This window comes from Alligator mississippiensis, chromosome 4 (assembly GCF_030867095.1).
Source record: "Alligator mississippiensis isolate rAllMis1 chromosome 4, rAllMis1, whole genome shotgun sequence".
Taxonomy (NCBI): Eukaryota; Metazoa; Chordata; order Crocodylia; family Alligatoridae; genus Alligator; species Alligator mississippiensis.
The window spans coordinates 3,117,812-3,261,139 of NC_081827.1; the positions used below are offsets into that span (position 1 = coordinate 3,117,812).

Below are 143,328 nucleotides of genomic sequence, written 5' to 3' on the forward strand. Positions count from 1 at the left end.
AGAAAAGGTCCCAGAGAAGAGGGCAGCATTTTAGGAAGCCCAAGGTGGGCACGGCGAGCCCTGAAGAGGGGAGTGCCTTATGAGAGAAGGCCCCAGAGAAGGGGGGCAGCAACAGAAAAGGCCCCAGAGAAGGGGGCAGTGTATGTATAGCGAGACACACCAAAGTCTATCACATCTGCGAGTCTTGGGGCATGGTATTAGGGGTTGGTAGGAGCCACGTGTAGCCCATAAGGCTAGGGTGCCTGGGGAGCACCATCATACCGGGAGACCCCCAGGGGGTCCGGGAACACACTGGGACAGAGCTCCCAGCTATCCGTGCCCAGGGAGTCCTAAGGCAGCCTCCCAACATATATTAAACAGCAAAGACGTGGCGGGCAAGAATCGAGGGTGCCCTTGGGCCGAATTGGCATGGAGAGAGGGCCTTAAGGAGATCACGGCCCTCCTATAGGACCCCGCCGTGACAGGGGTCATCATTGACCACAAGATCAACATGGGCCTTCAATGTGATGCTGCGGCTAGTAAAGCAAGCTAAACCCTGGCTTGCATCTATAGATGCTTCTCAAGCTAATCCCAGGACATCATTTTCCTGTTGTACTCAGGTTTGGTGAGGCCGCAGCTGGAGGACTGCATCCAGTTTTGGGCTCCACAATTCAAAAAGGATGTGGAGAAGCTTGAGAGAATGCAGAGAAGAGCCACGCGCATGATCAGAGGTCAGGAAAACAGACCTTACAATGACAGGCTGAGATCTATGGGGCTCTTTAGCCTGGAAAAGCACAGGCTCAGGGGTGATCTGGTGGCCACTTATAAGTTTATCAGAGGTGACCACCAGTATCTGGGGGAATATTTGTTCACCAGAGCGCCCCCAGGGATGACAAGTTCAAATGGTTATAAATTACTGTGAGACCATTTCAGGCTGTACATAAGAATGAAAATCTTTACTGTCCGAGCCCCTAAGGTCTGGAATAGCTTGCCATCAGAGGTGGTTCAAGCACCTACATTGAACACCTTCAGAAGAAAATTAGATGCTTATCTTTCTGGGATTCTATGACCCCAGCTGACTTCCTGCCCCCTGGGCAGGGGGCTGGACTTGATGATCTTCTGAGGTCTCTTCTAGCCCTAATGTCTATGAAATCAATGAACAGTCCACCCATGATCACCAGTCCCTCCTGTACTAAGGCTGGGAGTAGCAAATGAACGAGAGCACAGGCACCCCAAGCACATGGAAACATTGATGGACAGGGCAGGGCAGGGCAGGGCAGGGCAGGGCAGGGCAAAGGAATTATCAACTGAGACGTCTGATCTCCGTCCTGACTTAAACTGAGCCTGTTTAGGAGAGCACATGACACGATAGTCCCAGGGGCTAGGAATGAGGTCCTATGGAGTCTGCTGTCTTTTCTGTACTCCCTGCCTAGAACTTAGGCATGAGACAAGAGTCAGTATACGTAAAGGGATGGTTTATTAGATCCTTGGAACAAGTTCAAGAGCAGGTGGGACACTCATGCTCCTGCTGCTTCTCACCATCAGGCAATGAGCAGTACATGGCTCCTCCAGGACTTTGAAACAGAAGGCACCCAGACAAGGTGAGTGACCTGGTCAGACCTCCATGGTAAGCACAGTCAGAAGGAGAAGGTAGCTCAAGGGCTAAGGCACAATGCCACCTTGTGTGGACTCATGGGTCCTGTGCCCAGCTGTGCTCTCACGCAGGGAAAGAAAGGAAGGAGAGAGAGAAGCCTTTCCTTTGGCACTGAGTTCCTTTGATGCTTTTGAGTGCTGCCCCTGCTGCACTGGACAGCGTGGCATGGCAGACAGAAACACGTCCCAGGGACAGTCAAGACTGGAGCACACTACAACAGTCAGGTTAAGGTCCAATAAAAGCCATGGCCAGGAAGGAAGATGTGGGAACTTCTCCAGGCACTCATGTGGTGGCCTCCTCCAGCTGCCTGGCCAGCTCTCGCTGGTTGATTTCCTTCAGACCCTTAATGGTCATCTCCACAGCCCCGTCTGTGGTGTAGTACCCTATCAGCAGCTCACACATGCGCAGGCTGTCTGCCTCCTCCATCCTCCCCCTGGAGATCTTATCATACCCATCTGGTGGGGTCATGTTGTTAAGAGTAGACTTGAATCTTTTCAAATCATCCTTCTGCAACTCATCCAAGGCTTTCTGCAAATGTTCCTGTCGGCTTCTTGTCTTTTCACGTCCGATGACCACTGCAAATGGAACCCAGTTTATCAGCAAATCTCTTTGTCTCATCTGGACTCCTTCCTGCATTAAGGTCCAGGAAGTTCTCATTCAGAGCCTGTACCCCCAGCTCCCAAGTTCAATAGCTACTAATGCTCCTTTTCTCCACAAATGTGTCCAATCCCTTTCTGGAGGGTTTGATTTTTTGTTTTATTTAATGGGCTTGGGTAGAAAAATAAAAGCTGCAAAATACATCCAAGTCATAGCTGGGGAGGGGAGGTTGGCAAGAGTGTGCAGACAGCTCGAACAATAGGTGTGCTGTGGGGTGAGCTGCCTTCATTCTCTTCAAGTCCATGGTAATGTGGGACATGGGAGGATAAAGCACGATCACACCACAGCACTCTCCGCTATCTCACTTGGTTCCTTTAGCACAGACCTAGCTCTCAGGTACATGGGACTAAGTGCCAGGCTGGAGCTATTTAAGTAAGGCAATGCTGAATGACCACCCAATAGGAATTCCTTTCTCAGCATAAAGGGATATGTGACTCATTATAGCTGCTAAAGAAGAAAGGATTGGGGAATGTTTCGAGAGGTAATTGCCCAGTGGCAGATGATTGAGTATCATGAAGTATAGACACCGCAGGGAAAGACAAGGAAAATAAAATAAAGATGTGGCTCTGCCAGGGAGTGCCTGTGGAGACACTCTGCACCAAGAAAAGGTGGTTCCTGCCAGTGTCATCATCTCATTCCCTAGACGGGCAAAATCTCAATGTCAGTGCAGCTATGCTGGCAAAGCCCCATGGTGTGTGCGTGCTGTATAAGAGGAGCTGGCTTTGGGATAGGGACCAGGAGTTCAAAGCTCTGAATTCCTACTTACTTGTCAGCATGTGTGTGGAGGATACAGCGAGTGCTACTTCTTCTGCAGGAGAGAGGGAAACAGGGAGTCAGACCCTTGATACATGGCCTGTCTGGCCTTGCTCTGCTCCTAGGACATCCCACCCCAGGCTGCTGTCATTCTGGTGATGGGTCTCCTACCTTGTCTCACAATGCCCTTCCACACCAATTCCTTGCTACTTTCGTCTTTCACCTGGAGCTCCAGCTTCTCCTCCATGCTACTGGTGTGGATTTGTACAAATGGCTGCACCTCCTCTGGGCCCCAGTAGCGAAGCTGGAGATCCTGTTGAGAAGATGAGAATTTCCAGCAGGGGTGAGAGCAGAGAATGGGGACCCGTGAATGCAGAGATTTTCAGCCCAGATGCTGTGGCGCCCAGGGATGCCACAATATTCTTTCAAGAATCTCATGCTGCCCACACTGCCAGGTTAAAATGCCCCGCTGCAATTCTCTGTTTCCATCTGACAGTGTGCAGGGTCAAAGCAGAAAGGGGGTGGGCATTCCTGGAGGAAAAGGCCATCAGTAGCTTTTGAGAATGGGAGTGAATCAGAACTTCCTAAATCTGATGCAGGTTGCAAGTGGGAGAGGAACAGCAGAGAAAACCCTGGTCAGACCCAGGTCACGCTCCCCTTCATCATCCACTCTCTGCCACATTGTGACACAGGACGACTGAGCAGATGGACCTATGGTCTGACTCAATAAATGGCAGTTCTTATGTTCATAAACCAGTGCACTTCTAAAAACAGGCTCCCACTCTCTTTAGGTCCCATGGGTGGGACACACCTCAATCCCCTTCCCATGTTCATACCCCATGGTGACAAGAGCCACTATAGGATCTTTCTATAGCAGAGATTTTCAGCTGCAGAAATGCCAGAAAACCAGGAAATATGCCAGTGAGGTCACTCTGGGACCCCACTGCACACACCCCTGAGGCAGTGGCCTCTAGCACAGCTGGAAGAGGATGCTGAAGGTTGCTAGCGCAAGCTCAAACTACCAGGCCTGGAACATGGTTTGAGGCTTAGGTGGGAAGGGTGTGCTCATGGTGTGGTGCCAACATTCACTGCTGCAACCACCCAGACACTGAGTAAACCTTGGTGGCAACCATTAAGATAAACCTTCTTACCTCAGGTGTTATCTCAAGGCCAAAGGGGCTAGACACAGCATAATGGGAGCCAATATGCAAGGGCTTTCTGGTTTGAGAGGGTTTATGCAGTTTTATTGAGGAGTGCTCCTTTTCACACTTGTCAATGCCCTGAAAAATACAAATACATTCAACACTGTTCATCTAGCTGGAACTTTTCTAGTGACACCCACCACTACTGCCCACAAGCCCTTTCCACACAATATCCACAGTCAGGCCAGAGGCTCTGGTGAGTGATGAAGAGAATCCTGGCACATTATCCATTTCTCAGCCAATGGTCCACCTGGCTCAGGGGTTTTGTGATTTCATCTATATGCTCTTGAATATCTATTTTTGTTTTACAGACTAGTATTTTTCATGTATAGTCAGTGTGGGATTTTGTTACATGAGAAGGAGATTTATTGTGGTAAGTCTCTCATGTTGGAACAGGTTTGAAGAGGACAGTTCTGCAGGGCTTTCTTGGGAGAGTGTCATAATATTCCTTATCTCCTTTGCAAGGTGGCTAACAGCTGGATACCCATTCCCCATATCAGCAGTGCTCAACCTTTGGCACCATGGGGCAGATGAGTGGCACAGAGCCAGTCCTTGGGCTGAACTGGGTGCTGCATGCTAGGATCAGGGCCTTGGCCACTTTCCTTAGCCACACACCTCCAGACTGTGCGATCCAGTGCCTCTGTCTGGCCCCATACACTCAGATCAAGCCTAGTGCGACCATGGCCACTGCAGAGGGCAGGCACCTCTGACCCTAAGTTGTAACCTGAGCTGGATACACTCCAGAGGGAGGGGGAAACCCGCTCCCTCTGCCTCCCTGACTGGCATCACATACCTGGGTGGGGCTTAAACTCCCTATTGTTCTAAACAATGTCATCATGACTGGGAGGGGACCAGAGACCCTGCCAGTCTACCTGGCAACAAGTGATGCATTTCAAATTGGTTGGCTGGCAGCCAACAGTTGCTGGCCTTCATTGGACCAGGTAAATGAGGTTGTAAGGTCTATATAAGTTAAAGACTGCCCAGGAGGAGGAGCAGCAGCCATGATGGAAACTCTCGGAGAAGCTGAACCATCTGAAACTCACTCTCTCTCAAAACCCATGGTCAGTGAATTGTTTGCCTCCAGCGGGAATCTCCACCTGCCTCTGGATGATACACGTGAGTAAGCTACCTGAGATCTAACTAGATACACAGCTTGCAATAACACATACACATGATCAAAGGCTACCCAGCAAGCCCATTTACTCTATGGGCTTTTTCTGATATTGCTCTACCCTGTACCCTATTCCAAACCTACTCCTTGTAACCAATACAGTTCTCCTTTGGACCTCGCATGGGGAACTTATTGGGAGATGGGCTAGATTATGCCTTGGGGTCCCCTTGGTTCAGCTGACTGAGGGAGACCACTATTTGTGCTTCAGACTAAGGGAAGCACCCTAAATTCTTGAAGTGAGTCGAGTACCCTTAAGGGCTAATAGGCCTGTGTTTCCCAGAGGGCCCAGGTCCAGGATGAGCCCAGACTCTGGGTGATGGCAGTGCTACCCCCAGGCTAGCGGGTGTGCTCCAGGAAGGGGGTCGGCGAGACGTGAGGTGCCCCCAGGGAGGCACTCAGATCCTGGAAGGCGGTCGGGTGCAGTGAGGTGGATGGCTCAACACAGCAGCACCCTCTACTGACCTGCCACACAGGGTGGCCTGGGGTCAAGGCTGTGTGCCAGGTACCAGTTGCTCCAGAGCTGGTCTGCTGCAGCTGGAGCAAGTCCAGGGCAGATGCTGAGCCAGACGAAGCCAGGGATGTGGCCAGGGCTGTGTGCTCTGCTGCTGGGCAGTTGTGGCTGTGGCAGGGAGGAGCTGCAGGGTGCACAGGCTCTGGGCTTTTGTTGGGGAAGGGTTGTGTTGACCAGCCTGCAACAGTTCCCCAGAATTGCCTATGTGGGCTGTGGGCCCAAATAATTGACCACCCCTGTATAAATGGGATCTGCTACTAGCAGCAGCAGTGGTGGCTGTAGGGTTCAAGACCGCAGATATTTTCTCATATTTCTGTCTCCATACGCACAGAAGTATCTGCTGCAGCTTCCCCCAATCTTTACTTGGTTGAATGGATGTAACCTGGCCACAACTGACGCAGGATTTTGGCATAGGTGGTGTTTGCATGTTATATTTTGGTGCCATCCAGGGTGTGTTCTGCTCTTAGAACTGCCTTGACCCTCCTCTAATCCCTTCTCCTACTTTTCCACACTGGTCCACATTCAGCAAGACAGCCCTCCCCAAGGCAGAGCTCAGGCTGTAGGTGGCTTGGGCAGTGCCGGTGTCTGAAAGCTACAGTACATTTGGGAGATCTCTTCTGGCCAGGCACCAGCTCTTTTGATGTGTGTAGGTAGCCTGGCTAGAGTTGTCATTAGGGCTATGAATGTTAGTGGGTTTTTCAGTTGATGTTTGTTTTTCTTTCTAAATGTTCAGGGACTGAACAAAGACCTAGAGGGAGAGACAGGACATAGCAGTTTATTGCGGTGTCTCACCACACAAGAACTAGGGCTCACTAAATGAAACTAGCAGGTTGGACATTTAAAGCTAACCAAAGGAAATTCTTTTCCACTGAACGTGAAATGAAAGGGCGGAACTTGTTGCCACCATTTGTGTTGGAAGCTGACAGTTTAGCCAGATTCAGAAAGGGCTTAGACACCTTGCTGGAAGAAAGGGATCACCAGCGATTGAGTATGGGAGTGGGAAGCACAGCCTCTGGACCATAACTTCCCAGTCCTTAAATGCTGGAAGCGGCCAGTGAGAGAGGAACAGTGGAGAAAACCCTGGTCAGCCCCAGTTCACGCTCTCTTTCAGCATCTGCTCTCTGCCTCCCGTGACACCAATCTATTTGATGTGCCGAAACATCATGAGCGTAGGCCCATTACAAACTACTATAAGCCTCTTTCAATAATGGAGGCCAAAGTGGACACAACAACTAATTCCAAGGGACAAATAAAGAGAAAACAGGAAGGGGAGTGAGGTCATAGGCTAATAACATGAGATGCACAAGGGGACACAGAGCAGAGCACACCAGCCAGTGCCACTGCCCGCTGAGCAAGTTGAAGGAGCCTGTGGGCACTAACCAACAAAACTGCCAGGAGATGTGAGTGGGGGAGAGATAGGAACACAGCCCCACACTCAGCCGGGTTCCTGCCAGCCAGAGCCTCCTTCTGGTCCTGTAGACAGCCACCTGGGCCAGATCCAGTATAAGGCTGGCCAGGAGGTTCTGGGGCTTGATGGGGCCATGGATGGGAGAGAATAGCAAAAAAAAGGTGAGGGGAGAAGTGCAGCCAGAAACTCAGCAGGGGGTTCTGGAGGAGTGGAAGAGGGGCCTGTGTGACATAGGATAAGGAGAAAGATGGACTTAAGGTCTGACCCACAAATGGCAATGCTTATGTTCTTATGAGAAAAGGATCATCAGCTTGCACTGGGCCCCTACAATCCAGTCAATTCAGCTGAATCAGCTTGAGCATGGGGGTCCCTGCCTGGTGTCTCTCCCTGAAATGCCGGGAAAACAGAAAAAAGTGAAGCGTAGGAGTGAACGTGACAAATTAGGACCTACCATTTAGGCACTGGGCAGATGTATCTCACACAGTAATTAATGGTAAAGATTCAGGAGGCTTTACTACAAAAGAGAAGTTGGGAATGTCTACGTTTGGTCCTCTGGCAATATCTGAGAAGAGCATTTCTGACTGCCCATGTGTGGAATAATCATAAAAGCTGTCACTCCCTCCTTTTTTACTTAGTCACGCAAATCATTTTCTGGACTTAACCTAAGTTCTTGACGTTAAGAAATTCCCCAAAACTACAAGAGCACATCAGAGCCCAGCTTTGGACCCATATCTATCAAGCTACATCAAAGAAGACTTTAATTTCCAGAGTGGGGACCACCAAATGGCAGGCTCAAGGAAGTCAGGTCATGTACAGAGTCTCCTATGAGGTCATGCACAAGCCTGAAACTAGCCACCAACATTCAGACATCCTGGCCTTGATCCTTGCCAACAGGCTTCCTTGTGCCCCTGTCTCTGCTGCTGCCCACACCATGCTCCGCGATATTCGGGTAATGTGCTCACCCGTATTCCATGTCACTCTCAGTGCTCATTTACCTGTACAATGGAAGTATCCTTGGGGATCAGGTAGAGGTTCAGGGTGGTCTGGGGAGCTATCTGTGCCCAATACAGCAGCACCAAAGCATGGATTCGAGGTACCATCTTAGACAAAAGCCAGTTCCAAAGCACTCCAAATACAGAGAAGCTGGGGTTCTCCAGCATGGCATGGGATGACCCCACCCTTGTCGGCTTCTCCAGGGTCATGCCCCCATCAATAAAGTGTGCGATCTGCACCTGGGTCCTGTCGATCTGTCCCCCTGTCAAAGGAGAGGCCCAAAAATGAACTGCTGTGCAATTGCTTGCTGCTCCTCCTGCAATTTGTGGCTGGAGAAGAGGCCTAGGAGCCAGCACTTCTGTGTTACCTCCCCAGATTGGACAGTCATAGGGCCTGGTTTGTCAGAGTTGGGGGCTCTTGACTGTTATTGTCTGCTGTAGGAACTCTATTGCTAAAAGCAAGTGTTTCTGGCTAATTGCTGAATAATAAGAGTCACTGCATGGTGGGAGTGTTAGGCATCTGGTATGGCTGTTCCTTTCTGACTCACATGGGGTTAAACTCTGTCTGGAGTATCAGACCAGAAAGACTGAGGCAAAGCTCTCAGCCAAAACCAGCCAGGATGTCAGAGACTCATTGTGCAGATACCAGAGCCTGTGAGCACAAGGTCCCCCGGCAATGCTGTTTGTCAGCTTCACCCCAGAGTGGAGACCTGGCCTGGAGAGAGCTGAGCCTTCCCTGCAATATCACCCTTGCCTTCTAGATACACACAACTGCTTCCGGGATGGCCCAGTCATGCACGCCCCCCTGGAAGCGGAGCACAGCTTATATCATTCCCTGCACTTGGGCCCAAATCCTGGCTCTGAACCCATTATTCCCTGGACAGTGAACTCCCCAGGGAGTGGCTCAGCCTTGAGGCTGCACCACCCTGTTTCTGACCCCAAGAGAGTGAGGCCACAGCCTTGGCTCTCTCAATAGCAGCCTGTGCTTGTGGTACCAAAGGATGTTCATTCAGCCCCTGTTAATGGCCTAGTGTCTATAGGGGATTGCAGCCACACCTGGGCCTCCCTGACTGCTAATGTTATCACAGGCATTTCCCTTTTGTACCTCCAAGACACAGGAAATGTGGAAGGTAAATGGCTGCCACAGCTCCAGGGGTTTCCACTTGGATGCTGAACAAAGGACCGGCGACCATCCATCGCTGCTGATCCACGTCTGCCAGGCACTGACGCCAGGAATTGTACTTGTATGTGATGGTCACTTCTGCTCTCACCTTGAACCAGAGCTTGGTTTCAGAGCAACAGAATAATCCTGAGTGGGAGAGATGAACTCTGTGGGGCACAGGGAGAAAAGGAGAGGGGGTGAAGGATTAAATTGAGTTAGATGAAAACTTCCCATCAGAGTTATTATTTCCCCTAAGAAAACAAGGTACAGAATGGCAGCACAAAGGGGGGAGGGGGAGGTTTCTGTCTCTCTTTCATCCCCACCCCACAAAGTGTTTGCCATCACCCCATCACTGTCACAGGAGTCTAGCATGGAAACCTCTCCAGCACTCTTCCATGTTGATCTGGTGACTGACTTAAACATAGAGGGGAGTCTGGGCAGCAGTGACCATGAATCTGTTGTGTTCACAGTCCGTCACAAGGCAGACAAACTAGAAAGCAGGATTGAAGTTCTGGATTTCAGAACTGCAAACCTCAACAAGCTCAGGTCACTAGTAGGGGAAGTGCTGCGGGACCAGGGACTGAAGGTGAAAGGAATACATGAAGAGTGGCTGTTCCTTAAGGACATGATCCTTGAAGAGTGAAGGAAGCCCATTCCAATGCAAAGGAAAGGTAACAAAAGGGCTGCAAAGCCCTCTTTGCTAAACAGGGAAATCATGGTCCTATTAAGGGAAAAGAAAGAGGCGTTCAAACAATGGGAGCTTGGACATGCCCCAAGGAAGACTATCCAACAACAACCCAATCTTACTGGGAACAGATTAAAAAGCCTAAGGCAGCTACTGAACTAAAATTAGCAACGGAGATCGAGGGCAACAAGAAGTCCTTCTATAGGTATGTAGGGAAGAGGAGGAAAACAAATGGGAGTGTGGGGCCACTGCTCAGCAACTCAGGACAGCTGGTCACCAGCACTCAGGAGAAAACAACTCTTAAATGACTAGCTTGCTTTGGTCTTTCACAGGACCAAGGGGGAAAACATGCCAGATCGGGTACAGAATGAGGAGGTCAGGAGTGACTGCCTTCCTACTATTGCCATAGAACTGGTGTGTCATCAATTAGAAAAATGAGACATATATAAATCAGCAGACCTGGATGAACTTCATCCAAGGGCGATGAAGGAGCTGGCAGAAGTCATTGTGGGACCCCTAGTAAAACTTTTCCAAAACTCATGGTGCTCTGGAGAGGTGTCTGAGAACAGGAAGAGGGCCAATGTTGTGGTTATCTTCAAGAAGGGGAGGAGGGAGGACGCAGGGAACTATAGGCCAGTTAGCCTAAGTTGTATCCCAGGAAAATCCTGGAAAAATTCATCATGGAGTCCATGTTCTACTCCTTTCTTACCAACATTGCTGAATTTGCCCCTTCTGATCATCTTCAGGCAGACCATTATGCAGTGCAGTTGCCCTCAGCATAGAGCAGGGAGGGCCGGGGAGCAGCAGGCATTGTGGGAGAAAGGAGATGTGCAGGCCAGGGTGAGATGCAGGCCAGCTGCCAGAGGGGAGTATTAGGAGATGTGACAGCACTCACCAGACTTAGGACACCTCCTCCCAGGGTGCAGATCTTACTAGTTACACCTCTGAGTAGGAGATCTGAAATGTGTCCTAGCACTGTACAGGGTGCACAACCAGCCAGGTCTTCAAGGCAGAGCAGCTGCCTTCTCAGGGCAGGCATGGGGGCCGGCCAGCTTTCCTCTGTCCAGATGCAGAGCAGGAGGGAGAGCTGCCTGGGCAGCGGGCAGGCTGGAAGCACCCAGCTGCCTGATCTCCCACTTTATGAAAGTGAATGTCGTTTTTGTTCGACACCATCTGTTACTCTGCAAGTCTGGCACACACACGGGGAGAAGGAGAATTGCTCCAGGCCTCACCTGTATGTCTCCAGGTCCCCAGCTGCTCCCTGCATGGCTTCTGGTTTGATTTCCTCTGGGGTTGCCTAAAATGCAGGAAGGGGCATTAACTTGGTTGCAGTGAGGATTTCTTATGGGCAGAGTTCAACTCCCTCAGCAGAACTGCACATAGTGCTGCACCGAGCTGCATCCCCGTGAACATATGACTTCAACAGTCAGCCCCATGCACAGCCCCAGCTCACAGACAGCTCCACCCTGAGAGCTTCTGATCTTATACTGGAGCCACCAGCACATATCAGGCTCAGCTCCAAAAAGGGAGAACAAGAATTTGTTATCTTCATAATCAAACAAGGAATTTGTTTTGTTTGCAATAAAACCCTCTAAATAGACTTAAGGGCACTCTTGTCTAACACCATTTGAAATTCCAGGGTAGGACTCCTAACCTCCAGGCTCATTAGTGAACCAGGAACTGCTAATGAACATCTCTATCCCCTTTGCCCCAGAAAACATCAGTACTGTCACAAGCACAGATAATCCCACAGCAGGCAACAGAGCAAGAACACAACACGCCCTTGGAGCCACAGCTCAGTCCCTATGGAGAATCCAAGCACCTCATTCAGCTCTCATGAGGCGACTGGGCCCTATTAAGAGGGAAGCTGGTCAAAGCTCAGAACAACTGGTCATAGTTGTTGCCTGGTTGGGCCTGATCTGTGCCTGAAGAAACAGCTGGCCCAGCCTGATCTGTGCCTGAAGAAACAGCTGGCCCAGCCTGATCAGTGCCTGAAGGAGTTCCAGTGAACAGCTGGGCAGTTTGTGAGATCCTCCTGGGGTAATCTGGAGAGGGTGAGACCAGGTAGGAAGGGAAGGAGCTTAAAAGGTAGAGCTCAGGAGAGCAGGGCAGGTGTAACACTGTCTCTCCCGAGCTGGGATGTCTGGGGAAGTGCCAGAGTGGAAGTGGACTCCACGGTGCAGAAGCTGCCTCTGGGAGCAGTGTGTGACGATGCTCAGTGCAGCACTGACAGACAGATTGCCTCGCACACGTGGTTGAACCGGTGTATTCCTTCTGAAAGTCAGTGCAGCTGCTGAGATGTCAGACCGAGGTCTGCACCGTGAATCCTGGTCTTGGGTCCTGGCTCAGCTGCTCTTGGTAGATTCTGCACGGCAAGTGGCTCCCTCACCCAGGCACACCCAAGGTCTGCAGGGGACGTTCAATAGACCTGACAGCTAATGCCTGTATGCCTTCTCCCCCTGCTGTGGCTGAGCCCCAGTATCTTCATTTGTCACCACACACAGCAGACACACACCAGGGCACACGGGGATTGGAGATTAGAGTCGGAAGGGACTGTTGTCTCCTACTCAGATCCTGGGTAGATCGTCACATTCATACATTTCTAGCATCTTCCCCCATCCTGTGTTTCCCCATCCTCTGATCTGACTGCACAGATATGCTCCCACGCCATTTCACTGGGGCTGAACAGTGCCCAGCTCTGTACCCACATCGCCTTGGGGTATGAGGCAAGATCTGGAGAGCACCATGAGAGAGTCACACTGATCGATATCCCTACCTCCTCTTCCCCGGCACACAGGTTACAGCTTTCTTGTCCCCAGGTTTCCACATGGGCCTCTTCTCCTTTGCTCTTGTCTCCTGTTAAAGAAGGAAAATATTCCATCAGGTAAAACACATCCAGAGGGGTTAAGCACCCACAGGAGCCACTGCAATGTCACCTAAGTTATGAACTCAGAGCACAGCAGCTGCCTCCTGGGGACGGCAAGTGTGCATGCTCCTAGCCCGAGATGAAGGCAAGGTAGCTTAGCCCTTAATGAGAGAGTGGCAAGGAAACACCCACTTACCGTGGGGCAGGAAGGGGCCAAACATGCACACAAGAATTTACTGTTGAGGAACAGATGGACTGGGTGTGACAGGGTGGCTAACATGCCTTGTCACAAGGATGCAAGGGAAAGAAAAGAGGTCAAAACTTACCGGGGAAAATATGGTCAGAAGACAAGATGTGGTGAGAGCACCCAGGCTAATTAAAGGAATTAGCTGGGGAACCCAGAGCCGCAGCAGATCAAAGGCTGCCACAGTGAATCCAGGTGCTCCAGGATGAACCCAGAGGGGAGAAAGAACCATAGCCAGCCCAGGCAAGAAGAAAGCTGCACCGGAGACCCAAAAGGTGTCAGCTGGGAGAGCTCAGGGGGCAGTGAATAACATGCTGCTATGGTTGGCACATCTGGCTGGTGCAGGAGATTTAAGGGACACTGAGAAAGTGTCCCAGCATTGATCCTGAATAAAGAAGACAGGAGGAGAAGAGAAGAGGAGAGAGGAAGTCAGGACACCAAAGAAAGGGGATTGACCCCAGGACTCAGAGGAGAGTCCCGGCAAACCACTTACCTGGGGAGATGTGGGGACAAGGCAACCATGATGTCCCAGCTGGTGAGTCCCATTCATCAGGGTGAATTAAACCACTCAGGGGACCTAGGAGAGAAGAGAGATGAGGAGCAGATTACAGTCTGGCAGGACCTTACTTACAGCCCCAGCCCTAAGTGTTAAGGGTGGGATGGGACCCGTGCAGAGCAGTCCTTAGTAGTTTCTGAGACTTGTATATGAGGTTGCTCTGTAGCAGTCTCATGTGCTTGTGGGCTTCAGTAAGAACGACAACGAACAACCAGAAAGACAATACAATTTGACACACTTGCAAAATGCCCAATTGAAGTAGACAAAAAGTCAGTGCTACCCACTTGCTGCCAACTCTGCTACTTCAGGACTTTTGGACCTGAACAGATGGTGAAGCTTGTCTCTTACTGAAAGGAGAAAGAGAATAATATGCTGAGGCACAGACAGACAAGAGCCACCCTCCTAGCCTCCTGGAGGTGCAATGTAAAAGTGATAATGATGCTCCATATCTTAGAGAGTGGGGACTGGGAGATGGTCCTGTAGTTAGGGGGAAATTAGACTAAAGCAAAGGAGCAGATGGTCTGGCTTCTTGTCCACAATTAAAGTTAGGTGTCATTTCTTCTCTTTCATGTATGTTTGCCTTTCTTCAATCTTTGACCACTATGTAACACCAAAAGTGGCAGATAAAAAGGATATTAAAAAAAAAAAATTGGGATTCAAACAGTAGAAGTTGAAAAATGAGATCTCTGGGAGTAAAATGGCCATATGGAAGAATAAAGACCCCTGAAAGTGTTCTCCCTTAAAACACCATTTTTCATCTCAGTGGTTCTCAATATTTTGAGACTCAAGGCACCCCTCACTAGACTCCAGGAGCCCCCTTGAAAATGTCAGATCCTAGCTTTCACTCATCTTTTGACTATGGGAAAATAATAGACGATTCTTCTGTTGCAAAGACCTCAGAAGAAGCACTATAGTTCAGAATGTTTTGGACATTATAGATTTGTATCTGAAAGTTCTGGATTTGCCTCGTGAATCGTGCAGTTACTCGCACATGTAACAGTGCTAATATTCAATAGCACAGCCCCCTACAGTACACTTGAGTATCTGACATCCTTAGGCATCTGTAGAGGTGAGAAGGATATAGTGATATGTACTGAGAGCTGGCAGGAGCCGGCAGAGGAAAAAAGAGCTCCTTGGCAGCTGCATTTCCAGAGCAGCTGCTCCATAACACTAGAGCAGCCCTCGGAAGAAGGGAGAGAGGGGAGAGGACCTGGGTGAAAAGAGGATGGAGGCCACATGTCCTGAAACCCAGAAGGATGGGAGGGATGGCAGCGGTGGTGGCAAGTCAGCAGCCAGCTGGATGAGGAGCTCAGAGGAGACCCTGTTAGCTGGGAGCACCACTAGGAACACAGTGTACAAGATGGAAAAACATTCCGGAGAGGAAGGGTTAGCCAATAGAAGGTGGCTCAGTCCCTATGGAAACAAGTAAAACTCTTCTTTTCGTCTTCCCTTGTTTGAGGCTTATGCCGAGCTGGCGTCTACTCAGGATGGCAAAGTTGGGAGTCAGAATACCTGATGCAGTTTGCTGGGTTTAAAGGGGAAGGACACTCTTTATCGGATTTATATATCCCGAAGAAAAAAAGAAATGTAGAGACTACAGCCCAGAGGGGCTTTGTTTCATTTTGTTTGCCCAGTATTAAGGAATTCTTAATTAACCCTTTACTTACTTGATACAAGTGAGGCAGAGTGAAAGGTCTCGAGTACTGAAGTCCTTTGCTCTGATCCCTGAGACACGGAAGACCCTAGAACATAGGAAAATAAATTTAATAAATAAAAAAGAATTACTGAAAATAATGACCATTATAAATTTCAGTTTATGAAAGTCAGTTACATCTCTAGGTGTTACTAATCTGGATTATAGGAGAAGCTGAAGCCCCAGGAGAAACTGGCCCTAGATACTGGTGTCAAGTGGTGATTAAAAATAACTCCTCCAGAAAGAGATCGTCTTCCAACATCAAGACATGGCAGACGAGAGTAGTGGTCACCATTTAGACATCCCTGCAAGTGATCACTATATGTACAGGTGGGGAAGCCTCCCATTAGCTCCACCCTTTATTAAGTAATCCAACGCCCTCACAGAGTGGTGCACTGGTCAGGAAGTTAGCGATGGCCTCAGAGATTTTCATCATGGATCTCTCAGGAGCCACAATGGAAAAATCTGAACAGCTCCAGCAATCCTTACACTTGGTTGTCCATCTGTTGCAAAATAGCTACAGCAACAGACCTGGGTTCAGAGGACCCAAGTAGAACTCAAAGTCCCCAGGACGATGCCCTAAAATTATACAAAAACTTTCCTGGAAATCTTTGAATGAGCGGTGCTACCATCATGGTTGAACCAGAGCCATTGAGCAGGGAAATTGGACATGCTCCTAATCAGGAGGGCCTAAACAGCATATCATGCAATGAATAGGGGAGAAGCCTTAAACTACAATAAAGTAAAGAAAGAAATATTATATTGTCTGGACATCAACCTGGAAAGGTACCGCCAGGCGTTCTGGGAGAAGAAAGAGGGCAAGTCCTCAAGATTATTGCTTTAAAACCTGGCTGACTTACTAGACAAATAGCTCAGACATCAGGAGCTGTCTAAAGTTGATATATGATCAGATCCTATTAGAACAGTTTCTCCTAGACCTTGACAAAAACACCCAAAGGTGGGTGTGATGCCATCGACCAAAACCATCAGCAGAAGCTTTGTGACCGGCAGAGAATTTCAACAAATCCCAAGGAGAAAACATCAGGGAAAAGACATCAACCTCAAAAGCTGGTCTGAATAACCTTCAATGAGAACTGGAATGCAAAGTAACCCGTGAAGCTTGTTGGCCCCAGGAAAGTCACTTGGTGTGTCTTCAGTGTGGAAAGTTGGGACTCATGGCAAGGGAGTGCAACAGCATGCCTCAAGCAGGACTTCATTCAGGAAACTCACACTTTGAAGTGGAGTCACATAGGAATGACCCAAAGGATAACGATCATGCAGAGATGATGGATGGTAGCATATGAAAGCATACCTGGGAAGGGAAGAAGGAGAAGCCCACCGTTAGGTCCAAAGTAGATGGTAAGAGAATTGAAGCCATTACTGATACTAGACGTGCACAGACTCTAATACGGGCTGATCTGGCTCCAGACTGCTGAGCCCCAAATGTAAAGTCAGTCAAGGTGTTGTGCATGCATGGGCAAATCTCCACGTAGCTGAGAAAAAGGTAGCGGGTAGAACTATTCAAAGTTGGCCAGGAGATGCTGAAGATAGTGCTTACATGGAAGGACTGGACCTCGAGAGTTTCTCCAGCAATCACCATTTCCCAGAGGCACAAGAAGGAGAAGATGCTTTTACAGCCATTATCCAGATCAAGCTGGCCAAGAATGACAAAGAGGTAATGTGCCCCAAACAGTGTTGTATGTTACCCCTATCCGAAGTTAGAAAAGGCCTACTTTATAGAATTAAAGCCAGTCCACAAGAAGGGCAAGAGGTACCTCAACTCTTGACTCCCCAACCCTTTTGAGTCCTGTTATTGAGGCTGGCTCATGAAAACCCACTGGCAGATGTGGTGGACACAGGGCCCTGGAGAGAAACTTACCTGGAGAAAGACAGGAATGGAGCCGATGGGACACTGCGCCAGGCCGGAAGTACAGCAAGAGCAAAGCCATGGCAGGAAAAAATGCCATAGCAGGAAAAGAAGAAAAAAAAGAGCAACAAGGAGCCAGAACTGGCTCCCATGTTGGCATGGGTGCACTTTATGGTGGTGTGCCAATGCAAATTCACTGGCCGGCCCTTGGAAAAGGAAATAAAAACTCTGATGGACCAGGAACAGGAGGAACATGAAATGGGTTCTCTGGTGGGCCCAGAGTGGCCTGGAGAGGAGCAGAGGCCCACTGAGCAAAAGTGGTGGCAGCCCCAGGAAGGGGCCTCCGAAAATAGGCTAAGCCTAGAAGGGCTAAAGTATGTAACTGACATGAGGCCGTGGATCTCAGAAGTCACTGGATCAGAGTGACTCAACCAGGAACCTGGAAAGAGAAAGAGAAATGGGCACTTGGAGTGTGGCAAGTACAACTCTGAGAGAGGGGAAAATACGTTGGGAAGCAAGGTAACTTGGTGTTAGGAAGGAGTCTAGGCCAGTTCCACTATGGCCTACAACCAGCTGGATGAAGTGACATCTGAATGAGATTATTATAATCTGGAAGGTCAAGATAGAAAAACCTATACCATGACTGGACCGAGCTAATTGGAATTAACATCCTAGGTTGGCATTAGGTGGTGTGTAGGGGAGGCAGAGCCCCAAAATGGAGAGATGGATGGGAAGATTAAAGGAGGGTGTCACGGGGCACTAGGGTGCCCTGTTCCTTTAAAGGACTGAAGCTGCCAGGGGAAGAGCCCTAGTAGTGAGCTGGAGGTCCCAGCTGTGGGTTACTGTGGCAGCCAGAACAGGCTAGCGGCCCACACATGCCAGTGGTCAGCTGACCGGAAAGGGCAGAGCCTGGTCCATATATAAAGCCCAGGGCTGAGGCCAGGAAAGCAGTTCCCTGCCAGCAGCCAAGGGGGAAGGAGCTCTCCCAGAGCAAGTGAAGGGGAGAGGCCTGACTGCAGGAGCAACTTCTGACACTGTTGAGGGACGGAGAATCCCCCAGTATGGTTTGAATGATGTCATAGTTGGATGGCTTGAATTTATGTTACAGCCCAGGGACTTGTGTTTTGTTTACCATTGTATAACACCGCAGGTTTGGGTGAGGCTGTTAGGAGATGGAGGAGGCCTCATAGGGGACCCACAGCAGTGTGGGGACCCCAGCACCAGAGAGAGCGCAGAGCGCCCGATAGGGCACAGCATTTGGGCTGCACAGACCCAAGCACCGGAGAGTGCACAGCATTCGGGGTGCACAGACCCCAGTGCCAGAGAGTGCACAGCATTTGGGGCGCACTGACTTGAGTGCCAGAGAGTGCGCAGCATTCAGGGTGCAAAGACCCCAGTGCCAGAGAGTGCACAGCATTTGGGGTTGCACACACCCAAGCGCCAGTGAGGCACAGAGTGAGACAGGGCTGCAGGGAGCCTGAGTGCCAGTGAGGTGCAGAGTAAGGCCCAGACCAAAACAATGTCAGCACCATCTGCGAGGCTTGGGCCATGGTAAAGGGGTGGTTGGTGCAACGCATAACCCATAAGGTGAGGGTGCCCCAAAACACCCACTGTTACATCCATCCTGGAGTGGGACCCACCAGGTGGGGACCCATGGGGTCCTGAGAACCAATCTCAATCATGTCCAAGAGGACTTAGAGGCAGCCTCCCTAACAATCATTCGATCAAAGACGTGGCAGGTGAGAATCAAGGGTGCCCATTGGGCCAACTTGGCACAGTACGGGGGCCTTGGGGAGATCACAGCTATCCAGGACCCTGTCCCATGACAGAGGGTGCCAGGAAGGAGGGATGTACCATCTTTCTTCCAATTAAACAAGTTTATTCCAGCAAGATGTGGTAGGTGAGAACCCCTGTGACCTTCCAAGAAATCTGACTGTCATAGGGAGGAGCAAGGAGGAGACACCATAAAACAAAGGAAGGAAATAAATGGAAAACACTCACCTGCAGCAGGATCAGCAGCAGAGCAGGAACAAGAAGAACCCGTGCGGTTCGTCAGCCACATCTTTATTCAATTAAGACCAGCTGATGATGTCAGCAACAAACGCTGGCTGGTGAAGATAAAGATGGCGGCCAACAGTGAGGAGGGGAGGAGAGAGAGAGAGAGAAGTGTGCAGGAAGTAAACAATCCCATGGAGAAGCCCAGGGAGCATGGGGCTTCAGAGAGGGAGTCAGAAGAGGCTCCTGAAGAGGAGTGTGCTGACAACGGGGAATCATGCATCAGCAGGGACAGAAGAAAATGAGAACAGCCTCTGGAGAGAGCAGAGGCACTACAAAAAGGGAAAGAGGAGCAAGCCCACAGGGACAGGATACCAGGTGGGAGCTGGGGAGGAACGACAGGGAGGAGGAAGAGCTGGCCCTGTGGAGAAAACTCTGAGGGGAACAACAGGAAAAACCTGTGTAGAAGGGGGCAGGGTCCCTGAAGTTAGAAGAGGAATAAAAACCAGTGGGGAATACCCGAGGCAATCGGCTCAGGACAACCCAGAGAGAGGAGACGGTGGGGAATGATGGTGAATCTGGGTTTAAAAGGAGGAGCTTCAAGGGCATGAGAGTCCCAGAATATATATAGGGGACTACTAGGGATCCCCAAGTGGGCCTATAAGATAATTATCTTTTTTTTTGTGAGTTTAATTTTGATTTTCCCTGAGCCAAGGGGTGGAGAGTGGGAGAATAAGTATAAGGAAGGGAGGAGCTTGAGGCCTCAGGATAGTGGTTTCATTATTTTTCCCTGAAGGAAGGGGTGGTTTCATTATTTTTCCCCGAAGGAAGGGGTTGGAGAAGTTAAGGAGAGAGCATTAATCGCTCAGGATAATCGGACAGGCGTAAAAGAATAGATCCTGACCAGGGATTGTACTGGTATCTTCGACACCACCAAGAAGGAGCAACATGGTCCATCCAGCCAGAAAGGAGGAGTAAGGATAGGGTGTAGGGGTGGCGGAGCCCCGTAAGTGACCATCGAGTAGACCGCACCCAACTGAATGACCCTGAGGAGGCAGCCCCCACTGGCAATATTAAAAGTCATGGCAGGTAAGATATGGGTGGTCCACCTTGGGAGAGAACAGCTACTCAAGCAGCAACCAGAGTGGGCAAGGAGAACATCACCCAGCATACAGGGTAAAGCCGCTTGAGACCGGGTGTTCAAGTCCCAGTGGTCACACTGACTCTGCAACATGTCTACTCCACCAATGATGGCAAAGCCCATATGAACAAAGTGTACTGGTGAACGGCATGGGAAATTACAGGAGGACACATGGGTAAGGCCAAAACTGAGGCCCAGTTATCCAAGTGGTGTTTTTGGCCCCAGTTCTATGAGCAAGTCAAGGACTTTTATAAAGCATGCCTAAATTGACAATGAGTCAGCCAAAACAAATCTGCAAGGGCCCCATTAAAACCGATGCCAGTAATATCGGAACTTTTTCAGAAATAGTATTAGATATAGTAGGGACGCTGCCAGACAGCACTACAGGACACCAATTTATATTAGTCTTGATTGATTACTCAAGCCGGTTCCCCAAGACAATACCATTATGGTCTGTTATGGGCCAGAAAGTGGCAAAGGAACTAATGAAATGGATATCAAGGGTCAGCATCCCTAAAGAAATAAACACTGACCAGGGGACTAGTTTTATGTCCCATGTCATCTGCAGTCTTTGCAGTTTACTTAAATTAGTCACCTGAGGACCACTGTATACTACCCACAGACAAATGGGTTAGTGGAGAGGTTCAATGGCACTCAAGGGCATGTTATGCTGGTGCGCACAAGAAGAACCCTGTCAGTGGGACCTGTTAGTACCTCCTCTGTTGTTTGCAGTGTGAGAAGCCCCACGATCTTCATTGTGGTTTGCCCCATTTGAACTGGTATATGGACGCCAACCTAGGGGAATCCTAGATATGGTGAGGAGGGGTTGGTAGAAAGAGGAACCCACAGGCCGTGAACTATCAGTGAATGCAAGAGAGCTAAGAGGCTGGTTACAAAAAGACAGAGAGGTCACTCAAGACCATCTCCTTCAAACTCAATTGAAACAAAAAGAATCTTATGACAAAGGTGCACAACAGAGAGCGTTCTAGGTGGGACAGAAAGTATTAGTACTCCTTTTGAGCTCCACTAGTAAATTCCTGATGAATTGGCAAGGAGGCTTTAAAATTATAAGAAGACTTGGCCCCATAAATATGAATAAAGAGGGGTGGAGGTAACAAAAGATGCCTCCCTAGGATCACAGCTAATTGAGGGACAGAAGGCACAATTAGCACAACTAGTAAGAGAGTTTTGGGATGTATTCAGTGAAATTCCCAGATGTGCAAAAGGAATATATCACAGCATTATCACTCCAGAGGACAAAGTGTGAGAGAGAAATGGTGGAGAATCCCTTACCATCACTATGACCTCATACAAAAAGGGATAGACAAAATGTTATCACAGGGTGTGATCACCAAATCATGAAGCCCTTGGAGGAGCCCCTTAGTAGCTGTGCCAAAACCCGATGACTCACTATGGCTATGTGTAGATTTTCACAAACTAAATGCCATTTCAAGATTCAATGCTTTTCCTATGCCCCAAATTAATGAATTATTAGAGAGGGTAGGGCAGGCTAAATTCATATCCACACTGGACTTAACCAAGGGATATCGGCAAGTGCAAAAACTGAAAACAGCCTTTGGCACACCTTGGGGCCTCTATGAGTTGAAATGTATGCTGTTTGGCCTATATGGTGCAGCAGGAAAGTTTCAAAGGGAACAACATCTATGAGCCCTCTGGTTAGTCCTTCAGGAGCTCTGCATAGCTGGCCTCACTGCCAATCCCAGGAAGTGCATGTTGGGAAAGGCAGAAACCAAGTATCTGGGATTTTCAGTCGGGCAGGTTAGGATCCGATCGCTAATGGAGAAGATAGAGGCGATAGGAGACTATTCTCCTCCACAAACCTGAAAACAGATGAAGGCCTTTCTTGGATTAGATGATTATTACTGGTAGTTCATCCCACATTTTGCTGAGATGACGACACCCTGAAAGGAAAAGGGGCAGGTCCAATATAAAATGGGATGAGACCTGTTTCAGAGCTTCCACAAAATGAAAAGAGCACTGTGTAGAGATGAAGTACTTAAAACCCCCGGTTTCAAATGACCTTTTTTCCTCTAGACAGATATCTCAAATCAAGCCCTGGGAGCTGTGTTATCAAGAGAATTGATGGAATGGACTGGCCCATAGCCTAAACCAGTCCCGAGCTAAACCCCCAAGAGCAAAGGTACACAACTATTGAATGAGAAAGTCTAGCTATCAAATGCAGGGGTGGAATATTTTTGTTATTACCTTCTTGGCTGAGAGTTTACATTAATCACAGGCCACGCTCCTCTAATATGGCTACAAACCACATGGATCCATAATGGTAGGATAACTAAATGGGCCTTAAATCCTTTTCATTTTCGTATTGTCTATAGGTCCAGCTGGACCAATGTGGTGGCAGATTTTCTAACTTGATGCCACCCGGACAAAACTTCCATGGAAAACAATGGACTCTGCCAGTGAGGTAGGAGCTGTCCGGAGATGGGATGTACTGGGGCAATGGCAGAGATGGCAAGAGGTACAGGCAGAAGAAGAAAAAGTGGTGCAGGTGCTGGGGTTGTCATTGCTGGTATAGATACATCTAGTTAGTGCACGCCGGCAGTGATTCACTGGCTGGAACCTGAACAACAACATAAGCACCCAGAGCCTTACTGAGGTGGAACAGGAAGTGAGTTCCCCAAAACAACTAAAACCACATGGCAGGACAGTTTGCCCTAGGAGGGGTGAATGGTGGATGCCCAGCAAAGAAAGGCGATTCCACAAAGCTGACTCAGAGGAGTCAAATTACTCATCTGCAGAGTTGTTGAATCTCATCTGGGATGTTGAAGCCCAGAACTCTTGGAGTGACAGTGAACCTAAAGGAGGAAAAAAATAAAGGACATTACAACTGTGAATGAGAGCGAGTTGGAGCATCCTTTTAGCTGAGTGCCTCAGGCCTGATGAAAGTAAGAGACTATGGACTTTGGTAGCTGAATAGAGAGGCTGCAAGCAGTGAGGCTTACCTGATAGAAAGGAGCCAGACAGAACTGCTGAAAAGTCACACCTGATGAAAGAAATTGTATACCATCTGGTTGGTGTTAGGCGGGGTGTAGAGGAGGTGAAGCTCCAGGACTAGTAATGCTATGTGAGACATAAAACACCAGAAGGGGACATAGATATTAGGCCTGTGCGAGTAAGCAACTATTTGATCTGGCTTTAGATCCAGCCGCTTCAGATGCCAGGGATCTGATCCAGTGCACCAGACCAGTTTCTGCTTTGATTCGGCCAGAGATCAGGCCATAGGGTATAATGGGGAATCAATGAAATATCTATAACTTTGTTGATTTTTGTCTGATTTAGATGAAGCTTTTAGATCCAGTAGCTTCTGCAGAGATCATGAAAACTGCCAAGTTTCAGAAAGATTGGTGCAGGGGTTTGGGGGAAACTGCACCCCAAATTCTTGACAGCAAAACTCATGTCACGTGTATGTGTTACAACACAGGAGGGTCAAAACTGCAGGGTGGTGGCCCCTGGTAAGGCCACAAAGCATGCCCAGTTTCAAGAAGATTGGTGCAGGGGTTTGGGGGGAACTGCACTTCAAGCTGCTGACAGGTAAGGTAAGTGGGGCAGAGGGTAGAGCGCAGCTGAGGTGGATCCGAAGGGGAAGCCCTTCAGAGCCCTCTTAGCTCACCCGACAGGGAGCCGTGCTCCAGAGCTACGTGCGGAAAGACAGACAATCGGGGGGGGGAGGGGGCTAGTGAGGACCTTTCCCCCAAGCGAGGGACAGCTCCAGCTAGTCCCTTGGGGGTGGTATTGCCAGCCACCCTGGGATCCCAGCGGGAGGGTCAGTAGGGGGTGGGGCTCCCAGCATGCACTTCTGGTCTAGCTGGAACACGTGATTGGCTGTAGGGCCAAGGGTGGGAATTTCAAACCGCGGGCTTTAAAACCCGTGGTTGGAAAGAACCACCGGCAGTTGGGGATCGGGAGCAGAGGGAGCAGGGCACATGTGTGTCACACACACACACGTGTGCCCCCTTACCTCGGCAGTGGAGGCAGCAGCAGCAGCAGGCGGCGAACGGCGGTGGCAGTAGCCGAAGAGAAAGCAGAGGGGGCAGCAACAGCTGATTCCCCCTAAGGTAAGTGGGGCAGAGAGTAGAGCTCAGCTGAGGCGGATCCAAAGGGGAAGCCCTTCAGAGCTGTCTTAGCTCGCCCGACAGGGAGCCGCACTCCCGAGCCACGCACGGGCAGCGTGTGCAAACAGGACGCGCAAACAGGGGCGCTCTGTAAGGGCGCGCCAGCATTTGCACCGGCGTTTGCTTAAGGCAGGCACAAGGTAGCAGCCAAGAAGGGCACCTCCAGCAAGCGAGAGAGCAGTAGACGCAGCTCTGCAGACATGGTGCAGATGTGGAGTACTGCTGCCAGGGGCCTCACCCTGGCGCTGTCATCTGCCATGGGCTCTTCTAAGGCCTCCTCCCAGATGGAGTTCATGGCGGGGTCGGCGGCCCCTTGCCCCCCTGTCTGTGTGGGGGGCTCGGTGGGGTCCTGGGGGGGTTGGAGCCTGGTGGTACCCCTGCCTGTCCCTCCTGTGCCCGACTTAGGGCCCTGGAGGAGCAGATGAGGGAGCTCCAGGCTGAGGTGAGAAGGCTGAGGGGGATCAGGGAGTCAGAGGACGAAACTGATGCCTATCTGTGTTCTCTGCAGGCCCGTTCGCCCACTGTACAGCCCCTACAGGAGATGCGTCCAACGCAGGAGTGGCAGAAGGTGTCCAGATCCAGAGCTGCTTGGCCTAGAGTGGTGGAAGCTCCCCAGGTACACCTGGGGAACAGGTTTGAGGCCCTGGCACCTGTGATGGAGGAAGACAGAGAAAATGCCTCCGGCAGGGACAATGCTACTCCCCACACGACATGGAACGGGCAGAGATCGAACACCAGCAGGAAGAAATGCCGAGTCCTAGTCATTGGAGATTCCATCCTACAAGGGCTGGAAGCTCCCATCTGCTGGCCTGACCCCATGACGCAGGAGGTCTCCTTCATGCCTGGGGCTCGGGTTTGAGACATCACGGAGAGGATCCCAGCCTACATCTGACCTGCAGACCAATACCCCATGGTTGTCATCCACATGGGAATGAATGACATGGCCAGGGGAAACCCTAACCACATTATGAAGGACTTCGAGGCTCTGGGGGCCAAGCTGAAGGAGACGGGGGCATAGGTGGTATTCTCTCTTCTTCCAGTGAGTAGGTGGGGACGACAACACGAGGCCTGCATTGGCGAGGTCAACTGGCGCTTATGGAGTTGGTAACGCCAGGCGGGCCTTGGGTTCCTAGATAATGACCTATGCTTTTGAGTGGGGGACTTGCTGGGGTGGCATGGGCTTCACCTCTCTCCTAAAGTCAAGCATGTCTTCTCTTCCAGGTTGGCTGATCTCGTATGGCAAGCTTTAAACTAGCCTTGCCGGTGGAGGGGGCCTCAGGAAGACATGGAGACACCACCTGAGAAAGACAGGTGACACATGCAAGGAGTGCCCAGGTAAGACACAGAGGTCCAGATAGTCTTCCTAATCGGGGTGGCACGCGTAGCTACGCAAGGCCTTAAATGCCTGTATACCAGTGCTTGAAGTATGGGGAACAAACAGAAGGAACTTGCCGTCAGAATAGCCAGTTCAAACCCAGACATAGTAGGGATCACAGAAACGTGGTGGGATTCATCCCACGACTGGACAGTTAGCATTAGGGGCTATAGGGTCTACAGGTGGGATAGAAAAGGAAGGAAGGGCAGGGAACAGCTGCAAGCAGACCTGGACAGGTTGGACAAGTGGGCAGAAAACAACAGGATGCAGTTCAACAAGGAGAAATGCAAAGTGCTGCACCTAGGGAGGAAAAATGTACAGCATGTGGCAGAAATGCCACCGTCGGTGCCCCTCTCCAGAAACCTGTCTCCACCAGCCTGAGAGGCTGGTGTTGAATCCCTCAGGGTGGGGAACTCCCACCTTGTCTGCATGACAAAAGCCTGGGGCCTGAATGCTCTGGTCACCTGGGCAGGGGGAAAGCCCGGCCCTGCGAACGGGCCCAGGTAGCCAGGGATGCTTGAGAGATTGGTCGGCTTGTGGCCAGTATTAGCAGCTTCGATTGGACCGGGCTGCTGAGGTCAGAGAGGTTATTTAAGGGCCCAGGCCAGGAAGAAGACAGCCATTAGCCATGCGGTCATCCAGGTGAATCTGAACCTGGCTCTCTCCTCATCACCGCATGCTCCAAGAGTGCCTGCCTCCAGAGGAAACAACAACCACCTCTGGACGATGAGAGTGAGTAAGCTACTCAAGATCCGATTAGATATTTAGCTTCAGTAACTCAGATGCGTGTTTAAACGGCTACCTCAGCCACCCTGGTTTGCTCTATGGGATTCCTTTGATATTCCTGTAATATTTCTATGACACTGCTCTACCTTTTACCCTGTTTCCGCCCTACCCCCTGTCATCAATAAAGTTCTCCTTTGTGACCGGTGTGGGAGACTTATTGAGGAGTGGGTCTAAATTATGCTGAGGAGGCCCCTTAGGTCTGTGGACTAAGGGAGACTTTCCTAAATAGCCCCTGACTTGGGAAGTGCCCCGAGTGCTGGTATTGGGTCTAGTACCATTGGACGATCAGGCCTGTGTTCTCCAAGGTGTGCAGAGCCAGAAGTGAGTCCAGAGCCTTGGATGGTGGCAGCGGAACCTCAGGCTAGCGGGGGTGCTCCAGGGAAGGGGTCGGCCGGATGGGAGGCACCCCAAGGGAGGCACTCGGAGACTGGAAGGTGGTCAGGCGCAGGGAGCTGGGCGGCTCAATGCAGGAGCGCCCCCTACTGGCCCGCCACACAGCACACCTACAGCCTAGGGAATGACCTGCTGGGGGGCACAGAGGTGGAAAGGGATCTTGGAGTCCTAGTGGACTCTAAGATGAACATGAGTCGGCAGTGTGACGAAGCCATCAGAAAAACCAATGGCACTTTATTGTGCATCAGCAGATGCATGACAAATAGGTCCAAGGAGGTGATACTTCCCCTCTATCGGGCGCTGGTCAGACCGCAGTTGGAGTACTGTGTGCAATTCTGGGCGCCGCAATTCTAGAGGGATGCGGATAACCTGGAGAGGGTCCAGAGAAGGGCCACTCGTATGGTTAAGGGCCTGCAGACCAAGCCCTACAAGGAGAGACTAGAGAACCTGGACCTCTTCAGCCCCCGCAAGAGAAGGTTGAGAAGCGACCTTGTGGCTGCCTATAAGTTCATCACGGGGGCACAGAAGGGAATTGGTGAGGTTTTATTCATCAAGGCGCCCCCAGGGGTTACAAGAAAAAATGGCCACAAGCTAGCAGAGAGCAGATTTAGATTGGACATTAGGAAGAACTTCTTCAGTTAGAGTGGCCAAGGTCTGGACCGGGCTCCCAAGGGAGGTGGTGCTCTCCCCTACCCTGGGGGTCTTCAAGAGGAGGTTAGATAAACATCTAGCTGGGGTCATCTAGACCCAGCACTCTTTCCTGCATATGCAGGGGGTCGGACTCGATGATCTATTGAGGTCCCTTCCGACCCTAACATCTATGAATCTATGAAGGGAGCGGGGGTGGTGCTCTATGTTAAAGAGCAATACACATCCTCTGCCAGCAAAATGGGGTTGGAGGAGGGGCAAGCTGAAGTGCTCTGGGTCAAGATACAAGGGGGTCATGGGGAGAGGGATTTAACAGTGGGGGTCTACTACAGGTCCCCCAACCAAGGGGAGGAGCTGGACCGGGAATTTTCGGGCCAGCTTGCAGAGGCACTTAAGGCAAGGGATGTAGTTGTCATGGGTGATCTAAATTACTCTGACATCTGCTGGGAGGAGCAGTCAGCCAGGTCAGACCATTCCAGGAGGTTCCTGGCCAAGATACAAGACCTTCACTTGACCCAGGAGGTGCACAGTCCCACCAGAGGAAGTGCCCTCTTGGACCTTGTCCTGGCCACAGGCGATGATCTGGTAAGGGGGATCCAGGCCCTTGACCACCTGGGTGATGGCGATCATCACTTTCTGGAATTCATCATCCAACACAGGGTGACAAGGGCCTCCAGCAAGGCGGTAGCCCTAGACTTCAAGAGGGCCAACTTCAACGAGTTGAGGAGATTGGTGCGAGAGGCGCTGGGGTTCTCAAGGGCAGGGGAACTCAGTGCCCAAGATGAGTGGTCATTCCTTAAGGAGACAATATTCAGGGCCCAAGGGGTGATGATCCCAACAAGAAGCAAGGGGAACAAGATTGCCCAAAAGTCTCCCTGGCTCACCAAGGATGTCTGGGAATGCCTGGTTGCCAAAAAGGTGGCGTACACCTGGTGGAAGGCGGGGGCTATCTCCAAAGAAGAGTATACCTCTGCTGCTCGGGCCTGTAGGGCGGCTGTTAGGAAAGCTAAGGCAGACATAGAGCTAGGACTAGTGTCCAAGATCAAAGATAATAAAAAGTCTTTTTTCAAATATATAGAGAGGATGAAGAAGGCGCCGGGAAATGTGGGGCCCCTGCAAGATACACTGGGCAAGCTGATGGTTGCGCCAGAGGAGAAGGCAGACATCTTTAACAAATTCTTCACCTCTGTTTTCTTGTGCAGGGCCCGGGACTCCCCCACCGTGATTCAAGACGGACTCGAAGCGAACACCTCAAGACCTAAGGTTGAGGAGGACTGGGTTAGAGTGCTTCTGGGGGGCTGGATGTGTTCAAGTCAGCAGGTCCAGATGCTCTCCACCCCACAGTGTTGATGGAGCTAGCCGGGGTTACTGCAGGGCCCTTGGCATGGCTTTACAAGTGCTCGTGGTGCTCGGCCAGGTGCCAGATGATTGGAAGATAGCCAATGTGGTCCCCATCTTTAAAAAAGGGAGGAGGGAGGACCCGGGCATCTATAGGCCTATCAGTCTTACTTCAATCCTGGGGAAACTTTTTGAGAAGATCATCAAGGAGCACTTCTGTGATGGGCCGGTATCAGGGACGATGCTCAAGGGCAACCAGCACGGTTTCATTAGGGACAGGTCATGTCAGACCAACCTGATTGCCTTTTACGTTCAAGTTACAAAAGCATTGGACTCAGGTGTCGCCGTGGATGTAGTCTTTCTGGACTTCAGCAAGGCCTTTGATACTGTCTCCCACCCCATCCTCATTTAAAAACTAGGTGACTGTGGCATCGATGCCTACACGGTCAGATGGATTGCGAATTGGCTGAAGGGTTGTACTCAGAGGGTGGTGGAGGACGGGTCATATTTGACCTGGGGGGAAGTGGGCAGCGGAGTCCCCCAGGGCTCAGTCCTTGGGCCCGCGCTGTTCAATTTCTTTATCAGCGATTTGGATGACGGGGTGAAAAGCATCCTGTTCCAATTTGCTGATGATACCAAAATTTGGGGTGAGGTGGGCACGCTAGTGGGGAGGGAAGGACTTCAGCAAGATCTGGATAGGTTGCAAGGGTGGGCTAACAAAAACAGGATGAGTTTCAATACTGAGTTTCAGTACTGAGGGTGCTGCACTCGGGCAGTAGTAACCGGCAGCACACTTATAAGATGGGAAACCCCCTTCTTGAGAGCACGGAGGCAGAAAGGGATCTTGGAGTCATCATTGACTCCAAGATGAACATGGGCCGACAATGCAAGGTCACATTCGGCAGGGCTAACCGGACCCTATCGTGCATCCACAGGTGCATCTCAAGTAGGTCCAAGGAGGTGATCCTCCCCCTTTATGCGACACTGGTCAGACCACAGCTGGAGTACTGTGTCCAGTTCTGGTCACCCCACTTCAAGAGGGATGTGGACAACATCAAAAGGGTCCAGAGGAGGCCACCCACATGATCTGGGGACAGCAGGGCAAACCCCACAGTGAGAGGCTATGGGACCTGAACCTGTTCAGCCTTCACAAGAGAAGGCTGAGGGAGGACCTGGTGACCATCTATAAACTCACTACGGGGGACCAGAAGGGTTTGGGGGAGACCTTGTTTCCCCTAGCGCCCCCCGGGATAACAAGGAATAATGGCCACAAGTTGTTGGAGAGCAGGTTTAGATTAGACATCTGTAAGAACTACTTCACAGTAAGGGTGGCTAGGATCTGGAACCAACTTCCAAGGGACGTGGTTTTGGCTCCTACCCTGGGGGTCTTTAAGAAGCGGCTTGATGCCTACCTGGCTGGGGTCAATTGAGCTCAGTTTCCCTCCTTTGCAGGCAGGGGGTTCATAGATTCATAGATGTTAGGGTCAGAAGGGACCTCAATAGATCATCGAGTCCGACCCCTGCATATGCAGGAAAGAGTGCTGGGTCTAGATGACCCCAGCCAGATGCTTATCTAACCTCCTCTTGAAGACCCCCAGGGTAGGGGAGAGCACCACCTCCCTTGGGAGCCCATTCCAGACCTTGGCCACTCGAACTGTGAAGAAGTTCTTCCTAATGTCCAATATAAATCTGCTCTCTGCTAGCTTGTGGCCATTATTTCTTGTAACCCCTGGGGGTGCCTTGCTGAATAAAACCTCACCAATTCCCTTCTGTGCCCCCGTGATGAACTTATAGGCAGCCACAAGGTCACCTCTCAACCTCCTCTTGCGGAGGCTGAAAAGGTCCAGGTTCTCTAGTCTCTCCTCGTAGGGCTTGGTCTGCAGGCCCTTAACCATACGAGTGGCCCTTCTCTGGACCCTCTCCAGGTTATCCACATCCCTCTTGAAGTGAGGTGCCCAGAATGAGATTCCTGACTGTGTGCCATCAGGGACTGGGAGTAGAGAGAGATTGACTCCTACTGCCAGGCCCTTCTCCCCCCTGGGAGGTGGAGGGTCGACCATGGTTGCCTTCCAGAAAAATGGTGGGCACCAGGACCTCCCATCCTGTCCAGCCAAGGGGATGGACCAAGGTGGTCAAGGGCCCCAAGGCCTGCCACACCAAAGTCCCCACCCCCCTACCCCCCTTGCTGGAGCTTTGCAACAGGTATGAACCTCTTGCAGCCTCAGCAGTGCCTGCTAAGTTGGCAGCTCCTGCAGGCAACACAGGCTCAACTGCAGCTAACACCCCTGCTCTCCCTAAGACAAACACAAAGTGTTTGTTGTGAGAAAGTTCATCCTGAGGAGGACAGAGGAGGCAGTCTGCCTCCTCAGCCCCTTGCCCTGGGAAGTCTGCTGCTTCCCGGGAGTCCGTATCCGAGACATGGCGGAGAAGATCCCTAAACTCCAGCTCACTGACCACTATCCTATGATCCTTATTCATGTGGGCACCAATGACATGGCTCGGAACCCTCCCAGCTGGGTCATGAAGTGCTACAGAGATTTTGGAGCAGGCTTAAGGGGTTGGGGACACAGGTGGTGTTTTCCTTGATCCTTCCAGTTTCAGGCTATAGGCTGAGGAGGGAGAGGAGGATCCAGGTAGTGAACCAAAGCCTGCAGTGCTGGTGTCATCAGGAAGGCTTTGGCTTCCACAGCTACAGTCCACTCTTTGGTGAGAGAAGCAGGAAACTGCTGAGAATGGACAGCTTCCATCTATGTCCTCTGGGGAGGAGGCTCTTTTCAGCCACACTGGCTGACCTGCTCCACCAGGTTTTAAATTAAGGCCACTGGGGAATGGGGGACTATTACCAGTGCTGGCCCAGTGAGCAACCCTTGCAAAGCCAGCAGGCCAAGGCACTTAATGGAAGCCCAGCCCTACCTCAGCCCTGGAACAACAGGTAGGCAAGGCAAGGCCCCCCAAGGGGATACTGGCATGCCTATACACAAATGCCAGGAGCTTGGGGAATAAACAGGAGGAACTTGTTCTCCTGCTAAATGCAAACAATTACGATGTCATAGGGATAATGGTGACCTGGTGGGACTCCACCCATGACTGGACCATGGGTATAGATGGCTATACCCTGTACAGGAGGGATCAAGTGGACAAAAAGGGCAAGGGTGTAGCTCTCTATGTCAAGTAAAGCTACGCATCCCTACAAGCCAATATCAGTGCCCAGGATGGATGACTGGAAACCCTCTGGGTTAAAATCCATGGGGAATATGGCAGAGGGGACACAATGGTGGGAGTCTAATACAGACCTCCCTCCCAGAATCAAGAGATTGACAAGAAGTTCACCAGGGAATTGGCTGAGGCTGCATGTGAAGGGGAACAGAACGGAGTCAATCGCCATTATGTGTAAGCGAGCAGGTCACGTACACAGCTGAAACTATGAGGAAGTCAAAGGGCATGACCCCAAACTCCTAGGCTAAGCACAAACTGGAACAATTCTAGTTTAGTAAAAACAGGATACTAGTATAGAAAGAGTGTGGCTATTAAATAGATTGATGTATCTGTTACTATGCATATGATGTCATACTTCCTATATCATACTTGCTATATATTCAAGCTGCGCGCGAAGTAGAAGAACAGACAGTTTCCTCTCGGGGCAGTTGTCTGTTCAGAATGCATTCTTTAATAAATCAAGTCTTTAAATTTATGTTGTTGTTCATCTGAGCCTTCGCCTAACGAACCTGGGGACAAGTTTTTGCCAACAGTTTCTGGTGTTAGTAGTGGGATGCGACGGAACACCGAGCTGATGGCTTGAACAGTCTGGGGACACAGCTGACACCTGTCGTGCCAAACACAGAGGTAAGAGATCCTAATTAAAAAATCTCACTTAATGGGTCTCAGTGCTCCCTGGCCTGAACGAGTTATGTCTCTCAGTGGTAAGCACTCCCTACGTTATTAATGTAGAGTTTAAGACTTGCTTTATCTGACTGACTGAAATTTGTAACAGGATACTTCATCTAAAACTGAATATATGGGATCCCTGACAGGTAGACTGCTCTGACTTGGTCTGGGGACGCCCGGACTCTTCTCTGCCTATCCCTTTGCCTACTGGCTTTAGCAGTCCCTGTCCTGAGGCTAAACTTTGATTTGACAAACTTGTTAACTTTCTACAAGTGTAGTGGGGGAACCGGGTTTATCTTAGATTACTATAGACTAAGGGATATTGAAACCTTGAAAGTACTATGAACATTTTCCATACCCTCGCTGACCAAGCCTGGGACTAAAGAAAAGTTTCTTGAACCCCGTGCCTCAGCGCTATCCTTTAAAATAATAATGAGCCGCTGACCAGATCTGAGACTAAGGCTGAGCCTAGCTGCCCCAAGGCTGCCCGCAAAGCAGACTTGAAAGCAAGGGGACTCAGCTCGAACCTCGTGATCCAGCGGACAGGTACTCCTCCCTTTCCTTTCTCCTCATTCACGAACGGGCTGTCTGACTAATCAGCAGGTAAACATGAAACGCCACTTTGTGTACTACCCTTGGTTACAATTATTATATTTAAGTTCCCGTTCTCTTCCTTAACTGAAGACAAAAGAAATAGGTCAGGGATCCTCTTGCCCAGACCCAAAAACACCCTTGGGTTATATGTGTAAGACTTATGGAACTCAATTGGGTTCCAAGAAGCAAAAGCGCTTAGTTAAGTTGGCACATGCTTGGAATGGGTATGACTATGAAAACCCCGAGTTACAGTTCCCTGATGAAGTAAACTTTGACCCTGACAAATTAAATTACCTGAGGGGATTCCTAGAAATACCCAAGCCCAAGCAAATGGAATATTGGTACCTATGGGATAATGAAGCTTCTAAAAGAAAAGAAAAATCAATTGAGGCTAGTCTTAGAGATTCAAAAAAAAATTGAAAAAAAAAAACTGGCTACTTTAAAAGAGGCAAAATCCAGCCCTAGAGCTCCCCCACCTGATCCTCCTACCTATAAAAAACTGTACCCCAGTATTGCGGCGCCCAACAATACCACCACTCTGGAAGACACAGACAATTTGCTAGACTCCTGGGTACCCAGTCAAGCTTCTCCACCTCCACCTCCAGTTTCTGCAGAGGGGTCTGTTACCTCTGAAAGCAGTGCCAGACAAAATTCTGCTAAAACACCAACCGCTCCCCTCTCTCCCCCACCTTCTACTGACTCAAGTTCAGATGAGGATGACCTGCCCACTGTCCATGATGTTAAGAAAAATTTTAAGTCCGAATTAGGACCATTTTATGACATTAAAAATATCAAAAGGGGTCCAAATGGGCAGACTGTAATAACCCTATATGCTCAAGAGGGAGGAAGATTGATTGTAACCACCTTTGGAGACCCTCAGTATTTTAAATACATACTGGCATTGATCCTGGTGCAGAAAATATGCGAGGGTTAATAGTTACCACTTATGTAAAGAATTTACAGCCGAAGCTACAAGATAAACTACAGAAATTAGTCCTGGGCTGGAAGGGTAAACCCATGGCCGAGATTATTCAGGCTTGTGTAGATTTATGGGAACAACAGCAGGCAGAAAAGGAAAAAAGAAAAGAACTTAAAAGTAGCCTTATGGCTTTGCAAATCCAAGACTTAGAACAAAAACAGCGTACAGATACTCGCCCATACTTCCAACCTCACAAAAACTTTTATCATGGGGCCTCAGCGTCTGATCAAAACCCTCATTCACAAGTTAACTCAAGACCAAATGTACCTCCTTTTCAGTTGCATTTCCAACGTGGGCCGCGTCCTGATGATGTTTGTAATTACTGTAAACAAAAGGGACACTGGAAAACCAATTGCCCAAACCGGCCGCAGCGTAATGGCCCATCTGTTTCCTGCCCCTCAAGCCCTACTCAATGACGGTTTAGCACGGCCTCTGTGTCTCCGGGATGTGCTGCACAGCATTCTCTCATCAAAACCTCTAAAGATGCCAGTGTAACTGTGATTGTTAATGACAAATTTCATAGTTTCCTCGTAGATACAGGGGTCTCTATGTCTACTATAAAATATGAGGAAGCTGGAAGACTAATACCCACCAATGAAACAGTCAATGCAATTGGAGTAGGGGGACAAATCATTCCGCATAAATATTCTAGTCCAGCTACAGTCAAATTTGGGCCATTGTCTGCTGACCATGCTTTCTTGTTAAGTCCTACTGCTCCAGTAAATCTATTAGGAAGAGATTCGTTGTGTAAATTGGGTGCCACAATCTACTGTTCCCCTGAGGGTGTGTATTTAGATCTGCCCTCTGATCAGACGCAAAATTTGAATGCTCTTGTTCTCTACAGCCCCTGAGAATAACCAAATAGATGGTGACTTTTCCAACTCTCCATCTCTTTCCGATGCCAGAGTCCTTGTGGGCTTCCCACCTCAATGAAATGGGGAAGCTCTTGAACATTGAGCCAGTTCAATTGATTTATAATACACGCAAATCTTTTCCTGCTGTAGATCAGTATCCCCTTTCCCGAGAAGCTGAGTGTGGAGCTTATGCCCTTGCTCTGCGCCGCCTATCGGGGTGTTGCCCCGCCCCTCAACTCGCCTGCCACGACTTGGATGTTAAAATGCACATTAAGAGGGGTCTACAGCGGAGATCTTTGTCCTGGATGGGCCTCCCGATAGACGGTGGTACTCACGGTTGTCCGACACAGTGTTCCACGGGGCTCCGCTTCCCCTACACCCCGTCCACGCGCCAGCCGCTGGGTGATGCGTTCTAGATGTTTCCAGGCCTCGTATGATGGCCTCAGACCGGTTCTCTGGTTCCCGGTCACTCTCCCTTCTACTTGGAGAGATTTTTTTCCCCCTTTTTTACAGAAAATACTCCTCCGAGTTCGGAGTTGCAAGATGATCCCCCTGATTCCAGCTCCCTCTTGGATCCTCCGCTGTCTCCTCTCCCCTACCAACAGCAGGGAGCTCCCTTGCCTCCTGAGCATCAGCCACTTTAGGAGACTGAGAGAGTGCCTCTGCTTGCACTCTCTGTCTGCCTTCTGCTCTGCCTCCCGTAGAAGGCTTAAAGCTCTTCCCTAAGCTGCCTGCTTGAGACCCGTAGGCTGGGTCCTCTCCTCTCTGTGCCAGAGTTTGCCGCATGAGCTGCCTGCCTGTACTCTCTCTCTCCGGCTCTCTCCCTCTCCCTGCTCTACTGGTGTTCTCAAGTTTTCTTGCCGCGGCCGATATGGCCGCTGGGATTGGCTCAGCTGTTCCCCACGCCAGGAACAGCTGATGCCACAGCCGGCGTAATGCCAGTTTGCGTGGCTGCAGCCGCGAACGCAGCTCCTGCTCCTGCTGCTCTTCGGCAGGTACGTACACCCCTCTGGGGGCTTGCTCTTGGGGTCTGGGGTCCGCGGGTTCTCTTTTCTCTCCCTCAAGAGCCTGTGGGGGCACCTTGCCGCCATACTGAGGAAGGAATTGCCCCGGTCATAGATGCACTGTTGCAACAGGGTGTTTTAATTCCAGTTCTCTCTCCCTGTAATACCCCTGTCCTACCTGTAAAGAAACCTGGGAAATTAGACAAGCATGGAAAACCTGTTTATCGCTTTGTACAAGATTTAAGAAAAAATAATCAATTTGTTATTCCTTCTCATCCTGTTGTGCCAAACCCTTCCACTATCCTCAGCATGATTCCTGCCTCTGCTGCTTTCTTTTCTGTTGTTGAATTATGTTCTGCTTTTTTCTCTATCCCAATACACCCTAACTCCTAACTTCTGTTTGCATTCACTTACAAAGGAAGGCAATATACATGGACACGATTGCCTCAAGAGTTCACTGAAAGTCCTTCCATATTTTCTCAAGCGCTAAAGAAAGATTTAGATACTCTTACATTACCTTGTAACTCAGTACTCATTCAATATATTGATGATCTTATGATTGCTTCAGAAACTGAAATTGCTTGTGTTACAGATACAATTCACCTTCTAAAATGTTTCGCCCAACAAGGTCATAAAGCTTCCAAAGCTAAGTTGCAGTTTTGCCAGCCAAAAGTTATATATTTGGGGCACGAAATCTCCAAGGGGCATAGACATTTAACTACAGATCGCATTTCTGCTGTTCTTTCTCCCCCCAAACCCACTACCAAGAAACAACTCAGAGGGTTTCTAGGCTCTGCTTCATATTGTCAACAATGGATACTCAAATTTTCCTTACTGGCAAAACCCTTAAACGAGCTTACTAGAGATGATTCCACTGATAACCCTCTCTCGTGGACCGAACACCATGAACAGGCATTTGTTGATTTAAAGGCAGCCCTAGCCTCTGCACCAGCATTGGGATGCCCTGACTACGATAAGCCCTTTACTTTGTACTGTCATGGAAGAGAAGGTGTTGCTTTTGGAGTTCTGACTCAACATTTTGGTTCTTTTCACAAACCAATTGCTTATTTTTCTTACTTGCTTGATCCTGTTGCACAAGGAGTTCCACCCTGCCTGCGTGCCATAGCTGCCGCTGCATTGCTTTTGGACAAGTCAGCAGCTATAGTGTTAGGATCTCCCCTTACCCTTGCTGTTCCCCATGCTGTATCTGCCTTGTTAAACTGTGGAAAAACTCAACACTTGTCCTCTCAAAGGTTATCTTCTTATAAGTGCACTATTTTAGCTGCTGATAACATTACTATTGTTTGTTGTAATGTTTTAAATCCTGCTTCTCTTTTACCTTTACCGCACGATGGAGATACTCACTTGTTAGATAATGACTGCATTACTCAGACAGATCAGGTATTTACCCCACATCCAGATCTCACAGATACACCTCTAGTTAACCCTGATTGTATTTTTTTCATAGATGGCTCATGCAAAAGAGACATGACTGGGCAACTTTGTGCGGGATTCGCCGTATATTCACCACATGCAGTCATTGAAGCTCACAGTCTCCCTGGTATCCATAGTGCGCAACCTGCTGAACTAATAGCCTTAACCCGTGCTTGTATTCTAGCTAAAAATAAGTCTGCTAATATTTACACTGATTCTCACTATGCCTTCAAAGTGTGCCATTCCACAGGTCAGATTTGGAAGCATCGCAGATTCCTTACCTCTGCAGGGTCCTCAATTTCTCATGCTCCGCTAATTAACGCCTTGTTAGATGCTATTTTACTCCCTAAACAGATTTCTGTTATACACTGCAAAGCTCATACAGGAGGCTCTGATCCAATAAGCCAAGGAAATGCTTGTGTGGATCAGCACGTGCAGCGTGCCACCCTCGAAGGCACCCCACTTGTTATATCCTTATGTGCAACTCTTAATCTTTCACTATCTAATATCTCTCTCCTCCAAGATGCAGCTCCAGAATCCAAAAGGCGTGTGTGGCTTGCAGCAGGCTGTACTTTACATTCTGATACCCTACGGAAGTCTCTGGATGGGCGCATTATTGCCCCAAAAACCCTTGTCCCTCAGCTTGCCCGCGCGTCCCATGAAATGAGACATGCGTGCAAAAGGGGATGAGCTGAGAACATTTTAAGGTACTGGTATGCACCCACCATTCATGCAGAAGTGAAAAAGGTATCGGAAACCTGTGCTATATGCCTACAACATGGAATTAGTAAACCAACACATGTCCAGGCCAGTGCTACTCCATGGTCCCATGGACCATTTCAGAACTTGCACATAGACCTCATTGATCTCCCACCTAGCAAAGGGTTTAAGCATGTTCTGGTTGTAATATGCCATTTCAGTGGCTGGATAGAAGCCTACCCTGCCAGAAGGGCAGACGCAGTCTCTGTAGCAAAGAAATTAATGACTGAATTAATTTCAAGATTCAGCATACCCCTTACGGTAGACTTAGATCAAGGGCCACGTTTTATCTTGCAAATTCAGAAAGAATTAAGTAAGGCATTGAGGTTTACATGGAAATTCCACACACCTTATCACCCAGCAAGCTCAGGAAAGGTTGAACATCTTAACCGAGATATTAAATCCAAATTACCCATACTTTGTAAGCAAACTGGACTTTCTTGGCCTGACATTCTTCCAATTACACTGATGCACCTCAGGAACATGCCAGAGAGAAAACATGGGTTGACGCCATATGAAAGTTTGTTTGGTAGACCGATGAATGTAGGCCTACACCCTATCAATGAACAAAAAGCAGCAAGCCTGTTGGAAGGCCATGAGAATGTGTTAAATTATTGCAGAGGACTCATGAAAACTGCTAAAGCTTTGTTCCCACAGGTCAGTGCAGCCTTACCTGTGCCTACTGATGTTCCTTGCCATTCTCTAAGCCCTGGAGACTGGATCCTTGTAAAAGAATTTCCCCGGAAAAACTGTCTGCAGCCTAGATGGAATGGACCTTATCAAGTCTTACTAACCACCAATACGGCTGTAGAGATTGATGGAAAGTTTGCCTGGATCCATGCATCTCATTGCAGAAGAACCTTAACGCCAAAAGAAGCAGAACAAATTGATCAGGAACTGACCCAGCTGGATTTAAATCCCACTCCAATGGGAACTGGATTTAATGAGGAAGAAGGTCTCCCGATGTAAGCGCTGAAGCAGCTCACTGGGTTGAGCCCCCTCATACCTACAACCTGCGTCCGAAGAAAAATAAACCAAATACAGTGATTTCAGTAAAAGAAATCTTCCATGCGGTGAAGCAAGTGACAATGTGATCCAGAAGAATTGCCTGCAGAGGCAAGCCAAACAATACCTGCCAACAGAATTCAACATAATGAAGCTGTTCATGTTAATGTTAGTGGTACTAGTTACGGCAAATGCAAATGTGTATTTACAGTTCCTGAAAAGGGTTACTTTGGCCTTAAATGTTTCTGATTGTTGGGTCTGTGGACTTATCCCCAGAACTAATGATGAAGGATTTCTAATGATACCGCGACCTTTAACCCTTCCAGTTTTAACTGTGCGGTGGGCAGACCCAAACAATGCCACCTGGAATGATGCCAAGTACCTTAAGGTGACACCTCAACAGGGAGAAATGTGTTGGGTACGCAACTACTCCCAACAGCAAAATTATTCAGTGGGGCATAGTAAGTGTAACCACTATGATATGGGTAATGGAGTTTGGATGAATAATCACACCAAAGACAGAACATGGTGCAAACGTTTCAAAAGTTGGTATAACCCATATGATCAATCAACCACTGATGGCTCAATAACCTGTAAATCAATAGAGCTACCAAATACTACCGTGTGGGATTGCTCTCTAATAGGAGGACATTGTCATAAAAATGGTACACCCATACCAACAACAAATGATGGTAGAAATTAAGGAAAATGAGATAAAACAGGAGAAACTATGGACAGACCTGCACCAGACAGAAATAGAGTGATCCTTCTTTTGAAGGATCAAAGGGGGAAATGAAGGGGAACAGAACGGAGTCAATCGCCATTATATGTAAGCGAGCAGGTCACGTACACAGCTGAAACTATGAGGAAGTCAAAGGGCATGACCCCAAACTGCTAGGCTAAGCACAAACTGGAACAATTCTAGTTTAGTAAAAACAGGATACTAGTATAGAAAGAGTGTGGCTATTAAATAGATTGATGTATCTGTTACTATGCATATGATGTCATACTTCCCATATCATACTTGCTATATAATCAAGCTGCACGCGAAGTAGAACAACAGACAGTTTCCTCTCGGGGCAGTTGTCTGTTCAGAATGCATTCTTTAATAAATCAAGTCTTTAAACTTATGTTGTTGTTCGTCTGAGCCTCCACCTAATGAACCCAGGGACAAGTTTTCCCCAACACATGCTTCCAGTCCATGTTTGTCATGGGAGACTACAACTACCTGGACATCTCGTGGGAAGAGCACTCAGCCAAATCTGAGTGGTCACAAAGCTTCCTCACCTACATGGATGAGTTCTATCTGACTCAAGAAGTCTACGGGCCATTGAGAGGTAAACTGCTGCTCGACCTGGCTACTGGCAACTGAATAACCTAATCAGTGACCTAACTATTGAAATGAAGCTGTGTGGCAGTGACCACAAGCTGATCACCTTCACCATCCACCAAAGAGCTGGCAAGTCAGTCACCAGTACAGAGGTCCACGACTTCAGGAGGACTGAATTTGACAAGCTCAGGAGAATTGTTGGTGAAGCCCTAAGGGACCATGACCCCAAGGAGTGTGGAGTGGAGGAAGAGTGGTTGTTCCTCAAGGGAGTGATCCTAGATGCACAAGCTAAGGCTATTCTGTCTTGGAGGAAGGGCAGCAAAAGGGCACAGCAGCCCCCTTGGCTCTCCAGGGATCTAGCAGACCTCCTGTGTCTAAAAAGACAGACCGACAAAGGATGAAGGACTGGATCCACCTCCAAGGAGGAATATTCTGCACTGGTCCAGACCTTCAGGGAGTGAACCAGGAAAGCCAAGGCTGTGATGGGACTCCAACTGGCTACAAGCATCAAGGATAATAAAAAGTCCTTTTTTAGATATGTGGGGAGCCCGAGAAAAAGCAAGGGCAACATTGGACCCTTGCTAAACCAGAAGGGACAATTGATGACCGACGCCCAGGAAAAAGCCAACTTACCAAATGGTACTTTGCATTGGTCTTTCAAAAGTCCCATGGGACACCCCTGCCCATTATGGGACAGGGATGCCTGGGTGAGGGTGATTACTTGCCCTCCATCAATGCTGACCTCAAGAAGGAACACCTGGAGAGGCTGGACAGCTTCAAGTCAGCTGGCCCTCACAGTTTACACCTGAAGGTATTCAAGGAGTTGGCCATCATCATAGTTCAGCCCTTGACATGGATCTTTGAGAACTCCTGGCGCTCTGGTGAAGAGCCTGATGATTGGAAGAAGGCCAATGTGGTGCCTATCTTCAAGAAAGGGAGGAAAGTGGATCTAGCAAACTATAGGCCCACCAGCCTGGGGAAAGTCTTAGAAAAAATTATCAAAGAGGCCATTCTTAATGGACTGGCTGATGGCAACATCCTGAGGTATAGCCATCATGGGTTTGTTGCGGGTAGGTCGTGCTTGACCAAACTCATTTCCTTTTATGACCAGGTGACCTATCATCTGGACAAGGGGAAGAAATTGATGTCATATATCTTGACTTTTAAAAAGCCTTCAATCTGGTATCCCATGATCACCTCTTGGCAAAACTGGCCAACTGTGGCCTTGGGTCCACCATGATCTGCTGGCTGGGAAATTGGCTCCGTGGTTGGACCCAGAGGGTGGTGGTTGATGGAAGCCAATCATCATGGTGCCCTATAACCAGTGGGGTCCCTCCAGGCTCTGTTCTTGGACCTATTTTGTTCAACATCTTCATTAATGATGTGGACACTGGAGTCAGAAGTGGACTGGCCAAGTTTGCTGATGATACCAAACTCCGGGGTAAAGCATCCACACCTGAGGACAGGAGGGTGATCCAGGCTGACCTGGACAGGCTCAGCAAATAGGAAGATGAGAACCTGATGGTGTTTAACACTGAAAAATGCAAGGTCCTCCACCTTGGGTGGAAAAACCCACAACATGTTTATAGGCTTGGCAGTGGTACACTGACTAGCACTACGGACGAGAGGGACTTGGGGGTCAAAATTAACCACAAGATGAATATGAGCCTTCAATGTGATGCTGCAGCTAGTAAAGTGAGCAAAACCCTGGATTGCATCCATAGATGCTTCTCAAACAAACCCCAGGATGTCATTCTCCCCCTGTATTCAGCCTTGGTGAGGCTGCAGCTGGAGTATTGTGTTCAGTTTTGGGCTCCACAATTCACAAAGGAAATGGAGAAACTTGAGAGAGTCCAGAGAAGAGCCACATTCATGATCAAAGATCAGGGAAACAGACCTTATGACGAGAGGCTGATAGCTATGGGACTCTTCAGCCAGGAAAAGTTCAGGCTCCAGGGTGATCTGATGGCCACCTATAAGTTTATAAGGGGTGTTCACCAGTGCCGGGGGGAACATTTGATCACCAGAGCACCCCAAGGGATGACAAGGTTGAATGGTTATAAACTCCTGCAAGACCATTCCAGGCTGGACATAAGGAAGAACTTGTTTACTGTCTGAGACCCCAAGGACTGGAATGGCCTGCCACTGGACGTGGTTCAAGCACCCACTTTGAATGCCTTCAAGAGAAATCTGGATGTTTTTCTTGCTGGGATCCTATGACTCCAGCTGACTTCCTGCCCCTGGGGCAGGGGGCTGGACTTGATGAACTTCCGAGGTCCCTTCCAGCCCTAATGTCTATGAAATCTATGAAATAAACTGTTGACTAAATGGAAGGAGACTTTTGAAATAGTGAGAAGGGCCGGACCTGTCAGTTATGAAGTGTACTGTCCAAGGCATAAGAAGGAGCACTAAATATATCATGTGAACTTATTGAAAGTGTGGCAGGAGCCAGAAGGCTGGTTGATCAATCTTGAAGAAGATAAAGACAAACCCAGACCAGAAATAGAGGAGATATTTGGGAGGGGGAGAATAAGAGAAATCATATAGCAAGGGCTGAAGTTGACTGAGGAACAACAAAATGAACTAAGGATTATTATTGCTAGTTTTGAAGGTGTGTTTAATGAAAAGCCAGGGCGAGTGAGAAGGGTGATGCATAAAATAGTTGGGGAATGATTGTTAGGGAAAGGTGGCAACCAGTGCCACATCACCTGCAATCACAATTGTATAGCGAGATAAAGAAAATGTTGGAACAAGGGGTTATTGTACCATCAAGAAGCCCCTGGCATAGCCCAATGGTTATAATACCCAAAACAGATGGGTCATTTAGAATATGCATTGATTTTAGAAAAGTAAATAGCATTGCCCATTTTGATGCATTTTCTATGCCACATACACTAGAGCATTATACTGGAATTACTAGAGCAAATAGGTCAAACAAAGTATATATCTACAATAGACCTATCAAAAGGGTATTGGCCGTTCTCCATGTCTGAGGAAGATCAGCCTAAAAAGGCTTTTGGTATGCCTTGGGGATTATTTGAATTTACAAGGAGGTTGTTCGGCCTGCATGGAGTAGCGGCAATTTTCCAAAGGCTAATGGATTATATCCTGACCCCGCACATGATGTATGCCACGGCATACATTGATGGTATTGTAATTTATTCCCAGTCATGGGCTCAACACATATAACATCTTAAAGCAGTACTACAGGAATTACGTAAGTATTGGTATGACAGTCAACCCAAAGAAGTTTTTTTAGGTGTGCCTTCAATGTGTCCTTGTAGCATTTCATCTGGTCACCATGACATCTCAGGCCACTGCTAAACTGGGAGTAAAGCATTTGTTTTGGGAGTCAGGCATCCTCACATAATGCACAGTCCAGAGAAGTTGGTGCTTGAGGAACAATGACTTCATGCTGGTAACCCTGGATTCAGCAAAGATGCTGGCATTTGTGCAGTGATCTTCCCATTTGACAAGGAGGATTTTCCAGTGATATCATTGGTGTCATCTCTTCAGGCTCTTGAAATGTTGGCAGTAGATCACTCGCATGTAACATTTATAGATGAGAGGGGATGATGACAGTTGTGTAGACCTGGATTTTGGTGTCTTCCTGGAGATTTCAACCAAGAAAACACACCAAAGTAATTTCCCAAAAGAAGTAGTTGTACACCAGATCCTGTGCTAAATCTCCTCATCAAGGTTCTCTCTGAAAGAAGTGGCTACTAAGGCAAGGGAAGTCCTCACCTACCATCTGGATCTTTCCTTCAAGGGTAATTTGTGAAGTGGGGTCACATTCATGGCCAGGAGCAGACTGATACAGCACTTTAGTCTTCTTGATACAAAGAGATCCATCATGGCCTGGAGATTTTCCTCATTGTGCACATGGATGTCATAACCATCATCCTATTGAAGGTCAGGAATGGCGGTTATGAATACTTGAGTCTTTGAACAAAAATGCCCCATACTGAAAAGCCTTCCATCTATTCAGCGTTCAAAGTCAATTCCAGAAGGAAGGCAGTTCTTAACTAGAACAAAGATGATGGTCAAAAAAGACGGATAGCAGAGTTAGAGCCATGATGCATCCTTGCTTGACACCAGTTTGGATAACAAATGGAACTGTCCCTTATCCACTGCAAAGAATGATCTGACAGTAGACCTTGATTTTTTTTCAGAATATCCAAATCTGGCTAGTGCTTTCCACAAGACTTCATGATTGATTGAATAAAAGGCCTTTTTAAGGTCAATGAAGATCAGATACTGGCCCTAATGTTATTTCTGACATTGTTCTTGGACCTGACAGGGAGCAAAAATCATGTCAATTGCTGCATGGGGTAGGTTGAAATAACACTGAGATTCTGGCAGCACTTCCTCAGCATGAGATAGAAAATGATCCAGAAGGAGGTGGGCGAGGATTTTCCCTGCTGTGGAAAGAAAGGTGATTCCTCAATAGCCTTGTTGGCTTCCTTCATGGTTTCCTTAATGGCATGCTAGACTTCCTCTAGGATAGAAGGGTTGGTGAAAGTTCCCCTTTTGGGGTGTTGGGGAATGGACTCGATGGTGGCATCTGCCATATATAACTTATAATTCAGGAGTGCCTCAAAGTGCTCTTTCCATTTATCTTAGATAGATTTGTTATCTTTGAGGAGCATAAAACCATTGTACGATTCCAGAAAAGTAGTACTGCACCATGAAAGGTTGGAATCATAGATGGCTTTTGTTTCCTGGAAGAAACTATGCTTGTCAGCATATAAATGGCTCTCTTGGGCTTTATCTTTCTACCCCATGTAGTAGGGAGTTGGAGCTCCAGCTACCTTAAGGGAAGACAGGCTGCAGGAGAAGCAGGCTGCAGGTGAGGCAGGAGGCAATCAAAAGAGCCACATGACCCAAAACAGGCTGGGCTTGCAGGATATAAACCCAGGGGCTGAGCTGGGTGAACAGTCTGACCTGGAAGTCATGGAGTGAAGAGCTTCTGAGCAGAAGGGCTGCAGCAAGGCTCCTGACTAACACCTGAACTGGAGTAGGCAAGATCAGTGGTTTAGGGATGGAGATTGCAGGGATGGTGGAGGTCTAAACTGGCCCAGGAGTGAGGCCAGGGGCTGAGGGATAGGGGGACGGGCCAGAGCAGCAGTGATGAGAGCAGGCAGGGTCGGGGCCCATGGCCCATTGAGGGGTAAAAAACAGGGTCAAGGATCTGAAGCCCATAAGGGGTGAGAACTGGGGTCAGGGGGCCCAAAGCCCAGGAGGGCAGAGTCTGTTGGAAGTAATCAGACCAGAGCCCAGGAGAGGCAGAGAACAGAAGCCTGAGCACTGGAGGGGTTCAGAAGAGTTGAAGGGGAGATTGCTCAAAGAAAATAAAGGTGAAAGGGGCGGGGTGGAAAAGGAGGTCCAGGGGCCAGGGCCGGCCTGCCCAATCATGTGAAACCTGAAGCCACAGTGGGTCCCACAGCTAAAGGGCCCCCTGTGTCCAGCCACTAGCCACCCCCTCCCCTCCATTGCCAATGCTGCCGGCTTCATGTCTGGCCACTCACTGCTCCCCCCACCACCGACGCCAGCTTCATGTCTGGCTGCTCACCACTGCCCCTCCTAGCACACCCGCTACCCCTGAAGCCACTGCTGCCAGATTTTCGGCCATGCTGCTATAATCTCAGCCATGTAGCAAACAGATTATATATCAGAAGAACTCCATGGTGGTGCAGTCAAACCTGCACTTCTCCAATTTGAAGCACTGATTTTAGAACAAGGCAGACATGTCAGTCATGTTGTTCCTGGGACCCAGAGAATAAAAAGCTTCCATGACAAACCCAGATGATCCAGGGCAAACGCAGACAAAGGACAGAGATATGGCCAGCCTGGGTGGGAGAAATGCTGTGCCGGAGGTAATAAGGAGTGTTAGGGTGACAATAGTTTTGATTTTTGGGAAGCACTAGATTTGCAGTTGAATACAAAGGCTTTTTCCTATGTTTCAGCAGAGCTGCTGGTCACAAGGTAGGATGATATATTAAGACTGACTTTGCAAATGCTTGGGCAAGCAGTTTTCTAAACAAAGTCATAGTGTTAGAGCACATTGTGTAAGAAGAACAAGATGCAGCCCACTAGCTATCATCAGGAGATAAAGCAGAAGCAAGGCCATGGAGATGGTGCTGAAGTCAGCCAAGAACTAGAAAGAACCAGTGATTGACTGATAGTACCCAAGTTCATGGCCTTATGCATGCACTTTTAGCAGACAGGTATGTAAACGAAGGAAACGCATAGGCAATTCCACGCTAATGAAGTAAACAGTAAACCGAGGAGGAGCTTGAGATGGGAGGAGACATGGGTGGAACCCAAGGAGGGACATAGGTAGAGTGAATGTTAATAAACCTGAACTAAAGTATATAAATATAGGAATGAACTATTTTTTGGGGCAGCTTCCCAGTTTGTTGGTTTTTTGGGAGCTAGTCCAAAGCAGTCTCCATTCTGAATAAAGCTGTTGCGAGTAATGTGTGCTGGTGTTTGCTCCCTGCTTGCTCTGGTTAATGAGTAACAGGACCCATGAGCAGCTGGATCATCATCTCCCTAGTCATTGGGCACTGTACAGTCAGGGTCAGGCACAGAGGATCAGCTGGGGGAGCTGGGGAAGCAGCGAATTGTGAACTGGCACAGCAAACCCACCTAATTAGCATGGGGAATTTAAGGGACACCGGCAAAGCAGTCAGCATCCATCCTGAAGAGAGAAGTCTGAGAAGGAAACGGGGAGAGCATGGAGAGATGCTGGCAAAAGGGGATTGACCCCAGGACTTGAGAAGGTGTCCCGGCAGCCCAATTACCTTTGAGGAACAGGGGAAGAAGAAACATCATCTCATCTTGTGGATTCAATATGGAAGAGTGTGATGAACCAGTCCAGGAACCTAGAAAAGAGGAAAGGCAAAGAAGGGATTGTAGTCAGGTGGGATGGTACCCCCAGAACGAGTCCTGAAAGTCAAGGGTGGGATTTGAACTGGGGAGCGGCCAGCTTGGGACCCATGTGGGGAAATACAGGGCAAGCAGGCAGGGCAAAGAGGGGACTTGTGGAACTGGGACAGGATAACCATGGAGCCGAAACTCCTGGAGACAAAGAATAGCAAGTGCAGAACACCTGGTGCGGATAGGGCAGGGGATGGGGATGGAGGAGCCCTGTGAGGAGGAGCCAGTATCCTGAGTCACTAACAGCCACCTTGTCTCCTAGAATCATTTCTATCCTGTATCCTCCTTTTCATCGAAGTCATAGCAGGTAAGCTCTAAAGCTAACACTCGATCCTAATGGGGGACGACAACTCGACTCCAGGAAGACTCGGCATAAATCCTCACAATTGATGATGGAGGAGTGCCTTCCGTTCCTTTTTCTAATGGATACATATTAAATTGCATGTCCCCTGGATCCAACTTTCTGAAGACATACATTTTCCCAGTTCCAGATTATGACCCTATTCACGGTTTGATACTTCATGCACAGGTGTAAGGAACCATCCTTTTTCTTCACAAAGAGGATAGGGTACTGTCAAAGCTGCTGCCCAATGGCAACTGACAGCTTAGGTCAGCTTGAAAAATCAAAGCATCTGGTAAAGAACAGGCATGGAAAGTTACATCAACCACAGCAGCCAAACACATCCACTACCCCAGAGAGAGCAAAAAAAGGTGCTTAGTGGCATCTTAAGGAGGAGTATGTGTAGAGACAAGGAGAATTTGGTGATACCTGCCGAGAGCTGGCAGGAGCCAGCGAAGGAAAAAAAATCTCCCCGGCAGCTGCGGTTCCAGAGCAACTGCTCTGTAATGCTAGAGCATCCCCAGAAGGAGGGAGAGAGGGGAGAAACCTGGATGAAAAGAGGAGGAAGAATACATGTCCCGAAACCTAGCAGGGTGAGTGGGATGGCCATAGCAGTGGTGATCCAGCAGCCAGCTGGCTTAGGAGCTCAGAGGAGCTACAGCAAGCTGGGAGCCACCGGCTGGAGAAGCACCACCAGGAACACAGTGCAAAAGATGGAACTACATCCCAGAGAGGAAGGGCTAGCCGATAGAAGGTGGCTCAGCCCCTACAGAACCACGTAAACCTTTTCCTTTTGTTTTCTGACACCCTCACAGCATCCTAGTTGAGAATCACCAATTTATGATTGGATAAACCCCTTAGTCAGGTTTTCTTGGAGGTAATCCCTTAAAACCCCCAGCTTTAGTTCAGAAAGGGGGTGGAGGTGACCGAAGGAAGGCTTTGCTCCTGCTTACAACTTCATGGGGTAAATATATGGGCTGTGGGGCAGTAGGGTGTCTGCGTTTTTTTATAAAGATGTCAGCAAATGCCCAGTATTTGGCAGGGAGTGTGGGAGCAGATTTAGGGACATTTGCATTGGTAATCCAGGGTTTATCTCCTGAGAGGTTAATGGCTGTACTATGGACAGCCCAGAGTTCATAGGCATGTAGGCTTTCCCTGTGAAGGGTCTTCACACAGCCTCGGTGTGGTCTTTGCCAGATGTAGACAGGTTCCCAATTGCCAGTGGATCTCTAGATTGCGGATGGCCAGCAAGATCCCCAGCACGTGAGAACAGGGGTGGCTTAATCAGGTGAAACTGCAGCAACTCCCTTGGCATTTGGGTGTTACTTGGAGGGCAATAGTTTCCAGAGTAATTTTGCCTGAACAGACTGGCAAACCAGCATTTTTTTTTTCTATTGCCATTGCTTGGTGTTGGATTGGCAACATGAATAGCTGGGAAAGGTAAAGGAGCAGTGAAGGGCAAAAGCCATCAATGGCCCCTGCCCTTCATGGGAAACCAGCAGAACCTAACAGAATCCACTTACACTGAGGACTTATGGGCCACACAACTCCTCCCTTACTAAGCCATCAACAACATGTTTAGACTCTTCTCCTTTTACGTGGAAGAGAGGACCAGTGTCTGATTAAAAGGAAAGTACTGTTTAGCCTTCTGTTCCATCCCAATAGCAGACACTATGGCCAGGATGGTGATTTTCTGTCATTTGGGCATGCACCAAAGCTGAAATTTCTCTCCTTTGGGAATGCACCTTCCCCCACCACAACAGGCACAGGGCTCCTAAAATCAAAACAAGGTTGTAAACAGCCCCAGCCTCAATTATCAGTGTTGTCAAGTTAGAAAGGGTCTAGTGGCAGGTGGCACAAATGATAAAGGGGTTGAACTTCTCAAGTCCTATGAGAAGAGGTTCAAGGAAATAGATATGGTCAGCTTGCAGAAAAGGTTGTTAAAAGGTGACATGATAGCAGTCTTCAAACGTCTGAAGAGCTGCCATACAAAAAATGGGGAAAACCTTTTTTCTTATGTTGCAGAGAGCAGGACATGCAGTAGTGGCTTGAAACTACAGCAGTATAAGTTTAGATCAGATACCAGGAAAAACTTTTTTTTCTGACAGAACAGTGAGGCAATGATATTCATACATTCATAGATGTTAGGGTCAGAAGGGACCTCAACAGAGCATCGAGTCCGACTCCCTGCATAGGCAGGAAAGAGTGTTGGGTTCAGATGACCCCAGCCAGATGCCCATCTAACCTTCTCTTGAAGACCCCCAGGGTAGGGGAGAGCACCACCTCCCTTGGGAGCCCGTTCCAGACCTTGGCCACTCGAACTGTGACGAAGTTCTTCCTAATGTCCAATCTAAATCTGCTCTCTGCTAGCTTGTGGCCATTGTTTCTTGTAACCCCCAGGGGCGCCTTGGTGAATAAATCCTCACCAATTCCCTTCTGTGCCCCCGTGATGAACGTATAGGCAGCCACAAGGTCGCCTCTCAACCTTCTCTTGCGGAGGCTGAAGAGGTCCAGGTTCACTAATATCTCCTCAGGGCTTGGCCTGCAATCCCTTTACCGTATGAGTGGCCCTTCTCTGGACCCTCTCCAGGTTATCCACATCCCTCTTGAAGTGCAGCGCCCAGAATTGCACGCAGTACTCCAACTGCGGTCTGACCAGTGCCCGATAGAGGAGAAGTATCACCTCCTTGGATCTGTTTGTCATGAATCTGCTGATGCACGATAAAGTGCCATTGGCTTTTCTGATGGCTTCGTCACACTGCCGACTCATGTTCATCTTGGAGTCCACTAGGACTCCAAGATCCCTTTCCACTTCTGTGCCACCCAGCAGGTCATTCCCTAGGCTGTAGGTGTGCTGGACATTTTTCCTCCCTAGGTGCAGCACTTTGCATTTCTCCTTGTTGAACTGCATCCTGTTGTTTTCTGCCCACTTGTCCAACCTGTCCAGGTCTGCTTGCAGCTGTTCCCTGCCCTCCGGCGTGTCCACTTCTCCCCACAGTCTGTGTCATCCGCAAACTTGGACAGACTATACTTCACTCCCTTGTCCAAGTCACTGATGAAGGCATTGAAGAATATCGGTCCAGGGACCGAGCCCTGCGGGACCCCACTGCTCACTGCCCCCGCCCTTCCAGGTGGATACCAACTCATCCACCACGACTCTCTGGGTGCGACCCTCTAGCCAATTTGCCACCCACTGGACTGTGTAGTCATCCAAGTCACAGCCTCTTAACTTGTTCACCAGTATGGGGTGGGATACCGTATCGAAGGTGTTCCTGAAGTCTAAGTAAACTGGCTAGGAGACAGACTGGCTAGGAAATTTGTGGAGTCTCCATCATCAGAGGTGTTAAAGAAGAGTTAGAAAAAGCATTTCTTTGATTCTGTGAATATTTCATGCTTGATGCCAACTTCCTCTTGAAGTCAACAGGCACTGCCCACTATGGTAGGGGCAACAGAGACTTGGCCCACTGAGATCAGTGAGGCCCAGCTCTGGATGGTGGAGATGGAGCAACCTCTGTTTTGAATGTCCCTGGGGCTCTAGATACCAAAATCATCTCCAGGGAGAAAGCTGTTGTACACACTCATGGCCAGGGCTTAAAAATCCTTTCCCCTGCCCCCACAGTACTGCCCTCTGTGACAGGCCTGCCTCCTCATGCACAGTGGCTGAATATTACCCAGCAGTTCTGTGATGAGATCCTGGTTGGTTTGCTTCAGGGCCCAGTACAGCTGGTCCTTGCCCATTGTGCCCCAGGTTGGCACCAGCTCGTACAGCTTCCGCATCCTGTCCTGGTCAGATCCCTCTGCCATGATGCTCTGGTACTGCTCAGGGTGCAGCACATCCATAGAGAGCAGACCCAGGGCTCCGGCCAACAAGGAGACTCGCTGAATCAGCTCCTCTTGGTGCCTCCTGATGAAATGTTCAAATCGACCCTCTGGAAAAGCTGGATTAAAGACAGACAAGCCAGCTGAGAACCTGGGCTTGGTGGCCAGGTTATTTGGGGGTGTACCCTTGGACCACTTCTCCAGACTCCCGACCAGGTGCAGACCTGCACTCCCCAGAGGGTTCTTGGATAGACCCTGCCCCATTCCTAGCACTCAGGAGCAATGCTGGCTGCCTGGTGCTGTGGGGCAGAGCAGCCCACTCTTCCCTCCCACCCAGCCCCTCCATGTGGCTACAGGATGCTGGGGAACAGCCCTACCTCCCTGCCTTTTCCAAGGAGTTCATCCCAGGAAAAGCTGGATCTGTCTTCCAAGCATGCATATGGGGCATAGCACCTTCCATCCCATGAAGCCCGGACAGACTGTTTCTTGTTAACAAATCTTCCTTATATCCAACCCCTTGAGTGCTGTGGAGTCCTATCAGCATTCCCCTGTCCCACCCCACAAGGCTCTGGGTTCCCCCTTTGGTGGTGGATAAAGACCCCTCACCCCCAGTGTGTTGGGCCCCAAACATGAGGGCTCTGGAAATCTCCTCTGTGGGTTAGAGGGGTGAGGAGTTTGGGAGGGGGGTGGCCTCAGTCCAAGCCCAGGACTGTGAGGCTCTGTTCCCTGGTCAAACCCCGCAGCTGCTTCCTCCTGCGTATCCTTTAACCCCCTTTTCACCATCTCTCAAAAGAGCATGAGGCTCTGTGGTCCCAGGCTTTCACTGTCGCTTCCGGCTGTACTTGCCTCTTCCTTGGAGCTTTTGCAAAGTTGCCACTGTTAGCATCCAAGTTTCAATAAGCTCCCAACAGCCATTTCCCTGCTGGAGGGAGAGGCTTACAGAGCCCAGGTCTGCTTAGAAAGCACCTGATGCATCAAAATATGCAAATATGCACCCTCTTTTCTGGGATGTAGTCCAGCTTTAATAGGCCCATGGAGGAGCTGCCTGCATGCACACAGCAGCACAGTGAGTCCACCTACCCCCAGCCTCTGCACAGGGCATGCAAGGGGGAGCATCCTTTTGTCCTCCACACCATAGGTGCAAGCTGGCCCCATAAACATCTTTCCCTCGCTAGGGCAAGCTCAATGTGGTTCGCTGGCAGAGACAGGGCATCTCTCTGAACAAGGAACTGCATATGCTTCCCTCACGTAACACAGCGGATGCTTAACAGTGACACAAAAATGCTTGGGAAAGGAAATGGTGGGTGGGAAATGGAGACAGTTCCTGAAGAGACTTCCTGGCTCTCAGGGAGACCTTTTTTGACCTTTCATGTTATTTCATCTACAGCAGGGAGCTGGCGTATAAATTCTGTCCCTGGCCCCATGAGAGTGGTAATGAGCAGGGCTTAACTGCAAGGAGCTGAGACACTGTGCCCTCTGGGAAAGGCTCAGAGTGCAGACTCCAATAGGCACAAGGGCTGGTGAATCTTACCCTGAAGATCTTCCATGAGGAAAGGGTTTGTGTCCCAGAAAATCGAATACAGACGATGCTGTTGTTCTGTGTCCCATGTTGGCACCAGCTTGAACAGCTTCCGGAGTCTCTCCTGGTTGTTTCTCTCAGCTTGGATGCTCTGGAGTTGTGCTGGGTCCAGACCTTGCCTGGAGAGCAGATGCAGGACGTCGTCCACTGAGGAGACTCGGTGTAGTAGCTGCTCTTGGTACTCGTCAATAAAATGTTTCCCTGAGAGGAAGAGAGAAAAGACAACTCCAATCCAGTCTCTCCCACAGTGACTGGATTTAGTGGCCCAGAGTCCTGAGCTGTTCCCCTCAGCCCTGGAGCCAAAGCCCTGAGCAGGGCCTGGGACAGAGCTGCCTGCCACAGGGGAGGTCCAGGATGCACCCTGACTCTACAGACAGGTGCTGTGGATCTGAACAGTCACCTTGTATAGAAATACTGCTGACTCTGGTGTGCAAACCACAGTGTAGCGGTTGAGGACAGGACATGACATGGGACGCTTTTGGCTGCAAGCGGGTGGGATGAGACCTGTGTTGAATTTCCTGGTGGAATCAGCTGAGGGGGAAGCCCATGTGTGACCACTGCTGAACAAGTCCTTTCTAGCATGAAGGGTGGGAGGAAAAGGAGGGACACAGGGCAGAGCTGGAGGCTGACAGAGGGAATAGCATTTCAGGGCCTTTGCCTACTCCTGCCATTCACTGGGCAGCACCTTTCAAAAGGGCTGAGCCACAAGGCACAGTGAGAGGGGTGGGCACCTTTGGATGATTGTGCAGGTGGAAGTGAAAGATGGCAGCTGGGAGCACCTGGCTCGTTTGCCAACAGCACCATGCCAGAGTTGAGAAACTGAGCATTTCTGTGAATAGCATATGTCCCTTACTGCAGCTAAATAAAAGTGCATGCCGGTGGGATGTTCATAGCTCACCTGAAGCGCTTGCTGTGGAACTATACAGCCATGACAAGGAGAAAGTTGATTCTACAGGACAGAGAAGAGAAAACATGAGGCGGTAACAATGGATCTGCCTCTTGCTGGGCAGATCCCAGCACCTGTATCGCAGCATGAGCCACAAGGGACACTGGGAGGGATGGTTTTATCAGCAGCTGGAAGGGAAGGGAGGAAGCTGGGAGCAGCGGCCATTTCTTAGGAATGCCTTTGCCTCCAGTGAGAGGGAACGAGGATGGGAGAGGGCTGGGGAAGGATCCCTCTTTCTTTGGGCTCTTCCCAGCCTCCCCCATCTCTGCTCACCATCACTTCCAGGGTCAGAATTTCTCACTTCAAACTGCAGTGCCTCTTCCAGAATAGAGGGCTTGTATTTGGCAGGAGGGTGAGGTGGGGAGGGTATGTTATTTTTAGCTTCTCTGCTTACCAAACACCAGACACCACTGTGATGAAGCATAATTATCCCCTAAACTGGAAAGCACTGAAATCCAACAGAGTATTGCAAACAGCAGGCCTGGGGAGGTTGTCAATGCCTCCCAGACCCCATCTATCTCTAGCTCCTGCCAGTGCAGCAGTACTGGAATGAATAGGACTTGCTTGCAGCTGCTGGGCACTGGAGTCCTGCCCTTGGGGTTGTGTGAAGCCCGGCGCTGAAGGGAGCGGCTGGGACCAGCTCCATCTGGAATGGACCTGATGGCACCAACTACTGCAGTAATCTCCATTCAGAGAGGAAACGCTCCAGTATGTTTGTGCACATCAGGGTATAGTGCTTTATGCTTTGACTTAAAATCCATACCCAGGGCCCACTACCAGGGTTAGTCAGGCAATAACCCTCAGGGAGATAAGCTCATGTCTCTCCAAGGATGTACTTGGCACAGCCCCTGGGGGTGCAAGGGAAAGCACTTCTCAGACTGATGGTTATTACCCTTTAGGTCTGGGAAGAGAAACCGGTTAGTTGCCTTCAGAGCCCAGTACAGCCGGTCCTTGCTTCGTGTGTCCCAGCGTGGGACCAATGCATACAGCCTTCGCATTCTCTCCTGGTCGGTCCCCTCGGCCATGATGCTGTGGTATTGTGCAGGGTCCAGCACATCCTGGTAGAGCAGGTCCATGACTGTGTCCACTGAGGAGACTCGCTGAATCAGCTCCTCACGGTTCCAATCAAGAAAAAATTCCCTTGTTTGATCTGGATAAGAAAGAACGAAACAAGCCAATAGCCAGAGTGAGTGGGATTGGTGGCCAAGCTACTTGGGGGTGTTCGTTGGGGCATTTTCCCAGAGCAGGGCTTGGGACACAGCTGCCCTGCCTCACAAGGAGCTCAAAAGTGGATCATGCTGGAGGGGTCACCTTCCCTGCCTCCAACCCTAGCACTCAAGGGCACACTGGATGAGTTTTGTCAGTGGGTTTTGCAGTCTCTCCTTCCCATGCTTCCAGCCATGTCCACATGGGAAGGGGAAGCAGTTCACTGCTCCACTCTCTTCATCTTCTTCCATTCTGCCCCTGGATCACACCCATGGGCAGCCCTTTGGTTCCCATAGTCCTACGGGCAGAGTTGTTCTGGGCACAGATGTCCTCCTACCTCCTCTCCAGCAATCCCAACCAGACTTGGCTCAATCTGGTCCTGATTACAAATGCTCCTTTATTTCCCTGAAGGCCTTCAGTGCCCTCAAAACACCCAGCTCAACACTGACCACCTGGAGTCAGGGCAGTGTGAAACCAGCACAGGGGGGTTAGAGGTAGAAGAGGCAGGGGCAGAGACGGGCGCTGCCTGAGATAACTGCACGTCAGGGTCAGTGCCACCTCCTGCCCAGTGCTGGGCAGCTCCCAACAAGTGTCAGAGGTTGAGCCAGAAGGAACAGCGAGGGGGTGCATGATTGTGGGGAAGGGGAGGAGACATGGGAGGTGTTTGGGGTCAGCCAGCTCAATTCTCAGGGCAATAAAGCTAGGGTGTAGAAGTTGCTTTTCTTAGTGAATAGCTCAAATATCTTCATGCAGTAAGTAAAGGGTAATCTCTCAGGACTCTGCACATCTCACCTTCATTTCCTTCCCAGGGGTAAAGGTCCAATAACTCAGAAAGATCTGGAAACACAAGAGAGAGGAGGGTGAAAGGATAATGGAGAGAAACAGCCTGAGTCTGCCTTCCCTGTGAGAGAGACAGACACTGATTTGTGCCAAGTGTACTTTACTGGAAGGGCCCTGGCCTCCAGTGTGAAATGGGGAGAGGATAGGAGCACTTCCATTTTCCTGGACATGCTTCTGGACTCCCTCCCCCGCTCACAACCATCCAGAGGCCCATGACTCCTACCTCAGTGTCTCTGCTTCATCAGGAAGGGGCTTTCTATTCCTCCGTGCCATTTGGACACCAGACACCACTGTCAGGGTGCATAATGTGCCCTCCGTGCGGGACCAGGAAGGGACAGAAAGCCTATGACTCAAATCCCCTTCCCTAAAGTTGAAGCTCAGCCTTCTCTTGGGACTGCATCATTTCTACTGATGGGAGCAGCAGTCATATACAATATGGGAGGGACCAGCCTGTTGATGGGTGTAAGGACCAGTTCTGGTGCTGCTGCTGTCTGGAATGGACCTGATGGCACTGAGGGTTGAATTATTTTTTCCACAGAGAGAAAGCACTCCCACAAGTTCACAAGGTGTTTCTTTATAGGGCTGTGCAAGACAGAAGCATTCCATTTCAACCAGCATTTCGATGCTTCGATAGAACAGTGTTTCATTTCAACTTCTGTTTTGAGTCAAAACGGCTGTTCCATTTCGTTCTGTCGAAACGTTTTGCTGTTTTGACCCTGTTTCGACATTTCACCCATAGAATATAATGGGGAAGGACAAAACAGGCTATGACTTTACCATTTCTGGCCAGAATTGAATAAAACTTTCAAGTGTGCTAGCACCTTCTGAGGGCATGATGCACGCCAAGCTTCAAGAAGATCGGTGCAGTGGGTTTGGAGAAACTGCACCCCAAATCTTGAGAGAAAAACTCATGTCACATGTATGTGTTAAGGGGTGGTAGCCCACCCCTGCTGAGGCCACACCGCCTGTCACATTTCAAGGAGATCGGTGCAGGGGTTTGGGGGAAACTGCACCTCAAGCTGTGGACAAGCAAAACTCGTGACATGGGTGACACTGTTTGTGTTAAGGCACAGTGGGATGAAAACTGCAGGGATGGTGGCCCCTGCTGTGGCCATGATGCCTGCCAGCTGTCGAGGAGATTGGTGCAGGGGGAATCTGGGGCCCTGCACCTATGGCTGCTGATAGGCAAAACTCATGTCATGGGTGCTTGTGCAACTGCTGCCTCTCATCAGGCAGCAGGACTGAAGATCCCCCGTCACTTGCCACCACAGATCTGGGGGTAATAATTGACCAGAGTATGAACATGAGTTGGTGGTGAGATGCTGTAGGCAGCAGGGCCAACAATATGCTGACATACATCAATCGATGCATCTCCAGCAAAACCAATGCAAAGAAGTGATTCTTCTGCTCTACTCAGCTCTTCTCAGCACTGGTGAGATGGCAGCTGGAGGACTGCGTCCAGTTCTGGGCTCCTCACCTTAACAAGGATGTGGTAAAGCTTGAGAGAGTCCAGAGAAGGGCCACTGGTATGATCAGAGATTTGCATGGCAAGCCATATGAGGAAAGGGTGAGGGACCTGGGACTCTTCAGCCTGAAATAGGGAAGGCTGCGAGGGGACTTGGTAGCAGCTCACTGCTACATCAGAAGTGTACATCTAGGGCTCGGTGAACAACTGTTCACCAGGGCACCTTTGAGGAAAACCAGGAGTAATGGTCACAAACTCCTGGAAGATTGTTTCAGGCTCATTTCAGGATCAACATTAGGAAAAACTACTTCACAACTAGGGTGTCCAGACTGTGACCCTGCTGTGGCTTAACACATACGCATGACACAAGTTTTGCTCTCAGGATTTTGGAGTGCAGTTTCTCCAAATCCCCTGCACCTATCTTCTTGAAACATGGCACACTTTATGCCTTCAGAAGGGGCTACCATTTCTGCAAGTTTATCTAAATCTAGAAATGACAAAGTTATAGGATGTTTCAACCTTTCCCATTATAGCTTTTGGGTGAAACATCGAAACAGCGTTGAAACGGGGAAATGTTTTGATTTGCCTCGTTTTGTTTCGAGGCTGTTTCGACCAGATCTGTTTCATTTTGATTTTGCTGTTTCGACCTCAGAACAGGTCAAAAAAGCATCAAAACAAAACTGGTGGGGAAATTTTGTACAGCGCTTACTACTTTGTCACATGGAATATGGTGAAAAATCCTATCCCTGGATCTAACAGTGCAGTGATAAACAAGGGGTTAACTCCCTGCTGCCTCTGAGATGGGACTGGGGGGATCACCTGGGACTGCCCTCTAAAATGGTCTTGTTCCAAATTCTGCGCATTACCACAACGCCTTCGTAGGAAAGGTCCAGCTGCCTTCACTGCCCAGAAGAGTTCATCCTTGTGCCTTGTGTCCCAGAGAGGTACCAGCTCATACAGCTTATACATTTTTTCCTGGTCACTTCTGCTTGCCATGATGCTCCAGTATTGCTCAGGGTTCAGCACATCTGCAGACAGCAGGGCCACAACTTTCTCCACAGCATGAGTGCTTGCAATCAGCTTCCATTGATACTCCTCAACAATGTGTTTCCCTGAGGGGGAGAGAGTGAAAACATCCAAAGAAACCCTCACTCAGAATGACTGAGATGAGGAGCAGAGCTTTCCAGTCCTAAGGGAAAATCTGAGATGGATCTTGACTTCAGAGTCAGAGCCCCTGACCAGAGCCCCGGCACTCAGGGATCATGGTTGGTGCACTGTGCTAGGGGGTGATTCAGTCTGCTCCATTACCTCCACTTCAGAGCAATGGCAGGCAGGATAATGACCTGGAGCTATGCATCCCTGGGCAACATGGTGGGGGCAGCCCTCCTGCTCTCCCTCAGTATAGGGACTGCAATAGGAATGGGAAAGGCCTGTTCCTGCCTCCTTCCCCTGCATGCTAGGCACACCAGGCTCAAACTGATCCTTATTAACAAATCTTCCTTATTATTCGCTATTCCCTGAACACTACGGAGTCTCAAGGCACTTTACAGACTGCCACAAAACACTGCACCACCCTGGTGTTGGATCAGAATTGGCTGGGAGCCACTATACATCCACGCTTTGCTATCGGGGTGGAGGTGAAGTGAGGAGGCAGGTGAATGCTGTGAACACCTTTGGGCAAATGACTGGATGCCTCACCAGGAAAAGACTGATAGGTAACTTGCTGAGACTCAATAACACTAGCAATATCCAAGCAAAGGGGAGAGAGAATAAGAGTTACTCACCTCCTGCCACCAATGTGTCTTGGCTGAGACTGGAACCAGATAACTCAGATGGCTTGGAGGTTCCTAAGGGGAGAAGCCAAGGAAAATGAGATGCTCAGTTATCTATATAAACTGGGTGTTACAATCTGGGGTGTTGCAATAAGAAACAGAAATATTCTGAAAAACGTCATGCACTTGAGTTCTGCAATATTGGGCCTGACACTACCGTGCAGTGTGAGTCCCTCTTACTCTTCCTCACTCTGCATCCCAGGCACAAAGGGTGACACGCACTTTCTTTTCCCCACTTTCCTGTCACCTGCAGATTTCCAGAATGTGATGGCACTAAGGGAGCAAGAGCAGAGCACAGGATGTGGCATGTGCATATGGACAGCACAGCTCAAAAAACTCTGGTCATTGGTGAGGTAGAAGTTGATCCCATGGGTAGATTTGGAGCTCAGTCCAATACTCTCATCTTGTCCAGAAAGCAAAGGCTTTTCAGACAGACTCTGTCCCAGGACCAGTACACTCCCACAGGTAATAGGGACACACCACATGTCCCTCGTGAATGGAGGATACAGCTAAAATTCTGAGGACCTGAGAGAAGCCAGGATGACTGGAACAAAAAAGGAACAGGAAAAAGGAAAAATACAGGTTTTGGGGACATGACACCAAAAGAAGAGGGCTTCAGCACTTGGAGCAGTGCATGATACAGATTTCAGTGAAGGGGCCTGGGGGAACTTGCCTACCCACATACACAGAAATATGAGAATGAAAAGAGGGAAAAAATGAACAGGGAAGAGCACTTAGAGAGGTACTATGGGTAGCAAATGACATAGCATGAAGTGGAGCCAACAGACTTTGAAGAACTGGAGGCTGCAGGAGATTGTAGCTGAACAGCAAAGCATCCCATTTGAACCAAGATGGTTGAAAGGAAATGAGGGCCAGAAAGGGAACACCACCATATATGCCCAATGCGGAGAACGAGAGGTAAAGCCTGGATATATACAGGCAAAAAATAGGTTTTGAGCTAGAGGTGCATAGCAAAAAGGATGCAAGGGAGAACCAAAAGTGCAGACAGAAGTGACAATTTTCACCCAATCTGGCCACACAAAGCAGTTTATAGCTATGACCAAACACATGCACAGCTGCAGACAGCTTCAAAAACAGCCGATAGGATGAAAATCTGACCCCTCATTTAATGCGGTATGAGATAAAGATATTTCAAAATGGAGTGTCTTATGTATTGTGTCTGTGGAGCTCCCAGCCTGTGGGGAAAGGGAGTTTAGCCTGGGGGTTTTTCAGCCCTCTGGAAGGCTGGGGAAGGTATACTGGAGCCCATCCCCCCTAAAGTGTGGGGGGTCCAGTTAACCCACCCCACTCTTCAGGACCAGCTGGGCAGCCCCAAGAATGAGCTCCCTCCACTGCCTCCCCTCTTCCCCGTCTGAAAACAGGGAGCACTGGCAGACAGCAGCGGCTGCTGCTATGGGCAGCTGGCTGCAGGCTCCCCGCCCACAGCTCGATTCCCCTCCTCCCTGCAACCCACAGTGAACTTCTGTTTGGTTTGGGGTACTGTTGTAACTCAGAACGCTTTGCAGAAATCCTTCTGAGTTACAGCTGGGAGCTGCAGTTGTGTCAGCACCCCAAGTGTTACCCCAGGGGGCTGCTTAGCGTTCACTTGCAAATCCTTCCCTGGCACCAAGGGACAGTGGCTCCCAGGTAGGTAGACCTGCAGGGGAGAACAAGGAAAAAGAGGGCAAGGGGCACATACCGAGACCATTGTTATAGAATCAGACAGACAGAGGCCAGGGTCTCTCACTTTCCCAACTGCAAGTGCCCAGGCCTCCAGTATAAAATGGTGAGAGGTCTAAAGAGTTAGGGAGGCTGTTCCTCCATCTCTCTCCAAACAAAACTCCTATCCATCTTCCTACGCCATAACCACCCCAGTGCCATGACTTCCTCCTTTAGAATGAGGAATCCCTGCTGGAAGGAAGGGCCTGAATTTGGACAGAAAGGTCTATTATCTCCTCTCCTTATTCTGTACTTACTTTCCCCACTATGGGATAAGGGATCTGCCAGATGCCCTCTCAGCAAACCCACCTCAAAAAGTGGGGAGTGTGGCAGAATACCATCTCTGTGTCTCCCCAAACCCTGCTACCGGACAATTTGGTTCCCATGGTCATTGCAAAGGGCAGGCTCCTCTGGTCCCACCTGCTTCAGGTAACCCTGAGTTGTAACCTGCACTGGATACATTCCTGAGGGGGGGAACCTGCTCCCTCTGCCTACATGACTGGCATCACATACCTGGGTGAGGGGCTTAAGCTCCCTATTGTTCTGAGCAATGCCAACCGGACTGGGAGGCAGCTAAAGATCCTGCCAGTCTGCCTGGCAACCAGTGATGCACTTCAAATTGGTTGGCTGGCAGCCAATAGTTGCTGGCCTTCATTGGATCAGGTAAATGGGGGTCATAAGGTCTATATAAGTTAAGGACTGCCCAGGAGGAGGTGCAGTATCCATGATGAAAATTCAAAGAGAAGCTGGATCATCTGAAACTTGCTCTCCCTCTTGAAATTCATGATCAATGAACTGCCTGCCTCCGGAGGGAATCTCCAACAGTCTCTGGATGATACTTGTGAGTAAGTTAGCTGAGATCTAACTAGATATACAGCTCGCAGTAACTCAGATGTGTGATCAAAGGCTACCATGCCACTTTGCTCTAAGGGATTTCTCTGATATTGCTCTAACCTGTTCCCTATTCCAAACCTACTCCTTGTAACCAATACAGTTTTCTTTTGGACCTAGCTTGGAAGACTTATTGGGAGAGGGGCTAGATTATGCCGTGGGGTCTCCTTGGTTTGGCTAGGGGAGACCACAAATCCTGGAGTAATCAATCCCCAGCCTGTGGAGGTGTGTGAAGAGCAATGTGCATTGGAGACAGCTCTGTGTGGAATAGACCAGATGGTACCAATCACAGAAGTCATCTCCTGTAAGACAGAGAAATAATCTCTCATGCTCATGATGTTATTGGTCATAACACCTCCATGAGACCTAAGAGGGTGGTTATAGGCAAGGGACAAATATCCAGAAAAACAAGCGAAAATTAGCTTGGAACGATGAACCTCCCTGGAGTTGGGGACCCCAAAGGTACCATTATTACTTAGGTCTGATTGTTACCCTGCAGTTCTGTGATGAGGTTTTGGTTGGTTTTCTTCAGGGCCCAGTACAGCTGGTCCTTGCTCACTGTGTTCCACCTCAGCACCATCTTGTACAGCTTCTGCATCCTCTCCCTGTCAGTCCCCTCTGCCATGATGAACTGGTATTCGTCAGGGCTCAGCACATCAATGGACAGCAGACCCAGGACTTTGTCTACTGAGGACACTTGCTGGATCAGTTGTTCTTTGTGCTGATCAACAAAATGTTTCTTTGATAAAACTGAATTTAAAAACAAACAAACAAAATCAGATGTTGGACGCTTCAGAGACATCTGAGTCGGTGTTGCGGCAAAGCCACCCTTCCCCACAGGGTTTCAGGACAGATCGTGTCTCAGGGTCACAGGCCTGGCCTTAACCTCAGCACTCAGGGGGACACATTGACTGCACTGTGACATTGGAGGTTGCAACCTGCTCTTCCTGTGCACCCACCTGCTTCCACAGGGCAACAGGAGACCAGGTCATAGTCCCACCTCTTCCTTGTCTGTCCCCAGAATATGACATGCAGGCACACGGAGGAGCAGCCCTTCTGCTGCATCTCAGTATAGGGGCAGAAGGAGGTCAGGGCTCCTGCCTCCGTGCTGCCATGGTTCTCCAGATGTGTTAGGTACAACCAGATCCTTGATAAGCAAACTCTTTTTTTTTCTCCACACATGCATGCGGTGGATCCCCGAGCATTTAGGCCTTAGAACACATGTTAGTTTGGGAAGGACCCATAGGCACACCTTAATACAAAGCTCAGACCACAACCACATTGCATATCACATATTCCAGTGTGCAAGCTGCTTCAGGGCGTGTCCTGAAGGAGGCCACCCCTCTCAGCCCTTAGCACAAGGACTGCAACCAAGTCCAGACCTTGTACCAAGTGCATCAGAGAGAGGCCTTCTTTGTGCCAGCCATGCCTAGCATCCTAAAGCATTTTGCAGACAATCATAGGGAGCCCCCACACTAAGCACGGATATGCTGCTGGCTTTGGTACCCAAGACAAGAGGTGCTGAACAGCTGCACAAAAACCCTGCACAGGAATTTAGGGCAGGAAGTGACAACGGAAGGAAGGAAATGTGCAAGGAAATGGGGAGGAGCTTGGGGGCACAGCTGGAGACTGACTGAGAGAACCAGACTTCAGGTCAGTGCCCACTGCTGCCTTCCATGGGGCATCCCCCAGCACCAGTGTCACAGCATGAGCCTCAAATGATGCTAACAAGGGCAGACACTTTGGTGTGGCTCACAGGGTGTTGAGAAGTGGGGCACCTGGGAGCAGCTCCTTCATTTTCAGGAGTGTAATGCAAAAGTGAAGAGTCTGTTTAGTTTAGTGAACAAGACAGATCTCTTGGTGCAGTAACTTGAGGTTTATCCCTACTGGACTTATTCTTACCCACCTTTAATTCTTGATGTAGGAACCTTTGGCCACTGCCTAATGGTACAGGATCCTATGGGAGAGAGGAAGGGAGTGTGAGATAGACAGAATGAAAGAGGGAGCCGCTGCCATTTCACAGTTCCTCAGTGAGAAATGGAGTGAAGATGGGAGAAGATGGGGTGAGGGAGGGGAAGCCTTCATTTTCTTTGCCTCCTCCCTACTCCCCAGCATCTCCACATCAGTAGTTTGGACCTTAAAGAGTGATGCCCCTTCCAGAATGGAGGGCCGGGGTTGGCAGAGGTAAGTGCCTTCAACCCTTCTACTTAGGACAGCAGACATCAGAGTGATGAAGTGTATTATCCCCTGTGGGACCCAGATCTCATCACTCTCCTCCCAAAGCCCAGAGAGCTCTGAAATCCAAGGGAATTTTACAAACAGACTGAATCACTGGTGTGGGTTTTGCCAGTTGCTCAGGGTCCATGACTGCTTGTCCCTCCCACCAAGGCAGCTTCTGCTGGAGTGAGTGGGAGTTGTTGGGGCCATGTGCAGCCCAGTTCTGGGGTCTTCTGGTGGAGTCGGCTCCATCTGGAACGGACCTGTTGGCACCAAGTACTGCATCCATGTCAGCCCAGACAGGAATCACACCCACAATTGGGGCATGGAATGCTCTAGTTTAGGAATGGGCAATTATTTTGGGTGGAGGGCCATTTAACAAGTTTTGGTGAGCTGTCAAGAACCACACGGGTAGCCCCCTCCCTTGACAGTTGCCCCATCTTGGGCAGAAGTCCCACCACTGACTTTAACCACTGGAATTCTCTCCTTTTGCCCTCCAAAAATACTCATTTTGGGAGGGGGGGTTGCCATCATAGAACCGGAGAAAAAAACTAATCATATAACTGAATTCAAATACCAACTGTAACATATTTTAATTGTATTACGAATAACATTTTCGTCATGATTTGTGTCTGTAGTGTATATAGAGAGGATTGCATAAAAAATTCAGAAGTAAATTCTTATTCTTATGTACGGTGGGATGGGGGTGTGTATGGTGGGGTGCGGCTGTGGGTGGATGTGTGGTAGAGTGTGGGTGGTGGGGTGTGGTGGAGGTGGGGGTGCACGTGGGTGTGGCAGGATGAGGGGCTGGGTGGGTATGTAGATATATGTGTGGTCTATGTGAGGGAACGTTTGGTAGGGTGTGGGAATGTGTGTGCAGGGGTTTTTGAGGGTGTGTGGGTGTGTGGTGGGGAATAGGGTATGTTGGGCAGTTATGTATATGTGGGAGGTTGTGGGGGCAGGGTGTGGGCATGTGGGTTTTGTGGGGAGTGAGGGAGGGTGTGGGGTGTCCTCCCCTACACTCCCCCCATGGTGCAGCAGCAGCAGGTAGGGTGCTCAGGGTGCAGGCTGCCATTGGGGCACAGCTCTAGCCAGCACTGCACATTGCAGAGACAGGCTCAGCCTCCACCAGGCCATCTGTATCCCCGGGCAAAGGAGGGAAGCCCTGCAAGCTGGATCTGGCTGCTTTCTGCCCCAGGCCCCTCAGGTGTAAGTCCCATCCCCCTGTACTCCCCCTATAGAACAGCAGCCGCAGATGGGGTGCTCAGAGTGCAGGTGCCTAGTGGGACACAGCTCCAGCCAGTGCTGCACAAGGATCTCAGCCTCCTCCAGGCTATCTGTATCACCGGGCAGAGAAGGGATGCTCCGTGCACTGGAGATGGCTGTCTCCCACCTCCCCCACAGGCTGCACTGCAAGGGAGGGAAGCCCCAGGAGCTTTCCCCTAGGGGCCAATGAAGGCAGCTGGCTCTAGCACGTGGGGCTTCCCTCCCAAGCTGTGTGAGTGCAAGGGCTGTGCGTGTGTGCTGGGGAGTGCTGGTGATACAGATGGCCTGGGGGAGGCTGTGCCCCTCACAATGATGTGCAGCGCTGGCTGAAGCTGTGACCCACCAGGCACCTACACACTGAGTGTCCTGCCTGCAGGTCCCGGGAGTTTCAGCAGTGGTAGCAGCAGCCCTGTGTGGAAACTGCATGCTGGCTCAGCTGGACCCTTCCATCCATGAAGCAATAGGTTATGTTGGGGGGATGGGGGCGGGGGGCACCTTGCTCCCACCTGTGTGGGTGGAAGGGTTAGGCAGAGCACAATTTGTTTGTTGGTGATTGCTGCCGGCTGGATGGAAGTGTTTGGCAGGCCTGCTTTAGTTTGGTATTGTTTCCATAAAAATTCTTTCCCATGGCCCAATGCCACAAGGACGTGTTAGGCACTAATCCTCAAGGCAATGAACTCATGTCCCCTCCGAGCGGGCTCAAAAGCATGCCCCTGAAATGCAAAGGTAGGGCCTTTTCCCATTGCTAGTATTACCTTTGAGTTCTTCAGTGAAGAACCGGTTAGTTGCTTTCAGAGTGTAGTACAGCCGGACCTTGCTCCATATGTCCCAGTTTGGCACCAGCTGGTACAACCTGCACAGTCTCTCCTGGTCGGTCTTCTCAGCCATGATGCTCTCATATTGCTCAGTGGGAAGCCCATCCTGGTAGAGCAGGTCCAGGACCGTGTCCATGGAGGACACTCGCTGAATCAGCTCCTCACGGTTCCAATCGATAAAAAGTTCTGCTGGGTGAACTGGATGAGACAAAAAGAAAGAAGCCAATTGCCACAGTGGTTGGACTATTGAAGACTGTTAGGGTTAGTATAGACTGCTTAGGGCTAATATGTGTTTAGGGCTGTATAGATCAAAATGGTCATAGATTTATAGATGTAGGGTCAGAAAGGACCTTGTAGATCTTCTAGTCTGACCTCCTGCCCTGGGCAGGAGAGAAAACTGGGCTCAAATGATCCCAGCCAGGTAAATGTCGAGCCTCCTCTTAAAGCTCCCCAGGGTAGAAGCCAGCACTGCTTCCCTTGGAAGTTGGTTCCAGGTCCTAGCCGCCCTGACTGTGAAGTAGTGCCTTGTAATGTCTAGTCTGATCCTGCTCTCTAGCAACTTATGGCTGTTATTCCTAGTTACCCTGGGAAGCGCTTGGGGGAACAAGGTCTCTCCCTAACCCCACTGGTCCCCCCTACTAAGTTTATAGATGGCCACCAGATCCCCCCTCAGCCTTCTCTTGCAAAGGCTGCACAGGTTCAGGTCCCATAGCCTCTCTTTGTAGGGTCTGCCCTGCTCTCCCCTGATCATGTGGGTGGCCCTCCTCTGAACCCTCTCCATGCTGGCCACATCCCTCCTGAAGTGCGGCGCCCAGAACTGGACACAGTACTCCAGCTGTGGCCTGACCAGTGCTTCATAGAGGGGGAGGATCACCTCCTTGGCCCTGCTTGAGATGCATCTGTGGATGCACGACAAGGTACGGTTAGCCCAACTGACCGCGACCTCGCATTGTTGGCCCATGTTCATCTTGGAGTCAACAATGACTCCAAGATCTCTTTCTGCCCTCTCCTCATAGGGTCTGCCCTGCTGTCCCCAGATCATGTGAGTGGCCTCCTCTGGACCCTCTACACGCTGTCCACATCCCTCCTGAAGTGCAGCGTCCAGAACTGGATGCAATACTCCCTCTGTGGCCTGACCAGTGTCGCACATGGTGGGAGGATCACCTCCTTGGCTCTGCTTGCGATGCATCTGTGGATGCATGAAAAGATACGGTTCATCATAGGATAAATAATCAGTAGCCTGGAAAGGTAGAATCAAATCTGTTAGTAAAAACCACCAGTTTAGACACCGGTTGTCCAGAATTGCCATTTGGAAAGCATTAATAGGGGGTGAAGGCAACAGCTTAATACCTTATTATTTGGTGATAGTATTTTCTTGTTCAATGAATATAGGAAGCAGCCACATCTAACACTCTCCTCTCAGCCTTGTCCTTTTCTAGGGACCACAGTTCCAAATGTGTGAGTGAAGTGGAGGGTTATTTGTGGGGGCACCACAGAGTGAACCTTTGCAGATCTGACAACATTCCTGCTCATCAGCAAAGGTTAGCTTGTTAGCAGAATAGAATAATAGAGACTGGAGGAAAAGTTGGAGAACCTCACACATTCAAGGAGACCTGCTGCAAGCCTGCATACTGTCTTCCTCCTGCATCTTCCCAGCTGGTACAGCTGAGAATCTGGACTGTACCACTGTGGGTAGATAGCCAGGCATTGGAATAAGTGTTAATTATTCTGTTTTGAGGCTGGGAATAGTAAAAGCCCAGGCTCCACATCTGTCACCTGCCTCTTTTCTGACCTGAGCGGTAATCAATATGGGAATGGTAACTGTACTTTAGGTTTATGCCTAAGCTTGAAAAACAGGTCTTCAGTATCAATGGACTGTAATCTTGCCCCTCTAAAGCAGGGTGTCAAAGATATGGTCTGGTCATCAGGTCTGCAGGGCTAGAAATTTGCTGGTGAGACAAGCAGTGCCAATATTAATTGTCATGGATCCTGAAACTGCAACAATTAAGGCTAATGCTTCTTGTTCCACAGCTAATTTTTTCTGGATCCATGGACAGCCCCACAGTCTGGGTGCAGAGTGCAGGGCCATGTCATCTGGCCTTAGGGATCCCACAGGTCAGAAATCTGGAAATGGGATGAGAAGTGGCTGCCATAGTTCCAGAAGATGTGGCAATTAATGGTGCCCTGTGAACACATTTCAAGTCCTCAGGGCCAAATGGCACAGTCCTGTGCTCTGGATCTGGTCTGCAAAGCAGCCCTGCAGGACTCATCTGGCCCACTTTATCATGTGTTCACAAAGCCTCTAAGCGCCACCTGTCCATCTCTTGGCACTGCACAGCTCCTGCTGAAGAGAACAAGACATGTGCAGCTGCTGGCATGATAGGAACCCAGCTCACTGAAGACATGAAGCCAAGTTTTGTATGATGCACCTGGATCCAGCACTGTATGGATTGGACCTGATGGCACCAACGATAGTCCAGTGATTCCCCACTTCTCCCCAGGAAGAAGACACTCCCAGAAGCCCACGGCATATTACTCTATTGCATGGATTTTGATGACAATTTCTAGCCCTAAAGCCAATTCTGCAGTGATGAGCAAGGGGATTACTCCCAGGGGGATGAGCTCCTGCCCCCTCTGCATTTGGCATGAACACCTCTGTGCTTCACCACTGGGTGCTCATTTTCAGACTTTTGGAGATTACCTGTAATGTCTGAGCAGTTTAAGAATTGAGTTGCTTTTATTGCCCAGAGGAGCTCGTCTTTGTATCTTGTGTTCTTCCACTGAGGCACCAAATCAAACAGCTTCTCCATTCTTCCTCTGTCAGTTTTCTCTGCCATGATGCTCTGGTATTGCTCAATGTCCAGCACAGCTACAGAGAGCAGGCCTAGGACTCTATCCACTTTGCGAGTTTTTGCGATCAGCATCTTTCTGTACTTCTCAACAGTGTGTTCTCCTGATGGGGAGAGAGTAAAGACATCCAAAAAAATTCTTACCCAGAGTGAGTGGGATTAGAGGCTAGGCTATTAGGGGCTCTTCCTTTGGGACATCTAGCCAGACTTGTGAGCAAGTCTTGATCCCTGTATCGAGAGTCACACTCCCTGTCCCTGCTTCCCAGCACTCAGGGGATGCAGATCCTGCACAGTGCTGTGGGATGAGGCAGCCTGCTCTCCTCATGCATTCAGCCCCTGAAAGGGGAGTTGGGTTTTGGCCTGGAATAATCCCTTCCGGAGCAGAAACTCCGCGCCCCCCCACCCCGCCACTGCCTTCCCCTCTTTTCCCCAATGGCTATTAAATGTAAGGGGAAATGTTTCATCTTCCAAAGGAAGTCCAGAAAGTGACTGGAACAATGGCTGCCCTGCGATGGTGTGGTGAGAGTGCTCTTCTACAAAGTTGTCAGGATGCTAGTTCAAATCCTTTCTGTGCAAGGAGGGGCCTACAACCTGGGGCCCAAACTTTCTAGATAAGTACCATACACCCCTGCTTTTGCTCCCAATCTTATTCCACCTCTGTAGCTGCTAAAGGGTGCTCTGGAGCCTAAGCATGATCCTTTTTTCACTGCTTATATGCTGATGCTGGAATCAGCTTCTTCACTTAAGACCCACACCCCACTTTTAAAAGGCAGTGCTTAAAATACTCTGGGATGAGTTTTCTCATAGCAAGCAACCTCCTACCTCTGATAACGTAACTTCCACCATGGCATCTTCAGCCATGTGTAGATTAAATGAGGGGGATGTGTGCATAACACTTTGAAGCGGGTTAAATGCTTTTGTACTGCTTTACTGGTGTTGTGTCTGCATGCGTCAGAGGTGTATCATGCAGTAATGCTAGCCGCTGTAGCAAATTTGGTGGTGTAATGTGCCTTAAATGACTTGGGGTGCAGCAAACTAAATTTCCTCTGATCTTTTCTTTTTCCCCCCGCGGAACCTGCTTGCCTGCCTGAGCTGCACCAGGGCCCAATGCTTCCCTCCATGGCTGCGGTGTCCCCCAGACTGCCCAAGCCAAGTGCCTGCGGGAGGGTGTCGCCTGAGGGGGAGGCTGCCACTGCCATGGAGGGATGTAACAGTCCCCTACCCCCCACAGCCCAGAGACCACTCTGCCTGCCGGCAACTCACCTTCCCCTCCCCCCCACCGGAGAGGCAGGTAAGTTTGGGTGTGTGAATGACCTGGCCATTTAAAGGACCCTAAATTGAAGCGGTGTTTTTAAAACCCCACTGCTTCAATATAGGTCCCCATTTCAACTACACATGTCCTTCATTTCCATTTGATATCCTATTATTGCCTTCAATTACATCTTCATTTTCTTGAAGACAGGCAAAATATTTATTAAGCAGATGACCCACACTGAAATTACCCTCACCCTCCATCCTACATTCAAGGGGAAATAACCCCATTTCCTCACTCTGAGACCTCTTCGTATGACTGAGGAACTCTTTATTGTTTCCTTTCTTTCTTTCTTTTGCAAGGCTAATTGAACTGAATCCATCACAATTCCCATTTTAGTTCTGCCCTTTCAGACTTGACCAAGATCCCTCTCCTTTCTCAACAATCTCTTTTTCCATTCCATGTAGATCTTCTGCTTACTCTGAACTAAGAGTGAAGGGCAGAATGGGGCAAGGAGGACCAACGCTGTTGCTGGGAGCCCTGTTTCGCCATGATGAGGTGCCCCAGACTGCTTGGCACCAGTGGAGGTGGAGATGGAGAGTTGTGCCCCTTGCTGATGCCAGGAGGGCAAGGGGAACCAAACCATGGTGCATAGGCAAGGTTTAGGGGATGCACATGGGGGGCACATGTCCTCCCAAGAGTGCTAGTGCCCCCCCCCCCGTGTGATGGCCAGAACCAAAGAAATTAATAAGCAATGAATATGTGCTTCTTGGAGGCATTTGGAATTTTTGTCTAATATAAAGCTTGTATTTTTGTAACCCACAAATGTAACTTGTAACTGTTTGTGGAACTGCCTAGGCCTCAAAGACAAAGCTAAAGCTGTGAGATTAGCTGACCTAACAGTTTTTTGCTCAGAGTCCAGCATTGATGATAAAAACTGGATTCAACCGCCTGGCCCACCCAGCACATTCCAGGAAAGCACATCTTAAAAAAGCATAGTCAAAGACATCTAAAGGGGTTGAGTAATGTTAATTTCAAACCTGAAGATGCTGCATTGTAATTTGCTTATTGGATAAACCCGAGTCTGGGCAGTAACCTTTTATAATATTTTTTCATACCTTTTAATCCAATAGGGTAACAACTATAGGGCAAGATTGTGAGTGGCTCTAAAGCCAACAGATTAGCATAAGACTAGGTATAAAAAGTCAGGTGACCAGCAGGAAGGAGGTAACAGAATGGTCATCGCTGTTCCAAGCCCAGACCCCGGACTCCCGGTGTGAGTGAGGCTTGGATCCCGATCAAGGGAACTTCCCTGGTAATCCCTCCGACGGCATCGATCGGGGATGCCTGACTTCACTGAAATCACCTGGCAAGCATCTGGCATCGAGGGACTATCGATAAGTTGCCAATCCATGTCTGTCTATTTGTTGTGTCAAACAGCCCAGTGGCTGATACCCTTGCAGTGCCCAGCTGGCCTGCGACAGATTGATCTATCTGTTGTTATTATCTGTTGTTATTATTTGCTATTAGCTCTTTAATACTGCATTCTCTGCTTATCACATTTATCTTTCTGTTAACTGTTGTGTGTGTGTAAGCTATAATAAATTTGCCATTGCTTTACTCCCAACTCTGCCTCCTCGATCCCGAGCCAAACAGTCCAGTGGCTGATACAGTTGCAGCATCCAGTCAGTGTGTGACTAAATTGATATACTCACAGTGCCCAGCTGCCCTGTGACAAAATTGGCATCATGAACAGGATCGAGGATGGAGAGTTTGGAGGGGAGGAATGGTTCAGAGGGGTGGACCCCACTGATTGCTTTAATAGATGAAGTTATGAGTATTAAGAATCCGGGGTGGGATAAAGAGAGGTTAAGACCCACCTGGAGCAATCCCACCACAGTACCCTGTCACTGGACTGTGTTCACTGCTGTGCAGAAGGGCAGACCTAAGAAAGGATGCCTGTCCTGGCTGCTGACAACTTGCCTAAGACTGGGAGCAGAGGAAGCCACTCAGCTCCATCAAGAGAACCAATCCCTAAAAGACCCAGTAACCCAGCTTGAGAGGGAATTAAGAAAAGAAAAGGATTTTAACAGTGTGGTGTGCAAGGCTTTGCAAGCTACACAGAGCCATTTAGAGACTTTAAAATGGAGGGAAGAAAAAATTATGATTGCGCACGTGGCCGCTTCCCTCCAGAAGGGAGTGCAGTTAGCACAGGCTGTGGAGCCATCCTTCTACAAGTATCTGTATAGAGATAAACCAGAAGCTGAGCTCTGGAAAGATCAAAGGGATAAGATTGATAACAAGCCTGGTGCTGAAACACTCCCGTATGTTCCTGCCCAGAGGGAAGAACCTAGCCAGGCCTTCCCCACCCCAAGGGAGAAACTCAGCCAAGTTTTTCCCATGGTGATAACTCGTTCAAGGCTGCAAAAAGAGAATCCCCGAACAGAGCTGAATTCCTTTACCTGTGCAGAGATTAAAAATATTCAAAAGCAGCATGAATTCAGGCCAGAAAAGCCAGTAATAAACTGGCTAATTTACATGTACAGTGAAGGGGCATTTGCAATTTCAGTGAATAGAGCTGAGGCCACAAAAATGGTTCTGCACCCTGAGCTCCAGTTAAATCAGTTTGCAGAAGGTGATAAAAATGTTATTTTGTTTTCTGCTGCACTCCAAGCCACTATAGCCAGTTATATGGAAATATGGAAGAAGAGCTTAACACTGCCCCTCAGGCATGGGCTAATTTAGGGAAGGCTGTCTGCTGCTTGTATCACTTAGCACTAACGAAAGTCATTTGTGCAGCAGTTTGGACTCGCACGCCAGATGCAGAAATCGTGACAGCACTGTTGTGGAGGAGTTTTTGCCAACAAGCACCCACAAAGTACACCTCAACCCTGTTGGCCTTGGAGCCGAAGGCATTGAATCACCTGGTAAGAGATGCAATCTGGCAATTTACCATTTTGCAGAAGCCAAGGCTTACCAAACCGACAAAAACTGCCAAGGCCATGGCAGTGGCCTCAGTAAAAGATAAACCCCCTGACCCACCTGAATTGTTAAGAAAAGCTGAGAAAGACCAACCCAAGACTTCGCAAGCAAAAATATGGAAAGACTTGTTAGCTGCCTGTTTCAATAAGGTGCAAATAGATAGACTGCCCACCAATGTCTTGAAAGGGCTGTGGGCTAAACATTGTACCAAGAGGGCAAGCCCAAAAACGAAGCCTTCTGTGCCACCAACAGTGTCACCAGAGAGTTTCTCTGCCCTGAGGTCAAAACTGTCAACATTTTCCCAGGCACACACAGGGCCATCAGCACTTTCTCTGCCTAATCAAGTGGCCTAGGGAGTCTGGCCAGCCCAAACCCAAAGAAAGGGGCCACAATGGGGGCAGTAGCAAGCTGGAGACTGGTATATAACGTTAATATTAGCCCCTTAATTCAGATACCTGTACAGATTCAATTAAGTAAAAATGAAAAGTCAGTTAAGATGCTACTAGACACTGGTGCCCAGCTATGTGTTTTGGACTATGTGAAATAGAAAGGGGCACGGGGAACCCCTTACTAGGTAGTAGGAGTTGAAGGCACCAGACGACCAGAACATCTGGTCCAACCCACATTTACCTTGCCTAATGGTTCTGTAGTAACAGCAGTCGCTGTAATGCTCCGGGGAGGGCCGAATTTTCCAGGTCTGAATGTGTTGCAGGGGCAGCAGTTTATCCTTAAGCACGAAACCTGGCAGTTTGGCTGCACCATGGCCCAGGAGAGTAAGCAGGATGATGTAATGACGGCAGTAGCCCGATGTTCTATGACCTCGTTTGCCTTGCCAGCCATGAAGAAGGTACACTGACCTCAATACTGCACACCCCCTGAAGCAATGCTACCCATTCAAGACATTGTCAACTGGCAGCTAGAGGATGGAACCATCATTCAAACTCATTCCCTGTACAACAATTTGGTGTGGCTGGTATGTAAACCAAATGGTGATTAGCGATTGACTATTGATTTTAGGGCTTTGAATGCCAACACCAACCATCTGACGGCCACGGTCCCACCCATGCCTGCACTGACAGAAAGCATTAGGTGCTATGGCCCCCAGTGGATGGGATCCGTAGACATTAAGGACATGTTCTTTGCTATCCCCATCCATGAAAATCACTGGCCTTTGTTTGCCTTCACATGGCCGGGACAGCAGTACACCTGCACAGTCCTACCCCAGGGCTGGGTGCACAGCCCCACCTGGGCCCCTGGAGTGCTAGCCACAGAATGCCTGCATTGGCAGCATGGGCACCCTGGCTGCAATGGCACTGCTCACCTAGCAACCACCTGGGGCATTCATTTAACTAAAGGGGAAGCGCAGGAATTAATCAACTCCTGCATCACCTGCCAGGAGGTCAAAGCTTGACTAACCCCTGCCTCGACTACCCCTTCATCGCTGCATGATGGAAAGGTAATATAGAAAGTTTAGCAATGTGACTTTATAAGTCCACTTCCCAACAACCCCAGAAAGTGACAGTATGTGTTTGTAGCAGTAGAAGCAGTCACCGGAATGATGTTCGTCCGGGCCTCCACCAATGCCACTCCCATGGAAAACTTGTTAGCTCCTGTAGAGCTGCAAAGTGATAACGGTTCACATTTTTGCAACCATCTTGTCTATGAGCGGGCCACAAAACATCATGTGCTGTGGACCTATCACATTCCCTATCACCCGCAATCTAATGTACTGGGAGAATGAGCCAATGGTATCTTAAAGTGCAACTGCAAATAGCCACTGGTCCGGCCCTCAAGGACTGGGACCTGCACCTGAATCGCTCAGTCAACTAAGCCAACAATCACCCCACTCTGGAGGAAGCCTCATGCAGCAAGCTTTTGGTTAAAGCAGGCCCCACGAGCCAGCAGTGGAATAGCCAAGGGGTGGTTGGGGGAAACTTCAGGCAGGAGACCAGGTAGTAGTTAGGCATCCACAGGGGGACAAATGGGAAGGGGTGCTAATGGCACAGGACACACATAACTCGTGGTGGATGTCAGGGTCAGATCCATCTAATGGGAGCCAGACTAAATTTTTCCTTGTTTCTGCAGATTGGGTCCATCTGTGGGCACAGCTGTAGCAGCCTTGGGGCACTCTGGAGTCAACATCCTGCTCCAAAGCAATGCCACCACTCTCATCCAGCAACGAAGGGGTGAAATGCCATCATGATAGGACTGCTAGTCATTTGTTGTTGTTTGGCTAATGTGGGGCATTCCCATGCTCCCACACCACAGATCGCACCCACTGCCAAGGCCTCAGGTGCACTGGAATACTGGGAGCACCCAGTTGCAAACGAAAAAGTGTGAAACTAGCCTCTCAATCGTCAGTGATGGATTGTGGACTGACAAGGGGGAATTGGTCAATGTTACTGTGGGACAGGGTGGTTGCTCGGTTTCCTCCCATATGCCAGAATTGGGAAAAATGAGTGTGGGACAGGGGGAGAGTGCTGTGATTTCTTCCAATGGCCCTGGTGCTGTTATATTCTGCCTGCAGGTACGCTGCCCACCCTGGGTCCCGACGTGACCACTGCCACAACCTCTCCTACAGCTTGAAATTCTACAACCACCTGGAGCCCAAGGAGGTGACCAAAACCTCCAACCCCACCTCCATGGGAGACAATAGCTCCAGCTGTTCCCCTGCCCGATGACACTTTGGCACAATGGTGCACAGCACACCAAATACACCAGTCCTCCAAGTACAGCAAGGTACTATAGTGGTTTAAAAACAGGTCTTATGCTGTCAAGTAGTGGTCCATGGAATGGGAAGCCAACACGTCCCATGTTCTGGGTATTCTGTGGTTCTGCCATATGGATGAAGGAAGCACACTCACGGAATTGAATATACCATAGCCTCATATCACCAAACAGTCTGGGAAAGTCTGCAAGGCACAGCCCTGGTCAACCCAGAACAACTAGCCCAACCCATGGGGGGCACTGTGTCAGAATCATTTTTGTAAGATACCTATGCCATAGTCGTACCTGGACAGTGAGTGTTCTAGTACGCAGATGGAGATTCACTCCAGCAAATAAACCAACCCCATTGGGAAGTTTACCAATCCCAGAGACAAGAAGGGAAATGGTTAAGTACCCAAACAGGAGAACCCCTGTCCGTTTTTTTGCATTAAGCAGGGATGCACACTGCTAATCCAAAAAGAGACACCACAAGTGTATCTGCTACCTCGCTTGTCTAATGGCACCCCATGGTGGAGGTCCCAGATCAGAGCTCCAGATCTCCTTAATGCCTCCTTGTTCAATACCCGTATCACATTTAACCCCAAGCAATGGTTTGTCAGAACAGCATTTCCTAACTGCTTTGCCGGGGCTTAGTTGGCCAAAAAATATGCTGTGTTGGGCCTGGCCAACTGTTTTCTAACCCCCAGCCCAGCCTCCCATCACCTGGAAAATGAGGAATACCCTAGACCATGTGTGGAATGGACTTAATTCAGCCATGGGAGTTTGGAACATAGATAAATCTCAGAAAAACACCCAAGGAATCATGTATATATGACAAGCCATAGGTTTTCTCACTGGAGGGGGTATGATTGATAACATGGCCCTAGAATACACTGATGAATTAGTAGCATTTATTGGCTGAGAAGCAGCACAGATAAGTTACCTGTTAATGCATGCAGCCTTTCAAGCTGATGCTAATCAAACTTGGAGCATTGCGTGTGCACAAGTGCAGCTTTCACTTAACTTTCACTTCTCCCAGGTGATGCGAGATCTCAAACACAAAGAATGGCCTGCTGGCTTAAAGCACCATGGACTACCTCCAGTTTTAATCCAATGGTTAGTTTACCGAGACATGTGGAGCACACGGTGGGAGGGGGCGTAGCAAGACAAAATGCTTTTTTGTTGTACATGGGGTAGCAAACGACACATGGTCCATTGCCCATCTCTTAACAACAGGACTGGGGGGAGGATGTATGTGGGACTGGGACTTACATTGTCCCATTTGGGAAATTATAATCCCAGAAGGCCCCAAGTATTTAGCTCAATCTCCAGTGTACCCTGTAAATGGCATTCTAATAGGCTTGGGAACTTTATGGAGGGGGTCGCCCGATAGTCCCCCCAACATGGTTTGTGTAACACCCCTACCAGCAACTCCCTATGTTACTCTACTTCAGTGAGTTTGCTGAGAAAGTTTTAGCCACTTGTACTATCCCAACAGTACATTTTGGACCACCTGCACCAAATGCTGTGCAGAAGCTTAAGATTTTCAAGGAGCATAAGGTATCTTAAATGTCCAAGGCCAGGAAGTTATTTTTAATGTGGCCGAAAACCCAGTTAGAAAGCATCACCCTTAACCTAAGTCTTCCAAAATCCTGGGTTAAGGATGTAGACATGTCCCAGCTAAAAGGATGGGGTGAAGTAGCGATCCACATTAAAAGTTTGTTTGAAGATGCCCAAAAAGGAAAACAACTTGCCCTCATGGCTCAAAAGGGAGGGTGAATTATTAAATGTGCTACTATTATTCTCCTGCTGTGTAAGTGGTATGAAGTGGCCTGTACTGTACAAATGTATACCTTTACTAAAGGTGCTCCTTTTCCTTGGTTTGTAGTAGTATTAAGTTTAGTCATATGAATAATATAATTGAATATAATCTTTAAATGTTGTTGTTATAAAATTAAGTCTAATACCTATGCCAAAGTAAATGTTCTTGCTTCTGCCAACCATGTATACACCACCTGGCAGAAATCATATTTGTAGGCCTTACCAAATGCTCCAAAGAAGAAAGGGGTGGATTGTGATGGCCAGAACCAAAGAAATTAATAAGCAATGAATATGTGCTTCTTGGAGGCGTTTCAAATTTTTGTCTAATATAAAGCTTGTATTTTTGTAACCCACAAATGTAACTTGTAACTGTTTGTGGAACTGCCTAGGCCTCAAAGACAAAGCTAAAGCTGTGAGATTAGCTGACCTAACGGTTTTTTGCTCAGAGTTCAGCCTTGATGATGAACAAGTGGATTCAACCGCCTGGCCTACCCAGCACATTCCAGGAAAGCAAGTCTCAAAAAAGCATAGTCAAAGACATCTAAAGGGGTTGAGTAATGTTAATTTCAAACCTGAAGATGCTGCGTTGTAATTTGCTTATTGGATAAACTTGAGTCTGGGTACTAACCTTTTATAATAATTTTTAACACATTTTAATCCTATAGGGTAACAACTATAGTGCAAGATAGTGAGTGGCTCTAAAGCCAACAGATTAGCATAAGACTAGGTATAAAAAGTCAGGTGACCAGCAGGAAGCAGGGAACACAATGGTCATCACTGTTCCAAGCCCATACCCCGGACTCCTGGTGTGAGTGAGGATTGGATCCCGATCAAGGGATCTTCCCTGGTAATCCCTTTGACCGTGTCAATCGGGGATGCCTGACTTCACTAGAATCACCTGGCACGCACCTGGCATCGAGGGACTATCAATAAGTTGCCAACCCATGTCTGTGTATTTGTTGTTTCAAACAGCCAGTGACTGATACCCTAGCAGCGCCCACCTGGCCTGCAACAGATTGATCTATCTATTTGTTGTTATTATTTACTATTACCTCTTTACTACTGCATTATCTGCGTATCGCATTTATCTTTCTGTTAACTGTTGTGTGTGTAAGCTATAATAAATGCTTTACTCCCAACTCTGCCTCCTCAATCCTGAACCTAACAGCCCAGTGGCTGATACAGTTGCAGCACCCAGTCAGTCTGTGACTAAACCGATACACTCACAATACCCAGCTGCCCTGTGACAACCCTGACAGCGAGTGCTTCAGCTGGTAGCAGGGCCCAGAGAAGTTCCCCCCTGTAATTGGCTCCACTGGAGGCACAGCAGTTGCAGAAGTGCCAACATTCCCATGCCACATGTGGAAATGCTGTCATTTCCATTGTCGCTGTGCTTGGTGACCAGCTGATGGGGGACCCCACCAGTCATGCCCTGCTGGTGCCCACCCAAACTCAAGAGGTACCAGTCCCTCATGCCAGAGTGGTGTGGGGCTCCCATGACTGGCACTGAGCTGCCCTGCCACACCAGGTCCCACCTGTTAGGGTGCAGAGGGCATTGGGGAAGGGCAGCAGCGGGAGAAGTCTGAGCCTGCATCAGACAGCCTGCATCCACACCCCTCCATGGGCTCTGCTCTGACTGTGCCACCTGTGGGGGAGTGGGAGTGGGCCCTGCATTCTGTTCCACCTCCCATGGGCAGCAGCCAGGCTGCAGGGGGGCAAAGGGTTGCAGATCTGAGTCCCTGACTCTGTCACCCTGGCAGTTGGGGGTCCCATCCAGCAGGGCTTGGGGGGAGGGTGCAAGGGGCTGTGGTTGGCAAGTGAAGGGCTCCAGCAGGGCTGGGGAGCTGTGGGTGGGGAGTGAGGGGCAATGGCATGGACAGGGCACTGGCATATCTTAACTGCTCAGTGATACAAAGCAGCAGGGAGAACAGCCACCGCTGGATCTGCATTCAGGTGAGCAAATAGGGCAGGGAGAACTCTGATTATCCATGATAAGAAACCCAAAATCAAAAGCCAAAATATACAGGTATTTAGCATTTATGTTACTATAGTGATTGAGGCACTGGTAGGCTTTCGAATTGCTTTTGAATTGTAAACATAACAATAAGCTATTGTGTTGAATTGATACTTAAACATGTAGTGGTGTTTCATTTTAATTGTGGAAAAGCATGGATTGGGGGGGGTTAATCAGAGAATTTGCTTTTTTTATCAGAGAATTTGTGACTTTAAAACAGAGGAAACCAGGATCCCTGATCTTCAGGGGTCAGACTCACTGATCTACTCAAGTCCCTTCTCACTCTAACATCTATGAATCTATGAATCAGGTTAAGATCAGATGAATACAAACTGGTAACAAACCCATATGATGGAAAGTTAGAAGGTTTCAAACAATTGGGTTATAACAAGAAACCCAAACACCTGTGCACAATGGAGGAAGAGGAATGGGGAACAGACCCCTTGTAGCAGCCAGACTATGGTGACTCACAGGGAAAAGAGGAACAGGCAAAAAGAACATCAGAACATCCAACGCAGCAACGCAGTGCCTATCCCTCCTGGAAACACCTATCCTCACTGTGGCAAGACATGTGGGTCTAGAATTGGGCCATGGAGCCACCTGCAAACTCACTATTAAGATCCTTGGAAGACAATCCAGGGCCTGAATAAGTGGACCTGGGCTGAAGGGTCTCAGCTAGAAATAGAGCTGAGGATAAGAAAGCTGAAGCCTGAACAAGGTTTGGGCACAGAAAGAGAAAGAGAAGGGGAGTCCCAAAAAGGGGAAGATCAGAACCGCCAGTGAGGTGTGGGTGTAGGTAAGGGGGCAGAAATGAGGCTGTAAGAACCTCCCAAAAGCACACTAGAAAGGACTACCCTGATCCCAAAAGCAGCCTCCCTCCAAATACACTGGTTACCAGCAAACTGTGGCAAGCGAAAAGAAGGAAGAACTTCTTCACAGTTCGAGTGGCCAAGGTCTGGAACGGGCTCCCAAGGGAGGTGGTGCTCTCCCCTACCCTGGGGGTCTTCAAGAGGAGGTTGGATAGGCATCTGGCTGGGGTCATCTAGACCCAGCACTCTTTCCTGCCTATGCAGGGGGTCGGACTCGATGATCTATTGAGGTCCCTTCTGACCCTAACATCTATGAATCTACGAATCTATGAAGGAGGAGGAGATGGCCGGGGTACTACTGAGGAGAAGGGGCAGGGGTGGAAGCCCAGACCTGTCACACAGGGGATGAGTTGTGAATGGTCTTCTGAACTAAGAAATAGGGGCAAGGAGCTGGAATCATTTCACAATGGAACTGAACTAGTTCCGGGCCCAGTGACCATGAGATGATTGAGTTCAGGATCCTGAGAAAAGGAAGGAGGGAGAACAGCAGAGTAAGGACCCTAGACTTCAGAAAAGCAGACTTTGACTTGCTCAGGGAACTCATGGGCAGGATCCCCTGGGAAGCCAGACTGAGGGGAAGGGGAATCCAGGAGAGTTGGCTCAATTTGAAAGAAGCCTTACTGAGAGTGCAGAAACAAACCATTCTGATGACTAGGAAGACTAGCAAGTGTGGCAGAAGACCAGCTAGGCTTAACAGGGAACTCTTTAGTAAATTACATCACAAAAATGGAAGCCTATAAGGGGAAACTTGGACAAATAACTAGGGACGAATATAAGAGCATTGCTTGGGCATGCAGGGGTGAAGCCAGGGAGGCCAAAGTGCAATTGGAGTTGCAGCTAGCAAAGGTAACAAGAAGGGTTTAGAAAACCAGCTGGAGAACTGGGCTCAGAGAGTCATAATCAATGGCTCAATGTCTAGTTGGCAGCCAGTTTCAAATGGAGTGTCCCAGGGGTGGGTCCTGGGACCAATTTTGTTCAATGTTTTCATTAGTGACCAGGAAGATGGCATAGAGTACACCCTCAGCAAGTTGCAGATGACACCCAAGCTGGGTGGAGTAGTAAATATGCGGGAGGATAGGGCTCAGATTCATAGATTTCATAGACATTAGGGCTGGAAGGGACCTCGGAAGATCATCGAGTCCAGCCCCCCACCTCAGGGGCAAGAAGTCAGCTGGGGTCATAGGATCCCAGCAAGATAAACATTTAATTTTCTCTTGAAGGCATTCAAAGTAGGTGCTTGAACCCCCTCCGATGGCAGGCTATTCCAGACCTTTGGGGCTTGGACAGCAAAGAAATTCTTCCTTATGTCCAGCCTAAAATGGTCTTGCATGAGTTTATAACCCTTAGACCTTGTCACCCCTTGGGGTGCTCTGGTGAACAAACATTCTTTTTAAATCTAGTCTTTTTAAATCATGACATTCTTGCTGAAACAAAGCTCTTGGTTTATCAAGCCATTGTCATTCCAACTCTGTTGTATGACTTGGAAATTTGGACCTCATACAGAAGACATCTTAAGAACTTGGAAATGTACAATCAATGGTGTCTTCGCAAGATCCTTCACATTAGGTGGGAGAATAGACGCACAGACATCAGCATCTTGGCTGAAGCAAATTCTAACAGCATCGAGGCCATGATCATCCAAAAACAGCTTCGCTGGACAGGTCATTTTGTTTGCATGCCTGACTCCCATCTTCCAAAGAGAATCTTTTTCTCACAGCTGAAAGAAGTAGTGGAGGGCGAAGAAAGGGCTTCGAAGACACCCTGAAGGCAAACATGAAGAGGTGTAACATCAACATCAATACTTGGGAGACCCTTGCTCAGGACTGACCAAAATGAGGAAGGCTCTTTGGGAGGGACCTCAACACTTTCAAGAAGGTCATCAACAGGTAGAAGAGGAAAAGAGGAACAGGTGAAAAAAACCATCAGAACATCCAACGCAGCTACACAGTGACTATCCCTCCTGGAAACACCTGTCCTCCCTGCGACAAGACACATGGGTCTGGAATTGGGCTATGGAGCCACCTGTGAACTCACTATTAAGTTCCTTAGAAGACAACCTTACTCATTCACAAGTAATTACCCATCATCATCATCAGGGTTTTCTCTCTATGCTAATTCGTGGAGGGGAGTCATATTCACGGTCCGGGGCAGGCTTACAGCACTCTTTAATCTTCTTGGTGTTGCGAGAAAGGTGCAAAATTCAGGATGTTTCTCCAAAGAGAACCAAAGGAGTCTGGAGGTTGTCCTCAGGGTGTGCAAGGGTGGATTAGTTGGTGTACTGAAGGTCCAGGGTGGTTGTTTTGAGTACTTTGGTCTTTGACTGAAAATGTCCCAGATTGAAGAGCCTTCCATCTGTCACAACCCAAGGGTGTGATTTTTTGTTTGTGTGCGCTTCGGCACTGCTGAATTATTTCCCGCCATTTGTAGCTTTCTTTGCAGGGTGCATTTCTGAGCTGCAGAAAGGAGATGCACGTTGCAAGGAGTTCCCGCCATTCGTATTCAAATTCGTGCCCCGCTATTGGCCAGTTCTAAATTATTCCTACGTGGCGGCTAGCGATTGGCTTGCTAGCCGTATAAGAGGCTTGAGTGGTTTCCGCCCAAGTTGGAGGACTCCACGAACATCAGGAGGAGGAGACTTCACGTCTCGTGAAGATCTCTAAGCGCTGCGGAGCCTATTGGACCCAGTGTGTATTTCAAGAAGGCTACAGGGGTCTGATCAGCCTCTAGCCTCTCCCCGTTGCTGAACGATCCCTCGACGTACCCTTCCCTGCACTCAAGTTCCACGGAGCCTAGCAAACTTCGTGTGAGTGAATCCAGAGCTCTGTCCGAGTCCTTAAACTGGGACTTAAGCGAAGTATTCGTGGAAGTTTTCCAGCCTGCACCGCGACCATCTATGGTGTAAGTAAATAATCTTAAATCAACCATTAAGCGTCCGTGCCTAATTCTAGCGTGCCGCCTGCCTTCCCCGACCCGGTGTGTCCGGGCTGCTGGCCACAGCCCGCCGCGCGGAAAAAGGACCTCGGACTGCTCCTGGCCCGCACATGGCGACAAGGATGGGATCAGGGGAAAGCACGCTGGAGCTAGAATTAGTTAAGAACTGCCCTTGGCGCAGTGGAAAACGCCAAGTAGAAAGCTTTATGGACCTGGAGGCGCATATCGCTTACCACCAGGTGGGCGGAATGGGTGAGAGGTTTATCAGCGGACGTCTTTCGCTGAAGGGAGAAGAGGGAGCCTCCGAAGACGGAGCCCCAAGAGAGAGGGAAGTGTATTTGCACCCTGCGGCATTCGGGTGTATGATGAGCGATGAGTGGGCCCTGTTCAGGCCCCTCGACACTGTGTCCCTCGCCAGAGTCAACCCGGCGGGCGAAGTGAACCCAACCCTCACCCGGGAGCGTGCCCGTTGCCTAAGATGTGCTCGGGAGAGTGAAGAACCGGTGCCGATCGACCGGTTCGCCCCCTTTATGCTGGCGTCTAGATTAAGGGGTCACGAGCTTCCATCCGAGCTCCGTGAAGATCTGGGGACGGAGGAACGCGCCGCGGATGAGAGGGTGGCCCTACAGTACGACAAGGGGGGAGTACTAACTGCAACTTTTCGTACTGTAACTGATCTAATGCAAAAGAATTTAAGTTTGAAAGCCCAGCTGCGTACGGCCGTTCGAGTGGTCAAAGAAACGGCTGCGAAAGAGAATCTGGAAATGCCACGACAAGATGGTGCCAAGCAAGAGGGAGACCGCGTGGAAGAACCGGAAGAGAAGGGTGGAGCTTCGGAGGAACCCGCGAGAGTTCGGTCAGCGACTCCGACCACCGACACAGCGTCGTTTCCGGCGATCCTGCCCACCGACGCAGCATCACTTCCGATGACCACACCTTCATGCCGACGGAAGGGAGAATCGAGCGGAGGAGTGAACCTGCCCCTCCTGCCTGAAGTAATAACAGCAGCAGTGACTCCCGCAGCAGTAGTTCAGCCTGTAACAACAACTAACCGAGTTGCTACTGCCTACTATGCTCGCACCAGAACTGAACTACAGGATTTGTGCAGAGAATCAAGAATCCAACCTGAAGAAACTCTAGCTGTGTGGTTGGGACGTTTGGTCATGGAACTTGGATCTGACCTGCTAGACCAGGAAGAAGCAAGCTTCTTGGTCAGACAAGCTTCATGGAGTAGAGGACATGTCACTGACATCGACATGGTAGCGGTTAACGTTCATTGGCCTATTCCACTGCCAGCGCTTGTTGCGGGACTGATCGGTCAGAAAGCCCATGCATGGCACGATGGACGGCCAGAACGTACTGGCACAGAACATCTTATGCTAGCAATCATTGGAGTCTCGTACTGTGCCTGGAACCCCAGAGCATGTGCGCTGGGACTAACATCACTTCAGCGAATAAGACCATGGCCTCACTGTCATCTACGAGACCCTGGAACTGTTCCAGTGACCGTTCACAGCATAGATAGTTGTCTTGAGGTTTATGGGCAAAAGAACATCGTCGTCCTCCGGATTCTGCTTAACCCAATGGTTAACCAGCCTGTGAGTAACCTGCTTCGTCAGTTGTCTCGACTGCGTATCCTAATGGAGCCAAGATTATCTGGTGATTGGGAACGTCGACACCCGACCGAGATTCAAGGCACCAGACACCGCAAATCTGATCTTCCATCATTGCCACAGAGAACACCAGAAGAGCGATACATGTTTGGATTTCTCCTACAGCATTCTGGACTCAGTAAGCGACAACTTCAGATTTTAGGGGACGCAGGCCAATGGCAACTGGCCTATGAGTTAGGTTTCCGTTACCTAGAAGAATTAGATGATGGCTCCTCGACGATTTCATCTAGTTGAGTGTGCAAGAGAGGATAGATTAAGGTAGCAAATACTTATATTATATGTTTTGAAATTAATAGTGTAGTTCCATAAGAATTTTTTATAAATATTTTGAGATACATTAACTTATTTTTTGAGAGTTTTTGTTTACAGATCTGGAATTCAGAGTGCGTGGTGAAGAGAAGCCCCAAGAAGGATAACATCATAGGAAGAAGTGAGGGCCTGACGCGCGACTTCGCCATGACGCCCACTGAAGCCCTGATTGTGCAGTTTTTTGTTATGAATCTGATTATGTGTATATGTATTTGTGTTGGTTATTATTTGGTTCGATCCCTTGAGGACGAACTTCTTATGTTGGTGGATTTTGTGTTTACCCGTTTAGTTCGACGACCCGTGATAAGAGCTCTTGATCACTCGAGTGACGAGCGTACAGCATAATTCAGCTATGCCTTCAGCAAGGGGGGATGTCACAACCCAAGGGTGTGATTTTTTGTTTGTGTGCGCTTCGGCACTGCTGAATTATTTCCCACCATTTGTAGCTTTCTTTGCAGGGTGCATTTCTGAGCTGCAGAAAGGAGATGCACGTTGCAAGGAGTTCCCGCCATTCGTATTTAAATTCGCGCCTCGCTATTGGCCAGTTCTAAATTATTCCTACGTGGCGGCTAGCGATTGGCTTGCTAGCCGTATAAGAGGCTTGAGTGGTTTCCGCCCAAGTTGGAGGACTCCATGAACATCAGGAGGAGGAGACTTCACGTCTCGTGAAGATCTCTAAGCGCTGCGGAGCCTATTGGACCCAGTGTGTATTTCAAGAAGGCTACAGGGGTCTGATCAGCCTCTAGCCTCTCCCCGTTGCTGAACGATCCCTCGACGTACCCTTCCCTGCGCGCAAGTTCCACGGAGCCTAGCAAACTTCGTGTGAGTGAATCCAGAGCTCTGTCCGAGTCCTTAAACTGGGACTTACACGAAGTTTTCCTGGAAGTTTTCCAGCCTGCACCGCGACCATCTATGGTGTAAGTAAACAATCTTAAATCAACCATTAAGCGTCCATGCCTAATTCTAGCATGCCACCTGCCTTCCCCGACCCGGCGTGTCCGGGCTGCTGGCCACAGCCCGCCACGTGGAAAAAGGGCCTCGGACTGCTCCCGGCCCGCACACCATCCATCCAGACTTCAATGTCAATTCTGGGAGGAAGGCAATACTTAACTAGGATAACTGAAAAAAAACGAGGAACCGATTTGGGATGATGAAACATCCTTACTCAACCCCAGTTTGGGTAAATGGATCCATCTCTGACGTGCAACAAACAATGGTCACAGTCATCCCTGGTTGTGGAGAAGACTCAAGACCTTGATGTATTTTTCACAACATCTAAATCTGGCCAGAACTTCTGACAAGACTTCACAATTAATGGACTCTGCATGAACGCAATAAATGCTATTTTGTTGTTGCTGTTTTTCACTTTCCTCTGCTTGATAACACCCAGTGGACCAGAAGAGCTGTGAGGGAAGGTATGGAAGCTATATGGAGCAGAACATTCAGCACCTTGTGCTTTCTTCTCCTTGGTTTTTCTTTGGTTTAACCCTTTCCTTGGTTTTCATGTGGTCCTTTCTGGGAAGGAAGTCAGCAGAAGCCTCAGACAGGCTGAGGCCAAGGAAGGGGGCCAAGCCCAGATAGACCAGGGACCTAGAACAAAATAAACCAAGCAGGAGCCCAACCAGGGGCTGAAGCCCCAACCAAAGACAGAGAGGATTAGGGAAAAAAGAAGTCCAGATAACCACATAGGCTTGCTAAACTAGTAGCTTAAGGATAGGTAGGAGGGAAGCAAGGCATCCACAGCTGGCCTCCAGTTACTCAAAGCACAGCCTCCTGAAGCAGCATATCCAGTTTAACATCAAGAGGTGGTAGGCAAAAGTGAGGAGCCAGATTAGGGGCTGGGGCAGGTGGGTGGATATAATATGCCTACTAGGGGGCTCATGACCAACCCTGGAAGTGCAGACCATTACAGGAGCTCTTTAAGTTGAATGACAAGCTGATTCTTCAAGGCAAAGCTGACACCATGAACACATCTGTCCTGAGCCAGTTTCCCCTTCCAGGAGAAGGAGTAGCTTCCTCCCTCTTTCCTTAGCTGCACCGTCTCCAGTCATTTTGTCTTGCTCAGAGCTGCCATAGTAATGGTACATATTAATGTTCCAACTGCCTCATTAGTTCCCTGAAGACAATAGCCTCCTTTCTGGTCATTCACTGTCTTGGTTGCCCGTGAAGATGTAAACACCTCATATTGCAAAAACTGTTGTCTTCTCATGATGTTTTTGAGCACAGAATGAATGATTCTGCTGGATGCAGTTATGCATCAAAAGGAGCAGATAAGAAAGCCCAGGCTTAGAACACCTTTTCTAGCCCCTCCCCATTTGCGGAGAGCAGAGAGGATCCTGAATAGGACTGCCTAGTCATGGCAACGGTTGCAAAATTGCACCACTTCCTCAGGACAGGTGCAAGATGACCAGCATCCTACCACAGCCCACATGCAGATTCATGGATGGAGACTGATAGATGCACTAGTCCTGTCTCCATCACCACTAGGCTTTTGGATGTTGGTCCATTAAATGATATTGTTTCCTGTGGTAGAAACTTGCATGTGACTTTATTTAATGTGAGGAAGCTGCTGTACAGAACCAGCAAATACACAGTCTTGTCAAGGTGGAGATCTGAGCCCAGTGGCAAGAGAGAACCCAGCAAGACAGGAGATCTGCAGTTTGCTGAAGCCTTCATCCATCTCTATGCCATTGAGATCCTGACATCTTCTTCCACCTGCTCTGCCATTGAGGATTTTGGGTTAGACCGTGGTTTGTCTGGAACTTGCCCTCAGGCCTGTTCACCATGGGTAACCCTACCAGAAGTGTGAGACGCCAGGTGACCTACCTCTGAGGATCATTGGGACACACAAGCCTCTCCACCACTACCAAGTCATGGTCCATGGAGAGGAGTGAATACTACCACCTTATTTATTCAACAGTCTGGCAACCAGATTAGCAGAAGACTAGACAAGTGGGGACAGATGTGCTTTATAGTGCAACCTATCCTTTAAGTGAAGGTGGCTGAATGCTAACACTGTCATTTGGCAACAGGGGCTTCTTTTGCCATCTTCTGAAGCTTGGCTAAAGCTGGAGGTGGGGGCCCAAGTGGAAGATCCTGTGCTAAAAACAGTCCTTGAAAAACCCTTTCAGATGTCTGAGAGAAGGAATTTTCTTATACGCCCAAGGTCAAGCTGCTCACCCGTTTTGGGATCTGAAGGAAATCCCCACACCCCCAAGTAAAACCTGGCCATCACCATGACCCTGGGGCTTGTCCTCTGTCTAGGATTACTAGAGCAAATTTTAAGTTAAGTTGGGTAGAGCCCTTGTGTCCCCTGCCCTCTCCTTGTAGCTCATTGCCCACTCCAGAGGTTTTTACAGGCCCAAAGCACCCTATACAAATCCCAATAATCTCATGGATCCTTCTGGACATAGTTCTCTAGAAGTCTCTGGCAGTCCTTACCCCTGTGCTCCTATGACATAGCACTAGATTCTGCTCCTGTAACAGGACTTGTTCACAGGGCACTGCCAGTCTTCTCCCCCAGGACAACCTCAGGATATTCTCCATACAACTGCCACCCTCTCCTGAAAGCCCCAGGTTTCCATATCAGTAGGGAATTCGTAGTTGCTGCCTATCAAGTTGACAGCACCGGGGAGAAGGCTGGCAACCAAGATCCTGACCCCTCTCCATGATACAGGCAGTGTCTCTATTGCATCCAGCCATCCCAGGTCATAACCAGAGGTGAGGCAGAGTAAGAGTAGGCATCTGAGTGCTGCATGAGGACAGCTGCTACCTGCCGTGCTGTATTTCAAGCTGTGCTCCTTGCAAGGTTTCGGGGAGAGGAGCCATTGCCTTCTGCAACCAGCCTTTTCTTGGGATTGTCCAGCCCTTTTATTTTCCCCTTGCCCTACTTCTTTTCTTTTTGGGGTAGAAGGGCCAAAGTAACTCCACCTAATCATGGCTGCTTCAACCCCACCCAAAAGATAAAGTCCCAGGTGACCCTTCCCCAGTCCAAGCTGACAGAGGAGATCAGATCCTCATTGACACATGGATCTTTCTTTATTTCTTTGGTTTTCTCAACTCCAGCCACTGCCAACACCTCAGAAGGCAGAAGCCAAGCTGGGAAGATAAGCTCCTTCAGGGGGGCAGCCATGCAGGAGGCAGAGGGAGGATATTTTCATTTTGTTTCTTACCTTCAAGATGTTCAATGAGGTCTTGGTTTGTTTCCTTCAGCACCTTGTAGAACAGGTCCTTGTAGTGTGTGTCCCAGCTCGGCACCAGCTCGTACAGCTTCTGCATTCTGTCCCTGGTGGTCTTTGCTACCATGATGCTCTGGTATTGCTCAGTGCTCAGCGCACACTCACAGAGCTGACCCAGGACTGTGTCCACTGAAGAGACCTGCTGAATCAGCTGTTCTTGATGCCTATCCACAAAATGTTCCCCTGAGACAGACAGAGAAAAATAAAAAATCTAGCCTTATAGCAATGCAGTGAGTGTATTTCCCATGGAGCCAACTATTGATAAGGCATGCATTTTCCCTGCTGCTTATTTTTCAACTAGCTTCTTGTTGAGTAGGGACCTACTTCATTTGCACATTCACAGATTTCACAGAAGCCCTGAACACCGATTGTCCCATGAAATCCACAAAATCAACAAAAATAACTTAATAAAATTAAAATGCTGGATCCTAAATAGGATCCAGCAGCTCTTGCTGCAGGGAGGAGAAGGCATCAGCTGGTGGGGTGGCATGAAGGGCAGCAGACAAGATGGAAGTTGCTTAGCCAGTTGGTCCCCAGACTGTACTGGTGCTTGGGATTGTTCCTTCCTAGGCGCACAACTTTGTACCTGTCTGTAGCAGGGCACTAAGGTGCCTGCTGCTTGTACATCCAGAGTAACTACGTAGGTGCTGGTTGCTAGGGCAACCAGAGGGAGCTAGTGACTCACACCTGCCTGGTCAGCTGACCAGAAGGGCAGGGCCTGGCTCCTATATAAATCACAGGCTGGAAGCCAGGAGAAGTTCCCTGCTGGCAGCTAAGGGAGAAGGCGCTATGCCAGAGAGAGTAAAGGGAAGAGTTCTGAATACACGAACGGCTTGAGACTGGTGAGGATGGTGCACCCCTGGTGTGGCGGGAAGAATGTTGGAGCCAGAGGCCTGAGATTTATGTTATAGCCGAGGGGCTTATGCTTTGAGTTTGCTGTTGGTAGCTGGTGGTTTGGGAAGGCTATTAGGGGGAGGAGGAGGCCTCATAGGGGACCCACAGCAGTGTGGGGACCCCAGCACCAGTGAGGGGGCAGCATTCAGGGTGCACTGACCCCAGCCCCAGAGAGGAGGCAGTGAGATGCCCCTGAGAGAGGGGGCAGCATTGAGAAGCCAAAGAGGGGACAGCATTGGAGAAGCCCCAGAGAGAGGGGGCAGCATTGAGAAACCCCACAGAGGGCCCAGTGAGGACGAAGGGGACATATTAGATCAAGGCCAGGACAAACAACGTCGGTACCATCTGCGAGGCTTAGGCTGCGGTGTAGGAGAGGAATGGAGCCACAGATAGAGCCCCCTGGCATAGGGGCAGGAAATGGGCAGCCTCCCGCTAATTAACATCAATTAATCAATTAACAACAAGGCATGGCAGGAGAGAAGGTGGGTGGTTGGCCCAGGAACCAGGCCCAGGGTGGGCCACGTTTAGATCCGCCCAGAACAGGCACCTGTTACACTGTCCTTCTTAAACTTCATGAGATTTCTTTTGGCCCAATCCTCCAATTTGTTGAGGTCTCTCCGAGTTCTGGGGTTTAAGTATCAATGAAACTGCTCAATTTTAGCTACTTACCCTAAAGATATGTAAACTATTTATTCTTAAAGAAAGAAACAAGTTACCATAAAGGCTCTCCCTCAAAGAGTGGGCAGGAAACTGAGCTGCAAACTGACTTGCAAACTGCCCTGTTTGCTGCCCCTGTTCACTCACTCCCTGGTCCCTCAGGAAGCCTCCTTTTATACTCTCCTGGACCTGGACTGGTTCTGCCCCCATGTTAGTGCTTTTGTCAGACACTGGCAGCGATGCCCCAGCAACCACCCAGTGAGCAGCTCTCCCAGCTGCTGAGATCACACATGCTAATACAGCCCACCGAACAAAAATTTAGGAAGCCAAACACACAGATAGCCCTGCCTCACTTACCTTTCTGAAGCATATTCTTGTACCTTGTGCCTGGATCCTCCTCCTTTTCCTCCTCTTCCTCCTCTTCCCCTGAGGGAGCTACTTGCAAAATGCCCAGTTTTCCTGTCCCAAAATTGAAATGAGGAAAATGCTGAATGATTTAAAACAGGTAAATGAATAAGCTGAGGGAGGAAGACAACCCATTTTTAACTGAAATATCACCTGAGACTCTACAGGACTCTCAACAGGCTGCATGCTGTATGAGAAGAGTGTGTACTCTGGGTTCATATCCTGAAGACAAAACCAGTAGCTGGAAAGCAAGAACCAGCTTGAGCAAGTTTCTGTATCTCTCCTCTCTTATGAATAGGGCTTTATCCAACTCCCACGGTCTGGAATAGACTCCCCCAGAGATGGTGCAATCCCTACTCTGGATATCTTCTAAAAAAGTCTGGACACTCACCTTTCTGGAGTCATCTGACCCCAGCAGTCTTTCCTTCCCTAGTGCAGGGGGGCTGGACCTGATCACAAGAGATGACAGGGGGAGAGTGGAGGGGCCAGTATGGGGCCACTGCTAAGAGTTGCCTAAAGAGTGGACACAGACTTTCGCAGAAAGGATTTTACTGTGCAGTGCCCATTTTTTCACTGGAAGGAGCAGGGTGGGGAAGAAGGGCTCTCTTCCCTTTCTTCCAGGTCCCCTGGCATCCCCAGTGTCCTTTTGTTTCGCTGCCATCTTTCTCAGTCCAAAACAGCAGTTTGGAGGTTGGAAGAATGATGCCTGCAGGCTGCTGCTGAACCAATGTATGGCTCAGTTGTGATTCTTCACCCTCACTTTGGAATATGCCCCGGAGACAGGCCAGAACACCAGACCTGGGCAGCCGTCTCTCTCCCCCATCCCTTCTGGAGGATGCCAGACACTAGACACTGGGCCACGCTGCCACCGAGGCCCAAGTCCGTTCAGATATGTGAAGCCCATTCTGCAAAGTGTGCATGGGGACAGCAGTGTCTGGGATGGAACTGGCAGCACCAGGAACTGAAGCAGTCCCTGGTGGAGCAGGCACTCCCCCATTTATTCTGCAGGTTATACTGTACGGAGGACTCCCTTTTTTTTGGCAGTCATGCCACAAATTAGCCCTGAATGCTGCCTGAGTGCCACTCTAATCCCATTTCTCTGCCTGTTCTTCTCCTCTACCTTCTGCTTCCTGCCTTGTGCCCCCTGCCTCATTTGCTTCACTTTCTACTTCTTGCCCAACCTGCTCTTGGGCAGCCTGTCCCCTCAGCAAGCTGCCATGTGCCACATACAGAAGCTGCCTGTACCATAGTGGCACTCATGCTGTATCTTGGTTCCTCCCCCATTTTAAAGCATTGTGCAGGTCACCTGAACACCTGTGTCCAGCCTCACTACTGCACTGTTGAGCCAGGGGAAGACACCCATAGCCATGAAAGACTGTCACTGCAAGGTGCATTTGGGATGGAGCCCACTATTGATAAGGCATGCTCTTTCCTTGCTGCTCATTTACCCTCTAGCTCCTCGATGACGCAGCTGTTTGTTGCCTTCAATGCCTGGTACAGCTGGTCCTTGCGCCACATGTCCCAGCTCGACACCAGCTCAAACAGCTTCCTCATCCTGCCTTTGTCGCTTGTCTCAGCCAGGATGCTCTCATATTGCTCACGGTCCAGGGCTTTCTTATACAGCAAATTCCGGATGCATATCAATGAGGAGACTTGTTTAATGAGCTGCTCCCGGTGATAATCAACAAAATTGGCACCTAGGGAGGGAGTTTGAAAATAGAATTAATTGTTTTATTTGTCCTATCCAGGGCATTTCAAACTGGGAATGGGAGCAAGGTCACCCCCAGCTGTGGGGCTTGCTCCTTAGTGAGGTCCCTGGAGTGCCAGGTGACTGAGCTCCTGGCCCAGCTAGGCAGGCTTCATGCCATCATGGCCCATGAGCAGGAAACTGACAACTACTATCAGGTTCTTCTCCCAAAGAACAAAGATGGAAGAGCACAGAGCCCAGGCTACATGAAGATGGACAGCAGGAAGATCAACAGGGATCCCCACCAGGGAGATGCTTGGAAGACAGTCGTCTCGGGTCCCAAGACACACAGTACCCAGGTCATTCCTCCCTCAAAACTGAGCAACAGGTACACACATCTCACACCACCTGCAGAGACATCAGCAGGAACACCGGCTCTGGATGAGGGGAGGCAGCTTGCTGCCACCCCTAAGAAGAGATGCAGGAGGGTCATGGTGGGTGACTCCCTCTTGAGAAGGTCAGAGGGAGTAATCTTCTGCCCTGACCCCCTAGCCTGTGAGGTCTGCTGCCTCCCAGGGGCCCATATCTGGGACGTGGCTGAGAGGATTCCTAAACTCATCCAGCCCTCCGACCACTACTGCATGCTCCTCCCCCATGTGGGTGCAAATGACATGGCTTGGAGCAATCCTGGATAGGTCACGAGTGACTATAGGGCTCTGGGGTTGGGCTGAAGGGTTGGGGGTGCAGGTAGTTTTTTCCTCCATCCTTCTGGTTGTGGGCTGCAGGCCTAGCAGAGATGGATGTATCGAAGAGATGAACCGAAGACTCCAGTGGTGCTACTGAGAGGGTTTTGGCTTCCTTGACCACATCACACATTTCAGAGACAGAGGTCTTCTGGGAAGGGATGGTATCATCTTTACACTGAAGGAGAAGGCTCTTTTCTCAGCCAGGTTGGCGGACCTCCCAGACAGAGCTTTAAACTGAGATCACTGGAGGATGTGAGGGCAATGAGCGGAGCAGGAAATGCCAGGAAGGACACTGCAGCATGAGCTGAGGGAATGGAGCTCCCTCAACATGACAGGAAAACGAGGACCTCCAGCAGAAGGCTCAAATGCCTGTGCACAAATGCCAGGAGCATAGGGAATATACAGGAGGAACTGGCTCTCCTGTTTTCCTGTAGGGACTATGATAGCATAGGGATACCATAGACCTGGTGGGACTCTACCCATGATTGGACCATAGCTATAGAGGGCTACACCCTGCATAGGCAGGATTGGAGGGATTGGATTCCCTGCATAGGGAAAAAGGGTGGAGATATAGCTCTATATGTAAAGGAGCAGTACACTTCCTTGCAAGCTGAAATTGGTACTAAGGAAAGACGACCTGAGACCCTCAGGGTCAAGATACTGGGAGGGGGGAGGGGGCAGGGGGATGCAGTGAAAGGGACCTTACTGTAGGAATATATCCCAGACCTCCAAATCAAGATGAGGTGCTAGATCTGGAATTCTCCAAAGAACTGGAAGGGAATGGTCATCATGGGTGACTTTAACTACCCACATATCTCCTGGGAAGAACACTTGGCCAGATCTGACCGGCCACATCGATTTCTGACTTGTATTGATGAGGTCTATCTGTCTCAGGAAATACATGGGAAATGCCCTCCTAGGTTTAGTTTTGGCCACGGGGGACGGCCTGGTGAGTGATCTGACAATAGAGGGTAACCCAGGCGACAGTGACCATGACACTCTCACTTTCACTGTCTGTCATAGGGCTGGAAAATCTGTCAGTAAGGTACAAATTGTTGACTTTAAAAAAGCTGACTTCCATAAGTGAGTAATGCCATATGGGATCATGGACTGCAGGGAAAGAGTGTGGATGAAGAGTGGTTGTTCCTCAAGGACACTCTGCTCAGTGCACAGAAGTTGTCCATACCTGTACTCAAGAAAAGGTGGCACAGGGCCTGGAAGGCCATCTTGGCTCATTAGGGAAGTTGCACTTCTGAAAAAGAGAAGGGAGGCTTACTAATGATGGGGCTACGAATGGGTCTAAGGAGAACTACGTAAGATTGGCCCACACCTGTAGGGGCAGATTAGAAAAGCACAGGCAGTGACCAAATTCAGATTGGCAACTGAAATCAAGGACAATAAGAAGTCCTTCTATAGGTACGCAGGTAACAGGGGGAAAACCAGTGGGAGTGTGGGACCACTGCTCAATGCATCTGGACATCAAATCACCAACACTAAGTAGAAAGCTGAACTCCTGAATGAGTACTTTGCAGCTGTAGTCCACCAATCTAAGAGTGACAGCATGCCAAATGCAAATAGAAGACAGAATATTCACAGTAGGAATGATCACTCACTAACAGTCAATGCAGAGCTGGTGAAAGAACAGCTAGGGAGGCTGGATATCTATAAATCAGCAGGACCAGATGAACTCCTTCCAAGAGTACTGAATAAACTAGCCGAAGTCATCACAGGACCACTGGTGAACCCATATGGGAATTTGTGGTGCTCAGGAGAGGTCCCAGAAAACTGGAAAAGGGCTAATGTTGTGCCTATCTTCAAGAAAGGGAGGAGAGAGGACTCAGGGAACTAAAGGCTGATCAGCCTGACCTCAATCCCAGGAAAAATCCTCAAAAAAATTCTCAAGGAGTCTATATGCAGTAAGCCAGTAGAAGGCAAAATTCTGAATGACAGCCAGCACCATTTTATTGTGGGTTGTACGCTCATCTCTTTCTACAACCAGTTTACTCTCCACCTGGATAAGGGAGATGAGGTTGATGTTATTAACTTGGACTTTTGGAAGGCCTTTGACTTGGTGTCCCATGAGACTCCCATGGTAAAAGTAGGGGACTCTGGGCTCAACAATTCCACGGTGAAATGGGTGCAAAACTGGCTGCGGGGTTGTAAGGAGTGACCTAGAAACCACTATTCAAAGACGAAGCAGAAGAGAATGTTATGTGACAAATGCCTATCTGCAATGATAAGTAGGAGACAGTCCTAGATAAAGGGGGCTTGAAAACAAAAGCAAGAAGCAAAGTACTAGGTTAAAGGGCTCATTAAAATACTAAAAATCACGCCCCTAGGTGGGGAAAAAGTATGCTAATGAAACATACATGTGTGTAAATGAGATACAGAGCTAAAACACAGGTATAGAGACATGCTCAGTAAAGAACTCCTTGCGTCACTCCTTTATAACCAATCAGCAAACATAGATGCTTATGAAGGCTCAAAAATTCCTGTATAAAAGATGCTTAGAAATAGTAATCTGGTGTGCTTGTTACGTGAAATATTCCGCTCACACCTTTTATTGCTAGCAATAAACCTTCATTGTACTTTCACCCCTGGTATCTTTATTGGCCTTTGCATACTGGGCACGATCCCAGACTTGAGCTGGGGCTCAACAGGGTCAGGCCCAGAGAGTACTAATAGACAGATCTGTTTCAACCGGCGGAAGGCAGCCAGTGGGGTCCCCCAGGGTTTGGTGCTTATGTAACAAGAATCCCCTTCTTCCCGCATCCCCCATTTTGTGCATTACCTTTTTCTTCTGAGTTCTGGCAGAGACCTAGCACACTCACTGCGTGGGTTTGGCAAGGCTCAGAGCAAACCAGAAAGCTGGAGTGGCTTTCTGTAGGAGAAACCTAGAAACCGCATCTACATATCGATTGAGCAAGTGTCACTAAAGAAAACAAAAGAACTAAAATATCCGCTGCAAAGATTGTAAATATATGCTGATGCTAACCTAACTCACTTACTGTCCCCAGTGGATGTCGATCCAAACTACCTCACTGTGAGAGTTAAGCTATGCCCACAAAAATAAATCACAGTTTTTTGTTTTAATATGAATCGGTTAATTTTCTTAATTTTTTTCCTGCCACAACTTTGATCAAATTCAGTAAAGAAATAAACACAGTCCTGAGAGATGAAGAAGATACCGTGTTTTCAGTTTAGCACAAATCGTATTTTGCAGAGTTATTGTGGGTTTTTAGATAACTAAAAATCTTAGATCTATTTAGTTCCCTTTCTCTCTGGGAGCTCTCAATCGTTTGGTTGCTTCTCCCAGGCTCCTCCCCCGGGTTCCAAGCAAATGGCAATTCTGTGTGACCTCGTATTATTTACCGATATCCAAATGTGGGGTTCTCTTCTCTTTGGTAATTTCATACGCGCTCGTTCCTTTCTCTTTCTTTAGGTCTCTGGGACGTTACCCAACATCCTCAGGGATCAGACTCACCACCTCAGAGGTCTCCCTCGTTACCTCACTTCAGCTTCCCAGGTAAGTCTCTCTGCAGGACCCTTCTTCCGTTCACTTCCCTCTGTCATCTGTTGTGTCTCTCTTGTAGTCTCTCCTTATTTCTTCTGGGTTTCCTTCTTCTCTTTTCCAGACCCAATTCCAGGCTCCGTTCCCCTTGAAGTCCTTCCAGCTATCTCCTGCCTCTCGCAGCCGGAACTCTCCCCTGGCTCCGTCCGCACACGCTGCCTTTGTTTCAGTTTTCATGCAGGCCCCTCTCCTCCACCCAGGTATCCGGCCTCACACTTGCTGCGAAGGGAAGTTTTCTGTCTCCCTTCGCTCCCCAGAGTTCTGTGCGAGGGCCGTGACAGCGACCAGCTGGAGCTGGCAGAGTAGGGGGCAAGTGTCTGGAGGTGGTGGTGGCGGTGCTGTGGCGGGGCCTGTACGGCACTGCCTGCGGGGGCCCTCATACATGAACGGCTTGAGACTGGTGAGAGATGGCACACCCCTGGTGTGGCGGGAAGAATGTTGGAGCCAGAGGCCTGCGGGCGGTCACCCTGATTTGCCCCCCGCCCCATGGATGTAAAAAATGGCTTTGAAATTATAATTATAAAGTGATAAAAGCTGCTCTATTGTGCTGGTCCCTTGAGTGAATGCAAGCATGAGTCAGCAGGTAAGTAAATGACAAAACAGGAACCTCTGGCGATTACTTGACCATAGCCTAGTCAGAGGAACTTACCATGACAAAACTCTACTGTACAAGCCATTTTAGGCTAATCAAGCCAAGGAACTGATTCCTGGAACTGAGCACCCCCCATATTCACTACTGCTTTAACCCATGACAATACAGCCATTGGGTCAGTCGAGGCAAGGGGGGACTCCCCAAACTGCACCATCAGGCAAAACCCCGCCCTGACCGTGAATGACAGCTGTCATGCACTACTCAAGACCCATGTGGGACCGGGACCTCTGTCCTGGGCAGCCAATATGAAGCTGGGGGATCACACAAGGGGGGGGGGGGGCAGGCTCCACCAAACAACAACAACAACAAAATGATCGGGCCTCTTGCTGCTTCTGCCTTGAGCAGGCACCTGCAGCTGCCTGGACCATGACATGTATACAGGGTCAGAAAAATAAAACCCACCATTTAAATTAAAAACTCACCATTTCAATTTGGGGGGCAAGAATGCCATCCTGAAGGACTAAACCCCTGGCACTGTACAACAGCCCTTTGTTCCCCCATCTGGCTCTCCCGGCTGCACCCTGCCAAGTCCCAGCCCCTCTGCGCCTTCGTCCTGGGCACAAAAACGCTTTCCTCTGGCTGGAAACGGGAAACCAGCCAAGGGCATGAGGGGGCTGCAGGCAAGAGGAGCCAGTGTCCTTCCTTACCGGCTCCCGGCGTGTCCATGAGTCTCTCTGCCAGGTCTCCCCGGCCCATGGTCCGCAGAGCCCGGACAGCCACCCGCAGGCTGCCGCGCTCTCCACACCTGTTGAGCAGCAGGTCAGCGAGTGCTGCCGGCTCCGCGCCCCAGAGTCTCTCCCGGGGAAGCGGCTCGGAGCCCTCCTGCAGCGGGGTTTCCTCCAGCCCCTGCTTCAGTGCCCAGAGCTCCTCATGTCTCAGTTCGCCCAGGACCTGCCGCAGGGCTTCTCTCGTTGGGCTCCCCATAACGCTACCTCCGGCAAACCCTCACCAACGCCCCGGCGCGGAGCAGAGCAGAGCAGAGCAGAGCAGAGGGGCTGCTTGTTCGGCCTCTGACCTGTTACAGGAAAACCGTTTGGCGAGAAGCGTGGGCTGCGAAACATCCTCTGCTCCGCCCCGACTTCCCCAGCTTCACTGGTTGCGGGCCAGAGCCTGCCCTGCGAGGGGCTGCGCTCCTCCGCAAGCTCCGCCCTGGCAGCCCGTCCCGGGGCCGCGGGCAGGACCGGGCACACACATCTGTGCTGTGCTTCTGCCCGGGGCAGCACCCCGGACTCGTTTCTGAGCTGTCCTGCCTCGGCTGGGACATTCCCGCTCCAAGTGGCCTTCCCCCTTGCGACCCGCAGGCGAGACCCCGCGGGCGCACGCCGCTCCGCACACGGGAGCGCGGGGCGAGCTCTCCCGCACGCGGCGCCCCCGCGCTCCCTCAGGTCCTCCCTCGGCCAGGGCTGCATCTGGGAGCCCCAGTTCAGCCCCGCGCCTTCAAGGGCTTCGGCTTCCCTGGGGGTTTAAACGCACGCTCGGCTCGTCTTGCGCCAGAAAACCACGAACTTGGAGCTAGCCGCTTGAGCCAGGATCCTGAGGGGCTGGAGAGAAGAGGTTCCAGCTGGGGCAGGGGAGCAGCAGGAGCAGAGGTCCAGAAGAGATGGAGGTCCATCGCCTCACATCCAGGCCCCGCAGGAGCAGTTCATGCGGGGGAGAGGGGGCAGAGCAGGGGCTGGCAGTGCGGTGATGGGAAGGTGGTTTCAGTGACTTTGAAATGACGAGCAACCAGTGCCCGGGTTTTGCCATATGCATCCCTTCTCTCTGCAGTGCGTAAGTCGGTGCCTTTCCCGGTGCAAGCACCACCTCCCGGCGCGCCAGTGCGAGTGAATACGGAGTGACTGGCAAGCGTGCTGGGCTCCGTGTGAACAGTCACAGGGCTGCAGCAACTGGTTTCTCGTTTTCTTCACTGCCGCAACCGTGCGGGCACGGCGGTGCCCCGCCGGGGAGGAGCGCAGCCGCGGACGGAGCCCGCGAGTCCGCTCCGCTTCCTGCGCCCGGGCGCTTGCAACATTGTTTCGCAGTGACTCAGTGCCCGTCCCGGACCGCTCAGCCTGGAGTCGCGGCTTCTTTCCGTTTCCCCGTTCCTTTTTGAAGGCTAATCTAGACCCAGTGAAACCTTCTTGTTAATGAACTAGCCAATTGCCAGGCAAGGATGACCGGGGTCCGGGGGGGAGGGATGAGCAGCTGCTTCCCAAGAACTTGGCGGAGTTTCCACGTGGCAGCTGCTGTCTCCGTCCACCATCCCGAGCTGCTTCTGCTCCAAGTCCACTTGTGCACAACCCGACCCCCACTCTGCGTCCAGCTCCACGTACACAGGCACATTAATGTGCACTGGGGCCCTGGGCAAACACAGCATTGGAGGTCCCCTGCTCCCACGGGAGCTGGCCTCGGTGGGTTGGGCCCCTTCCCCTCCTGGGAAAGCTAGGGGGACCCTGCTGGACAGGGGGAGGACACACATAACACCTCCGCTCCTTGCCCCCGTCCCACGTTGGCCCAATTTACACACACAGGTACACACACAGGCGTTTACACAGATGGGCGTATGCTACTCTCACTCAATCTCTGCACAAGGACACACAGACACAAACACACTCTCCCTCCTGCCATGAGCACAGACATGAACGCTTTGCTGCACCCTGTCAGCTCCATCTCTTTTCCCACCAGATCTTCAGGCCAGGCATGGAACCCGGAGTCTTGGTTTGGGAAGGAGTGGGGGCTAGTGTGTTAAATGAGTTTGTTAAGATATTAGACCCAACTCCATCCCAGATGCAGGAATAGACTCCAGGAGGTACAGACTCCTTTGACATTATAGCAGTGCCCTTCAGTTGTACTGGCCTCAGATCCTCTGCTGGTCTGCTGGGTGTGTGGGATGTTAGTTTCTGGATTCCTTGTTACTCAAAGCAAGAAGTCCAAGGCTGCTCCTGTTTCCCCAGGGTGGCAACACAGACACACACTGTTTGGTTGTCCAGACTTTTGTAACTTTCTCATCTCAAATTGTCCAATCCTCAAGTTTTTTCACTCATTTATTTTTTAGATAAGATACTCCAATCCTATTCTGTTTTTGGTTTTCTTCCCTTTTAGGGAAACTACTGTACCTGGTTTGCCCACTGTACCAATCACAGCACTCATTTTCCCAGTGCCTTATAAGGCATGCTGTACAATTTAACTGCTTAGTTCTGGGAAGGCCTAATACTATGCCAAGAGCCTGAGCATAACTCAGTTAGCCTGCTACGGTGGGGGGGGGGGGTGTTTGTTGGAGATGGAGATGGAGATGGAGGGCAGAGGCACCTCGCTGTTGTTGCCCAGAGTGGCCATGTCAGATGTGGGCTGTACAAAGGCATTGAGGGGCATGGAGACACCCCCTTTGTTGTGGCTTCAGCACTAGGCTGACATGGGTAAGGGGCATAAGTGTTGGAAAGCTGGGGCTAATGGGGCTTATCCCCCCACAGAATAGGTTGGCAACAGAGGCTCCAGTGCTCCAGCACCACCATGACACCTCAACCAGCACCCCCACTGCATACTCCTCCACTGCAGCACATACGGCACCCGCACATGCCAGCCCCCACAATGGCCCTGTGGGAGGAAGGGGAGGGTGTCAGGTGGGTGCGTTCCACACTATCCAGCCCCCTCAAATAATAGTTTCTCCTGATGCTTATGCCATTGCCCCACTGGAGGCTTGTGCCACTCCTCCCTAGTGCCAGGGGGTCTCCACTGCTCCACACTGTGGAGGGGTCTTGACCACTCTACTGGGCATCTCTGCTGCTCCACGGGGGTCTCTGTCACTTTGGGCCATCACTCCCTGCCCTGCCAGGGGTTGCTACTTGTCCTGTTCAGGTGGCTGGTTACTCCAGATCTGCTGGGTCCTGCCCTGTATCAGCAGCAGGCTGGGAGAGTTTTTCAGCTGTTTAGCATTGAAGCAAGCATTGAAGAGTGCATATATCTCCCTGCCAGACACAGCATGGGTTGCAGTGGCAAAAGTTAGTCCCTTCTGCAGCACCATAGGGACAGTGAGTTTTGTCTCTTTGAAGACACCAGCCGCATCTTGGAAGAGGGCAGTCCCTGGAGAGGAAGCAAACAATAGCAAGGCTGGAAAGCTCCAGCATCCTCTTTGGCTGGTAGAGAGGGTGGTGTCATAACCAAATGAGTTGAGTGCCCCTGTCACACCAGAACTGCCCTGAATAACCGCAGTTACTTTCAAATTTGGTACGTTCTGCCTCATTAGCTATTCCCACCTGGCAGTCTGGTATTGGCTACTCTAAATGTATAAAAATCCGTGCAGCTTCCGCCCAAGTCAGAGAGCTCTGAGCACGTGGTAGAGTACAGAGGACTTTGCCACGTGGCAGAGAAAAGCTGGCGGACTGGCCATCCTCCAACATCTCCCCGTCACTGTCTGTTCCCAACGTATCCTTCATCCTGCATGCTCGTTTCTGTCTACAAACTCGCCGGCTCGTTTTGTTGCCAGTTACCTGTAACTACGCAAGCAACTCGTTACCTGTAACTACGCAAGCAACCTTACCACCTGTGTCGCAGCCACCAGCGGCGTAAATAAAGTAAAAGTTATTTTGCAACCAATACACTGTGTCTCGCCTCTCCATCCACCAGCACGCCTGACGGCCGAGTAATCAGCAATCCTCCTCAAGTCAGCTCCGGCCGTCTGAGACATGGCGTCACGGACAGGATCTAAGGGCACGGTGGTGGAGATGAATTTAATTGAGTGCTGCCCCTGGCGCACTGGGGCCCACCACGTGGAAGACACGGATGAACTTTGGGAGCATATCGCCTACCACCAGGCGGTTAGGGGGGAGAAGAGAACCTTCTCGGAGGCTACTTCTCGGTAAAGGGGGAAGAGGCGGCCATCAAGGAGTGGAAAGTAAGCCTCTCTCCTGAGGCGTTCGGCTGCATAATGGCCAGTGACCGGGTTCGCTATCGGCCCCCGGATGAAATATCGACCCCATCCCTAGCGGGGGTGAAGGCGAAGAAGGCGGAAAATCTGCCCCCGCTCAAGAGTTTGCCCAGTGCACCTGGTACCTGAGGGAAGGAGGGGAGCCCACCACACCGGACTGGTTTAACTGTCCGGATTTGGTGCCTGGGTCGCGTGGTCACGAACTCCTCGGCCAGCTCTGGGAAGGCCTAGCGACCGAGGGCCACCACGCGGCAAGATGGGGAGGCCCAAAATGGAGCAAGGAAAAAATAATAAACATGTTATTTCGAACGGTAGCGGGGTTATTGAGAGAAAACGCCAACCTAGAAATGCAATTGCGAACAGCGAGCATGGAGTCACTGGAGCAGGCGGCAGGGGGCTCCGAGCCACCGCCAGAAAATGGCGCCGAAAAAGGAGGAGAAGACGAAAAGGGCGCGAAAGTTCCCTCAGGAGACGGGCCGGCCGCGTCACTGCCCATGGCCCCGCCCCCTGGAGTGGCGCCAAAAGACAGCCCGCCCCCCGGAGTGACACCAACGGACAGCCACGCCCCCAGCCCGCCCTTCGAAGTGATGGAGAAAGAAAACCTGCCCCCCCATGAGGGAGGAAAGATGTATCTAGTGCTCCCGCCCCACATGTTTAACCCTCTCCCAGCCGCGGTTCACCCGATAGCACTGGTCAAGCAAGTTACTGATGCACAGGGCGCAACTCGTGCCACCACCACATACTGCGCCCGCACCCAGGAAGAAATGCAGGAGTTGTGCGGAGGATCAAAAGTGAAACCTGGTGAAACCCTAGCTATGTGGCTGGGGCGCCTAGTAGTAGAATTTGGGTCAGACCTGCTAGACTTGGAAGAAGCTAGCTTCCTAACTCGTCAAGCCTCATGGAGTGGAGGGCACGCCACCGACTTAAACGTGGTAACGGGCAACGCCTACTGGCCCATCCCGCTCCCAGCTCTCGTTGCAGGTCAAGTGTGCCACAAATCTCATGCGTGGCATAATGGACGACCGCCGAACCTGTCTGCAGAGCAGCTGCTGCTGGCCATCATCGGAGTATCCTAAGCGTCCTGGAACCCGAGGGTACAGCCGTTGGGACTGACACAGGCGCAGAACAACGTGCCGTGGCCCCATCGTCATCTCGGTCACCCCGGAGATGTTCCAACCATCCTGGACAGTATTGAGCCATGTGTAGAGGTTTCCGGGAGAAGAGAGGCCGTGACTTTCAGGCTTCTCCTCAGGCCACTGGCCAGTCAGCCGGCTGGAAATTTGCTAAGCCAGATGCCACGGCTACAGGCCCTGATGGATCCCAAGGTAAAAGTCTCCGGTGGGATGGAACCACGTCCTATGGTGTACCCAAGTCAACGCTGTCACCAACACAACGCCTCATATAAAGACAAGCCCCCCTGGGATGAACCAGCGCTTCAAAAGCCCCAACCATGGAAGCCGAAGCTCACCCCTAGACGAATTAGTCCGAGTCACCGTTCCACACCCTCATCAACCACATCCGCGAGTGCACAAGGAAGTCATCTGCGAACCCGAGCAGTATCCTGGCACCTACTCTGTGCTCCTAGAAGGCGATCAAACCCGGTCGCTCATCATAACTCATCACAACTGGCTAACTCGCCGCCCTGCTGTTCACCAATTATGGCCCTCCTTTTCTTTGTTTGTTTGTCTGTTCGTTTGTTTTGTCCCCTTACAGGCCCGGCGGTGATGAAGCGGCAATCTGTGACTGCTCGATCACAAGAATCACCAAGCACCAACCGCAGCACATCCAAGTCAATGCAGCGATGGCCACCTACTTATATGTCGTGAGCGGGGTAGTCACCCTTTTCCTGCTGTTCCCGCCAGGTTCCTCAGCAAACGGGGCTGACTTCACAACATCTAACTCGGTTCTGTCCCTTTTATCACTCTGGGCGAACCTTACGGGAGATAGTGGAAAGTCAGGACTCACCGCATGTTTACGCCTGCCTTTTTCTGTTAACGACCCGGTGTTAACCCCGTTTAATGTTGATAAGTGGTTTAAAGCCCGGAACACCAGTCCGAACCCCAATATTATGATAACTCAACATTCTTTTATATATTCCCAGCGCCAACGCACCGTCTATTACCGGTATTCCTGGCCACGTAACTTGACGCTAGCTAAAATGAACCGCTCTGTCCGCAGATAACATTGCATGTTCAGAAATACCGTGGGGGATTAACCCAAAAGGAATAAAGTGGTCCAGGGATGATAATTCGTTAACCTGGAACCCCACAGCCATCACGCCAATGTGTTACTTAGTTTTTCCACCAGGCCCGAACAAAACGAGGGCACGAGATGAGTCTGGCCCGGTTCCATTCGTCCTTCAGCAGCCCCAATCTCTAGTTTCTTGGAACTAGTCGCTAGCCATCAACATATCGGATACCCAAGACTGGCGCTCATACTTTTACCCCATCTTAATCGTGGCCAGACTTAGTCAATGGTGCCATGGTTACGACGCGCCCGCAAGCACAGTCGATCTCCCTCGTGAGGTAGCTTTAATCAGATGGAAAGACCAAAGCTGTGCACCGATCAATACGCCAGCCCCCGTAGGGATGCTATGGGCCTGCTCGGATGGGCAGCTTTATACTAACCTCCCAGCTACCCTAACAGGTGTCCAATGTTTTTGAGTACAGTAATGCTCTGCCCTCCTTTAAGTGTTAATACAGCTCATCCGAATAGCCTGGCCGTACTCCGTCACCATAAGCGACACATTCCAGTGTGGAGTAAGTTGACATGGGGCGAGCAATTCAGCCAACATTTGGCGTGGGCGCTTGAAGGTCTTTTTGCGTGGGGAGTAGGGATAGGCAAAGCGAGAGTCGCTATTGCAGAGTTAGCTGGACAAGTTGAGATTCTAGCCAATAGTACTGAAACATCCCTAAGGTTATTGAACCAACAACTACAAGCTACATCACATATGACCATGAAGAACCACTTAGCCCTCGACGCAATGTTGTTACACCAGGGAGGCGTTTGTTGGGTATGCTAATACAACAGTATTCCTTAGACAGGTTAAAAAATCTGTCTAGGTCCTCCTGAATCATCAGCCTACCCTGATGCATGGCCACACTTCCCCACAGCTTAGTGTCATTGGTGGACTTCATCAGTGTGTGTTTCACCCCCACGTGCAGATCATTGATAAAGATATTGAAAAGTACTGGTCCAAGTACCAAACCCTGGGGTACCCAACTGGCTACCTTCTGCCAGTTCAACACAGATATGTCTATTAGTACACTCTGGGTCTGATCCTGCAGCCAGTTTCCCATTCATCTCACTGTTGAATTTTTGAGCATGGTTTCCCCTAACTTCACCTTGAGAGCTTCATGGGACACCAAGTCAAAGGCCTTCCTGAAGTCCAAGTTAATGGTGTTGATCTCATCTCCCTTATCCAGGTGGTGAGTAACTTGGTTGTAGGAGATGAGATTAATCAGACATTACCTACCTGTAACAAAACCATGCTGGCTGTCATTCCAAATTTTGCCTTCTACAAGCTTATCACATATGGACTCCTTGAGAAATTTTTCACGTTTTTTTTTTCCTGGGATTGAGGTTGAGCTGATAAGCCTGTAGTTCCCTGGGTCCTCTCTCCTCCCCTTCTTGAAGATGGTCACAACACTAGCCCTATTCCAGTCTTCTGGGACCTCTCTTGAGCACCATGAATTTCCAAAGTGCTTTGCCATTTGTCCTGTGATGACTTTGACTAGTTTGTTCAGTATGCTTGGATGGAGTTCATCTGGTCCTGCTGAATATAGATATCCAGCCTCCCTAGTTGTTCTTTTACCAGAGGAAATGGCCTCTTAAGTTGAGTTTTGGCCACATATGGAAAAAGGGTGGAGATGTAGCTCTATATGTAAAGGAGCACTATACCTCCTTGCAAGTTGAAATTGGTACTAAGGAAGGATGACCTAAGACTAAATTGTGGGGTGAAGTGCACACTCCGGAGCATAGGCAGACCTGGACAGGTTAGAAAAGTGGGAAGTACACAATAGGATGCAGTACAAGAAGGACAGCTGTAGAGTGCTGTTCCTAGGGTTCAAAATATCCAGCACATCTACTGGTTGGGAAGTGACCCTCTCAGCAGCACAGGAGCAGAAAGGGATCTTGGAGTCATAGTGGACTCCAAGATGAACATGAGTCGTCAGTGTGATGAAATCATCAGCAAAGCTAACCGCACTTTATTGTGCATCAGCAGATGCATGACAGATAGATCCAAGGAGATGATCCTTCCCATCTATGTGGCATTAGTCAGACTGCAGTTGGAGTACTGTGTCCAGTTTTGGACACCATACTTCAAGAAGGATGTTGATAGACTCAAGAGGGTCCAGAGGAGGCCACTCGTATGGTCAGGGGCTTACAGGCCAAGCCCTATGAGGAGAGACAGAGGGACCTGGATCTCTTCAGCCTCCGCAAGAGAAGGCTGAGAGGTGATCTTGTGGTCACCTACAAATTCATTAGGGGGATGCAACAGGGATTGGAGATGCTCTGTTCACCAGGGCACATTTTGGGGTAACAAGTACCAATGGTCACAAACTGACAGAGAGCAGATTTAGGCTGGACATAAGGAAACACTTCTTCACGGTCAGGGTGGCCAAAATTTGGGCTGGGCTTCCAAGGGAAGTGGTGCTCCCCCCTGCCTTGGGGGTCTGTCAGAGAAGGCTGACTTCCCCTCCCCAGAACTACAATTGCACTGACTTCCTTTCCCCAGTGCGATTATAGTCCTGGGCTGAGTTGCCTTCCCCAGCACAATTGTAGTGCAGGGAGGGGAGTTCAGACAATTGGGTTGAGATACCTTCCCCAGCGTGATCATAGCACTGGGGAGGGGAAGTCAGTTCAGCTGGGCTGCTTTGCCTTCCCCAGCATGATCATAGGGCTGGGGACGGGAAGTGAGCGATCAGGTTCAGTTCCCTTTCCCAGCACCCCGGTCCCAGGTGGCAGCACCTGGCTTCCATCCCTCATCTGGCAGGCAGATTGGGAGCCCACAACCCTGGGAGGACTGACACAGCCCCCACAGCCCTCCCCGGGTTGCGGGCCCCCAATCTGCCTGCCGGATGAAGGGGGCTGTTTTGAGCTTCACCATTATAGTCTACGGGTCAAACAGTGTCAAAACAGCATCATTGTTTCAATGAAACAAAACCTAACAAAGGTTTCTAATTGATACAAAATTTGTAATGAGACTCTGGTCCATCAAAATCTCAAAACACAAGTCAAAATGAAACGGTGCTGTTTCACAGAGCCCTACCAGAGCTCCACTGGCAATTGGGAACATGTCTACAAGTGGGAAAGGCCATGCCGTGGCTGCAGGCAGACCCTGCTAAGGCAAAGCCTGCATGCCTATGAACTCTGGGCTCTCCACAGTACAGCCATTAACCTCTCAGGAGATAAGCCCTGGATCTAACAATGAAATGACCCTAAATCTGCTGCCACACTCCCTGCCAAATACTGGGCATTTGCTGACATCATTGGTAGGAAAGATTCAGGCACCCTGTTGCCCCACAGCTCTTATGTTTGCCTCAGGAAACTGTAACCAGGAGCAAAGCTTTCCTTTGGTCACTTAGACCCTCTGTCTGAAATAAAGTTGGGGGCTTAAGGGACTTCCTCCAAGAAAACCTGACTAAGGGGTTTATCCAAACATCTTCTTACAGCAAGTACTCCATTCTCTTTGTGAAGAAAAAGAATGGTTCCTTGCACTTGTGCGTGCACTATCAAGCCCTGAATAGCATCTTCATCTGGAACTGGGGAAACGTATGCCTTCAGATAGTTGGATCCAAGGGGGAATGCAACTTTATATGTATGCATTAGAAAAAGGAATGGAAGGCACTCTTCCATTTGCCGAGTTTTCTTGGAGTCGAGTTGTCGTCTCCCACTAGGATCGAGTGTTCTCTTTAGAGCTTTCCTGCCACAACTTTGATGAAAAGGAGGATAAAAGATAGAAATGATCCTAGGAGACAAGATGGCTGTTGGTGACTCAGGATACTGGCTCCTCTTCGCGTGGTTCCACCATCCCCATACTCTGCCCTGGTCACACCACGTGTTCTGCACTTGCTATTCTCAGTCTTTGCTTCAGGGGGTAACGGCTCTACATTTATATTGTAGCAGTTCCATAGGTTCCTGGTTTTACCTGGCCACTTGCCCTGTTCTTCCCTGCACAGGTCCCAAGTCAGATGCTCCATGGTTTGAATGCCACCCTTGACTCTCAGGACTGGGGCTGGGTGTATTGTCCTGCCTGACTACAATTCCTTTTTTGCTTTTCTTCTCCTCTAGGTTCCAGGTGTGCTTTATCAAAGCCTTCCAAACCAACACCAGCATCTGGGAGTTCATTGCCATGTAAGCCGCTGCCCTCCGCAGGTAAGTGGGCTGCCAGGACACCTCCTTAGTCCTGGGGTCAGTCGCTTTTTGCTGGTATGTCCCATGCGCTCCTTCTCTCCTTTTCAGGCTTCTTTCTTCTGGATCAATGCTGACTGCTTTGCCAGCATCCCTTAAGTTCCCTGCACTGATCACCTGGGTTTGCTGTGGCAGCTTGCGATTCATTGCTTCCCCAGCTCAGCATTTCTCCCACCTGGGTCTTTCTTCTCTATCCAGGCTTGTCCCACTGAGTTTCTCTTTTCTTTACTTTTGTCCCGCGTTCTCATGGCAGGGCACGGTAGCCACCCTGTCACACCGATATAGTCACTTAAAAGATCTGGATGCTATGGTGGACCTATTGGCCTCTCCAGTGCTCCCACCACAATCCAGCACTTTATTAATTAGGATATTCTGAACCAGTTTGTGGTGGTGTATGTGGACAAGATCCTGATATTCTCCTGGTCCTAGGATCAGCATCACTGACATTTCTGCCTTGTTCTAATATCTGTCCTGCAAATTGGAGAAGTGCAGGTTTGAGTGCACCACCATGGTGTTCTTGTGATCTGTAATCTGTTTGCTACCTGGATGAGGTTATAGCAGCATGGCCTAAAATGTATCATGGAGAGTATATTACACATTTCATAGCATGGATGATTAATAGCAGTAACTTGCATATTTATTCAAGTTGTGCATTCATCTGGCACAATGCAATCATCTCCAGGGAACTATTGTGATACGACTTCAACATTGCAGCTTTGAATGAGACAAGACATCCAGATGAGGGTCATCTGAGAGAAGTGGGTGTTTACTACACCTTCTGGAAAGACAAATCAGTGCAGGACAGATGCATTCACAGCATCAGTGTCACCATCATGAATCAGCTCCTTAGTCAACTTGCAGAACTCCACATGAATGGCAAAACTTATGCCATGGGTGACACTGCGTGTGTTAAGGCACAGCAGGGTGAAAGCTGCAGGGATGGTGGCCCCTGCTGCAGCCACAAAACCTGCCAGTTGTCAAGGAGATGGGTGCAGGGGTTCTCGGTTCTGGGGTGCTGGACCCCTAGCTGCTGACAGACAAAAATTGTGATGTGGGTGCTTGTGCAATTGACTGTGTCACGCCCCCCGCTGGCTCCTACTTTGCCCAGCCTCCCAGGGTGCTGCGCAACTGGAGCCTCGTGAACAGGCCGCACAAACAGGCACGCTCCTAGGCCCAGCACACGAGTTAGCATGGGACTTTGCACAGGAGGGCAAGCGGGACGGCCCAAGGCCCTGTGTGTGAGCCCCCCAGGGCAAACAGTCCCAGCCGTAGGCAGCCCACCAGCAGCATGATGTGGATGGGCATGTCCCCTCGGGGCCTGCCCCCCCCCCGGCACCTTGGAGACTGCCACCCAGATGGAACCCATGGTTCTGGGCTCCATGCAGATGAAGCCCCTGTCTTGCAGCTGCAGGGGCTGCCTGATAGTTTTTCAGGCTCTGGGGTCCAGGAGCATAAGCACTTCCCCTTGTGGGGTCTGCTCCCTACTGGGGTCTCTGGCGCACCAGCTGGAGGAGCTCCAGGCTACAGTTCAGAGACTGCATGCCATCAGGGACTGTGAGCAGGAGATTGACTTCTACTGCCAGGCTCTTCTCCCCCTGGGAGCCGAAGGGTAGACCACAGTCTCCCTCCAGGACAAGGGACAACTTGGGGGCCTCCATTACTGTCCTTCCCGGGGCTTGGACCAAGGCAGCGAAGGACCCCAAGGCCTGCCGCACCAATGCCCCTGCCCCGCTGGAGCTCAGCAGCATGTATGAACCTCTTGCAGCCCCAGCAGAGCCTGTTGTGTTGCCAGCTCCTGCAGGTAACACAGACAATACTATAGCTACCACCCCCACTCTCCCCAAGACCAAACACAAAGTATTTGTCATGGGAGACTCCATCCTGAGGGGGACTGAAGGGGTAATCTGCCGCCCTGATCCCTTAGCCTGGGAAATTTGCTGCTTCCTGGAAGCCAGAATCTGAGACATTGCGGAGAAGATCCCTAAACTCCTGCCCACTGACCACTACCCTATGCTCCTAATCGATGTGTGCACCAACAACACAGCTTGGAGTGCTCCCAGCCAGGTAATGAAGTACTACAGGGATTTGGGTGCAGGGCTAAGGGTCTAGGGACACAGGTGGTGTTTTCTTCAATCCCCCCAGTCTCAGCTTATGGGCTGAGGAGAGAGAGGAGGATCCAGGTAATCAACTAAAGATTGAAGTGCTGGTGTCATTGGGAAGACTTTGGCTTCCATGACCACAGTCCGCTCTTCGGTGAGAGAGGCAGCGAGCTGCTGGGAAGGGACGGCCTCCACCTCTCTCTGCTGGGGAGGAGGCTCTTCTCAGCCAGACTGGTTGACCTGCTCCACTGGGCTTTAAACTAAGCCCACTGGGGGAAGGGGAGACTACTGCCACTGCTGGCCCACAGAGCAACCCTTGCAAAGCCTGCAGGCCAAGGCAATTAAAGAAGCCCATCCCTGCCTTAGCCCTGGTACAATCTGTGGGCAAGGCAAGGGACCCCAAGGGGACACTTGTGTGCCTATACACAAATGCCAGGAGCTTGCGGAATAAACAGGAGGAACTTGTTCTCCTGCTAAATGTAAATAACTATGATGTCATTGGGGATAAAGGAGACTTGGTGGAACTCCACCCATGACTGGGCCACAGGTATAGATGGCTATACCCTGTACAGGAGAGATCGAGTAGGCAAAATGGGAGGGGGCATAGCTCTCTATGTCAAGGAAAGCTATGCGTCCCTGCAAGCCAACATTGGCACCCATGGTGGATGACTTGAGCCCCTCTGGGTTAAAATCCATGGGGAACATGGCACAGGGGATACTATGGTGGGAGTCTACTACAGACCCCCTACCCAGGGTCAAGACCTTGACCAGGAGTGCACCAGGGAATTGGCTGAGGCTGCATGCTCCTGGTGTATGGTTTTCATGGGAGACTTTAACTACCCAGACATCTCATGGGAGGAGCATTCAGCCAGATCCAAATGGTTGCAAAGCTTTCTCTCGAGCATGGATGACCTCTATCTGACACAGGAAGTCTATGGGCCGATGAGAGATAAAGCACTGCTTGACCTCATGCTGGCCACCAGGGACGACCTAATCAGTGACCTAATGATCAAAGGGAAGCTGGGTGGCTGTGACCATGAGCTGATCACCTTCACCATCTGCCCTGAAGCCTGCAAGTCAGTCAGTAATACAGAAGTCCTCAACTTCAGGAAAGCTGACTTTGACAAGCTAAGAAGGCTTGTCAGAGAGGCCCTAAAGGACCACAACCCAAAGAAGAGGGGAGTCCAGGACGAGTGGTTGCTCCTCAAGGGAGCAATCCTGGATGCACAAGCAAAGTCCATTCCGTCTCAGAGGAAAGGCAGAAAAAAGGCTCCGCAGCCGTCTTGGCTCTCCAGGGAACTGGCAGACCTCCTGCATCTTAAAAGGAAGACCTACAAAGGATGGGGGACTGGATCCACCACCAAGGAGGAGTACTGTGCTCTGGTCCGGACCTGCAGGAAGCAAACCAGGAAAGCCAAGGCTATGATGGAACTCTAGCTAGCTACACATATCAAGGACAAAAAAGTCCTTTTTTAGATATGTGGGGAGCTGAAGGCAAAGAAAGGGCAACATTGGACCCTTGCTGAACCAGACGGGGCAACTGACAACCAATGCCCATGAAAAAGCAAACTTGCTAAATGGGTACTTTGCATCAGTTTTTCACCAGTCCCATGGGACACCCATGCCTACTGTGGGACAGGGAGGCCCCGGTGAGGGAGATTCCTTGCCCTCCATTGAAGCTGACCTCATGAAGGAACACCTTGACAGGCTTGACACCTTCGAGTCATCTGACCCTTATGGGTTACACCCAAGGTTACTCAAGGAGCTGGCGAGCATCATAACTCAGTCCTTGGCATGGATCTTCAAGAGCTCTTGGTGCTCTGATGAAGTGCCTGAAGTTTGGAAGAGGGCCAATTTCATGCCTATCTTCAAGAAAGGGAGGAAAATAGATCTGGCAAACTACAGGCCCATCAGCCTGACTTCTATCCTGGGGAAGGTCTTGGAAAAGATTATCATAGAGGCCATCCTTAACAGACCAGCTGAAGGCAACATCTTGAGGGACAGCTGGCATGGGTTTGTTGTGGGTAAGTCTTGCTTGATCAATCTCATTTCCTTTTATGTCCAGGTGACCTATCACCTGGACAAGGGGGAAGAGATTGACGTTGTATATCTTGACTTAAAAAAAGCCTTCGATCTGGTATCCCATGATCACCTCTTGGCTAAACTGGCTAACTGCAGCCTCAACCTCACTATGATCTGCTGGCTGGGGAATTGGCTCCATGGTCAGACCCAGAGGGTGGTGGTTGACAGGAGCCAATCGTCTTGGTGTACAGTCACTAGTGGGTTCCCTCAAGGCTCTGTCCTAGGGCCTATATTATTTAACATCTTCATTAATGATGTGGACATTGGTTTCAGAAGCGGACTGGCCAAGTTCGCCGATGGCACCAAACTCTGGGGTAAAACATCCACACCTGAGGACAGGAGGGTGATCCAGGCAGAGCTTGCAGGCTCATTAAATGGGTAGATGAGAATCTGATGGTGTTTAACACCAAAAAATGCAAGGTTCTCCATCTTGGGAGGAAAAACCTGCTTATAGTCTCAGTAGCGCTACTCTGGCTAGCAACACAGATGTAAGGGACTTGGGGATCATGATTGATGAGAATAGGAACATAAGCCTTCAATGCATTGCTGCAGCTAGTAAAGTGAGCAAAACGCTGGCTTGCATCCATAGATGCTTCTCAAGCAAATCCCAGGACATCATTCTCCCATTGTACTTGGCCTTGGTGAGGCCACAGCTGGAGTAGTGCATCCAGTTTTAGGCTTCACAATTCAGAAAGGATGTGGAGAAGCTTGAGAGAACCCAGAGAAGAGCCACACGCATGATCAGAGGTCACAGTCTGGATATCCTAGTTGTGAAGTAGTTTTTTCCTAATGTTGAGCCTGAAATGAGTCTGAAACAATCTTCCAGGAGTTTGTGACCATTACTCCTAGTTTTCCCCAAGGGTGCCCAGGTGAATAGTTGCTCACCGAGCCCTAGATGTACACTTCTGATGTAGTGGTAAGTAGCTACCAAGTCCCCTCTCAGCCTTCTCTATTTCAGGCTGAAGAATCCCAGGTCCCTCAGCCTTTCCTTGTATGGCTTGCCATGCAAGTCTCTAATCATACGAGTGGCCCTTCTCTGGACTCTGTCAAGCTTTACCACATCTTTGTTAAGGTGCAGAGCCCAGAACTGGACGCAGTCCTCCAGCTGTGGTCTCACCAGTGCTGAGAAGAGCTGAGTAGAGCAGGAGAATCACTTCTTTGCAATGGTTTTGCTGGAGATGCATCAATTGATGCATGCAGTTTCCCCTTAAACCCCTTCACTTATCTCCTTGAAACTCCCCGTGCACCTATCTCCTTGACAGCTGGCAGGCTTTGTGCCCTCAGCAGGGGCCACCATCCCTGCAGTTTTCAGTTCGCTACGCCTTAAAACACAGAGTCATCTATGTCACGAGTTATGCCTGTGAGCAGCTTGAGGTGCAGTTCCCCCCAAACCCCCATGCCTATCTTTCTGAAACTTGGCAGGCTTTGTGGCCTCTCCAGTGGCCAGCATTCCTGCAGTTTTGACCCCACTGTGGCTTAACAGTTACACATGACATGAGTTTTGCTCTCAAGATTTTGGGGTGCAGTTTCTCTGAAACCCCTGAACCTGTCTTCTTGAAGCTTGGCACATATCATGCCCTCAGAAGGAGATACCATTTCTGCAAGTTTCATCCAAATCTGGAGAGAAATTACAAAGTTATAGCCTGTTTTGATCTTCCCCATTATATCCTTTGGGCAAAACATCGAAACGGGGTCGAAATGGCAAAATGTTTTGAGGGAACAAAACGGGATAGCCATTTCAACTCAAAAACACAAGGCAAAATGAAACACTGTTCTGTTGAAATGTCAAAACACTGGTCAAAACGGAACGCTTCCTTTTTGTGCACCCCTAATATCTAAGTGGTGATTCCAACTCCTGCTTGCCACGTCTTGATGTTGGAAGAAAATCTCTATTGGGATGGGTTATTTTTAAACCCCACTTGACACTGGTATCTAAGGGCAGTTCCTCCTTGGGCTCTGGCTTCCACTATAACCCAGCTTAGTGACACCCAGAGATTCATCAGACTTTCATTAAACTGAAACTCACAATGGTTGTTATTTTCAGTAATTCTTTTCTATTTATTAAATTTCTTTTCCTTATATTCTAGGGTCTCCCAGGTCTCACAGATCAAAGCGAACAACTTCATAGATTCATAGATTCATAAATGTTAGGGTCGGAAGGGACCTCAATAGATCATCGAGTCCAACCCCCTGCATAAGCAGGAAAGAGTGCTGGGTCTAGATGACCCCAGCTAGATGCCTATCTAACCTCCTCTTGAAGACCCCCAGGGTAGGGGAGAGCACCACCTCCCTTGGGAGCCCGTTCCAGACCTTGGCCACTCGAACTGTGAAGAAGTTCTTCCTAATGTCCAGTCTAAATCTGCTCTCTGCTAGCTTGTGGCCATTGTTTCTTGTAACCCCCAGGGGCGCCTTGGTGAATAAATCCTCACCAATTCCCTTCTGTGCCCCCGTGATGAACTTATAGGCAGCCACAAGGTCGCCTCTCAACCTTCTCTTGCGGAGGCTGAAAAGGTCCAGTTTCTCTAGTCTCTCCTCGTAGGGTTGGGGTTCACTCAGAAACTTTTGAACACTGTCTGTCTCCTCAAGGTTCGTGAGCCTGTATATTGGGAGGTTCCTGGACTTCCACAGGGCACTCCTGCTGCAGGACACAAACTGATAGAAGTGAGCAGATGGGCTTCCCTGATGTTTAGTTAGGCCGCACTGCATGGGCACCTTTCTCATCATCCATCCAATCCCTGTCACCACTTTGCAGAGTTGCTTTACCTTTTTCCACAACTCTTTGGTGTAAGAGCAGAGCCATAGGAGGTGGTCAATGGTTTCTGTGATGCTTTTGCAGAGTGCCCTCGGGCAGCATGGTCTAACCCTTGCTGCCCTTTTCTGTGTCTCCATGCCCTCACTGGGAGGGCTCAGTGGGCTATCAGCCCATGCAGATAATTATTGTATTTGCACAGCTTGTTGTACTCCTACACAGCTTGTCAATAATTTTCCATGAGCAGATCCCCAGGAAACAGTATGTCTCTGGCTCTCATCACTTCCTGTATCATGAGTGCCATGTGCCTTCCTCCACAGAGAGGCAGTGCGTGCGCCACAGACCCAAACTCTACTTAACCTTGGCCTCTGTCTTTTCCCACATTTTCCTTCTGCTCAGCTCAGGGTTGAACTCCAGCCCAAGGATCTTGATCCCCTTGCAGGTGACAGAGAACCCCAGGGACACCAGGACCCCAAATTCACCCATGGCCAGTGTGAGATCCCCAAGGGCACTCACTGAGGGTGTGTCCCTGAGCAGGGACATGGTCCACCTCATGCTATGTCATTCGCTCTATGGCAAGAGCTCCTGATCCGCACCAGCCCAACTTTATCTCCTCGACAGGTGAAGTGGATTGGGGCCAATCCGCAGCATGGGCAATATCTGGAGGCTAGGGACAGAACTGCAGTGGCCCAGAGAAGGATGGCAGAGGAGGAAAGCAGAGGAGCCAGGGAGCCAGGAGATATGGGGTGAAGAAGGAGAAGTTCAGGTAAGTCCTTGGTCATATCCCAAAGAGGCGTTGGCACCCTTGCTGTGGAAGTGAAGAGGGGGGTGGAAGAGGCCAGGTGCTGGAAGGTGGATCAGGGAAAGACCCTGGGAGTGGCAGAGGTGGTGGATCCACCTGAACTGCTAACCATGGCATTTTTTTTCTCCTTTTTTTTTTTTTTTTTGATGTCTCCTCACTGGTTGGAGAGCCCAGATCAGGGCCAGGCATCCTCCCAAGAAGAGAAGGGAAGTAAGTCTTCAGAGAGGCTCTGCAACTGAGATGAGGGCATGTAGAAAAACCCAAGCAGCAAGGACCATGCCCTTCACAGCTGATTGCTCCAAAGGAAATCCCCTTCTCATTAAGCGGTGCATGCCAGCATTTAAGCCCACTGCAGTCTGGATTCAAAGTGTCTGGGAGGAGACCAGGGTGGGGAAGGTAGACCGCTGAAGTCTCCTGGTGTAATGGCCCTGTGGCAGGAGGGCCGTCAGGGTCGCCGTGCTCTCCCCTGTCGCCTCCTTCACTGTGCCAAGCTTCTGACTCGTACCCTCCTATTCTCGCCCGCCACGACTTTGATTGTATATGTGTTTTTATAGGGAGGCTACCTTTCTTCTACTTGGCCACAGTTCTCCTGTCGTGGGTGTTCCTTGTACCCAAGCCTTATGGGCTATGCGTGGCTCCTACCACCCCAATACCATGCCCCAAGCCTCACAGATGGAATAGATGTTCCATCAGGTTTAAATGCTCTCTGGCACTCGGGCCCTCCGTTGCCCTGTCTCTCCGTGCCCTCTCTCTCTGGGGCCTTCTCCACAATGCTGCCCCTTTTCAGTAACGCTGCTCCCTTCTCTGGGGCTCCTCAGTAGTGCTGCCCTCTCCCAGGGCCTTCTCAAGTGTTGCTCCCTCCTCTAGGGCCTTCTCAGTAACATTGCCCCCCGCTGGGGCCTCCGTGCCCACACTGGGCCTTCTCAGTAATGCTGCCCCCTCCTGGGTCTCTCCGTGCCCACATTGGGGTTTCTCAACTGCCCTTCTCTGGGGCTGGGGTCTATGCACCCCGAATGCTGCGCCCTTACTGGCGCTGGGGTCCCCACACTACTGTGTGTCCCCTATGAGGTCTCCTGCAACCCCTAATAGCCTCACCCAAACCACCGGTGTAACAAACAACCAAAACAAAACACAAGCTCCTAGGCTATAACATAACTTAAAGCCGCCTGGCCTAGAGCTGTCATCCTTTATCCGGCTTGGGCTGTACCTGCGGTTCTCATATCTTTGCTCAGGGAGCTCCTTCCTTTCTGACTGCTAGCAAGGAACTGCCTTTGGCCTCCTGCCTGTGCTTTATATAGGGGCCTGGCCCTGCCCCTTCCTTCAGCTGGCTAAGCAGGTGTAAGCCATTAGCTCCCTTTGGTTGCCCCCAGCAACCGGCACCTGGAGGGTTATCCCAGCACTTCTAGTAGCAGGCACCCTACTGCCCTGCTACAGGCCCCAGGCAACAGGAACCAGATCTTGAAGACGCCCAGAAGAAGAAAAGGGCAAAGGTCATAGGACTTCAAAAAGAAAAATAAAGAAAGAAATAAAGAAAAAAAAAAAGAAAGAAAGTAGAAAGCTTGGATCAGAGCTGGTCCTTTCTTTGATTCTGGTTTTGGACTCCGGGCATTGGGACAGCCCCTGTGATTGATCCAGGCATGAGATGGGTAGTCACCACCTCCCTTTTATGAATCTCCTTTATCATCAAAGGCATGGCATGTGGGAAAAAAAGGGCACCAGATCTCATCCAGTTCGACCGTAGGGCTGCAGCCACCCCAAGGGGCCAGTGAATGTCAGCAGGATGTAGGGGTACACATCCGTACATGGTGACTGCCCAACAGCCAGGCAGGCAGGTGCTTTTGCTCGCATTGAGCTTGGCCCCTTCTGCCACTTTGTAGACCTGTGTGTGCCACACAGCTTTTGCTCCGGAAGACTTGTTTCTGCACAGGATGTTCACATAGTTCATGTAGGCCAGGACCTTGGTGTCTTCTCTGCTGTCACCTGGCATCTGGACCCCATTCATCCTGGGGTCCTGCCTAATGCACTGGGCCAGGGGTTTGATCATGCAGCTGAGCAGGATTGGGGAGAATGGGCAGGCCTGCTGGACACCGGACTCTAATGTGATCCACACACTCAGGAACTGTTTGACCTGCACCTGACTGCTGATGTCTATGTACTGCACCCATATCTCTCTGATGAAAGTTGGGGGGACTCCCATCTGCTTAGTGTCTCAAAGAGTAACTGGTTGGATAAGAGAGGAGATTTTAGTTTTTGTAAAAATATTTCTGTCTATATATACATAGAATTTATATATATATATACACACACACCATAAAGAAAGCTTTTCTTCATGCAACTGAACCACATTGAAAACCTGCACACCTGTTACAATAAAATTCACCTGCAGTCCTGTGCTCCCACACACCCATGTGCAGGTCTTTCTCTAACCCAATTACACTTTCTGTTAGTCCTAGCCTTGATCATGGGGTTTAAAATTTCAGTTCATTCTCTATCACTGTTGGTTCTGCTGCTGCTGTTCTCACTGCTGTCTCCTGGTCTGGTTGCCTCATTGTCCTCTTCGCTGTCACTGTCTGCTCCCCCTACAGGGAGAGAGATATTAAAAAAAAGAAAAAGAAGAAATATCTCTCCGTATGTGTGTGTGTGTGTGTGTGTGTGTGTGTGTGTTTGTGCACCAGCTGTAGGTATTATATGGCTTAGGTCCCCGACCTAGGAATCTCTGTCTTACTGGTGGTGGCAGGGTGGAGCCTGGACTAGGTGGCTGGGTCTGCCGGCAATTGTATATTTGTCTCCTGCCACAGCTTTGGTGGTAAATTACAGGACGCAGTTCCCCATAAGCCACCTTCCAAGTTCTTCTCCTTTTCTCACAGTGGGATTCCAAACTTCCCCTTTACCCGACCCTAACCATATCCAGACTCCAACGGAGATGGATCTTGTCTGGAGTCTCTGATGACTTTAATAGCTAGTATTTTCTATAGCAACCATATAGCGGCTGCTTTTTTGGCTAGTCTTGGCCCAGTTATGGCCTGGTTTCCATCAAGCTTCATCTGTCACCTTGTGATAGTAAGGGCTTTGCTTAATGCTCATAACAAGAGTTTTGTATGCTGACTCCATAGTAGGCCGGTATTATAGCATGTAGCTTTTTGCTTTGTGAGAGTGACCGAACCATGAACCTAGATAGTAGAATGTTGTAATACAGCGGAATGTGATAAACACCAGGTGTGTTGGATCACGACTCATCCCCAAATTTGTAGCTTGAGATGACTAAATCCCTAGTTCAAGATAACGTTATTTACTCCAGACTACATAAACTGTACATTCTTAATTTACAGGAGTTCCTCACGCTCAACACACTCTGGGACCAGGGGGACTATGTGGGGTAGCGGCTGCTGCCTAGAGCTGATGTGAAATGATCATCCTCTCTGCTCTGTCTTATTGCCTGCTTCTGCGAGTATCCTTAAATAAAGCTTTGCAAGAGTGAGAACAATCATGAGTACATCCTTTGTTCAAGTGCAGGGAATCTTCTGAACCCAGTATTTCATTCTAAGACACACCTATAAAGCTGTTCAGCCCCTTAAAGCCCACTCATGAGTCCAAAGACTCCAAATCAAGTAATACGTCATAAGGAGTAGTTGATACCACCTCAATGTAGTAGCGTCAATTCCACAAATTTCTTCCCAATCTGGAATCTTCTAAATCATTTATTACACTGCCCTGGGCTTGTGATACCAAGTCCCAGAGACTGTCTTGTAGGGCTCCATTGTTCACCCAGCCCTTAGTATCCTGTGCCCTAACGCCATACTTATGGCTCGAGGAGTTGGAGGGGCCCCAAACTCCCCTTACCCCCTTTAGTCCGATATTGCTGTTTAATGGGTCTCTTCAGGCAAGCCTCTTGGACCTTTTGTTTGGTCCTCCTCCACCCAGGGTCCCTTTGACCTGTAATTACTTCTGGCATCTTCCAGTCGTCATCAATCCCCAGGGTTCAGTTCAGCTTCACCTTGCTGCATTGGCTGGGCCAGCTGCTCTGCTGCAGCCTCTGGCTGTCTTTTGCATGGAGGCACCTCAGCCCTTAGCTCCAGCTGCCTGTCGCTGCCATGCCCCTCTGTGGGGCTGGAAGTACCTTCTGTGCACCCCGGGTCTGACCCCGGGTCGCTTTCGTTGCTCTGCACGCGGGCTGTGGCCAGCAGCCCAGGCAGGCCGGGTCGGAGAGGGCGGGAGCCGAGCTAGAATTAGGCACAGACACGTAACGGTTGATTTTAAGATTATTTTACTTACACCGAGATGGTCGTGGTGTAGGCTGAGAACTTGCTTGAGTTGCGGTTACAACAGAAAACACGAACACACATGGAGGTTGCAAGGCTCCACGCAGACAGAACACGAACAATCACGTGGAGGTTGCTAGGCTCCACACAGACAAACTCCGGATGTCCAGGACAAGCGCGCATAAAACTCATCGATACGTCTTGTAGTAGGCTCCGTTCGAAGATGGGAAGAGGTGGGCGGTGGATCAGGCCGCCAAACCCCTCTGAGCGACACACAGGGTTTCTATTACCCTGCCGCGCACACCCAGAGTCCCCATGAGATGGATGCAGAGTCCTCTTCGGCTTGGGCAGAAACTGCTCAAGCCTCTTATATGGCTAGCAGGCCAATCGCTAGCCGCCACGTGTGAATAATTTAAAACTAGCCAATTGCGGGGCATGAATTTGCATACGATGAGCGGGAAACCTTTGCACTGTGCATTTCTGTGCTGCAAAGGAAATGCACCCTGCACAGATCGCTGCAAAGTGGCGGGAACACTTCCCTGCACGCGGGTTCTCTGCGCAGCAGAACTCCTCTGTGCAACGAAGCTGGCTACCCACGGGGATAATTCTTAGTGCCGAAGCGCACACAAAAAATCAGACCTTTGGGTCACGACACCTTCTAGGTGGCTTCCCTTACAAATCTGGAACCTGACGGTTCTCCAGAAGATCTGTGACATTCCAGATATGCCTGCCATATATATTTCTTTCTTTCTTCCAAGATGGCTGCCAGCAGGTGAAGCCCTTCTGAACTCTTGCAGCTTAGGTGCCTTCTGCATGTTTCCCAACACTCCCTGTCCCCCCTGTTCCTCTCCCCCACCCAAACCTTGTCTCTCCCCACCCTGTGCATGGGGACCCCCTCCCTGCCCCTTTCCCTTGCTTTCTGAGCGTTTTCCCTTGGGCTATGGCAGCCTCGTTTGCCTCTGCCCCTTCCCCCCACGCCTGTGCTTTCACTTTGATTCCTGCTGCCTCCCTCCTCCAGAGCCCCTTCTCTTGGTCTCTGCCATCTCCTCCTACCTTAGGGCTTTTCTTCAGCCCCTGCAGGGTTGCTCTGCCCCCTGCTCAGGCTGATTTTGGGGCTGTTTCAGCCCCCTCCCAGTCCCCAGCATCAGTCTGAGCCCCCCCCCCGGGGGTGGGAGAGTTAACCCTCTCCTGCCCAGGATGGCTGGCAGCAGCCAGGGCACTTGGCACAGGGATGTCTCTGTGGACCTTCCCCTCAGTCATGGCTTGCGGGTGCACATCCCTCTCCACATCAGGGTGGAGGACTGCACTGGAACCTTGGTGGGCCTGCTGTAATGCCAAAGCATCTGGTACGCCTCCCAGATAAACTCAGTGCCCATCGTATACTTGAGCTCTCCCAGCCTGGTGAGGGAGGTGTGTGCGGTGGGGCTGGAAATCTCAGGGGTCCACTACTTGGTTATGCCCCTGGAGACCCTGGCAGTGCAGGTGGTGGCCTCCAATCTCCCCCCGCAGCTCTCAGACTGAGACCTCACCAAAGCACTCGAGTGCTACGGTGCCCTCACCAGTCCCTGGTGTAGGCTGATCATGGGGACTAGGGAACCCAGGCTCAGACATGTCCCGTACTTTTGGAGACAGGTGTTCATGTTCCTCATGGTGGCACCCAGAAACTGCCTCTCTCCATGACCTTTGTGTTGGATGGGAGGCCCTATGTTGTGTATTTCTCCCAGGCTGGGAATTCATGCTGCCATTGTGGTGGCAGCTCCCACCTAGCTGCCCAGTGCCCATTAGGGCAGTCAGGCGGGGCACTGGCTGCTCCACCGACACAGGAGGATGGTGTGTCCACCTCTGGTGTAGGACCCTTATCAAAGGGTGGGGTTGGGGGATCCTCCAAGCCCCCTTCCACCCCTGCTCCATCCTGGGGGATTGACCCCTCTGGCATTGGCATGCCACCCGGGAGGGGGGGGACTGGGATGTCCTCCCAGGTTTCTCCAACCCCTGTCATGGCTGATGCCCCACCCAGTGGAGGGGCTGGGGAGTCCTCCCGGTCCCTCCCTGTCCCAGTTCCACCCGGGGTGGCTAGCATCTCAAGTGCTGGGGCCCCATCAGGTGGAGCAACTGAGACCTCCCCTCCACCTCCCTCCACCCCTACCTCAGCTGACGTCGTGGACCCAGAGGTGGGGAACCCCAAGCAGCCTGTCCTGCCCCCTAATGGGAGGTGCCAGCTGCTCCCAAGGAAGCTAAAATCAAGAGACAAAAAGGAGCTTCTAAAGGAGTTCCTGCCCCTTTGGGGCCTGCTTCAGGCAGCACTGAGGAAAATGTAGCCAGGGAACCTGACCCTACCCTGCCTGCCCCCCCAGAAACCTCGCTACCTCAAGCCATGACTGAGGTTGTCCCAGCAACATCTGGCAACCCTTTGCCCCCATCCCAGCTTGTAAGGCTGGTGAGTGGCAAGGCAGAGAGAGAGTGCCTGCCTTCCCAGCATCAGGCACAGGAGACAGCAGAGGGTCCTGCCACCGCCCCACCTGCTCTTCTGCCCACCGAGGCCAATGAAGAGGAGATGGAGTGACTGCCCTCTGAGCACCGCAAGGGAACAGGATGACATTTGCCCCCCAAAGCAGATGGGGATCAATCTCCCAGAGATGGCCCTTGACCCAGATACTGAGGGGGGCCTGCTAGGGAGCCTGGCCATTGAGGGCACTTTTACCAGTCTCACCGGTAGGTCCCCTCCCAGAGTACAGCCCCGCTGGTTCTCGGTCGGCAACGTCTAGCTCCTTCTGGAGAACACCCCCTGGGTGGCCCCCAGCTATGGAGGCCTCCTCAACCTCTTAGAACAGACCAAGGGCCAGAGGAATGTGGCAGAGAGTATCCAGCAATGGTGCCCGGGCCCTGTGCAGTTTACCCACGCCGCCAGTGATGTGGCAAGGGTCATGCATCAGGATCCAGGCATGCGTCAACATGCTTTTCAGCTTGAGAAGCTGGTGACCCAGGTCGGGGAGGTGTGGGGCTGAGGCGGGCCCATGGAATAGGGTAGGGCAATGATAGACCTTCCCCCGTCTCTGTGGTTTTTGCCTGGATCTGTCACCTTCTCTCCTGCCTGTACCCTGCCTACCCTTCCTCTCTATTCTTCTGCTTATGGCATTTACCACAATTGCCTCGCTAAATACCAATGGCTGCAGAGACCCAGTGAAGTGGACAGCTATCCTGGAGGGCTTGCAGCAAAAGTGGCTGGTGATCGCCTTCCTCCAGGAGATGCACAGTGACATGTACGCTCAAGCTGACTGGAACACTGCCTTGAAAGGTTGTTTGTTTCTGAGTCATAGCACCAACCTCTGCGCAGGAGTGGCGACCCTCCTCTCACCGCAGCTGCAGTACAACTTGGTGGTGGCACGAGAGGTTGTTCCCAGCCAGCTGCTGACCGTCCACATCAACCTGGCACACCAGAGCTAGCTCCTCGTCAACGTCTACATGCCTACCGACGGGAGGAAAAGGGTAGCTTTCCTAGAGACCCTGGGTGACCTCCTGCGTGACGCCAGTGAGAACAGTGACCTGCTCCTCGTGGGTGGGGATTTCAACTGCACCCTCGACATGCTGCTAGACCAGACGGGGCCGGAGCCACACCTGCCTTCGGCCCACAAGCTGTAGACTGTGTTGTAGGGGGCGGATCTTGTTGACGCCTAGCAGGTCCTCCACGTTGATGCGCGCCAATACACCTGGGTAGATTAGTGCCAGTGAGACCTCCATGGCCCACCTCGACCACCCCTATATCAGCCAGCACCATCTGCCGTTACTACACGGCAGCCACATCATCCCATTGGGCCTCTCAGACCACGCCTTGGTCTGCTGTGAACTGATTCTGCCTGGCAGAGCATGTACATGGGCCCCTTACTGATGCCTCAACCTCAGCCTGCTGCAGGGTGCCCATTTCAGGGACTGCTTCACCCACCCCTGGAGGAGCTGGGAGGCTGCATGAGCAAACTACTCCTCCTGGTGGCTGTGGTGGGACATGGGAAAGATCCAGATCTGGGCATTCTGCTAGCAGTATTCCCAGCTGGCAGAAAGTGAGATCCACTGCTGCACCCAGGAGCTGGAGGAGGACATGGCTGAGCTTGAGGCAGCCGTGCTCTGTGTGGGCTACGATGCAGTATTTCTTGAGACCCTCCAGTCCTGCAAGAAATGCCTGTGGGAGCTGGTGGAGGGTGCAGCCCGTGGTGCACGGGTACATGCCTGCTGCCAGGAGCTGGTAGAGGTTGATGCCCTGACCAGCTTCTTCTTCAGCCTGGAAAGGTGGCAGACTGTGGCAAAGACACTGGACCATCTCAAGACCCTGGAGGGATGGCTGCTCACAGACTCACGTGAAGTTCAGGGGCATGCTGTCGCCTTCTGTTGGGACTTGTTTGTGGCTGAGCCCATTTGTCCGCAGGCTGCTCAGCAACTGCAAAAGGACCAGCCGTGCCTCGGCGCTTTGCAGGTTGAGGCCCTGGACCGCAAACTCTCCCTGGCAGAGCTCGAGGCTGCTGTGTGGGTGCTTGCCTAGGGAAGGACCCCGGGTCTTGATGGACTGTCCATGGAATTTTACAAAGCCTTTTGGCCCCTCCTTGGGCCCAGCCTCCTCTGCATCTTCTGCCAGAGCCTCACCAATGGGAGTCTGTTGACCAGCTGCCACCAGGCAGTGTTCACCTTGCTGCCCAAGAAGGGGGACCTTGTCTGCCTTAAGAACTGGCAGCCCATTTCCCTTCTGTGCACCGACTATACGGTCCTGGCCAAAGTGCTGGCAAACCACCTCTGAGCCATCATGGCCTCTGTCATTGGGCCCGAGCAGAGCTATTGTGTCCTGGGCAGGACCATCCAGGACAACCTGGCACTCAGTTGGACTGGCTGTCACTTGAAGCCCTGGCTGCCCAGCTGGCACTACACTCTGTCCACACCGTGGGCCAGCTTCTGCGGGCCATCAGGGCCGCCCTCCCGACGGAAGCAGCAACCACCCTAGAAGACTACCTCCAGGCTCACCAGACCCTCCCCACCATGAATGCCACAGGTGATGCCTTTCCACCACTGCCAGTTATCCAAGCAGTGGCCAGTGAACTGGCTGAGCAGCCCAACATGCTTCTTAGGCTCCCTGTGCCCTCAGCAGCAATACAGGCTGCCCTTTTGGCACACTGCCCTGGAAGAGCCTCTACATGTGGGTGGTGTGCACCTGGCATACCTAGGTGCTGGCTGGCTGCCCTGACACCATGCGGCAGTGGTGCCTGGTGTGGGCCAGGACCCCAGCATGGTGCATGCTGTACAAGGCGTGCACTGCTAAGAAGACTGGCGACCTCCAGTGGCATCTAGTGCATGGCATCCTGGCCACTGGCACCTTTGTGCACCACCTGGACCCAGTGACCTCGGCAGCCTGCCCCTTCTGCCCGGGGGTGCTGGGCAAGGACATTTTCCATGCCTTCCTTGACTGGCCCCGGCTGCAGTAGCTCTTTGCCACCCTCGGAGTGCTGCTTCAGGCACTGTGGTGGGACTTCTCGGAGGACACCGACATCCACTCCTTCCTGTACCGGGTGGCCGAGGGGGCTGCAATCAGCCTGACCGACTTCCTGCTCGGCCAGGCCAATATGGTCACCCTGAAGAACCAGCAAAACCGGCTCACCAGGACCAGGATGGTTGATGCCCTGCAGCTCTTCTACCTGCTGGTGCAGGCCCACCTCTCACTTGAATTCGAGCACACAGTCCTCCGGAAGACAGTGTTCACCTTTGATGAATGCTGGTCCCTCGAGGGGGCACTGTGCTGAGTCAAGGTGGGATGCCTGCTCCTTGCCCTGTGACACCACTAGCTGCTCAAAGTGCAGAGACATGTCCAGCAAGTCAAGACCTTGGACTTTGTTCATGCAGGCTGACCCCTGATGCCCTGAGGCCCCCCTGGGAATCCCCACTAGCAGAACTGTATATATGTAAATACAGCTTTTGTTCTTCATGTTTTTGCTTTTGTCTAGGGTTTAGTGGCAGGCCTTGCAGGCCGTGAGCCCAGGCCTTGTCCATGAGGCCCAGATCTGCGGGCCAACCTGTACATAATCTCTACTGGTCCCAATTTGTCATTGTCCCTGGAATAAATGCCTCTTAAAAGTCAAAGTCTTAAAAGACAAAGTCTGTCTGTCTGTCCGTCTGTCTTTCTTTCTTTCTTTCTATAAACACCAGCAGTGTGGTGTCTGGGGCAAACCAGCCTGTGCAAGGCTGGTGGTGTGGGGGAGGAGGGGAGCAAGGGAATGGGCAGTGGCCCAATGCGAAGCTGGCCCAATGCCACAGTCCCCCCCTCCCCCCCAAAACACAGGGCCTGGAACAGTCACCCCAATTCACAATCCCAGAGACAGCCCTGTACACCAGACCCAAGACCAACCATTGCCCCAGCTGGCTTGAACCCAGATCATGGCAGTGTCTGCTGTGCACTCCCTGTGCTCAGCCATTACAGTCCTGGGTACCTCCTGTCCCAGACAGCCCAAATGGGTGAGGACCTGGTGGGAAGGGCCAGGCAGTATCATGGAGGAAACGGCCCTTCTGGGCTGGGCTGCGCAACAGGTGGTTCTGCTCCCCTATGTACCCACCACAACTGGAACAAGAGTGGGTCCTGTGAAAAAGCCAGTTATCCAGGAATGGCTGGGCCTTTCCTGTGCCCCCACTGCTTAGCAGTGCTCCTCTCAATGGGGGTCTCCAGGGCGAGGTGTCCCACGCAGCAGATGTGCTCTGCCCCCTGGTCTGTGGATGTCCAGTGGGTAAGTCTGGTCTCCTGATGGAAGCTCTTCCCACCCCAGCGTGGTGTTATCCTCCAGAAGGGGGTTGCTGGCTGGTCCTTCTGGCTGGACAGGTTGGGTGCTGGTTGAGTTGGAGATCAAGAGGGCGCCGCTGAGGGTCACTTTTCACTGCCTTTTATCTGTCCTTGGCAGACTTTGGTGACTCCCCAGTTTTCATGTTTGCCCAATCCAGGGGTCATTGACTCTTGTGAGACTTCCCCCTCGGTGGCTACTGGATGGCATCTGTCAGCCCCAGGGGTTGTCCACATGTATGTGAAGGTTTGGGAGTCCATTGATGAATTTTGAATAGGGCTGTAGGAGCAGTTGATCTGGAGATATTCAGCCCAAAAGTTGGTCCCCGGTGTTGATTAATTCAGACCAGGGCTTCTAGCCCTTGATCAGTGAAGTTTAGAGAATTCCCTGTTGCTACATTGTCTCCTATTGATTTCTTCCGTTGGCTGATCTGCAATTTCCCTAGGTGTTAAATTCTGTCTGCTACTGTGTTACGCATTCACTCACTCACTGATTCACTCGCTGTTTCAGGGGCCAGCCTGATACAGGGAAGGTCAGTTTGATTCCTGCCCTTGTTAACATTGTTACAATGTATAACTTACTTCTGAAACTAAACACATTTAGTTGAATGTTGAAAGGTGAGGAGTATAAAATATAAGCTACAGAAGTAATGCCATGGCACACAAATAGATAAAAATACCAAAATACAAGAGGAGATACAAAATGCACACACAAACTTTAAAACACAATTCCTTATCTTAAAGTGAAAGAAAGAGGAAGGAAGAAAAGGTGGAAGAAGAGACACATATCCAAGGAGGGGAGAGCAACTGCAGGCAAGAGGAAAAGGGGACTTTCTGCTACAGTCTCAGGATAGAAATTGTTGAGGTAGCTGGAAAACAGATTCACTGAGTGTGTTGGGTTTGGGGATTTGAGACTCGTGACGTGCCAGTCCCCCCACCTGGTTGAGCGGCCACTGAGCTGCTGAGGCCAGGTGGGGCCTATGCTTTGCATCATCCTCGATGCTCAACTGACAGAGCCCCCTGCAGTCCAGTGTCACCACAGCCATTTGGGTTTGGGAGCCTGGGGCCTCGGAGAGAAGAATTGCCCAAATTTCTTCCAATAGGATACTGTAGGTTCCTGAGCTGGCACTGGATGTCAGGCCACCTGCACACTAGGTGAGGCTTCCCACTGTTCCCGAGGTGATGCCAATGGCTTGGGCTGTGGCTGTGGTTTGCCAGCAGGGCTGTCCTTTGAAGAACATTACTTATACACATCACTTGGACATAGTGCAGGTCTGTGTCTTTATGTCCCATAAACACCAATCCATATATAGCCCCAATATGGCCCAGAACACTCCATGTGTCCCTCTCTGGTCCTCACCGAGAAGGAGCAGGGTGGTATTCCCTTGGTGCTGCTACACCCCGTACCCAACAACACACCAGTACAAGCTCTTATTGGGAACAGTCACCATGGCCAGCAACAGGGAGGTGTCTCTGCTCTGCAGTTCCTCCTCTGACAGCAGGCTGGATCTGGGTCATACCTGGCTCCAACTTTGCTCATACCAGGCCACATTCTCCTCCCAGAAATACCACATCACCCACAGGGAGTCCAGGGCCACCAGCTGTTTGACATCAATCTGGCACTGAAGCAGGACCCCCAAGCCCATGCTGGCCGTGGAGGAGGGTGCCATGGTCACCTACAGCTGGGTACCTGCCCAGGGGAGAGGAAGCAGCCGTGTGACTCCATGTGGCTGGGCCGGTGCAGGGGAGAGGCTGCCCAGGACTGCACAGCCCGCTTCAGGACCTGGTGCCAGCGAGATACATTGCAACATGGCTGTAGGCATGGTGAACTACTGTCCTGGCCATTCCTGCAAAGGAAACAACAGGGAGGGATGTGGATATCATCCTCTCAGGCTGAAGAAAGGCAGCTTGGAGGAGCCAAGGACTTCCAGGACCAGAGCAGGTTAGGTGTGCGCAGGAGCTATTTCTCAAGCCCTGTAGCAAAAATAAAATCCTATAAGGGGAAAGTCAAATTCCTTGAAAAATTGCATGGGCAGGGGCTGGTTGGGGAAGGCCTGGCTGAGCTGCAGTACTGCACCGGGGGGATTACTGTGGACCAGCCAGAGTATGAACTCACAGCCTGCTGCTCTCTCAGCACAGCTGAAAGCTCATAGCAGGCTTCTCCCTGTCTGTTGGGACATGCTATTAATGAGCTCCCTTCCACTGCTTGCTCAACAGCAGCAATCTCCCATTCCACTGTCCTTAGCCCTGACTCCACTGCATCCCCTTGTCCTGCCCCCACTGTCCCAGAGCCCAAACATGTGGGTCCAGGCGCTCACCTCCATTCCCGATGACCCCCCAGTTGAGCACAGTCCAGACCCAGGTGAGTGCAGGCTACTAAATGCTGCTGAACTCATGCCTAGGAGAGAAGGGGCAGCACAACCATGAAGGTGTCCCCAGAAACAAGTTCTTGTCCCCTGACATGGAAAGGGGAGACTCCTCCCTAGCTTGCTTCTGTGGCTGTACGACTGAGGGCAACCAAAACTTGGGGGCATCTGAACCCCAAGACTCCAGCCTGCAAGTAGGATGCCAATGTAATGGGCTAGCTGGCACTGACTTAGCCCAGGAGATTTGAAAGGGCAAAAGATGATTGGAGGACTTGGGATTCCCTTTCCTCAACAATCAGGCCCAAGAGACTCACCCTCCATGTACCCTGATTGGCCCCTTGGGTCACCTGGAGGGGGAAAAAAGGGGCAGCGCAGCTGACTCAGGAGAGACCAGCGAGGGAACACAAGGAAGAAGCTTCAGAGAGCTGGGCCAGCAGGGCAGAAGCCGTTGCCCCAGAAGAGCTTGAAGGAGTGGAAGCTGCAGGCAGCAGCTGGACCCTCAGCAGCGTGGCGTGCAGCTGGCAGGAGAAGCTCCCGCTGGGCTCTAGGATCACCTACGAGAGGCTGTGGCCAGCAGGAGAGGCTCTCTTGCTCCAGCAAGGATCTGAGCAGTGACCTGAGAGGTTCCCAGCTCTGCTTCCAGCTCCTCCAATAAGACACTGGGCAGCTCAACATGAGGCCGATGCTCTGGGAAGGTCAAGACCCCTAGCAGTTCAGAGCAGTATTAGCCCTGGAGGCTGTGTGGTAGAGTTTCTGCCTACCACGTGGGAGATCTTCGGTCAGGTCCCAGCTAGGGTGATTTGGGGTGAATGAAATAACAGGGAAAAACCCTTGTTGCAGGGGAAAGGAGTCATTGTGTTTTCCCCCTTTCCCCACTCCCTCCAGGTACCTGGTCCCTATATTCCTTGTTATTTGACATTTTGTATTGCATGCCATTTATATTTCACCAACCAGTATTGTTTGTTTTGCTGCTTGTGTTTTATATTTTGTGAACCCTGTCTTGTGTCAACGACTATAAGTGCCTAACCTTTGTTAAATCCTGCCCCCTCGGGGGGCTGTAGTGTCCCTTATACTCCCTGGTTTATGCCTGTTATGTTCCTAGTACTGTTCTTTCATTAAAAGGTATATGGTTAAGTCCCCAGTGGTGGTTTGGCTCTGCTCTATATGGGGAGGAGAGTCCCTACGCCTCCCACAGCGCTTGTGCACCTGCTTTGATCCCTTCAGTTGGAGAGGGGGTATCTCTTGGAGTACCACCCAGGTTACATTTTGGGGGCTTGTCCAGGATTCCTGCGTAGTGGGTGCTAGAATACTATTCAAGCACTGTGTACCCCTATTAAGAGAGATCAACCAGAAAACATGTCCAATGCCGACCAGTCTGCCATACCTTCCGGGAGTGATGAGACTGTGCAGGGGGCAGCAGTGCAAACTGCTGGTACTGAGGCTACCCCAGAATGCATGAGTGTTTTCCAGCAGATTCTGTGGGAGGTGACCCATTCCTCCAGTAGCCAGGTGGCCTATAAGAGACTCCAGAGTTTTTTGGGAACCCTTCCAGTCCCTGCAGGGGAGGAAGGATTTTACTCTTGGCTCTCTCATATTCAAGAGACTTTACTGACTTGGCAAACACCTGATGAGGATAAGCGATGCTGTCTGCTGGAGGTCCTGAGGGAGCCTGCCTTTGGGGTTGTGAGGACTGCCAAACTCCAGAACCCTGCTATCACCACCCAACAATGTGTGCAGGTCCTTCAGGATGCTTTTGGCTAACCCACAGGAAGTGGGGAGGCGTACTATGAATTTCTGGGAACTTTCCAGCGTAAGGGCGAGACTCTTTCAGTGTATGTCCTGTGCTTAGAGCTCATGTTACAATGCCTTGTGACCCAAGGAGCACTTAGTGTCACTGACACTGATCAGATATGGCTCCAGCAAATTTGGATTGGGGCATGGTATAGCTCGGACTTACTCCAGAACCTCAACTTAGTGGGGAACAGGAGCAGCCCACCTGACTTCAGTCACCTCCTCCGACAGATTCCTGAAAAGGAAGAGATATCCAGACTCAGCGAGACTATGTGGGTCCCAGAGGATGTTTCCCCCCGGAGAGGACCCATGGGTCAGGTGCTAACAGTGGTCCCTATGAGGACAACTTGTTGGAAGTGGAGAAGGAGCCTGTGGCTCCTGCACTAGCAGCTGCCATGGCCAGAACCCCCCCCCCCCCATGGGGTCAGCTCTCGCCCCGCCCTCTATGGCCTGCTCTAGGGTCCCAGGGTTCTGCTATACATGTGAGGAGCCAGGGTACATGGCTTGGGAGTGCACCCAGCCTGAGAACCCTGTTTTGGTATTTGAAAGGTTAAAAGGGTGGTGGGCAGTGGGAAACGGGGAAGGGGCAGAGCAATGGAGTCAGCTCCGCTCCGGACTCAGACAGACTCCCGCACATTACCCTCAGTAAATTTACTGCCAGAGGGGTTAGTGGGACCCTGAATGGAGGTCCCCTTGACAGTGGCTGGTCGCCTGTGCTGGGCCATTCTAGACAGCAGGTCCCAGGTTACCATCCTATTTGAATCCTTCTATGAAGAACATCTGAGACACTTGCCTTTGCTTCTCCTTATGGGACTGGGACTTTGTGGCTAAAGCCAGGAATGGTATCCTTACAGGAGTTATGTGAACGTGAGGCTAAAATTCCCTGCTGAAATAGCTGGGGTGGAGGAAGACGTGTCAACCATCGCTGTAGTATGCCCTGATCTAGGGTGGATGAAAGAGGCCACTCTCATTGTGGGGACCAACTCCAGCCTTTTCCAGGTTCTTGCTCCTTACTGTAAACAACAGGCTGGCCCAGCTTACCAACAACGGTTAACAATGCATGCTTTGTGCTCAGAGGTGTATGACCGATGGGAGCATAGAGAGATGTGGGGTCACCCTGAGGTTGTGGGGAACCTGCACTTCTCTGGAGCAAAGCTCCAGCAAGTCCCTGCACAGGGCCAATGGGCTTTGCCTACTGTATACAACTGGATTGAGAGGGATGAAAAGAATAAGCTGCTGGTGGTGGAGGCCCCCACTGAGAGAGAGACTCGATGTGCTGAGGGTCCCTGATGGTGTGATTGAGACAAAAGGGCTCAACCAAGACCTGGTTGCAGTGATACTGGTTAACCCAACCTTGAAAGATATTGTGGTCCACGCAAGACAGAAGGTGGCCTTGATAAAGGAAGCTGAAGTGGTGAGCCCTGAGCAGGAGGGAAAACCCACTCCAATTGACCCTTCAAGGTTTTGTTTTGGGAACTCCCCGGTGCCCAAAGCCTGTAAAGCTCGGCTCCGGGACAAACTCGGGGCTCGAGCCTGTGTTTTCTCGCTGCATGACTGGGATGTGGGGGAGGCCAAGGGGGTGGAGCATCACATTCATCTGAGCAACCCATGGCCCTTTCGTGAAAGGTCTCAGTGCATTCCCCTCACTGAGATGGGGGAAGTAAGACGTCATCTGCAGGAGCTCATGGACCACCGCATCATCACGGAATCTAGGAGCCCTTATGCCTCTCCCATTGTGATTGTGCGGAAGAAGAACGGCCAACTCCGTATGTGTATTGATTACCGGACTTTGATCACCCAGACCATCACTGATCAATACACGGTCCCACGGGTGCAGAAGGCTTTGGACTGATTAGTAGGGAGCAAATGGTTTCTGATACTAGACCTCTGCAGCGACTACTACCAGATACCTCTGCGGGAAGAGGACAAAGAGAAGACTGCTTTTATTTGCCCCTTGGGATTCTATCAGTGTGAGTGAATGCCCCAAGGGATATCTGGGGCTCCTGCCACCTTCCAGCGACTAATGGAGAAGGTGCTTGGGGATATGCATATGACCCAAGTACTGGTTTATTTAGATGATATTATTATTTTTGGAAAGACCCTGGAAGAACACGAAGAACGGCTACTCCGGGTACCGCTGGACTTAAGTTGGCCATTGATAAATGTAAGTTCTGCCACGCCTCTGTGAAGTACATAGGACACGTTGTATCAAAGGAAGGGGTCAGCACTGATCCAGAGAAAGTAAGTGCTGTGACCACCTGGCCTCAACCCAAGAACTTTAGAAAATTGAAAAGGTTCCTGGGATTTGCAGGTTTCTATCGGTGATTCATTAAAGACTATGCTACAATAACTGGACCTTTAAATGCCCTGACTCGCAGACACCAGGGGGAGAAGGTCACCCCGCAAGCAGGGGTGAAGCAACGGCTTAAATGGGCTTCCTGTGACATGAAGCCCCACAGAGCCTTTTGGTCCCCGGTGGGGACTCATGGTGTGAAGGTGCCTTCCAGGAGGTGCTCCGGAGGTTGACTCAGGCACCTGTGCTGGCAATGCTGACCCCAACCACCCTTTTATTTTGCACACGGATGCTAGCCTGTCAGGACTGGGGGCTGTACTGTACCAGGAACATGATGGACACTGGTGACCAGCAGGACCTGTCCCACCTGCTTAGAGCTTGTACTCAAAGATGAAGACATTTTCGTTTCTGCAGTTATCATTGTTCCATTCCTTAAAACCTAGGAGACAATGCAGAAATTACTGAGGGGAGGGGAGCAGGTTGGGCATGATGCACTCCAGCACTCTGACCCCTGCTCTAGGACATGATCCCAGCTCCTGTCCTTGACCCTGAGGCACAGCAGAGTGGAGACAGTGCCCTGAGCAACCAGGAGTTTGGAGAGGACAGGCTCCATACCCATGAGAGGTGTAGAGGGCATGGGAGACTAGGCTCTGGGTGCACCTATGAATGACTGCTGCCCTTTGCCCAGGCACAAGGAGAGAATGCAGTGCTTGCAAGGCTGTTTCCAGGGAGAGGAGAAATGAATGATGGGAGTTGGGTCCTTTGGTGCCATCCAGTGTCTTAACTTGTAAATTGTTTGTTAACCCATAGCTTATTTCTGTTCTTACCACTCACTTTACACTCATTCATCCTTACATCCAAGTATCATAAAAAATAATACTAAAAGAAATAATACTTGTTTTTTCTATATAAAAATACAATAACAAGATATTAAAGTGCAATAAAAAGCTTAATTTATAATAGCAAACTTAAAATCCCTAGCTTCAAATCGTTACACCTGAAACCTCCTTCCGCAGGCACCAGGATTGTCTGAAGGGTCAGGCCCAGGCCCAGGAGTTCAAGCTGCAGCAGGGCCTGAGGCCATGGCAAGCAGTTACCCCAGCCCTCAGGGCATCAGGAAGCCACTGCAAGGCCAAGAACTGCTGTGTTCCTCACTCCCAGGGAAGGTGGCTCCAAGGCCAGGGGCCTCTTCCCCCAGCCCTCCCCAGCAAGGACACACTGCCAGCCTGTGGCTGTGGGCCTGGAGGTTAAAGAGAAAGTTGGATAATCGGGCCTGGGATGCCATGTGCAGCCACTTCTACTGAAAACGCCCTGGTGCAAATCTTCTGCCCCTCCACCGGACTGGTCCTGGGAAATAGCCCACTTGGCCTCCCCTTGTACTCTGTGGCCTGGCAGCCTCTGCCACTCCTACCTGCTTCTCCTGAGCAAGAGCCGTGTGGGGACAGGGTGATTTGTCATGCAGGACAAGGAAATCCTTACAGCTGCATAGGGAAATAGTTCTCAGCTTTGCTCAAGCCCCAGCCCTGGTCCAGTGTTTGCAGAGGGACATATTTCAGCTAAGGTCTGGGCAGCAGGATGGTGGGGGTGCTGGGGTTTGTCCAGGAGATTTACCAGGTCACCTGGGGTACGGGACAGCAGGGTACAGTTCAGTACAGACAAATGCCAGGTGCTGTGGCAAGGGCACAACACCCTGTGCAGCAGTGCAGAGCAGAGTGGCAGCACAGCTGACACCCTTCCCTTCCCTTCCCTTCCCTTCCCCACATTAAGGGGCATTTTCTTGGGTGCCTTCAGTGTGGAGCCCTGTCAGGTCACCGAGTAGGGTCTGGATCTGCTGTTGCTGCACAGCACCTGGCCACAGCCCCAGCCCCAAGGAGCTCCCAGGCCAGCTGACCCAGCCCTTGGGGGAGGAAGTGTACATGGGTGCAATGCTGCTTGGGAACTGTGGTTCTGCTCACACTGGGCCCTGTGGGATGTGACTGGACCAGCAAAGCTCTGCCTCAGGGGCTGGGGGAAGCTCTGGTGCAGCTCCCCGCAGTGTAAAGCATCAACCAGTTCCCTGGATGGACCTCAGGCAGCGATCACATGGCTCTGATCTGCCCAAAACACATGGGCAATACATGGGCTAGAGTGGGGGAGATGTGGGGATGGGCTTCTGTTGACACTTTGGGGAGAGGTTGGCTGGGGTGTCCATGCTTTAGAAAAGTCATCTGTCACTGATCCGCCGGGCCACAGGCAGTCACTTCGTGGTGCCCAAATTTCTCATATTAGCATTAGAATGAGCTGGGCAATTTGGTGAGAAGAAACATGTAAATGTTTGGGTGCTCAGTCTCAGGAACCTCTGAAGCCAGAAACAGCTAAACCCCAATGCTGCCCTTAGCTCCCCACTGCTCAGCTGATCATATATCTTTACTCTTCTGGGCAGGTCATTTAAAATAATTTTTTAAGGGGATGTAAAATTCACTTGAAACAGGAACTTGGCTGCAAACACCACTTAAAAAAGCCACCAGTCCTCTAGAAATATGACATGGAGAGGGCAACACAGCAGTGCACAGGAAATCCAGGATGCTTTTGGAGCGTGTTGGGGACAACTTCCTGGTGCAAGTACTGGAGCGACCAACTAGGGGCCAGGCTCTTCTTGACCTGGTGCTCACAAACAGGGAGAAACTGGTGGGGAATGTAGCAGTGGATGACAGCTTGGACAGCAGCAGCCATGAGATGATTGAGTTCAGGATCCCAAGGAAAGGAAGGATGGAGAGCAGCAACGTAAGGGCCCTGGACTTCAGAAAAGCAGACTTTGATTCACTCAGGGAACTCATGGGCAGGATCTCCTGGGAAGCCAAACTGAGGGGGAGAGGAGTCCAGGAGACCTGGCTGTACTTCAGTGAAGCCCTACTGAGAGTGCAGGAACAAACCATCTCAATATGTGGGAAGACTAGCAAGTATGACAGAAGACCAGCTTGGCTCAGCAGGGAACTCTTCAGTAAACTAAATCACAAAAAGGAAGCTTACTGTAGTAGAAACTTGGACAAATAACTAGGGTGGAGTATAAGAGCAGTGCTCAGGCATGCAGGGATGAAGTCAGGAAGGCTAAAGTGCAATTGCAATTGCAGCTAGTAAGGGATGTGAAGGGCAACAAGAAGGTCGGTATGCAACAAGTATGTTGGTAGCAAAAGGAGGATCAGGGAAAGTGTGGGTCCCTTCCTGAATGAGGGAAGCAACCTTGTGACAGAAGTTGCAGAAAAGGCTGAAGTGCTCAATGCCACAGACCAAGCCATCTCCCAGACTACTGCACCAGGCAACACAGTTTGGGGTACGACAAGTCTCTCACTGGGGTTGTAGAGAGGCAGCAGCAAGGCGCCAGACTTCCATGCGTAGATCCTGAGGTGGTGCAGAGTCACTTGGAAGAACTGGATGCCTTTAAGTCGGCAGGCCCGGATGGGCTCCATCCGAGGGTGCTGAAGGCACTGGCCGACGTCATTGCAGAGCCACTGGCTGGAATATTCGAATGCTCGTGGCGCACAGGCCAAGTCCCGGAGGACTGGAAAAGGGCTAACGTGGTCCCCATTTTCAAAAAGGGGAGGAAGGAGGACCCGGGCAACTATAGGCCGGTCAGTCTCACCTCCATCCTTGGTAAAGTCTTTGAAAAAATTATCAAGGCTCACATTTGTGAGAGCCCGGCAGGACAAATTATGCTGAGGGGAAACCAGCATGGGTTTGTGGCGGGCAGATCGTGCCTGACCAACCTAGTCTCTTTCTATGACCAGGTTACGAAACGCCTGGACACAGGAGGAGGGGTGGATGTCGTATACCTGGACTTCAGGAAGGCCTTCGATACGGTATCCCACCCCTTACTGGTGAACAAATTAAGAGGCTGTGATGTGGATGACTGCACAGTCCGGTGGGTGGAAAATTGGCTAGAGGGTCGCACCCAAAGAGTCGTGGTAGATGGGTCGGTCTCGACCTGGAAGGGTGTGGGCAGTGGGGTCCCGCAGAGTTCGGTCCTTGGACCGATACTCTTTAATGTCTTCATCAGCGACTTGGACGTGGGAGTGAAATGTACTCTGTCCAAGTTTGCAGATGACACAAAGTTATGGGGAGAAGTGGACACGCCGGAGGGCAGGGAACAGCTGCAGGCAGACCTGGGCAGGTTGGACAAGTGGGCAGAAAACAACAGGATGCAGTTCAACAAGGAGAAATGCAAAGTGCTGCACCTAGGGAGGAAAAATGTCCAGCACACCTACAGCCTAGGGAATGACCTGCTGGGTGGCACAGAGGTGGAAAGGGATCTTGGAGTCCTAGTGGACTCCAAGATGAACATGAGCCGGCAGTGTGACGAAGCCATCAGAAAAGCCAATGGCACTTTATCGTGCATCAGCAGATGCATGACGAATAGGTCCAGGGAGGTGATACTTCCCCTCTATCGGGCGCTGGTCAGACCGCAGTTGGAGTACTGCGTGCAATTCTGGGCGCCACACTTCAAGAAGGATGCGGATAACCTGGAGAGGGTACAGCGAAGGGCAACTCGTATGGTCAAGGGCCTGCAGACTAAGCCCTATGAGGAGAGACTAGAGAAACTGGACCTTTTCAGCCTCCGCAAGAGAAGGTTGAGAGGCGACCTTGTAGCTGCCTATAAGTTCATCACGGGGGCACAGAAGGGAATTGGTGAGGATTTATTCACCAAGGCACCCCCGAGGGTTACAAGAAACAATGGCCACAAGCTAGCAGAGAGCAGATTTAGACTGGAACTTAGGAAGAACTTCTTCACAGTTCGAGTGGCCAAGGTCTGGAACGGGCTCCCAAGGGAGGTGGTGCTCTCCCCTACCCTGGGGGTCTTCAAGAGGAGGTTAGACGAGTATCTAGCTGGGGTCATTTAGACCCAGTACTCTTTCCTGCTTATGCAGGGGGTCGGACTTGATTATCTATTGAGGTCCCTTCCGACCCTAACATCTATGAATCTATGAATCTATGAGCAGCCCTCAGTATGAAAGAACTGGTGAGGGACTACTTAGAAAAGCTGGATGTGAACAAGTCCATGGGGCTGGATGGGATGCACCTGAGGGTGCTGAGGAAGTCGGCTGTGATTGCTGAGCCATTGGCCATCATCTTTGAAAACTCATGGGAGCTCAGGGCACAGTGAGCTCCCAGACATGGCTTTGACTCTGTTCATAGTCGGGGGTGGCAAGTGCCGACCAGTGGTCAGGGATCACCCGCCAACACAACTGGCAGTGAGGGTGGTGGCCAGCAGTGATCAGGGACTGCCTGCAGATGCTGCCAGCACCACCAATCTAAAGGGGTGCACATGCACCCACATGCACCCCAGATGTATTACCAATGATCCAGGGAACTACAGACCAGTCAGCCTTACCTCTATCCCTGGAAAAATCATGGAGCAGATCCTCAAAGAATCCATTTCTAAGCACTTGGAGGAGAGGAAGGTAATTAGGAACAGTCAGCATGAAGTGTCAGCAGCGGAAGTCAGCATGGTCTAAGGAGCCCAGGAGTCTCACCTGGTCTAAGAGCAGAGCCAGGGCCACAAGAGAAATGCCTGTGGCAGAAATGCCACTGTCGGTCCCCCTCTCCAGAGACCTGTCTCCACCAGCCTGAGAGGCTGGTGTTGATACCTCAGGGCGGGGATCTCCCACCTGGTCTACATGACAAAAGCCTGGTGCCTGGGAGGCGATGCTCTAGTCACCTGGGCAGGGGGGGAAAGGCCCGGCCCTGCGCGCGGGCCCAGGTAGCCAGGGATGCTGGGGAGATTGGTCGGCTTGTGGCCAGTATTGGCAGCTTCGATTGGACCGGGCTGCTGAGGTCAGAGAGGTTATTTAAGGGCCTGGTCCAGGGAGAAGGCAGCCATTAGCCATGCGGTCATCCAGGTGAATCTGAACCTGGCTGTCTCCTCATCACCGCATGCTCCAAGAGTGCCCTGCCTCCAGAGGAAACTCCAACCACCTCTGGACGATGCAAGTGAGTAAGCTACTCGAGATCCGATTAGATATTTAGCTTACAGTAACTCAGATGCGTGTTTAAACGGCTACCTCAGCCACCCTGGTTTGCTCTATGGGATTCCTTTGATATTCCTCTAATATTTCTACGATATTGCTCTACCTTTTACCCTGTTTCCGCCCTACCCCTGTAATCAATAGCGTTCTCCTTTGTGACCGGTGTGGGAGACTTATTGAGGGGTGGGTCTAAATTATGCCAAGGAGGCCCCTTAGGTCTGTGGACTAAGGGAGGCTTCCTAATAAGCCCCTGACTTGGGGAAGTGCCCCAAGTGCTTGTATTGGGTCTAGTACCTATTGGACGATCAGGCCTGCATTTTCCAAGGTGCTGTGGTAAAAATATAGCATAATCTATACATCCTGCTTTTGTAATCGCTTTCACACTTAACACTAAGGCACGTAGGCTACTGATCGATTTACGAGTAGCACTAAACTTCTGCAGACGGAGCCAGGAACGGGTGCAATAAATAACTCCTTATGAGAGATAAGCGAAGAGGGACAGGGAGAAATGTTGTTGTCAAGAAATCACACCCTGACTGAAGGATGACCGAGAGGGACTTAGGGACTGCCCCAGGGAAGGGATCTAAGATGTAAATAAGACATGTATGTAAACCGTCATAGAACATGTAACTGCTAGACATACGATGTGAGACGTAATGCTTAGGCTGCCAATAATCACGCAACACGTTGAAATCTATTGTTTATGTTAGCTATAAAAAGAAACCTCAGACACTGTTTGAGGTCGACTCTGATTTGAGCGACTCAGCTCCCTTGTCGATCTGTTTGCAAACAATAAACTTGAGGTGGACCTAGCCTGAGTGTGTGTGACTCTCTCCTAGAGGTAAAATTGGACAAGCCTCCAGGGGCATGAAACTAGTAGTTTGTGCAACAATTTGGCGAGGCAGCCAGAAGCAACCCTCGGACCACCCTGGGGTCGGACGACAAGACCGGCAAAGGTGTTCGTGAAGTGCGCACCAGACCACTTTTGGAGTCTGTCACGGTCACTGGGAACGTGAGTCGGGACACCCGGGAGGTTAAAGGCTCTCCACTGAATGAGTCACCCAGGCTGAGCAGGGTCCGAAGAGACGGCGCCAGGGTGTTTGCAGGAGTAAGTATTCGCTTTCCTTGTGTCACTTGAATAGTCTTTCGGGGATTTTTGGAATTTTGGATATTGGTTTTAGCGTTCAGCATATAAGTCTGAACGTTAGCCCTGGGGACTTTGTTCATTTAGAAACATGAGCCGCTGACCAGGTCTGGGACTAAGGCTGAGTCTTGCCGCCCTGATTCTGCCTGACAAGGTAGTGTTGAACGCAAGGGGGCTCAGCTGGAACCTCGTGACCCAGTGGACAGGTATCTGAGTGATTTTGTATATTGGTTGACACAATGGGTTCGGGTAGCTCCCGGGAAGAAAGCTCTGCAACCCCATTAGGATGCATGCTAACAAACTTTAGTAAGTTCAAAGGAGATTACGGAATAGAAATGTCAAAGAACAGATTGATTACTTTCTGTCAATTGGAATGGCCATCATTTGGAGTAGGGTGGCCAGATGTCGGTTCTTTTGATGT

At 50.4% G+C, this 143,328-nt stretch overlaps 1 protein-coding gene and 1 long non-coding RNA gene across 6 annotated transcripts; one reads left to right on the forward strand and one right to left on the reverse strand.

The window, feature by feature from the left end:
- Positions 1–1,439: 1,439 nt before the first annotated feature.
- On the reverse strand, positions 1,440–100,264 carry LOC102566162 (uncharacterized). Of its 5 annotated transcripts, none has more exons than XM_059725659.1 (26): positions 99,852–100,260; positions 93,997–94,245; positions 92,501–92,602; positions 90,527–90,775; positions 69,650–69,901; positions 66,889–67,146; positions 64,557–64,607; positions 63,143–63,400; positions 59,993–60,055; positions 59,075–59,320; positions 56,696–56,740; positions 55,590–55,847; positions 54,650–54,700; positions 53,704–53,952; positions 52,025–52,291; positions 47,878–47,958; positions 15,508–15,582; positions 13,778–13,861; positions 12,951–13,030; positions 11,407–11,471; positions 9,433–9,656; positions 8,331–8,590; positions 4,195–4,323; positions 3,215–3,356; positions 3,057–3,098; positions 1,440–2,208 (listed from the first exon to the last, which is right to left on the reverse strand). In XM_059725659.1, exons 1-26 carry the CDS (start codon positions 100,126–100,128, stop codon positions 1,916–1,918), a joined length of 4,350 nt encoding a protein of 1,449 aa, XP_059581642.1. In that variant the 5' UTR covers positions 100,129–100,260; the 3' UTR covers positions 1,440–1,915. The 5 variants fall into 5 exon arrangements, with proteins under 5 accessions (XP_059581642.1, XP_059581645.1, XP_059581643.1 ...); XM_059725662.1 differs by lacking the exon at positions 99,852–100,260 and adding an exon at positions 99,627–99,803; XM_059725660.1 differs by lacking the exon at positions 47,878–47,958.
- Positions 91,374–99,111, forward strand: LOC132249928 (uncharacterized). The gene is made up of 3 exons (XR_009461451.1): positions 91,374–91,434; positions 98,424–98,507; positions 98,617–99,111. It is a non-coding gene; the product is annotated as an uncharacterized LOC132249928 (long non-coding RNA).
- Positions 100,265–143,328: the final 43,064 nt, after the last annotated feature.

What these genes read in the sequence shown, in the direction of transcription:
- LOC102566162 (XM_059725659.1), bottom strand. Translation starts at nt 100,128, where the DNA reads ATGGGGAGCCCAACGAGAGAAGCCCTGCGGCAGGTCCTGGGCGAACTG. An exon ending in TTCCACAGCAAGCGCTTCAG is followed by an intron (nt 53,953 to 54,649) that starts GTGAGCTATGAA and finishes TCTTCCTCTCAG; the next exon opens with GGAAACATTTTATTGACGAG. An exon ending in TCTCATCACAGAACTGCTGG is followed by an intron (nt 47,959 to 52,024) that starts GTAATATTCAGC and finishes CCTCTTTTCTAG; the next exon opens with GTTCCTGGACTGGTTCATCA.